General features: G+C 38.9%; 8 protein-coding genes across 11 annotated transcripts; 2 read left to right on the plus strand and 6 right to left on the minus strand.

The window, feature by feature from the left end:
- The first annotated feature begins 11,113 nt into the window (after window positions 1-11,113).
- On the plus strand, window positions 11,114-21,597 carry LOC103403726 (uncharacterized). 2 transcript variants are annotated; one of them, XM_029100951.2, is made up of 4 exons: window positions 11,123-11,350; window positions 11,861-12,082; window positions 16,143-20,080; window positions 20,981-21,597. In XM_029100951.2, the coding sequence occupies exon 3, from the start codon at window positions 16,181-16,183 to the stop codon at window positions 20,039-20,041; it is 3,861 nt and encodes a 1,286-aa protein (XP_028956784.1). In that variant the 5' UTR covers window positions 11,123-11,350; window positions 11,861-12,082; window positions 16,143-16,180; the 3' UTR covers window positions 20,042-20,080; window positions 20,981-21,597. The 2 variants fall into 2 exon arrangements, with proteins under 2 accessions (XP_028956783.1, XP_028956784.1); XM_029100950.2 differs by lacking the exon at window positions 11,861-12,082 and having other exon boundaries at window positions 11,114-11,350.
- A 711-nt stretch (window positions 21,598-22,308) lies between these two features.
- On the plus strand, window positions 22,309-29,691 carry LOC103403697 (uncharacterized). The gene is made up of 12 exons (XM_008342537.4): window positions 22,309-22,787; window positions 23,115-23,225; window positions 24,283-24,378; window positions 25,361-25,414; window positions 25,583-25,728; window positions 25,809-25,959; window positions 26,039-26,176; window positions 27,445-27,516; window positions 27,602-27,675; window positions 27,830-27,971; window positions 29,172-29,250; window positions 29,436-29,691. Exons 1-12 carry the CDS (start codon window positions 22,638-22,640, stop codon window positions 29,531-29,533), a joined length of 1,311 nt encoding a protein of 436 aa, XP_008340759.2. The 5' UTR covers window positions 22,309-22,637; the 3' UTR covers window positions 29,534-29,691.
- Window positions 29,692-31,921: 2,230 nt separating this feature from the next.
- On the minus strand, window positions 31,922-33,784 carry LOC103403698 (expansin-like B1). Its single transcript, XM_008342538.4, has 4 exons — window positions 33,474-33,784; window positions 32,961-33,067; window positions 32,464-32,778; window positions 31,922-32,340 (listed from the first exon to the last, which is right to left on the minus strand). Exons 1-4 carry the CDS (start codon window positions 33,607-33,609, stop codon window positions 32,143-32,145), a joined length of 756 nt encoding a protein of 251 aa, XP_008340760.2. The 5' UTR covers window positions 33,610-33,784; the 3' UTR covers window positions 31,922-32,142.
- Window positions 33,785-36,109: 2,325 nt separating this feature from the next.
- Window positions 36,110-42,109, minus strand: LOC103403699 (ATP-dependent Clp protease proteolytic subunit-related protein 4, chloroplastic-like). Its single transcript, XM_008342539.4, has 8 exons — window positions 41,789-42,109; window positions 41,388-41,591; window positions 40,331-40,386; window positions 40,062-40,188; window positions 39,813-39,890; window positions 38,493-38,606; window positions 38,306-38,415; window positions 36,110-36,320 (listed from the first exon to the last, which is right to left on the minus strand). Exons 1-7 carry the CDS (start codon window positions 42,050-42,052, stop codon window positions 38,341-38,343), a joined length of 918 nt encoding a protein of 305 aa, XP_008340761.2. The 5' UTR covers window positions 42,053-42,109; the 3' UTR covers window positions 36,110-36,320; window positions 38,306-38,340.
- A 1,524-nt stretch (window positions 42,110-43,633) lies between these two features.
- Window positions 43,634-53,361, minus strand: LOC103403701 (heptahelical transmembrane protein 4-like). Of its 3 annotated transcripts, XM_070820447.1 has the most exons (6): window positions 53,014-53,361; window positions 52,757-52,861; window positions 52,098-52,689; window positions 50,694-50,931; window positions 44,735-44,964; window positions 43,634-44,486 (listed from the first exon to the last, which is right to left on the minus strand). In XM_070820447.1, the coding sequence occupies exons 4-6, from the start codon at window positions 50,701-50,703 to the stop codon at window positions 43,833-43,835; spliced, it is 894 nt and encodes a 297-aa protein (XP_070676548.1). In that variant the 5' UTR covers window positions 50,704-50,931; window positions 52,098-52,689; window positions 52,757-52,861; window positions 53,014-53,361; the 3' UTR covers window positions 43,634-43,832. The 3 variants fall into 3 exon arrangements, with proteins under 3 accessions (XP_070676548.1, XP_070676549.1, XP_070676547.1); XM_070820448.1 differs by lacking the exon at window positions 52,098-52,689; XM_070820446.1 differs by having other exon boundaries at window positions 50,694-52,689.
- A 12,011-nt stretch (window positions 53,362-65,372) lies between these two features.
- On the minus strand, window positions 65,373-68,544 carry LOC103403700 (heptahelical transmembrane protein 4-like). The gene is made up of 4 exons (XM_008342540.4): window positions 68,263-68,544; window positions 66,904-67,141; window positions 66,477-66,753; window positions 65,373-66,227 (listed from the first exon to the last, which is right to left on the minus strand). The coding sequence occupies exons 1-4, from the start codon at window positions 68,285-68,287 to the stop codon at window positions 65,574-65,576; spliced, it is 1,194 nt and encodes a 397-aa protein (XP_008340762.2). The 5' UTR covers window positions 68,288-68,544; the 3' UTR covers window positions 65,373-65,573.
- A 13,317-nt stretch (window positions 68,545-81,861) lies between these two features.
- Window positions 81,862-86,728, minus strand: LOC103407645 (probable serine/threonine-protein kinase PBL19). The gene is made up of 4 exons (XM_029100954.2): window positions 85,627-86,728; window positions 85,008-85,268; window positions 84,017-84,139; window positions 81,862-82,408 (listed from the first exon to the last, which is right to left on the minus strand). Exons 1-4 carry the CDS (start codon window positions 85,975-85,977, stop codon window positions 81,980-81,982), a joined length of 1,164 nt encoding a protein of 387 aa, XP_028956787.2. The 5' UTR covers window positions 85,978-86,728; the 3' UTR covers window positions 81,862-81,979.
- A 14,482-nt stretch (window positions 86,729-101,210) lies between these two features.
- On the minus strand, window positions 101,211-102,617 carry LOC114824476 (fructose-bisphosphate aldolase 3, cytoplasmic-like). The gene is made up of 3 exons (XM_029101616.2): window positions 102,485-102,617; window positions 102,183-102,424; window positions 101,211-101,438 (listed from the first exon to the last, which is right to left on the minus strand). The coding sequence occupies exons 1-3, from the start codon at window positions 102,615-102,617 to the stop codon at window positions 101,211-101,213; spliced, it is 603 nt and encodes a 200-aa protein (XP_028957449.2).
- Between the last annotated feature and the right edge of the window lie 6,722 nt (window positions 102,618-109,339).

The raw sequence follows: 109,339 nt of genomic DNA on the forward strand, positions 1-109,339 counted from the left end.
GCAGATCATATTCGACATCTTAACTTGGTATTAAAGATATTGAGGGAGCATCAGTTGTATGCCAAGTTAAGTAAATGTCAGTTTTGGTTGAATGAAGTGGCATTTTTTGGGCATGTAGTATTGGCATAAGGAATTCAAGTAGATCCTCAAAAGATAGCAGCAGTGGAGAATTGGGAACAACCACGAACCGTCACTGAGGTACGGAGTTTTCTGGGTCTAGCAGGTTATTATCGACGGTTTGTTCAAGATTTTTCTATGATTGCCTTGCCACTAACGAAGTTAACCAGGAAGGATGTTAAGTTTGAGTGGGAAGAGAATTGTGAGCAAAGTTTCCAGCAGTTGAAATATTGCCTCACTCATGCTCCGGTATTGGTACTTCCTGATGATAGCGGTAACTTTGAGATTTACAGTGATGCTTCTTTGAATGGTTTGGGATGTGTTTTGATGCAGCATAATAGAGTGATTGCCTATGCTTCTCGACAGTTGAAGATTCATGAAATGAATTATCCTACTCACGATTTTGAGTTGGCAGCCATTGTTTTTTCCTTGAAAATTTAGAGGCATTATCTCTATGGTGAGAAGTGTAAGATCTTCACAGATCATAAGAGTCTTCAGTATCTTTTCACTCAGCATGATCTTAATCTTCGTCAAAGAAGGTGGATGGAGTTATTAAGTGATTATGAATGCACTATTGAGTATCATCCGGGTCGTGCAAATGTGGTAGCTGATGCACTAAGTAGGAAACCTCAAGGTCAACTCAATGCTTTGTATGCTTGTCGTGTTCCTCTTCTTACAGATTTGAGAGCTACTGGAGTAAAGTTGGAGTTAGAAGAACGAAGAGAAGCTTTTCTTGCTAATTTCCAAGTCAGGCCAGTTTTGGTTGATCGTATTCTTGAAGCTCATATGGCTAATGAGGAAATCCAAGAAATGATTCAATTGAGAAGTGAAGGGAAAAAGAAAGACCTCAGGATTCGAGAATCAGATGGCATGTTTATGTAGGAGAACAAAATGTATGTGCCGAATAATGAGGAATTAAAGAAGGAAATTTTGGATGAAGCACATTGTTCAGCTTATGCGATGCATCTAGGAGGGACTAAGATGTACCATACCATTCGACCATTTTATTATTGGTCGGGTATGAAGAGGGAGATTGCAGAATATGTTAGTAGGTGTATTGTTTGTCAGCAAGTTAAAGCTGAAAGAAAGAAGTCTTTTGGTCGGATGCAACCACTTCCTGTTCCTCAGTGGAAATGGGAAAATATAACTATGGATTTCGTGTATAAGCTTCCTCGTACACGAAATGGATTTGATGGTGTTTGGGTGATTTTAGATCGACTTACTAAATCAGCACACTTCATTCCAGTGAGGGAAAAGTATCATCTGAATAAATTGGCTAAGTTGTTCATCACGAAGATTGTGAAGTATCATGGAGTTCCAGTGAATATTGTTTCTGATCGAGATCCAAGATTTACTTCTAAATTTTGGGTAGCTTTTCAGGAATCTCTTGGTACGAAATTGCTTTACAACACTGCTTATCATCCTCAAACCGATGGGCAATCAGAGAGGACTATTCAGACGTTAGAGGATATGCTGAGATCTTCAGTGTTACAGTTTGGTGATTCTTGGCATGATCGCCTAGACTTGATGGAATTTGCCTATAATAATAGTTTTCATTCGAGCATTGGTATGTCACCATTTGAGGCACTTTATGGTAGAGCTTGTCGTACGCCATTGTTTTGGTCAGAGGTTGGCGAAAGAGTGCTTGAGGGCCCAGAGATTGTAGATGAGACTACTCAAAATGTTCAGGTGATTAAGTCTAACCCGAAAGCGGCCCAGGATCAACAAAAGAGTTTAGCAGATAGACATGATACTGATCAAGTTTATGATGTGGGTAATTTGGTATTCTTGAAATTGTCACCTTGGAGAGGTGTAGTGCGGTTTGGAAAGAAGGGCAAGCTAAGTCCTAGGTACATAGGACCTTATGAGATCACTGAGAGGATTGGTGAAGTTGCTTACAGGTTGGAGTTGCCTCCGGAGTTATCTAAGGTACATAATGTGTTTCATGTCTCGATGCTTCGACATTATGTTTCAGATCCTTCACATGTGATTCCTCCTCAACCCTTGGAGATTAATCCGGATTTGACGTATGATGAAGAACCAATGACTATCTTGGATTGGAAAGACAAGGTTCTAAGGAATAAGACGGTGAGCTTAGTAAAAGTATTGTGGAGGAACCACTTAGTAGAATAAGCTACTTGGGAGACAGAAGATCGAATGAGAGAGATGTATTCGAGGTAGTTTTATGAGTATTAAGTGGATTGTTTGGTTGTATGAATTTCAAGGACGAAATTCTATACGGAGGGTAGATTGTCACAGCCCGTCCCGAGATTCTATATATCGAGGTTGTGAAATGACAAAATTACCCTTGACGGTTACTAAGGTATGTGTGTGACATGTTATTGATTATGCATATTTCCTAAGTTTTGGAAAATTTAATTGGATTAAAGGTTATATGTATTTTTGTGGTTAGGGAGTTAAGAAAAATGGATGGTGATGGTTTTGGGATGGACCACACACACATACACACGGGTCAAACCTCTCTCTATCATTCCCCGTGCTCTCTCTCTCTCTTCTCTTCTCAGTTCACTCTCTCCCTCTCGAAAACATACAGACGAGACCAAATTCCCTCTAAACATCACGGATCGACGCCAAAAAGGTAAGGTTCTTCATCCTTTCGACCTCCTGAGTCGTTTGGTACTAGTTTTAGAACAAGAAACCTTAGAAATCACGTTGAAAACCCGAGGTCCGATTTGAGTACTGTTCATGCATTCGTGATGCGTTGATTTTCAGGGAATTCTAAGCTTATAGTGAGCTTAGTGAGGTCCTAAGGAAACTCGGAGTGCTTAGTTTGAAGGTTTTGGACGTCGAGATCGTTGAGTTCGAAGTTGGCCGATTTTCTTGGAATTTCTCCGGTGAGATTTCGTAGTTTTTAGAGCCTTAAAGTAGTGTAACGTGAATCTACATGCTTAGGGCTTCATTTTGATATAAAATGCGTGAAAAATGGTTGAGAAATGACGGAGAACAAGGAGATTGAAAAATCTCCAGTTTTCCGGCGACCGGCGAACTAGTTCGGCGACTGAAGGTTAGGGGTGATGCGCGTGGGGGCGCGTGGACCCGTGCCCATCCCGGCGCGTGCGGCCTCGGAAAATTTTTCTGAAAATATGTCGACGTCCGTGACGTCGAGTAGGTCACTGGGGTATATTCATATACCCAAATTGAGCACCGTATGAGAAGTTATTACAAATTGTCGGTTATGTGCTTTAAATAACGTTATTTTAGTTGTTTCGCATATAGGTGATACCTATCCCGAGGACGAGCGCATCCAGGGACGTCACGGGGGTTACGACCCTTCGACTTATTTGTGAGTGGGCAGTTATTTTCTGTTATTACCTATATACTATTGATTTTCCCAGAAATTGAATTTAAATGAAAGTATGTTTTCAAATGCCATGCATGCATATTATGAATTATATGAATTAGTAATTGATGCATATATATATATATATATATATATATATATATATATATATATGAATTGGTGTTGTGGACACACATGTGAGTATCAGGTGAGTTTTATGTTATTTATGCGAATCATTGATGATGTGAATTATGTTGAGAGCTCATAACCTACACCCCTGGTGTTAGTGCTTATAGTATTCACCGCACCGCACGCTCACTTTGGATCCAAGTAGGTGCATGTCGTACAGACCATGAGAGGGTTCCGACATGCTAGTCGTACAGATCACTAGAGGTGGTTCCGACTGGTAGGTGACCTTAGATTATGTGCACAAATGATTGATGAGAGAAGCACTAGAGCATATTTACAGACTACTTCAGGTAGTTTCGACTTATGTGCAGAGTAGTGTCGTACAGGTCACCGTGGTGACTCCGGTTGGTTTGGATATTGAGCTATGGAATTAATCGTACAAGATCAACTGCAGGGTCTCCGGTTGATTCATTATGTCACCTGTTATATTGATGCATTCATAATCTGTTATTGACATTTATGGCATGGCATATTTTCTGGAATTGATAAAGATTCGTGATTTGAGTTATATGAAGAGTTATATGCGTATTATGTTAATTTCTGGGAAAGTATACAGGTTTTACAGCGAGAGGTTAGAATTGTTTTTTATGAAATGTTTTCGAAAAGCTTTGGTTTTACTGACCTACTCAATTTTGTTTTGCGCCCCTCCAGGTTCTAGTTAGCAGCGTTGGTGGCCCACGAGGATCCCCACGGGGTACTGACAGACTACATAAATGTAGGACCCACCTGCGGGTGTTGTAATTTAGTTATAGTCCTACTTGACTGCACCTAATTATTATGCTCTGAAATTGTGTGTTTCGCACTTAAACTTACTCTAGCACGTTACTTGGTTATTATTGCTAGTATTTGGTTTTTGTTTATTCGTATTTCTCTTATCTTTTACTTCCGCATCACACTTTTGGTTACGCCACACTCACGTGACGGCCAGCATGCCTTGATTCTAGGATCGGGGTGTGTCAGTTTTTGTGGTTATGATTTTGGCTTAATTAGCCAATTTATTGGCTAATTAAGTATGAAAGAAGTAAATGGGAGGTTATAAAATTATTTATTTGTATAAATGGGGTAGTAAAATGGGGAAAAGTAAGAAAGACTAAGAAGAATGTGAGGTGGCCGACCACTACCTATTTTTAGGGTGATTGAGATATATTTTGTGATTAATTGGGTAATTTAATTGATGTTTAATGGATTAATTGGGTAATTAATCCATTAATTAACCAATTAACATTATTTTGTAGGTTACCTTGCAAAAGGGAATTTGATGAGATAGATTTTGAATTGGTTACCTCTTTTGGAGCATTTTTTATTTTGTTGAAAGATGATTCTCTGCTACTCGCGTGTAGGAAACTCAATGTGCCTCAAGGGTATTCTTATCTTTTTTTATCCAAAGATCCACGTGTCGCCTTGTAATTATTTTTGGCTCCACAATATTTGCACGATGCAATTGTTGGGGAGGCGGCTGAGCTTCAGTGGAATGCGTTGCTGCGCAAGCACAAAGAGGGTGGTCAGTTCAAAAACTGCTTTGTTGTATGTAACATGGACAGAATTATGGGCGGGGCAATGGAATTGATGGCCAGTTTCGGACTTTTTGTGAGTGAACTGAATGAAGAGCCGGCCTGGAAAGGAAAGCTGATCAGTTCCGCTCCTCCGTGGCATTGTCATTGGGTTGATGCTCTATGATCCGTTGGCATTCATCATCTCTTATTTGACATAATTTCTTGATCTCTCTCTTAGTTGTTTCTTTGCTTGCTAGCTACCAGCATCTTCTGCTCCGAATTTGAAAACTATTCGGTATATTTGGTTGAGTATTATTGATTCATTTACTGAAATCAAGCTTATTCAGTTCTTAATTTTACTTATAATCTTTAGTTAGGGATGTTATTCCTTTTTTTGTTACAAGTTTGAACCAAATTAATTAAGGAAGCCATTGCCATTTGTTATTCAGTTTTTAATTAAGCTCATTCATTCAGAGGAAACGAAGCCATTGCCATTTGTTTTGTATAACTTCCTTTCGATCTTCAAACGGAATGAGGATTAGATATAAGTGCAAAAGGGTCTAAATCACTTGAGAATTTGGAAGCACCACAACTTTGCTGGTTAAATACATTACGAGATGTTTTCCCACACTTTCCGCATTCAGTTCTAGCTAGAAGTAAAAAAAGAGGAAGGGATAGAAATGAACTACTGGACAGAAAAAAGAAAGAGGTTATTCCCTGAGAGTGCTCTTGCTACGGTTAAGCGATCTTCGGATAATTCCTTGATGCTATATATTGCTCAGCTGCAATGGGATTTAGAAAACGATTTTGTTGTGTTTGTGCTCAACTCCGGAGTTGGTTCATCGTGTTTTTTCTTTCTGGTACTTACTGTCATATCAGCACGATTAGTTACAAGTTAGTTAATCACCTACTTATTATTTTGTGCCATTCAAATCTGCAAGCACGGGCAGTGGTTATGTCAATAATTTCATGTTTGACATATTTCCCTACGTTTGGTTTTGAAGAAATGCATATAGAATGTAAGGGCCTGTTTGGTGGGCCAGTTGGACTATATGTTGTGACCAATTAAAATGGATTTGAGTTCACTCCGTTGTTTGTTACGGCAAACTATGAGATGAACTAGATTATACATGATGAGATATGAATCTATAATAGAGTGAGCTATCTAACTTATCATATCGCACATGTTACAAGTCTTGTTTTACAAAGCCTAACCTGATGCCCATTCCTTTCTAGCCCACCAAAAGAGCCCAAGAGTATAAAAAGAAAGTCCTTTTGTGATTCCCTAATATAAGTGGGATATGTATATTGTATTTTTCATGTAAGTTTATGAATATATAGATAAATTTGTGAAATTTTATCATGCCAGTTGCATTGTGAGGATATGTTCATGACACTTTGTAATTGCATGCCTAATTAACCCTAATTAGCCCAATAAAAAAGGTCTTTTGCAAGATATCATTCGAGTTGCATTGCAAGGATAAGTGCATGACAAGAAAATGGCATTGTAATTGCATGACTTTCAAGTTTAGAAGGGTTTGTTCGGTCCCAACTCAATCTCCACCCCTCCAAAACCAAATTGAATTCCATGGGTGTCTATCGATACCGATCGTTTTTCCCCTCTTCACTGAAGGTGCTCCTAGATGTAATCAAAACACAAAATGCCTCGAAAGTAATAACCAAAATGTTGACTCTAAAAAGCTAGAAAACTTCCATGCGAAGAAGGCGGCTTTTCTAAGAGACGTGGAGGAGCTTCAGAGCCATAGGAGAGTTGTTGAAGATTTCCAAGATGCAGAAGCCCTCTGCGAGCTTGCCTCTTTTGAGTAGCATGGTTGGAAGATGGAAATCTTAATAAATGATGATAACTCTGGCAATTTCAAAAGGGAAGTACACGATACGGGCAATAGGGTGGGGATATAGGTTACTTCTCTATCCCCACCCTCTTGCCCGCATCGTGTACTTCTCTTTTGAAATTGCTAGAGTTATCATCATTTATTAAAATTTCCACTTTCCAACCATGCTCCTCAGAGGAAGAGGCAGGCTCGCAGAGGGCTTCTGCATCTTGGAAATCTTCAACAACTCTCCTATGGCTCTGGAGCTCCTCCACGTCTCTTAGAAAAGCCGCCTTCTTCGCATGAAAGTTTTCTAGCTTTTCGGAGTCAACATTTTGGTTATTACTTTCGAGGCTTCTCACCTTTCTCATCAGGTGAAGGTAATCATTTTGTTTGTTTGATTTCTTTCTAATATTCAAATAATTATTGTTTTCTGCTCCGAATTTGAAAACTATTTGGTATATTATGTATTTGGGTATCCTAAATTATAATATATGGATGATTGAGCATTATGGATTCATTTACTGAAATTAAGCTTATTCAGTTTTTAATTTTAGGTATAATCTTTTAGTTAGGGATGTTATTCCTTTCTTTGTTACAAGTTTGGACCAAATTAATTAAGGAAGCCTTTGCCATTTGTTATTCAGTTTTTAATTAAGCTCATTCATTCAGAGGAAACGAAGCCATTGCCATTTGCTTCGTATAGCTTCCTTTCGATCTTCAAACGGAATGGGAATTAGATGTGCGTACAAAAGGGTCGAAATCACTTGAGAATGTGGAAGCATCACAACTTTTCTGGTTAAATACATCACGAGATGCTTTCCCATATTTTCCGCATGCAGTTCTAGAGAAGTAATACAAGAGAAAGAGATAGAAATGGACAGAAAAAAAGAATGAGATTGTTCCCTGAGAGTGCTCTTGCTACGGTTAAGCGATCTTCGGATAATTCTATATATTGGTCAGCTGCAATGGGATTTAGAATACGAGTTTGTTGTGTTTGTGAACTTGTGCTCAACTCCGGAGTTGGTTCATCGTGTTTTTTCTTTCTGGTACTTACTGTCATGTCAGCACGATTAGCTACAAGTTAGTTAGTTAAATACCTACTTATTATTTTGTACGTGCATCTAATAACTGCATTAAGCTTCCTTACTTTTTTCTTTTGAGTCATCACCAACTCATTGTTTTGTGCATCCCAAACCGGCCAATTCAAAGAGACTTCCCAAGGAGGGTATCTGCATCTCAATTAAACAGTTCAAACAAAATCTCAACATCGACACTTAAAATGTAATTGCTTTTGCTGGTTCAATTTATCTCATTTAAGTTATAATGGTACCGCAATTTTAATCTAATTAAGGTAATGCGCTCTCAATTAAAAATTTGTCACTATTGGTTTCTTAACTCATCAAAACATACATCTATGGTTTTTTTCCGTCAACTCAAGCAGAACTTCCGTCAAAATAAGCAATGTTGGAAGAACGTTGCTAAAATTCGGTTAAAGTTGAGGGACCAATACTCCAATTGAGTTAAAGGTGAGGGACCATTCCTCCATTTAGGGTTAAAGTTGAGAAATCATTGCTACAATTTTCTCATTTAGTTTTTCACATTACCCTTTGGTTCAGTCTCATGTGCTTAGCACCTAACTCATTTTGAGGTAATAATTCCCAACTCATGAACATTTAACCTTAAAAATTAAATTCCGATAAATAATGAAAAATAACACAACCAACCCATTCTTGTCAATGATTTTCACCACAACTCCTTTTTATCTTTATCATTTGACCAATTAGGTTCTCTATATGATCTTTTGACATCATGAAAATTTGAAAATGAAAATAAATAGTTTGGTAGCGGATAGGAGGAGAAAAAAAGGGAGAATTGAATGAATAAAGTTAATTTTTGTGAATTTTAAACAAATACATATCACTTAGTACTACGATCTAATGGTATTCTTCTCACTTGTAGGTGAGAGATATTATGTTCGATTCTCGTCTAAGGCGAATTTGAACCACATTATTGCTAGCCCACTGTGAGGCCTAACCCACTCCCCAAGTCTTAGTTTGATTCTCATCTAAAGCGAATTTGAACCACATTATTGCTAGTTCATTGTGAGGCCTAACCAATTCCCCACCTCCTTAGTAGTGTACATAAGTATTGATAAGGTTTTGGGTGAATTTTAATTTAAATAATTTTTAGAATTTTTTTAGCCGTTTTAATTTTGGGATTTGTTTTTACAAGTAAATTTGCTCATATCAATCTCAACCGTTCGATTTAATGCGATTATAAACGATTTTTGTTTTTTTGTTTTTTAATATGTACCGTTGGATCTTCCATATCATAATAGTTGAACAATCAAGAAGTACTAGTTGGGATCTGAAAAGGTGTTTGACAAAGCTGTCAACAATGGGTCCCAACCGCTATAGCTTTGTTGCGTACTGGCTAGTTGAGTTAGTTAGTGCAATGTGAGTTAGTGTGCTGAAGGTGGGCACAAGACATGAGTGTTCAAGTGCATTAATGGACCACCCCTATATTCTTGGCTCAAATTTTGGGCAGAATCTAGCTCAAACCAAATTTTCTCCCCACCCTTTATTTTAGCTCAATTTTTAGAAAAGCTTTGCAGGGTTTCACTACTTAAAATTTAAGATTTAATCCAATCATTGTGAATGATTTTAGTATAAATAATATCAAATGTATTAGGAAAATTTCTATAATATTTTGGACTGCCAATAAAATTAGGGCGTTGATAAATCCAAAAAAACATATGGAATTTTACTGTTTGTTGGGTCTTTTTTCCCTTTCCTTGTTTTTTAAAATCCTTCCATCTTCACTTGAAAATCCATTTGAATGTGGTTCGTGGATTGAAAATTCAATGTGACTCAGGGCACGTTAACATACTCGTAATCGGAATCAATTTATGGAATTAGATTCCGATTACGGGATACACTTTTGTTTACATAATCGTGGAGATTAAAATACATGTGGGATCTACACGCATTAAGGAATCCAACTCCTCATTTTGGAGGAATTGGACTCCCTAGATAAGGGAGGTAATTCAATTCCTGGACTGGTGGAGAATCCGAAATCAACTTCTTTTATCAATTATGCCCTCACTTGGTTTTTATTATTCCAATACTGCCCTTTCCTCTCCTTCACTAGCCATCTCAGTCCCGACCATTCTCCCTCTCTATCTCCTTTCTCCATCACCACTGGCAGATCCATTAAGGGGCAAAGGGGGGTCAGCTGACCCCCGAACTTCGATGAACGTCTATATATACCTTAGGTGCTGACCTTTCGAACTTCGGTGAATATCCATGGATACCTTGAGTGTTGTCCTTTTAAAGATTAGAGTTGGCTTCATACATGCCCTCCAACCGACTTCGGGCCTACCAAAACCCGATGAATGTTCATGAATACCTTGGGTGCTGCCCCTTGCATACATTAACATGTGTGTAATATGCATTTTCAAATGACTTCAGGCCTTTCAAGACTCAATGAAATTGCGATATGCATGCTATTTCTGATATAAAAAAATTTGCGCTCTGCGCACATTATTCTTACTGACCCCCATAATATGATTTCCTGGATCCACCACTGTCTATCACCCTTCTTCATCACTACTGCACATCCAATGCCATGCCCAGGCCACAAAACATTTGCAACCCAAATTCGTCAAATCGCCTCACCCCCATTTACCTGATATGACTGTCGAATCACTTCGTCCAAAACCCACCAATTGATTCCATAACACCAAAACCTGAGTAGGAAATAGGCATGAGCAAAAGAATTTCTTCGAATTTCTGGGTTCTTTCTTTTGCGGGTTTGGAAGGTCTTGACAACTTCAAAGGTTTCTAGGTTCTTTCTTCTCTGGGGTAGTAAGATGAATGTGGCTAGGATTTTGACTTTTAATTAGATTTTAATCTAATTTATACACAAAATATCAATAATAGACATTTTAACCTTACTTTAATTAAATAAATAAAAATGTTTTTAGACATAAATATAGAATAACAAACAAACCAAAAAAATAAGGGTAATTTAGTAATCATACTAATTTATATTCCGATTCAGCTAAATTAGTAAACAACTTAGTTTCATTTCTATTCCGATTCCTAAATATTTAAGTAAACAGTTTCAACAAGAATCTGATTCGGATTATTTCAATTCCGCTCATCTTAATTCCTTCTATTCTGATTACGTTACACGAAAGGAGTCCAAGAATTCTCGCTTGCAAATCTCGACCTCGAACAGCTATCAATTTACGAGTCATGCCATCGTCGGTTCAAGTTTTGAGAGCGGGCGGATCACTCAGGATAAGAAGAAACGAATCGGTTACTTGTTGATCCTCCCGTATTTTCCGTCGACATATGAGTTTTCCATTCGAGTGGGACGCTCCGAAACTGTTCATGGTCGAATGTATTCAGGTAATTTTATCTGGATTATGATTATGTTTTCCACTGCTTGTTTCAATTGCAACTGTAACTCCATTTGTTTGTTGGGCTGTAAATTAGATTCGGTTCTATGAAGTTCAGTATTAGATCCCGAAAATGTACTGGAAAATGTTACTAGATTATCGAATGTAGGAATGTTAGGTTGTTTGGAGAGGCTGTATTGTATCTTATTCTACTTTCCATGTTTTCTGGGGTCAGTTTTTTTTTATGAAGAAAATGGGATTTTTAAGTTGATATGGTGTAGATATGGTTGACTTGGCACAAAGCCAAGCATATTTAGGATTGATACAGCCGATCTCACTTGGTGAGATAAGGCTTTGTTGTTGTTGGTGGTTTTCACTTTTGTACTAGGGTTTAGAAGAGTGGAGGAAGAATTGTGATTGGTGAGAGAGATGTAGGAGAAATGTACAAGCAAAGTACAAAACCATTTGCTTTGCATTTGCCATTACCTCTCTCTAATCTGTTGTCCAAACATTATTGCAGTGTACACATTTCCAAATCTCCATTTCGACCTCGAAACACAATCAATTTACAAATCATACCATCTTGGTTTCATTTTTCAACTATTAAGAGCGGCGGACACTTAGAAGTACAAAAAGAAAGGCATCACTTGTTTGTTGGTCCTCCCGTATTCCTGTTGATAAATATATGAATTTTCCATTTCAATCAGACACTTTGAAACTGTTCATACTTGAAGATACTCAGGTAAATATGGTCTGATTTATGATTATGTTTTCATTTGCTTGTTTTAACTGCAACTGCATTTGCTTACTGAGCTGTTAATTGGATTCGGTTCTTTGAATTTCCATTTCTGTTTCTATACCTGAGAAAGTACTGGAAACCGTTACTAGATTATCCTATGTATGAATGTTAGGTTGTTTGGAGAGGTTCCATTATATCTTATTCTGCTTTCCATGTTTTCTGGGGTTAGTTATTATGACAGAAAATGGGATTCTTAAGTTGATATTTTGTTGTGTGCTTAAATTGAAGGCCTATTTGATGACCATTTTGTTTCTAGTTTGTGGTTTTCTTTTTTGTACTAGAGAAACCAAAAACTGTCTCTCACCGTCCTTCCTCCACTCTTCTATAGCTCATCAAATGGGTCCTTATTATATACTAGTTTTTATATTGTCCTTTCTAAGATTATTTTTTGCCAGGTAACAAGATTGGATTTTTAAGTTGTTATTTGGGATCTGAGAATAAAAAAGCATACGAATCTCATATGATCTATGATGCTGATCTGTAGCTTTTTATTAACAGGCTATTGGGTTACTTTTTATGTTTCGTATTTGATTAGTGTAAAATCTTTTTCTGATTGCATTTTTATTTTTTGGATCAAATGGTCAAGCAGTCCAAACAGAATAGAATTTTCTGTTTTATGCAGAAGCATTAAATCACTGGCCAACCCAAGAAGCAGTAGTTTATATAGGAATTCGTTCTTGAATTCTTTATTGTGGGATGTGATGAAGCTGTTTCATATCGACACCCTAACCCCCAAGCCTTTCATTTACAATGTGTGCAATAAGCTAAAAGGTAGACATATAAGAAAGAATCTATGGGAAGCAACCATCACATGTAATCACCACCTGCTTTCATCAATAGATTGGGAACCACCACCAACTCCAAATTGTGAATAAAAGAATTGCTTATAGATGTCTATGAACCTTATTGGTACTCCGAAATTCATGGAAAAGGTCCTTCTCGTCCTAATTACATTGCAAGTTCCCCCAACTGTTTACATGGCTAGACCAACAACTGTGAAACCCTATTTATTGTTGATGTCTTTGATGGGGCGAAAACATTTTTCATGCTTAAATTTGTAGAATTGAGAATTTTATTCAGGAATTTCTCTACCGAGTCTACACATTCTTCCCATGTAACTTATTATTTTGGTTCTGAAGTTTTTTTTATTTTCTATTTGTTTATGTTACTCGTAATCACCTATAAAGATTATTGGTTTTGGGTAAGGAGAGGTGCGCACAGGATTTCCCATTAGAATTAGAAAATCAGTTTTTTCTCAGTAATCCAAGTCCATATCAGTTTAGGATTGGGAATTAAATTATCTTTTCTTATTCTATTAGGATTTTGGAATCCTATTCTGGTAAGGCATATAACCCATGACCTATGCACTATAAATAGGCTTGTCGGGAGTCCTTTTATTAACAAGAACATCATATAAAACAGCAAGGACACACAAGGATAGGGAGCCAAGAGTGGTAGAGAGGCCTAGAGCAAAGTTTTGGGGATTAGCAGAGGGGTTTGAACAAGTTCTTCTACTCAATTCTTTTTTTGTCCATAGTCTAGTGATTCTCCCAAGAGATCACAGGAGGACGTAGGCAAAGTTAGCCGAACCTCACAATATTTTTGCATTCGTTTATTATTCAGCATATTCACATATCAACATCCTAACTGTTTGCATAACACCAGAGTCTATTGAAAAACAAGATCAGCTAGGGGGTTTAAAAACTACACTGATTAGACCCATCATCTGTTCTTCCCTGAAAACTGCTTGCCATTCTTTTCACCTTTAATCTTGTTACTCCAAAAGTGTTCAAATTTCGTCCAACCAAACATCTTTAATCTGTCATCGAATCAGAATTCTTACTAAGCACCTTCAATCCGTCAAACTCATCTACCGCTCCAATAGTTGTGGATTCTTTTAGTCTTTGTTTGCATCACAGAGACCAAACTTTATATCTCGGGCATTACATCTGCACAGGTCATAATCCATCTACCGCTGATTAAGAACTTATTTGGTTAATTGTACATAGCTTGTCTATCGGTCTGGTTTCACAGTTCCCTTGTCCTTAAATCGGCTCTTCACTTTTGCTGATAGGTAATTCTCACCTCTTTACTATCTTTTGCGGTCAATTTTTCTATAACCACTACATTTCTTTAATTACATTGATTTTGATTCTTTAACTTTTAGTTGCTGCCAGATTGGTTCAATAGCATTCTATCTATCTGTCTTTTACAATTTCAGGGAACGGACCATGTTATTTTGAGTATAAAGATGGAATCTATTAGATTCGTTCTGTTTTTAAATCTACAAGGGAGAATTTAAGCAGAGTACTCTTTTATTTTGGTACTGAGACTTCTATATTTTGGGTTCCCACCTAAATTATCTCTATGTGTAACTAGCTATTTCTGGAGTAAACTACATGCATTTCTATATTTTGGGTTCCCACCTAAATTATCTCTATATTAAACTACATGCATTTCTTGGTTGTTTCAACTGCAACTGCATTTGTTTGTTGGGCTGAAAATTAGATTTGGTTCTTTGAATTTCGGTTTCTATTTCGGTATTGGAACCTGAAAAACTGCTGGAAAGTGACCTAGATTATCGAATGTATGAATGTTTTGTTGTTTGGAGAGGCTGTATTGTATCTTATTTTGCCGTCCTTGTTTTCTGGGGTTAGTTTTTTTGTGAAGAAAATGGGCTTCTTAAGTTGATATGGTGTAGTTATGGTTGACTTGGCGCAAAACCGAGCACATCTAGATTCATACAGCTGACCTCACGTGGCGGGATAAGGCTTTGTTGTTGTTGTTGTTGTTTTTCACTTTTGTACTAGGGTTTAGAAGAGTAGAGGAAGAATTGTGATTGGTGAGAGAGATGTAGGAGAAATGTACAAGGAAAAGCACATAAAAGAAACTAAAAACCACAAAACCAAAATTTATTATAAGTTACTTTTTATGTTCGGTCGAGCAGTCCAAACTGGTTAGACCTGGGTTTTATGCAAAAGCATAAAATCATTGCCATAAAAACTTTTAATAAAACTTTAAGGTATTTCTTGTTAAAGCACTTATAACAAAGGCAGGTATGATATAATATGTTTTATATAGAAGGAAAATGGTGGATTGATGTGGTGGTGGATAAGGTCTTCCTCTCAAACCATTTCGCTCGCCTTAGCACAGTTTGAGTAGTTATTTTGCTTGTATTATGAAAATGATGTTTTATATAGAAGCAGTTCCAAACAACTTTTAGATTTTTAAACTCCACCATATTTTTTTAATATTCCAATGAATTAATATTTCGAGTATATACCCCATTGTTGTTTTTTAGTTGTTTTATTGGGATGGAAAACATCAAAGGTGAGATGAGGAAAACCATTAGATGGTAATACTAGTGGCGGCCATTTTTAGGAAAACCATTAGATGCGATTACGAGACAGAGGTTCAGGGCCGAAGGGGTAGAAGAAGACCTAGGAAGACTTTGGTAGAGACTCTAAGAAAACACTTGGAGTACTTGGATCTAACGGAAGACATGGCACAGAACCGTTTGCAATGGCGTTCTAGGATTCATACAACCAACCCCACTTAGTGGGAAAAGGCTTTGTTGTTGTTCTACTCTTTTATTTTGGTACTGAGACTCTTTTATATTTTGGTTCCCACCTAAACTATCTCTACGTATAACTAGCTATTTGTGGAGTAAAAAAAATCATTGGTGTTGTGTTTCAAACAATTTACACCATTTATACATCACACTACATGCATTTCTTGAGTTGAATGCAACGTTGCACGCTCAAATAATCTTACTTATTTCTAAAATTTATTATATTCTAGTGTACTAGAACTTTATATTCTAAATTCTGGTTACTTTATCTACATCACGTGGTGTAATGCATTATACTAAGTGCATATTTTACACTAGCGAGGCAAGTTATATTTGAGTGATAATTGTGTCTACTTGAGATTTTGTAGATAATTACTTTCTTTATTGGACCATTGGGACCGATTCTGTTTTTCTTGATTATTGTGGCTTTAGGTTTTTGGGCATTTCATTAGAGTGGTTTCGGAGTTGGAATGGGGATCGTAGAGACACTGCAATATTTGGAATCATCTAGAAGAATTGCTTCAGTTAATGATAGTCATTCTGAGGGAAGATTAGTACGTATGCCCATGGCTAATGGGGAGTGCTCTATCCGTACGCAGTCACCTAAGTTAAAGAGGCGCAAAATCTCCGCTGTTCGTGATTTTCCCCCGGGGTGTGGACGATTTGGTCAGTTAAGCAATTTGGGACCTGATAAGGAGGCCGCTTCTGTGGGTACTTTATTGACTGCTCTGACAGAAAGTTTGGTTAGTGGGGGTAAATATGGTGACGGACGTGGTGCTGAAAATCTGATGCCCTCAACTGGTCAGGTAGATGATACTGTTTTGATTAGTGGTTACGATGTTAGTACTGGTGAGACAGTTGAATCTTTAACAGCCTTAGAGCATGAAATATATGATTCGTTGAAGATCCAACATCAGCTTGGTGCTGCTGCGCCAGAGGAGGAGATAGTTGCAGTTCTGCCTGATAGAAATATTTGTTCACCACCTGACAGATCCATCTCTATTTCTACATGCAATCTTCTGGAGAAGACTGCAGTTAAAAAATATCCTCCTCGAAGAAAAATATCAGCCGTTCGTGACTTACCTCCTCTGTGTGGAAGAAATGCTTCCCTGGAAGTGAGGAAATTTGGTCAAGAAAAATCGCTTATCGATGGTGAACCATCATCATTGAACACAGTGAAGACCGATGTGAAGCAAACATGTGAGGATGTCTATGATGAAGAGTTTCACAAGAGTGAATATGTAGAGAATGTATTAGAAATAAGTGGATCCGAGGTTCAACTAAATTGCAATGGGCATGTTGTACAAAAAATGGAGAGAGAAGATGAATATAAAGTAAATTCGAAGATAAACGTGGTTTTGGAAGGTACAAGAAAAACATGCATTGAACCTTCTCAAAAAAGTAACGGATGTCTACGCACAAAGGATGTTGAGCATTCAGAGGAGAAAGTGGAGGACAAGATGGAGGTATACCAAGCAGAGAAAAGTACGAGTGAAAAATGTCTGGAAGTATCTTATTATAATAACCAATTGCACGAAGAAGATTTTGTAAGTTTGGAACCTACATCGAATAGTGAGATTGTGCTGGGTTTGATGGCTGCGTCAAATTGTCCATGGAGGAAGGGAAAAGGGGTTTTCAAGCGTAAATCAGAAGGCGGTGTGAGTGTAAGAAAACCCTCTCAACAAAGCAATGGATGCCAAGGCATGGGGGATATTGGACTTTCAGAGGAGATAGTGGGGACGGAGATGGTGGTATACCAAGCGAAGAAAAGTCCGGGTAAAAAATGTATAGATGTATCTTATTATCATAACCAATTGCACAAAGAAGTTCTTGGAATTTCAGAACGTACTATGGATAGGGTGGTTGTGCTGGGTTTGATGGCTGCGTCAAACTGTCCATGGAGGAAGGAAAAAGAGGTCTCCATGCGTAAACCAGAAGATGGTGCAAGTGAAAGTAAACCTTCTCAAGAAAGCAATGGATGCCAAGGCATAGGGGGTGTTGGACATTCAGAGGAGATAGTGGGGAAGGAGATGGTGGTATACCAAGCGAAGAGAAGTCCAGGTGAAAAATGTATAGATGTATCTTATTATCATAACCAATTGCACAAAGAAGTTCTTGGAATTTCAGAACCTACTATGGATAGGGTGGTTGTGCTGGGTTTGATGGCTGCGTCAAACTGCCCATGGAGGAAGGGAAAAGAGGTCTCCATGCGTAAACCAGAAGATGGTGCAAGTGAAAGTAAACCTTCTCAAGAAAGCAATGGATGCCAAGGCATGGGGGGTGTTGGACATTCAGAGGAGAAAGTTGGGAAGGAGATGGTGGTATACCAAGCGAAGGAGACTCTGGGTGAAACATGTTTGGAAGTATCTTATTATAATAACCAATTGCACAAAGAAGATTTTGAAAGTTCGGAACTTACTTCAGATACAGTGGTTGTGCTGGGTTTGATGGCTGCATCTAATTGTCCGTGGAGGAAGGGAAAAAGGGTCTCCAAGCACAAAGCAAAAGGTGGTACAAGTGAAAGCGAACAAAACAAACTTGATTTGAAATGCCAACTGGAAGGATCTAGTACTGTGTCAACAAAAGTTGACTCAGACATTGGAAGAAAGTCTGTAAAGAAGATTTTTCGTAAAGCACGAAAGAGTGCTTATCAAGGTACAAGTCTGTTCTGGGATGAGGAGTATTCTCTCGAGCATGACCCAGAGGATCTTCATGTGACTCCAAGATCATGTTATTCAGATGTATCCCCTCATCTGTTTAGTCCTAGTAGTGCAACTAGTAAAAATAATGAGAACAACGCAATTGTCAACCGACACACGGTGAAGGAGACATTGCATCTGTTCCAGGCTCTTTGTAGGAAGCTCTTGCAGGAGGAAGAGGGTAAGTCAAAGGAAGGAGGAATTTCTCGCCAAAAAATTGATTATTCAGCTTTAAAGATCCTCAGGGATAAGGGAAAATATGTAAATATGGGCAAACACATTGGAGCTGTCCCAGGAGTTGAAGTTGGTGATGAGTTTCATAACCGAGTGGAACTTACTATTGTTGGCCTTCATCGGCTGACTCAGGGTGGTATAGATTATGTGAATCATTGTGGCAAGATCCTTGCAACTAGTATCATTGCATCTGGTGGCTATGCTGATGATTTGAATGATTCAAATTCCTTGATTTATACAGGCCAAGGAGGAAATGTGATGAAGACTAATAAGGAACCTGAAGATCAGAAGCTTGAACGGGGAAACCTTGCTTTGGATAATAGTCTGCATGAAAGGAACCCTGTTAGAGTGATTCGTGGCTCTGAATCCTCAGATGGAAAGAGTAAGACGTATGTATATGATGGACTATATTTGGTAAAGAAACGTTGGCAGGAATTGGGGTCTCATGGTAAGCTTGTTTTCAAGTTTCAACTGGACAAAATTCGAGACCAACACCTTGCTCGGAAAGAAGTGAAGAAGTCCAAAATAATTCAAGTTCAGGAAGGTCTCTGCATTGATGATATTTCACTAGGGAAAGAGTTAATTCCTGTTTCTGCTGTGAATACCATAGATGATGAGAAACCTCCAACATTTGTATATGTAACTAGTATGCTATATCCTGATTGGTGCCGTCCAATTCCTCTCAAGGGTTGCAGCTGTATTGTTGAATGCTCAGATTCTGAGAAATGTTCTTGTGCAGTTCAGAACGGAGGTGAGATCCCGTATAACTTCGACGGTGCTATTGTTGAAGTAAAGCCCCTTGTGTATGAGTGTGGTCCTTCTTGCAAGTGCCCTCCGTCTTGTTACAATAGAGTTGGTCAACATGGTATCAAATTTCAGCTTCAAATTTTTAAAACAGAATCAAGGGGTTGGGGATTGAGATCACTAAATTACATTCCTTCAGGAAGTTTTATATGTGAGTATATGGGAGAGCTCCTTGAAGAGGACAAAGCTGAAGAAAGAATTGGTTATGATGAGTATCTGTTTGATATTGGGAATAACTACAATGACAATAATCTTTGGGATGAACTTTCAACCCTTGTGCCCGATGCGCTGTCAAGTTCTTTTGAAGTTGTGGACGATGGTAAATTCACCATTGATGCAGCAAACTATGGAAATGTGGGAAGATTTATTAACCATAGTTGTTCCCCTAATCTTTATGCCCAAGATGTTCTCTACGATCACAATGACAATAGAATTCCTCACATTATGTTCTTTGCCGCTGAAGACATTCCCCCGATGCAAGAGTTGACTTACCATTACAATTATACGATAGATTCGGTTTATGATTCCAATGGCAATATAAAGAAGAAGAATTGCTATTGTGGTTCGCTGGACTGTACTGGCAGGCTGTACTGAGGCAGACTTGAGAGGAGAATTCTGGGTTACTCGAAAGAGGTGATTTCTTGCTCACGTGTTTTTACATTCTTCTTAGATTCCTTCCTTCTCTTTTGTATACATCTACTCGCACATGTATGCAAATGTAATTTCATGTGTATGTGTTTATGGTTACTCAAAAGAGGTGATTTCTTAATCCCATGTTTATTTTTATATTCTTCGTTGATTCCTGCCTTCCATTTTGTATGCAGCTACTCACACACGCATCTAAATGTAATTCTGTGTGTACGTGTTTCGTGTGTGCATTTGTGCGGCCTGTGGGTTTTGCCCTTCAAACTGAACATACAACTAAATTAATAGTTTGTTTTTCTTTCTTTGTTTTACCTAAAGAACTAGCCATTTGTATCATGTGATCATATATTATTATTGCACTTATTGATAGTTCTGCATCATCTCTGAACATAGTACAATCTTATGTGCCTTATCTAGTGGCAAGCCAAATACATTTCACCATCACCTTTGTAGCATGGCGGTACAAATGGTTGAATTTAGGATTCAGTTCCTACTGAACGACATAGTTGTATCATCAGTCCAAGGTTGCATATGTTGCATTCCTGTCGCTTGTACAATAAGAAAAACAAAATGGAGGATTCGTCTTCAAAATAATAGGGTCACCGTGACCTGAAGTAAATCAGTAGTAAAGTATAGTAGTTCGAAACCAAGGACATTTGGTACTGACAAGTGCAAAGAAAAAAAGGGATCGATTCTGTAAACCGCATGGGAAAGTTATATTTTTGTTAAATTGTTATGTGACAAAGCAGCTTTTGTTCTATTGTTTAAGATGGTTATAATCTGGTATATGAGAGTTTGCAAATACTCAATGTGCATTTTTGTTTCATTTTTTACTAGTTAATGTCGTGCACTCTGATTTCTAACAGAGCATGCATGATTAACTTGCAGGTTAAAGTGTTGGTAAGTTGCTGGGTGAATATTGAAACATCTGCAGACGAGGAGCTTGCATTGACAACAGTATTTTTTCAAGGGCCAAGGGCTCATGCCATGGTGCAAGACTTACATTTCAAACAATTTTGATCCGAAAAACGAAAGGGCGGGAGAGAAGTCGAGAAGGATGGGCCTTCGGAGGCGGATTCGAATAGCTTGTGGTTGGCTTCGTGGACCTTGTAATCACACTTACAGGTCTTGAGTCTTGAGTTCAATAAAGCTGGTTATTGTGCTTCGGATTGAAGCTGGTGACGCCGACGTTGGCTGTCAATAGTTAGATGGTAGGACTCTCTCTTTGTGAGTTCGCTGCCGCATACGGTGGCCTCACCCCCAAGAATTAGTCCTACTGGAGACGTATACTCTCAGTATCCCGAAAATCCAATTAATTAGTCCTTTGTTGCTGATGCTATCACCAGTGTGGGATTATCGATTTCTGATAGCGTATTTGGGATAGAGCTATTCTCACCGTTGCTTCAAATGCTTTATTATTCGATTGTACTGGAAATGGTTGTACTAAGCGTTTCGTAGCCAGGGAAGCATAAATGCAATGTTTGGATACTGGTGATTGGGTTCCATATTACGTTCCCATGATTCTGGTAGGAACACAAACTTGTGAAACCAAGAAACTAGTATTTTTGTTCTGATTTAGTATTCGGAATCGTAAACCAACATAAACTGAACTGAAATCGGCGTAAACCAAATCGTATGGGTTTAATAATAAATTTAAACGAAATCGTACCGAACCAAACAATTGATATTTTTCCATTCCGATTTGGATTTGAGGTGGAACCGAGCCGAACTGCATTATGCCCACTCCTAAAGTAATGAGAGGGAAGAGTCGAAGGTTTCCGAGAAGGATATAACTAGGGGTGGTTCGGTATGAGATACCGAACCAAAACCTTAGTCCTGATTCCCAAACCGAAATTTTCGATATTCCCAATTTCAAGACCGATTCCAAATCAAAATTTCGGAAATCTCAATTTTGGGATAGAGCTATTCTCACCGTTGCTTCAAATGCTTTATTATTCGATTGTAATGGAAATGGTTGTATTAAGTGTTTCGTAGCCAGGAAAGCATAAATGCAATGTTTGGATACTGGTGATTGGGTTCCATATTACGTACCCATAATTCTGGTAGGAACACAAACCTGTGAAACCAAGAAACTAGTATTTTTGTTCTACTTTAGTATTCGAAACCGTAAACCAACTGAAACCGAATTGAAATCGACGTAAATTAAATTGTATGAGTTTAATAATAAATTTAAACAGAATCGTACTGAACCAAATAATTGATATTTTTCCCTTTCGATATGATTTCGATTTGAATTTGAGGAGAATATAACTATACAAGGAAAATAAATCGGGTCGGATGATCGGATTCCAATCCATATCATAATTTAACAGATTGAATATAGGACAATCCGAACCATATTCGACCCGTTTACAGGCCCCAGATTGAACAGATTCAGTGCGCAGATTGAGAATAAAAGATTTTCTTTCTTCCTTCCTCCTCCTACTTGAAAAATAAAAATAAAATAAAAAAGAAATAGGAAAAAAGAGTTTTCTTCGTCTTCCTTTCGAGTGTGTCTGCGAGGGTGTTGGTGAAAAGCTAGGAGATGAAGCTGGGGTTTGAAGAATCGAAGGTGGTGTTTGGACTGCTGAGAGCAGAGCAGCGCCCGATCGAAGAGATCGTCTCTGAGTTCAACTCCACATTCTCTCATGGCCGCCAATTCACTCCCTGCTTCTCTCTCTCCATTCTTTTACAGGTCTCTCTCTCTCTCTTTCTTTGGTGCCTGCTTTAGGACAAACATTGAGAGGTGCCCAATTTCATTTCTTTACAAAATTAGAGGAAAAACCCTAAATCCCTTACCATCAGGGCTGTGTTAGGGTTTATGTGCAATTGGATTTGGGTATCAATTATTGGTTTTTTTTTTTTAATAATTTGCATGTATGATTATGGATACCCAAGAGTGGAGACATCAATTGGATATCAACTGAATTTGTGTTTATGGTTTTATGTGTTAAAGATGTTGGCTTTTGTGTGGCATAATTTTTGTGATGTGGGATTCTAACAAGTTTGGTGCGATTCCCAGGACAAGAAGATGCTGAGCTCCACTCAGCGTTTGATTGCCTTCGCTATTCTTCAGCAGGCCTATTCATCCCAGAAACCTTCTGCAAATCCGTTCATTAATTTACTTATAAACGTAAGCATTGCGCTTTTTTCATTCAAGAATTGGTAATTCATTAGTCTTGGTTTAGTCTTGGTTGCTTTGTTGTTCACAAAGGATGATTGGTATCTGATTGACATCAGTTTCTTGTATCTATATGCTATGCATGTTGCAACATGTTGCAACCAAGATACGTAAAGTTGCAAGGAACCTCACTTTTTGTTCGAAAGGGCTCTTTTGAATCATTTACCATGATATCAACCCCATTGCAATGTTGATCCTTATCACAACTAAGATATGAAACATGTCCAGAATTTACCCATCGCAATGTTGATCTTTATCACAACTAAGATATGAAACATGTCCAGAATTTACCTTCGTGTATGCTATCTGCCTCATCGTTTAAGATTCAGTCAAATTTTAAATTAGGAACTAAACTGATTGTTGTTTCCTTTTGGTTTTCCCCAATGTGTACATCGGTTTTTAATATGTGTAATAGATCTAATGCTGATCTTTCACCTTTTTGATACTTGAATCACTTGAGTTGTTGGGTTTATCGTATTCTTATAAATTAAATCACTCAACAAAAAAGAAATACTCTTATGATATATGTAAAAGAAAGGACTCAACTCAACTAAGACACTGGCAAGAGCTGAATAAAATGGTTTGAAGGCCATAATTTCTAGATTTTTAGGTTTGATCTGGTCACCTACATGGCCATTTAGTTCAATTCGGGGCTGATAACGCCTACGATCAGTTTCAGATTTCTATATGAAGAAATTACTAGATCACAGTAAACATAGAGAATGTAAACATGGAAGTATGAAAACTTTGATGAGCTTGTGGTTTCAAATAATTTATCAATATTTTTCTTTATAGTTCTTCTACTTGTTATGATTCTGTTACCAATTTGAAGCAATAGTTAAGCGACGGACCATTCTTTGAAATGACAGGAGGTTGAATCTACGCTTAACAGCTTATTTGGCACTAAAGTTGCTTTCTTGATACTATAGTACAATAACATCATAATCTGCTTTCTTATTAAAGAAACTTCATCATTTGTTAATGTGAGCTTTTTATGCTTGGGTTGCAGGCTGCATGTGATGTCGAAGCCGAAAAGTATGAGAGGGCACTTGTTCTGCAGCTATTACAGCTGTTTGGCTCTGATGGCTCTAGTGATGGCAAAGAGGTACTCCATTATTTTTTACTCTTTTGATTCGTTAAGCTGAATTATGTTGTTGATATAATTCTACAAACTTTTGCTTTTCTGTTTGTACCTGTGACACAAAACTGCAAACCAACATGAATTTTTGAGTTTTTTTTTTTTTCTTTCCCCCCCAAGGAATGTTGCTAAATTAGCATTGCAAATTTACAATGAATCTGACTAAGACTATGCCTGTTGGCCTGGGTCAAAGCATAAGGCCTTTTTGGTCCGAAGATATTGCAGATGGCATATAATGTTCAATAAAAAAAGATAAAGAAGTCAGGATGTGAATCTATTGTGTATGTATTAAGAGTCAATGCATTTGGATCTTAGAAAAACCTTTAGTTTTTTAAGTCCTAATTTTAATGAGTCTTTTATTATTTTAAGGAAGCTTTCTAGTATTTTTTGGAATCACCGAGTTCTATTTGAAGCTTATAAATATGGCTATCTCTTGTAAAGCAAATCAAAATTTGGATGTCTGAAATTGAAGTTTTATCTTGCAGCTGTTGGCTCATCAAATTTTGATAAAAAAAGCTCATCTTGTGCTGGTCCTATGTAGGTTATTGTTGTAAGATTATTTTCTCTCGTGGATTCTTCTCTCAAAATTACAAATGTTGTTAGATAGAGAACCTGAATTTCCTATATCCTACCAAGCATTCATACCAACTTTTCATTTTCTCAATAATTCCATCAGGAAAGGAAAACCCCATCAGGACACTTTGAAGTCTTGTTTATTATCTGCTCAAGTTTTGCTTTTATATGTGGGATTGGTTGTTTTATTAGTTGTTGGCTTTGATAAATTCGAAGTACATTTAAATGAAATGTTAGTATTAGAAACCATTTTTACTACACCAAAGTGAACTGTAACCAGCGGCTTTATTACTTTGTTTAGTTACTGCTTCATCATCTTATCTTGAATGCTTTTCTTCAAGATTATGTATATCTGAAGGAGAATTGTCTGTTTCAGATTCTTAAACAGTCTGCTGCAGAGTACATCAAAAGTTTTGATCCTTCAGTACATGTAAGTTATGTGACCTATGTATATTTTACTATTAAATACACTCGCAGTTGGTAATCTTTCAAGTCTACACAGGATCCACACTGCATTCAGGGATTTTGTTTAACAGTGTTGAGAAACATTCTTAGTCTATGGTTATAATAGATATCTTTCAATTGTCCTCACTGTCAGGCATTTCCGCAACATGAACAGTTGCAGCAGCAGTACGCTGATAAAGTCCATCCAGAACGATTTATTTCTCCATTCAAGGATGCTTCCGTCAGAAATGTGGTTGCAGACCCTGATGTTCCTCGTGGTTGTGATGTTAACTCATTAGAGTACGACCCTGAACAATAGATAGTTTTTTTGTGTGTCTTCTTTTCTCTTTCTCCATATGACATTAAAAATCATGGTCTAGGTTTGATATACAAACTGGAGCAAAACCTAAAATTGGATCTGGAGATAGAGATGAGACGGTGCTTGGCTTGCTATCCAATTTAGCGCTGGAAGGGTTAGGTCCTCACTGGAACAGGCCTATTCCACCTAGGCTCCCAGTTCAGAATGATGAAGTAAGACATAGGGGTATATTTATTGATTATTTATAGGGCTTACTTGTTTACTTGATTTCACTTGTCAAACATGTTTCAGCTAGTGTGGCTTAACCCTGTGGACAATCATGAACTTTTATGGGATGATGGAATGTGTATTGATACTAGCAGAGGGGCAGCTGTCAGGTACTTGATTGCAAAAGCTTTAAAGGGACCACTTGCGCCTGCACAACAAGAGGTGCCGACATGTATATACTTTATACCCTTCATATATTTGATGTATCTTAAGCAATATGATATTAAAAATGCATTTATACTTCTATGTATCAGTCCTAATGTTGATTGAATGAATCTTTTCATATCATTTAGTCAAGTCATATGCTATGCGTCTAGCATTTTATTAATGTGGGTCCTAGGATTTAGTGTATGAACCATTGTTGGGTTGGTCATTTCATGGTTGTGGTATATGCATGAATCAAATAGTATAATATAATGAGAATGGGGCAGTACTTTGCACTAGAAAGCAAAGAGAGAAAGAAAGGGGGGGGGGGAATAATACCGATGAACCATCTTTGCCCATACCAAGCCCATCCTACTTGGTTTGGAATGCTGAGGTACCTTATTTTCAATGGGGAATAACCTTTTTATCAAGGCGAGGTTGAATTGGGCATGTGTTTCATTATTTGTTGAGAAGTACTGTGTTGGTGGAAAAAGGGCAAAAGCTCTGTGGAATTATTGTGTCATAGCTATTCTTTTATGGAATTGGTTGGGAAGAAATTTAAAGTTTTCAATGGAGGAGGAGGTGGTTTTTTCATTATGGGAGAGACTACCCTTTCGGCTTCATTCTTGTCCACTGATGCAATTTTGCATTGGCTTTATTATCAGAATGGGAGAGGGATGATTCTGGAGGACCTGAAAAAGATTTACGTACAACAAGACTCTTAAGCAATACTGAGATTTGGCATCCCAAATCCCAAACTTATTAAGTGGGGAGGGTTAGAATATTGGTTGCCCAATCCAGCCATGGAATGATTTTTTTTTTTATAGGATTTTGGTGAGGCTAGAAGTCGTAGTGATGCCTGGCCTCAGAACAAAACGCTGAAACTTGAAAGTAGGCCCTTCCTGTTTGGACCCCAAGGTTTATATGTATAGATCAACTAGAGCTGAATTAGTGTTAGGATTTTGGAGTTTTGGAGTCAATTAGAAATGATACCTTGAAGCATCTTTGAATTTAGCGTTGTTTCTAAATTTAGTGTTATCTGGGGAAATTTATGTGGCCGGGATATAGTCCAGTTTGTAGTGGCACTTGGACATGTCTACTAAAGTGGTTGCCCTATGGTCTCATTCTCCATCCCGCAAATAATATACTTGATAAAATAAATTATTAACGATAGAGGGTTCTTGATGGCTTCATTTAACTGAGGAGTTCATATTATTTGATTTTATATCTTACGTCAGTCATTTTGAAGGAAGAGATGACCTAATGCTTTGCCTTTCCTTGTCCAGCAAGTCTTGTTGGAGCTGGCAAATGACCCAAAACTTGTATATCACTGTGGGCTGACACCAAGAAAGCTACCGGTAAGTGTTGTCACATAAATCTCAGTCAACAACATTAGTATGATTTAATCTAATACCTGTATAATTCCTCAATTGTTGTTTTCAGGAATTGGTGGAAAATAATCCCGTTATTGCAGTTGAAGTCCTCACCAAGCTGATAAAATCCCCTGAAATTGCAGGGTATGTCTTCAGTTTCTATGATTACCTTGCGTGTCTAATTCTACAGAGAATACGAGATTATTTTTTATACCTGTTCCTATTTTCTTTTGTAAACTTTAAACTTCCTCATTTTCAAGGTTTTTATGCTCTGTAAAAATTTTGTTTGTGGCCACAGATACTTTACAGTGCTTGTCAATATGGACATGAGTCTGCACTCAATGGAAGTGGTGAACAGGCTTACTACAGCAGTTGAACTTCCTTCCGGGTTCATACACATGTACATAACAAATTGTATATCATCTTGTGAGAACATCAAGGTACTTGCTCACACCTTGCCTCTGGACTGTGGTTATAAGTATTCTAAGATTCAAAGGCACAGTTCAAGTCTTGATGCAAACAGTTGAATTGTAATGAGTTTCAGATTGTTTTTTCCTTTAATGGTTCCATGCTATAATACTAATTGGGAGATAAGTAAAAGGGGTAGATTTTTGTTAGGAGGAGAAATTTTGAATAGGCTGGCTAGATTCGTTAAGGATGTGCATGGTGGTAGGTTATTAGGTCAGTGGCTTCTTTTGGTGTCAGTGCAGTGGCCTTAGGGTTTAGGGTTAGGAAGAAGATTTGTGTGCGTGATGCATTCTTCAATGCCAACCATGCCATGTCAGCAAATGCCATCTAATTGGATAAAGGTTTGTCAATGGAAGGAATAGAGTATAAACACAAGGATGATGCTTAGGATGGGTTGAGGCGTTCTGATGTTGAAGGATGCGAATGAGGAGACTAAGTTTGAGTGATAATAAGATTTGTTTTCCGTCTTGTTTAAGTGTTCATGCATCTATGTTTTTCTGTTTGATCTTGCAATACATTTCTTACCTAGTGCATTGCTTCAAATACATTTGTTATCTTACCTGAGTGTAACTTCCCTGTCTGCAATTTCATCCTAATAATGTTTAGGAGCTATTACGTTTATTATGATGAGGTTTAGAAGCTATGTAGTGAGCCTGCTTGAACAGGGGAAATTTGTCGCTCTTTCTTTAAAATCCTGCTTCCCCCTATTCTCCGTTCAAGATGTTCAAATGAGGGATTATCTATTTAAGGTTCTTTTAGGGCCCTGCATTTTTAGGAAAGTGATGCAAAACAACATGCTAGTGTTTGCTGATTGAACTGAGTAATATAGGTTGGTTAGGGTTCCTTAGTTGAAGGCGCAAGGGGACATGTGCATTCTCTTTTATTCTTCAATTAGGCTGGCTTTTACTGTAGTGTAAACTATTACTTGTTAAAGTCGTCGTGGTTTTATTTGGTTTTCCCAAACCCTCCCATAAAGTAAAGCTATGAAGTTGTCAATGTGTGTGTAGCATTGTGCATGCTTCACGAGCTCAAAATGAGCTGTCTGTTTTGATTATAATTCTTTCTTCCTCCCTCACTCGCTGTCAGAAGGTATTAGATGATGGTTTTTGTTTGTTGGTACCAAACTCTTATTTTGTATGTTCCTTAAGCAGTTTTGGATATTTTACTCTCAGGATAAATACATGCAGAACAGACTTGTGAGACTTGTTTGCGTGTTTCTTCAGAGCCTTATCCGAAACGACATTATCAATGGTCTGTCACTCTCTACTTGCAATTCATTGTTATATTGGTCATTTGATTTTGATTGAACACGCATGCTTGATGTAGAAACAGTCAATCAATGGGATGCTAAGTACATTTGTTGTATGAACAGTTGAAGTAACAGTTTTTAATCTCAACGTTATGTTGCTTACTTTTGTTGATGGCCGTCTTTGCAGTTAAGGATCTTTTCATCGAAGTCCAAGCTTTTTGCATAGAGTTCTCGCGGATTAGGGAAGCAGCGGCACTGTTTAGGCTCCTAAAGTCCTTGGAATGATTACGTTGTTTATTTCTTCGCAAGATTGTTACTCTTGTATGATGAGCAATTTATTTTTTTCTGTATGTTTCGCGGATTTTTCTCTCAGCTTGTAGATAGATAATGTCTTCTCTTCATTTAGATTTTAGAGGTCATTTAATGAAATTTTCTTTTCTTCATGTTGGTATTGTTGCTTTGTTCTCCTCTTGTGTGATTAAAACAGAGTAGTGTTATTTAGACGCACAAAAATAACACTCAACTTAGAGATTGTTTCAATTTTGTAGTCTATATAAATTTTTGTCCTGCATGTTGGGCAGCAATGCATTGGTAATCAAAGGCATAAACATGGGGGAAAAAATAAAAATTATAGCTTTTGCAATGACAGTAAATATTAATCACTCGTCCTTTCGCTCCTTACACATCCATGTTTAATTTAGACAGCTTATTTTGTTTGGTTTAATTAATTTGATTGTTAGAAATAAAAGGGGTGTGTAGGAGAAGAAAACAAGAATTTACATGACACGGGTTCATAGCCACGTGGTCTTGTGTTAATGAAATAAAAACATGGACAAAAATTCACGTTCTTCAATTTATTGACATGGGACACTACTGTGACGATGAGCCTGTGTCATGTGTGTTATTCTCGAAAACTATGAGTAATATCATGAAATTTCTATTGCTAATATTCAAATCGATGCTTTTTCCCTTCATTTTCCCTTTTTCCTTTTAACATAACTAAGGGTGCGAACTAGATTTTTGTATCGGGAAATTTATCTTTCCTAATATTAATAGGTTTTGATTACGAATTATACCTTCCATTGCAATTTTTAATCATTTAGATTCAAAATTTTGTACCTAATTTCATAAATGATAATTTTTAAATGTCACTAGTACTACGGTCATGTAGTATTTTTTTTTCTTTGTGAATGAAAGGTCTTAGCTCGAATCTTGTAGATGACAAATTTGAGACTAGTTATTCCCTCACCCTAGTGTAAAAATATCATTTGTACTAAGAATAAAATAAAAATTCTAATTATAAGCCCAATCGTTGCGTAGTCAGGATTTTCAAATAATGGGGTCATAATAACAACGAAAAAAGCTTCATTGGATCATTTCGTTGAGCACCTAGTAGGTATTTAAGAATTCTTGTCAACATATGCCAAAAGTTTATGCTAACTTATGTCGACAACTACTATTATTTGTAGACTTGTTGAGAGTATATACATGATATTGTAGAGTGATGTTGAAGGATGCCAAGGCTTTCGACTAAAGTATTTCATACAAGAGAGAAAAGGAATACAAATATGATAGAAGAAAATAGGAGGAGGAGGAGGAGGTTGTAATTTAATTTGCCTTAAGTGTTTATAGGTGTCAAATACAATATACAAAACAAACATATATGGAGCTTTTGAAGTTGTTTGGATCAAGGACAACCAATGACCCATGCTAGCTCCGTCATTGATCACTTGAGTAGACTGAAATGGCATGTCTTTGAGAAAATGGATATAAGGTCATCTCTTATGGCTGGACATTCCACTCGTTATGCGCAGCTAAGCATCGTCTTCTTCATATTCTTTTATAATCCAAGTTGGAACTGAAATCAGAGTTGTATGAAGTAGTGAGAGAAATTGCAATGGAAGAATATGAAGTAGTGAGGATATGGAACTCAATGCACATCATTTATTCACACGTGAAGCTAAAGATAAGAGGTGTCACGTCGAGACAAACTTAATAAAAAATCTAGAGAGTTTCTTACGAACTGACACGTTTCACTCGAAAATCATATTAATAAAATGATAAAGATTCAATCATAATAAAAGATATCACGTCAAGAAAAATCTATTCAGAAATCTCGAAAGTTGCTCACGAACTGTCAGATGTCACTCGAAAAACCATATTTGAGAAATGCTAAAGATTCAATCATGACAAGGTGCCGCGCAGAGCAAAATCTTATCTGAGATCTTGCTACATGGTTCATTAAAGGCTAAAAATGACACGGGCCACGTTTAGCCCTGAACCACAGGAGATGGCTTAAGCAAGGTCAAAACAAAGGTAGTCGGTTTAGCTGCTTGCTGGTTAAGCAATCCGAATGAAGTTCTACATTCAAAGGAGTACGTCTATGTTTTGCTTTACGAATCTGGTTTTTTTATTTTATTTTTCAATCTATGCATTTCTGGTTTTGCCTTATTTTTATTATATATATAAATAGCTGATCTTTATTTGTTGTCTTTTAAAATACTTCAGAGTATTTCATATTCTGAGCGTTTTAACCGTTAGATCTTTGTTTGAAAATATAAAAATTAAAATTCAACGGTTAAAACACCCGAAGTACCAGATACTCGGAGAGAGCACTCCAAAAGTTTTTGGTATAATACAATAACAAACTTTGTTTATAAAGCAAGCTTAAAGTATCCAACAAGGTGGAACTTTATTCATTCATATTATATAACCTCACCAACTGAAGGTACAGAACCCCACTAATCCTTGGCAAATCAAAGCCAAGTGCACTGGTTCCTAACCAGCATCATACAATAATTAATACTTCTAATTATTTTATACCAAATCCAAGCCAAGCAACTAAACATAAAAAGCAATAATATTAATCAACATGTAATTAAATTAGTGTCCTCCTAATTGAGCTGAATGTCCGACTGATAGGCAGCCCCAGCCTTCCAATCAGCAGGGATGACTTTGTTTGCCTGCACCCATTTCACCTCTGCACTGCCACTCACTTGGAACCTCAAGCTAAGGGACCCCATTGGTGGGGTTGGAAGGTCCCACACTGCTCCATATGCTCTCCTCATTGGCCTCCATTGCTGGCAATCCTCCTGCCCCAACAAAAGTAAAAAATATTTTTAATCAGACCAGTAATGTTACACGAATCACATTTACGAAATATCAATAACATGGTAAGTTGTATTTGAAATATTGAGTTGCAGTTGAATTTTTACCTGCCAAACCTCAACAGCTGTTATGTCATTTACCCCAGCAACATCCTGAATGACTATGGCAAGGTATTGAGGATATTTACTGTGTTCATGGACTTTAAACACAATGTTGTTACCAGAGAACTTGCAAGGGATCCTTCTGTATTCGATTTCAACGACACCGGAAGCAAATAATACCTCAGACGAAGCTGGATTGGTTGCCAACTTTGCATAAGCTCTTGCGCTGAAGATAAAGTCAGTTCTGTCGCCTTCGCCGTAGTCAGTCACCGCCGCAGTTACCCCATCACTGCTGCAATGCTGAGGGACCTTGCACCTCACCTGATGAAACCACACTCACTATTAACTACAGTATACTTAATTATGTTAATTATCGATATGATTAATTTAAAAAAGCCCGCCCGGCATGATTACTTGTATATGCTTAGTGCTAATCAACATGAGTATTACTGTTCTTTTCGTCACATACTAAATTATTGAGAACTTTGAGGAAGTGGATGTACCTGGTAGCATGCACCACAGCCAGTTCCGTTCCTCCACAGCCCAGAAACTGCGGTTACTTGACCGTCGTTGATCTTTCTTCCATATTCTCCAAACCCACAAGCTCCAGCTGCATCAGTAATATACCACTGTGAATATGCATATATCATAATCAAATATACTTATGTGCATGGAAATATTCTTTTGTCACACTATCTGATGACTTAACGTGGTTATGTTATCAAACTGTAAATCTAAACTTTTATAATGTTGAAGTTATCTAGAATGCAAATATACTTACATGGTCAACATGTTGCAAGTCTGGTAGAGAATGTTACACTACTATACATTTAATAGTTTTCTTTTGCATGATAAGCTAATATGTTATTTTCGCATGCTATCAATCAAAATCACATGTTCAAAAACAGTTCTACTTGAACAATGCTTTTGATTAACAGTCTAGCAACAAAACTGTCATGCACACGCACAAATATATTATGAACGTAAACATCGATTAGTAAGAAAGCTACACATACTTGGGGTCCCGTAGCAGTCTGGGCTACCATAGTAGGTTGCTCTAGAGGAAACAAATGCGTCTTGAGAGGTACATAGTGCAGGCAACAGTAACATGATACAAAGAAACCAAGTTATGTCCTTAAGGAAAAACTCCATGTCTCTGTGTGACAAAGTTTTTCCTAGACAATGCAAGGAAGTTAATTATCGCAAAGTAAGACGATAATCAGATAGATTAAGCAAATGAGTTTAGGAGGGTTGTGAGAGCAAAGGTATCTTAGTCCCAATATTTATAGTCGAGGCAGGGGGGAGGGTGCATGCTGAGGTGGTACATACCTTTTCTTCCACTTTGGAACTACAGGGTGCAAAAGAAATAGGAGAGCTCTGGAGTTTTGGATTAGATTGATAACGTGTACTTTCACGTTGGGCCTCCGATGTTGATCCGTTTGGTGGGCGGGACTGGATAGGTAAAGTCTGAGTCCAGTCTCGTCTCACGTAGTCTCAATAATTTTGGAAAAAAATTACTGTTTCTAATAGTGGGATAGTTGTCAAATGTAAACTCTCGTCTTATCATTATTAAATTCATCAAAAAGACTATCAATTTTAAATGGGATGTATGAAAACATATTACTATGTGTTAGTGGAGGGAATATTATATAATTCACAAATAGCCGAGCTGAACATTTTCTCTCGTTCCTTGAATGTGCAGGTTTAATTAAGTTAGGGTGTTCTTAAACTATCATTACATTTGGGACCATTCTGTGTCTATTCCTCCCTAGTTGTGTAGGTTGGACGAAAACCAATACTTATGTACCTTGCGTACAAATTATTACTAATAACAATTGAGACACTTAAGAGCATGATTGTTCATACTATATGGCTGTAATTAATCGCGTTATGAGAGAGACAAAATTTACGATCGATGACGGTGAAGTTTTCCTAGAGATAAAAACCAAAGCCTCCAGAGAGGGGATGAGGACCGTTTCTAGTTTTTGTAGTAACAATTAACGAGTCTATTGGGGCGACGTAGTATGAGCTCTGCTTTGTTTGCAATACAAATCACCTATTTTTTGCTCTTCCCTCGTTCCAATCCTTCCAAGAATGCCTGCTCCAATTTTTTCTGCTTTCTCTAGTTTTATTTCTATGGCCGATTTGAAAGACTTCAGTGTGACTTGCCCATTTATTTTTTGCCAACATTGTCTGGTGATGACTCCTAGTTGCTATTACACGATTCTTTTCCGCTAGTATGAGCAATTGGATCATTGGAGATTGACTGTTCTTCGTACCCTTCCTTTGTTCTATAGATTCTCAGATCATTGCTAGATGTGGAGAGTTCAATGGTAGCGCGAATTCAATTCGTGTGGATGGTTATGAATTAGGGTTATGGATTAATTTATAATTTTGGTTGTTTTGAGTTATGTGGGCTTGGATGCGGTTTATGCTAGATTTACTTGTTATGGATCTTTAATTGTTAGTTTAGTCATTTGCATTTGTTGTTTTTACAGTTATGTTAAAATTCGTGTCTTATACATGTCTTACAATTAGATTCGCTACCTATATGCAATATTAAGGTTATAGCCGAGAAACTGATCCCATTACTTTTTTAAATGTGTCACATGATTTAAATGAGTGGAAATGACTTTCAATTGGGAACTGGTAGATTATCCTTGAGATATTTAATTGGTGTTTTGAGTCAAATACCGAGAGCTATGGGATATAAACAAGTGGACTGATTGAAACCCCAAAGCCATCGTCGTGTTTGGTTGTAACGCACTGACATGCCGAGTGACCGAGTACGTCTATCAGATTCAGACTCACTCGGAGTGACTAAAAACCAAGGCATTAACCTCTAATGCCGTGTCAAAGTTTAAGATTAGAGGATGAGCACTTATAATTTCCCTGGTTAATTGGGTTTAAGATTTTGACACGTTTGGCTTCAACCAACCAAAACAAGAGAAATTTATTTGAAAAAGTTAATGAAGGGAGAACTTTGACATGTTTAACTTTTAAAACAGTCAGTAGGATCCTCTCTAGATTCTCCAATCATATCCGTTCATTGCACATCGTACGGTTTGAAATCATTGTAAATTTTTTTATTTAAAATTGAATATAAATACTACCTAACAAAAACTAATCGTACGATGTACGATGAACGGATTTGATTTGAGAATCCCTAGAATCCTCACAAAGAGGATCCGGCGAGAATCGTCTCTCTTAAAACAGGTCTACCCTTCTCCGCGTTACGTCAATCGGAGAGGGAGAGTGACGTAATGACCAAAACTAGGATAAGTTTCGAGTCGAGGTGAGGTGAGGGGAAGCAATGGCTAATGAGGTCCAATCAGAGTAGGCTTCCTGTCCAAATCCCAAATGGGGGGTAGGTGAATCGTCATCCTTTGCCCTCCATCTGCCTTGTTGCAAGCATATCATTTCTCTGTGCTGAGTTCGTAAGCACTTGGACGTCTGTTTAAATTCTGTAATACGAGATTAGCGACCAATCATTTCCTTCATTATCTTAACCACTATCACAAACATTCGTACCTTCAAATGTGATCCTGCTGGTGTTCCCTCTTCTTCAAGATTGTACTAGACGCAACAGTGTGCCGACGTGGGACGCAGATGATTAATTACAAATTAACAAAAAATCAGCAAACGCAGATGATTAAAAGTCAAAAGAAAAACACTTGCTTTCGTTTCAACTGTTTTACACAGATGGTTCTTTGTGCTTGATATAAGTTTAGGCTATGTATTATGCATTGCTTTGCTGGAAAATATTTGTGTTACCACTTGGAAGCTGGATGCCCAGTTTTTCCCGTGCATGGTGCAACTCTTGCCCGAGCATTCTCCACGACAATCACCGCATAAACTTCAACCTGAAATCACAAGTTTGAATGCACAACGCGCAATGAGATATCACAATCGTCACAAATTTGAAGTTTAACTCCATTACCATTCATTCAACATCAATTTAGAACATGTACAAAACTTACCTAATTTGGATCAACATAGTGCATTGATATTAACTAGTCTTTGATTAAAGTATTTAGCATTTGCAGCATAGACACACTTTCTGCTGTTTTGACCTCAGCAAAAGCACTTTTTTAATTAGCGCTTTAGGCAAAGCATATTCTCTGATCTAAGCTTGTTGATCCAGCACTTGTAATAAAAAATTACACAACTACGGGCAAGAAGACAGACTTCACGAACCCAGTAATAACACACTTGTTTCAACTACAATGATGCAAACTTTCCAAACATGTATTAACTAATTTGTTCTCAATGATTATACCATGGTTCTAGGAGGGAGTTCCAACTCAAAGAAAGTGACTCACCATAAAATGGGCTAAAAAAATGACATCACTTGCATAAATGGGGCAACCACTTAGAGCAAATAATGGAAGAGAATCGGTGGACACAGTCCACTGAGTATGTGTACGGTTAATATCACCAAATCTTCTACTTTCTCACCTCTCTCTTACACTTGTAAATTGGGTTGAAAAGGAAAGAAGAAAGGGTGATGTTTGTTGGAGACAACCAAAATTACAAACAATAAAACATACCATCCACCAAAACCTCATTAGTCATCTTCACTCCCAAATTTACCAATCAACAAACGAAAAAAAGGACAGCACCTCTGCCAAGTGTCTCCTTACTGAATCATAAGGAGAAATAGTGGTAAAGGTGGTATGGCCATGAAAAGAACAAGCAATTACTTTGCAAATCCAGAACCAAATTGTCCTCATACTAGAGCAATGGAATGGTTGAGAATTAAAACTGGGAGAGATTGTGAGTAGTGAAATTTTGAAAAGGCATATAAATGATACCAAACAACAATAACAACATAGCCTTTTCCCACTAAGTGGGGTCGGCTATATGAATCCTAGAACACCATAGCGCTTGGTTTTGTGTCATGTCTTTTGTTAGATCTAAGTACTCTAAGTCTTTTCTTAGAGTGTCTTCCAAAGTTTTCCTAGGTCTTCCTCTACCCCTTCGGCCTTAGACCTCTGTCCTGTAGTCGCATCTTCTAATCGGAGCGTCTGTAGGCCTTCATTGCACATATCTAAACCACCATAACCGATTTTCTCTCATCTTTCCTTCAATTTCGGCTACTCCTACTTTATCTCGGATATCCTCATTCCTAATCTTATCCTTTCTCGTGTGCCCACACATCCAACAAAGCATCTTCATCTCCGTTACACCCATTTTATGTACGTGTTGATGGTTCACCGCCCAACATTCCGTGCCATACAGCATAGCTGACCTTATTACCGTCATATAAAATTTTCCCTTGAGCTTCAGTGGCATACGACGGTCACACAACACGCCAGATGCACTCTTCCACTTCATCCATCCAGAGAGAGATTTCCTAGTCAACAGAAAGTAAAGATCCAAAAACCCTAGTTACTCTTCCATACTAGGCTTTTCAGATTATTGTGGCCATCGTACCATAGCATATGAGGCGACCAAATAAGCTAAAAAGAAGTACAATGTCGATGTTATGGCATGATGTTCCATGGTACTACCCAAGAACATGGAGTTTTCCAAACTCACAAGGGGTTGGTGTGGATGAGGGAAAAGGGAGTGCTTTATCAAATAACCAGAACTTTACACGTAAAAAGTCAAACCTAGTCGTTCCAAATGAGCCAATCACAACCCGACTAATCATCGTCCAGGAGATGACAAGTAATCACAAGCAGCGTAAATCAGTCCAGAAAGCTTGGGACAATTGCTGACTACAGTACACACTTAAACATTGATACACTCCAACATTAGTATACGGTAAATTTCATGTAATGAGCAACAGAAATGAATCATCCCATAACATACAATCTGAAAGTATCTTGTTATTGCCCTGTACCTGAATATTCCTTCTGATAAGAATTCCAAGTCTTCCTATGGAATAAGTTGTGCTTTTTTAAGGTCTGAGACAACTCCCCTGTCTTCGGTACTCCTTTCATTGTACAGTACCTGGAAATTAATTTGAAATGGGTGACATATGTTTGGTATGAGTTAGACAAAAATGTATTAACTCCTATTTGAAATACCTTGTCAATGATGCCATAGTCAACTGCCTCACTTGGACTAAAATATTTTGGACGCCTAATGTCTGCTTCAATTTGCTCAGTTGACTTTCCCACATGCTTTGCGAAGAGTTTAACCTAAAACATAAATCAGACAATAAAACACTGAGTTGATAGGTCACCTAAGGCACTTCTTTTGTTGGTATGAAATTATGCATGTCAATTTCTACGCTCCAATGCAAAGTTCTATACAATTAGTCACTTCTATACTCACCGAACATACCACAATTAGTCATTTCTGTACTCACAGCACATATTACATCATGCTCCAAGAATAATATTTTATAAAGTTCATTTTGAAGGGAAAAAGGGGGTTCCTCTCCATGTACAAGATTGTGTTAGTTCTTTCGTCTTTTGATTGATAGATTTGTTTCATCTCTTTGTTTCATTCCTCCATGTCAATTTCTACTTTCAGGTGTGTGCAGCAGTGTCTAACACTGAAATGGACACGACTTGCATAGGACATGGAAAAATACATATTTTGGATATTGTGGAGTGTCCTTCGATTTTATTGACCATTTTCTTTTGGATACAGCTGGGATACGGTTAGGACACAGTTGTCAGCTTGTAATTATTTCAAAACTACATAGGTCAAATCGAAATGTGTAAAACTATAATGTCAAATTATAGTATTTAAACGATATGTTAAACAGTTAAAGGCTCAACCATCTCCCTATTCTCTCTCTCTGTTTGAAAACCATACAGGGACCTAGCGCTTTTACTTTGTTGCAGAACTAGAGGAGAAAGCCTGAGAAAGCTCCTTGAACTGAATGAGAAGAGGAGATTACCTTCTATTCTATGCAATTTTAAGTCTATTGTCTTTTATTATATTTAAACTATATTATTGTTAATTTATGATTATTATTATTTTAATTACCGTGTTTTTGGCCATATTCAAGTCCAAATTTTTGGAAATCATCCCTGGAACCCATGTCCATTGAACATAGACCAGGACTGTGAAGTAGATGCTGAAATTAATTGAGTCTTTTTTTTTTTCTTCTTTTTGTTTACATTCCTGAGCTATATTTTTGAACTTGTACAGAGAGTTAAGTTAATTCCTGGTTTATTATAAATACTCCAAAAATCAATCCACATCCAAGATAGAAAACATATCCACCTACTACACAAAAGAGAAAAATTATAGAAATGAAATGAGCTAATTGAAAAATCTCTCCCATTCTTTGAAACTTTTGAATAACCATAAACATCTAACCAGCATTCAAACTAGTCAATGTGAACAGAGTGAAGGATGGCAAGAAATATGTTTGTGACCACTAATCTTACCAACTCGTCTTTAACATTCCTCACTTCCTTTCTTGCAAGTTCAATATCTGTTGCTTGACCTTGAAACCTCGCAATCGGCTACAGATAGATAAACAAAGAAGAGAAAAGTTCAGGTAAGAATTTAATACATGTATAAGTTCCACTTAACCAGATAAAAAAGTACAAATCCCAGCCTTCCAACAAAAATTAAGAAACACATTAGATAATACACCATCATGAAGCTCAACAAATTAGTGATAAAGATCAAACCTGCTTCATCATGATTGTTGATGAGGGTAAAGCAGAACGGTTTCCCTTTGCACCAGCAGCCAAAAGTAAGGCAGCTTCTCCCCAAGCATTACCAACACAAAGAGTAAATATAGGTGGCTTGACATACCTGCGGTGAATAGAAATTAAGTTCGACCTTTAGGGCAAAAATTCAGATCACCTCTTAAATTCAGTGAATACAAACTAGAACTGATCAACACGATAAGATAATTAAATGCATGACATAACAGAATAACATAAAGATGGATAACCTCATGACATCATATATTGCAAAAGCCTCTGTTTCATAACCCAACTTCTCCCCACCCTGAAGAATACAAGATAAGAATCAAATAAAATGAACAGCTATTATATGGAATAAAAGAAGAAAAACAAACAAGGCGCCATTTTTGAACAATCTTCATTGTTCACAGTAAATGTGGCAAGAAGCGTAATATGAGAATTGCTAAATAATTAAGAAGCAAGCACCCTTGTTTCGGTCAAAGTATCTAGTGGAAGAAAAAAGGCTTACATCTCAAGAAAGCAAGAATTATCTATCTCCTAAGCCAACTACTGCCAAATTGATTAAACAGCATAGTTACCGTAACAGAACTTGAATTACACTTACAGTTACAACTATGAAAGAAGTCATGTAAAAGCAACCCAAAATTATAAAGGATAAGAGAAGAATAAAAGTGTAGTTACAAATTATACAGTATTTAACTACAGTTCTTTCTAAAAATTATTGGTGATAATACTGCTGCCACCAATGAAGACATTACCATACAATCTCACAACCACCATAATCCCATCACAAACCTTCTCCTTTGCAACCACCATAAGTTGGCATCACCTATGATCATATCAGAACTACCATTTTCATACATCGGAAGTTTGCAACAATCCCATTAACCCTACCACAACTAACTCCAGTACCATCACCAACATCTAAGCAACTGCTGACGTGAAATCTATCAGTACTACTACCAAACTCCAACACAAGTTATTTCCTGTCTTTTATAATACACTCTCCAATTACTACCAACTGATGAACTGACCGATAATAAGAGAAAAACATAGACATCCCTACAAAAGTGACAATGGAGGTGAAGTCATTTTGTCACACTACCCTCCCCAAATCTACCTTTTCACCATCAACAAACATTGAACCACTCGTCTTCTACCTATCCCTAGTATCAAGAGTTAACAATTAAAGCGTGGGTGTTCATTATTGACTTCGGGTGTGCTTCGAAGATGCCAATGTGTGAAACAAGCAGGCATTAGAACTAAAGCTAGCTGAAAATAAACGAAAGAGTCTCGACTGCTGACCTTGGTTGTTCCTGTGGAATTAATGTACAAGTAAATGGGCTTCGTGTCGTCTTCGTACTGAAGGTAGAGAAACTCGGCAAGTATCAACTCCGTCACCGAAGGAACAAGTGACATGCCCAAGTACACTATTCGGTTTTTGTATAGATATGATGCCAGGTCCGGAGGCGGCTGCTCCCATGCACTTCCTCTTTGAAATGGAATAACCTAAACACACAAATTTCAATTCGATTTCGAAATTTCAAACTTCATTACACAATAATTGAAACCAACATGACCCACAATCTCAAATTCCATCCAGTTAAATTTGAATTGAGCTGAAATTTTACTACTAAATCGAAAGAATCAGTAAAACACACACACAAGGTGAGAGTAAAACGCATGAAGGTAATTAGGGGGAGTACCATGGTGACGACGCCGCGTTTGAGTTTGGAGCCATGAGACGACGCTGGATTGAGGGAGGAAGGGCGGAGCTTGTGGCCGGAGAAGTCGGAGGAGAGGCTGTTGCCGGCGAAGGGAGAGAGGAAGCTGGTGGACAGGGAGGCTTTGGTAGGGGAATGACACGACGTCAGATGGGGGCGGGTAGTGTTCAGGGCTCGGGGAGTGGTGGGCGTTGCTAACATGCGCGTGTGGAGCGCGAAGCTGGAAGCTGTGGTGGCCACCTCCATTGATGAGTTTCGAGCTTTGGTTAACAGGTGAACTCAGTATCCAAATAAAAGGAGATATCGAAACCAAATAAAGTGGGCTCTTTTGGTTTTTGGGCTATAAAATGTTTAGCCCATAACATAGGACATCCGAGCCCAATATGACCTTTCGCTCAACTTTATATTTACACTGAGAGGTGGAATATCCACGATATTCGAATTTAAGATCTCTTATTTACATGAAAATTTTAATTTATTAGTGAAAAATAAATAAAGTTGAAGGAAAAAAGAAAACAAGTACGAGAATTGGTGAAATTCCAACTATTTGGCTATAATCACCATGAACCTGTCAATAGCCGGATTTACCTAAAACTATGATTAATATTTGGCTAAGAAAACTCGTTACATGACGGTGTAACATTATTTCACAAATTATTTTCAAAGATCTTGTTCGCTCATGAAGCAGTGAGTTAAGAGAAAAATTGTGCTCGATCGTGTGAAACACTAAAATTTAGTGGTGGGCATTAAATCAACCGAACAATCCAAATCGACCGATCCAAACTGCTTTCGTCAGTTTAGTATCATTTTGACCAAGAAAAAATTCAAACAATTTAAAAACCGAACTGATTTTGTGTTGCTTTATTTCACTCTTGAAATTGACCAAAACTAAACCGAACTGATCATATATTTTTTTAATTATAATTTTACTTATTTTATACATATCAACAAATCATAGGTTATTTGGACGTCTAACCATACGTACATTAAAAGTGTTCAACATATTATAAGTTTTAGAGACTATTAACAATTAGGAGCTTTAAGCTTATAGGTGATAGGTTATTTGTAGTTTAAGCTTATGCGTGTTTGTAACTAATAAATCGTTTGCTAACATAACACTTTATTTAATTGAGACTTAGTCCTAGCTCACTTGATGAAAATTTGTGTTACAAAAACTTAATTTTTTGATCGAATTGGAATGTGTGAGGTCTATAGATGTTTAGAAAATTAAAACTCTTTAAATGTTGGACATTTTTATTTAATTTGTAGGGAATAGGCTTAAACCGACCAAACCAAAACGATTAACAATGGTTTGGTTTCTATTGTGATGTTGGACAAAACCAAACCAAACTAAACTATTAAATGCTATTTGGTTTAGTGATATTTTTTTATGTTAAACCGAACCGCGCCCACCCTTGCTTTAATTGTTGTTGTTGTTGTTGTTGTTGAAGTATTAATATTAACAATAAACACCACGTTTTCATTTCAAAGAACTTGTTATTTTGACAAACAATAGAATAATTTACACGAAATTCATGAATGAATTTGAACCCGAAACACATTGTGTTGAAGGCCCTAACCACCAGAAGCAATCCACCATTTGCTTCGTAGAACTTGGTTTGGTTGAGATTGCAAAATATTTTCAACATATTGAAAAGGGAAGTCAATTCCGCACACGCATTTCCCTCTCTGCACACCCATACTTATTTCCATTCGAAAACGACTACAAAGTTGTGTGCACGAATCATTTCCCTTCGAAAATGATTGCGGGGTTCTAGTTTCTTCAGATCAAACATTACGAAAGGCATGTTCACCAAAAAAAAAAAAAAAAAAAAAAAAAAACTTTTTTTACCAAACTTATGATTACATTTGCTGGAAGTTTTTCATCAAGTAAAAAGGAATATGTACAAATTTTCAGATGGCCAGAGGCAAAAGTTAACTACACACCCAAATCCAACACAGAAGGGCTAGAAATACCCTCTGTATAATATTATCCAATGTTGGTCCTCCTATAGTCTCATACAAGCTAACAACCCTTCAAGTCCCTCCATCTTAGGTACAGTAGACCGGCACGGTAGTGTATGTAAGCTGCTGCCACAACCAAGATATGGAAAAGCTGGTGACTGCTCCCAGCAATATCAAACTTCCCCGGTCTCCACCGCTCGGGTATCCTTGTAGCATAAATCAATGCCCCTAGTCCATTAACAACCCCCATTAACACCTCATAGCCGGCAGTCTGGGTGGCCTCTGGCTGATTCCTGAACAATATGAGCTTATGAACTATAGGCACGACACTTGACACGCCCATCCCAAAGAAGAGAGAAGCACGATGGCTACGAAACTTGGGTCCTTGGAAAAATGGGAGTTGGGAGAAAACCATGGTGGTGATACCTAGTACTGTGATGAAACCTAAGTAGAGGTTGCAAAGGAAGGGGTTGCACATGAAGGAGTAGTAGACAGTAGGGTAAAATGAGGTCATGATGAGTGCAGTGATGCCTGCATAGTCACATCTTTGCATTATGGAGGAAAGGCGCGCTGAATGGCAAGCAACGAGATGGCAGGTGCTGCTGGCTAGCAAGCAGAACATGACTCCACCTAGAAACACAAAGAAGGGCCGCCTTGTTATGGGCCGATACATAAGGGGGGCCACCATGTTCATCACGTCATCCATTACTCCATCCTGCAATTGTTAAACAAATAACAAAGGCATAAGGCTGGAAAACAAAAGGACTTCCAATTAAAAAGTATGTTGCCATTGGTATATAGACCGGATTTTATAGAGACTTTATCAGAAAGTTTACATCAGTAGCTGGGTAAAAAATTCATGCATGTAAAGGGAATAAAAAAAAAGTCAAATAAAATTTGAAAAGCACTCAAAGACATCTTTGCATTGGAGTTGCATTTTTTAATCAAAGAGCAGGACAATACCAGAACAGAATTCTCTGTTTGATTGCCATGGGAGAACCGGTCAGGCAAGCAATTGGCGAGAAGTTCCCTTATATTCCCTGAAGCTGAGGGGGGAAAATCCATAGACGGCAAAGATAGCGAAGGGAGGCAATTCAACAGTTCTGGATGAATTCTGTGCAAATCGGCTCTTCTAATCATGTCAGACAAACGTTGCAGGGAAGACAGATCCATGAGGTCTGGAGCTTTTGTTGCTGTGTATATGGTTAGGAAAAGGAAAAGGAAGAACCCGATCAAATACAACAACAACAACAACAACAACAACAAAGCATTTTCCCACTAAGTGGGGTCGGCTATATGAATCCTAGAACGCCATTGCGCTCGGTTTTGTGTCATATCCTCCGTTAGATCCAAGTACTCAAGTCTTTTCTTAGGGTCTCTTCCAAAGTTTTCCTAGGTCTTCCTCTACCCCTTCGGCCCTGAACCTCTGTCCCGTAGTCACATTTTCGAACCGGAGCGTCAGTAGGCCTTCTTTGCACATGTCCAAACCACCGGAACCGATTTTCTCTCATATTTCCTTCAATTTTGGCTACTCCTACTTTACCCCGGATATCCTCATTCCCAATCTTATCCTTTCTCGTGTGCCCATACATCCCACGAAGCATCCTCATCTCCGCTACACCCATTTTATGTACGTGTCGATGCTTCACTGCTCAACATTCTGTGTCATACAACATCGCTGGCCTTATTGTCGTCCTATAAAATTTTTCCTTGAGCTTCAGTGGCCTACGACGGTCACACAACACGCCGGATGCACTCTTACACTTCATCCATCCAGCTTGTATTCTATGGTTGAGATCTCCATCTAATTCTCCGTTCTCTTGCAAGATAGATCCTAGGTAGCGAAAACGGTCACTTTTTGTGATCTTCGCTAGATTGCTCCGGTCATTAGTGTGGATAAGTATATAAATGGATAGAGATAGGAAAGCAAACACAAGATGTACGTGGTTCACCCATATTGGCTACGTCCACGGAATAGAGGAGTTCTCATTAATTGTGAAGGGTTTACACAAGTACATAGGTTCAAGCTCTCATTTAGTGAGTACAAGTGAATGATTTAGTACAAATGACATTAGGAAATATTGTGGGAGAATGATCTCGTAACCACGAAACTTCTAAGTACCGGAGTGTGGTATCGTCTTGACTTGCCTTATCTGTCTCATAGGTAGATGTGTCATCTTCTCTGGAAGTACTCTTCCTCCATCCAGGGGTGGTATCTGTAACTGGTGGAGATGCACAAGGTAATGTATCAATTTCACTTGAAGCTTACTTGTAGTTTCAGGCTTGGTCAAGCGCGATACAAACCATGTAGTAGGAGTCCCCCAAGTCGCCGAGCTAGGGGATCTGCTGAAAGAGGTGACAGACAAGGTAAGCAATCAGAGCTCCGACTGATTGTTCACATTCTCCCTATCTTGCAGGCAGCATGAAGGATAAAGAGAAGAAAAATGAGAAGAGATGATATGGGATACTTTTGCTTTTGAAGAAGTAACTTTCCACAAGCTTATTCTTGAACCGGGCTGGAGGGTTTTCTGGTTTCCTCCAGAGTATAAGGCCGACTGAAGAATTTGAGGGTCAAAACAAGTCCATCAAATCTAGAGTACGTTCGACCCTGCTGATATGGGATACTTTTTCTTTTGACAGAGTAGTGGATGTATCGGCACGTGTGTTGTTACGCTTGTCTCCACATGCTTCCTTGTATCCTTCTCACTTGCCCTATCTGTTCCTCAGGTAGATGCGGTATCTTCCCTGGAAGCATAAGATGTTGAAGATGAGTACTCGAGAGCAATGCCAGGTAAGTAATCAGGTAAGGGGTTCCAGGCAGTCAATTCCTGGCTGGAAGCTTGATTCCAAGTGCTGACTGATTGCTCTCTTTCTCCTTGTCTTGCAGGTAAGAACAAGGCCAAAGGAAAAGACAGGGAAAAAGCATGATATAGGATACTCTTGCTTTTAACCATGATGATATGAGATATTCTTGCTCTTGTTTACAGATGTATTATCGGGGGGAAAGAAAGCTGAATATTTCGAAAGGCTTCGTTGGGAGTGCCCTCTCAGATAAGAGGAATGGTTGAGCATTTTTGCAGGTCTGCCTGTCCGTTAGGGATGGAGGTCGACATATATAGGAGTCTCCCTAACATCAAGTAATAATGCTATTCCTTTACCCTGCTTGGTCATAGCACGGTAGTGGGAGCTGCCAGCTTCACATGTTTTAACTCTGTCAGAGCACTTTGAAAAAGTGGTCTGTGGTATCTGGAAAGCTGATGTTGCGTGTGAAGATTACGGACAAGCTTTATCCAAGGAGATCCAGCTCTTGAAGTTGGGAAAGTGGTGCCTCTTCGGTTTTCGAACAAGCAATCCTGTCGGGGATCTGGCTCTCGAGATTCGGATAACGATGTCTCTTCGATTTTTGAGAAAGCAATCCTGCTGGGGGTCTGGCTCTCGAGATTCGGAGAGCGGTGTCTCTTCGATTTTTGAGAAAATAATCATATTGGGAGTCTGGCTCTCGAGATTCGGATGGCAATGCCTCTTCGATTTTGGAGCAAGCAATCTTGTTGGGAGTGTTTTCTCGAATGTGAGTAAAGGTTGGGCATGTTTGCTAGTCTACCTTGCCACGAAGCACAGAGGTTGACACACAGGGACTTTCCAATTATCCAGCAGTGGTACTGTTCCTTTACCCTCTCTTCGATTTTTGAGAAAGTAATCATGTTGGGAGTCTGGCTCTCGAGATTCGGAGGGCGGTGCCTCTTCGATTTTGGAGCAAGCAATCTTGTTGGGAGTGTTTTCTCGAATGTGAGTAAAGGTTGGGCATGTTTGCTAGTTTACCTTGCCACGAAGCACAGAGGTTGACACACATGGACTTTCCAATTATCCAGCAGTGGTACTGTTCCTTTACCCTCTCTTCGATTTTTGAGAAAGTAATCATGTTGGGAGTCTGGCTCTCGAGATTCGGAAGGCGGTGCCTCTTCGATTTTGGAGCAAGCAATCTTGTTATGAGTGTTTTCTCGAATGTGAGTAAAGGTTGGGCATGTTTGCTAGTCTACCTTGCCACGAAGCACAGAGGTTGACACACCGGGACTTTCCAATTATCCAGCAGTGGTACTGTTCCTTTACCCTTGTGGGTAATAATATGGTAGCTAGACCTTCAAAATTTATGTGTCTAAACTTTGTTAGTGTTGTTTCTTTGCTATTCTTTTACCCTTCTTGGTCAGAGCGATGTAGTAGGAGCTGCAAGCTTCACGTGTCTCAACTTTGTCAGAGAACTTTGGCAAAGTTATCTGTGGTACCCATGAGCTACTGTTGCATGTGGGAAGTGGGTGATTGAACAGTACGATTCATGTGCTTTCTACTTCGCCAGAAATCTTCGACAGAATGCCCATAATTTCCGCAAAGCTGAGTGTGCGTGTGACAGGTGCTGACAAGGCTGGAAAAGTAGGTGCCTCTTCGATTTCTGAGATCGGCCCTCGTGGTCTCTGAGCAGCCCAGCTTTTGAGAAAGCAAGCCTCTTCGATTTCTGAGATCGGCATTTGTGGTCTTTGAGCAGCCCAGCTTTTGAGAAAGCAAACGCCTCTTCGATTTCTGAGATCGACCCTCGTGGTCTCTGAGCAGCCCAGCCTTTGAGAAAGCAAACGCCTATTCGATTTCTGAGCAGGCGCCTCTTCGATTTCTGAAGCTTCGTCGAGTGCAGATTTTTATAAGGGCTGACATTAAGTTCCAAAGCACACTTGAATATCCACCAGTAGAAGCTCCATTCTTGCACTTCTAAGATCTTGATTTGTCCGACCTCTTCTCTCTTCAACACCTTTGAAAATGTCTGGCCCCTCCGACCGTCGTTTTGACTTGAACCTTGTTGAAGAGGCAGCCCCGCCTTCTCCAGACAACATATGGCGCCCATCCTTCGTCTCCCCTACTGGTCCTCTTACCGTTGGGGATTCCGTGATGAAGAATGATATGACCGCTGCGGTAGTGGCCAGGAACCTTCTCACTCCCAAAGATAACAGACTACTTTCCAAACGGTCTGATGAGTTGGCTGTTAAGGATTCTCTGGCTCTCAGTGTTCAGTGTGCAGGTTCTGTGTCTAATATGACCCAACGCCTATTTGCTCGAACCCGCCAAGTTGAATCATTGGCGGCTGAAGTGATGAGTCTCAAACAGGAGATTAGAGGGCTCAAGCATGAGAATAAACAGTTGCACCGGCTCGCACATGACTATGCTACAAACATGAAGAGGAAGCTTGACCAGATGAAGGAATCTGATGGTCAGGTTTTACTTGATCATCAGAGATTTGTGGGTTTGTTCCAAAGGCATTTATTGCCTTCGTCTTCTGGGGCTGTACCGCGTAATGAAGCTCCAAATGATCAACCTCTGATGCCTCATCCTTCTAGGGTTCTGTCCAGTACTGAGGCTCCGAATGATCCCCATCCGGTGCCTTCTCTTTCTGGGGCTCTACCGACTGCTAAGACTTCTCCTAAGCAACCTTTGTGAAGGCTCCCTCTTGTTTGTTTATTTTGACTCAAGTATATGTACATATTTGTAACTTATCGGGGATATCAATAAATAAGCTTTCCTTCATTTCAACGTATTGTGTTAAATACACCAAAGCCTTCTTCGCTAAGTTCTTTGAATTTTCTTTTGTTGAAGCTTGTATGTTGAAGCTTTGTGAGTGGAGCATGTAGGTTGAGGTAGTGTTCCCTTAATTTCCCGAGTGAGGAAAACTTCTCGGTTGGAGACTTAGAAAATCCAAGTCACTGAGTGGGATCGGCTATATGAATCTTAGAACGCCATTGTGTTCTGTCTTGTCTCATGTCCTCCGTGAGATCCAAGTACTCTAAGTCTTTTCTTAGGGTCTCTTCCAAAGTTTTCCTAGGTCTTCCTCTACCCCTTCGGCCCTGAACCTCTGTCCCATAGTCGCATCTTCTAATCGGAGCGTCAGTAGGCCTTCTTTGCACATGTCCAAACCACTGTAACCGATTTTCTCTCATCTTTCGTTCAATTTCGGCTACTCCTACTTTACCCCGGATATCCTCATTCCTAATCTTATCCTTTCTCGTGTGCCCACACATCCAACGAAGCATCCTCATCTCCGCTACACCCATTTTGTGTACGTGTTGATGCTTCACCGCCCAACATTATGTGCCATACAGCATCGCCGGCCTTATTGCCGTCCTATAAAATTTTCCCTTGAGCTTCAGTGGCATACGGCGGTCACACAACACGCCGGATGCACTCTTCCACTTCATCCATCCAGCTTGTATTCTATGGTTGAGATCTCCATCTAATTTTCCGTTCTTTTGCAAGATAGATCCTAGGTAACGAAAACGGTAGCTCTTTGGTATTTCTTGATCTCCGATCCTCACCCCTAACTCGTTTTGGTCTCCATTTGCACTGAACTTGCACTCCATATATTCTGTCTTTGATCGGCTTAGGCGAAGACCTTTAGATTCCAACACTTCTCTCCAAAGGTTAAGCTTTGCATTTACCCCTTCCTGAGTTTCATCTATCAACACTATATCGTCTGCGAAAAGCATACACCAAGGAATATCATCTTGAATATGTCCTGTTAACTCATCCATGTATGGATGAGTTAACAGGACATATTCAAGATGATATTCCTTGGTGTATGCTTTTCGCAGACGATATAGTGTTGATAGATGAAACTCAGGAAGGGGTAAATGCAAAGCTTAACCTTTGGAGAGAAGTGTTGGAATCTAAAGGTCTTCGCCTAAGCCGATCAAAGACAGAATATATGGAGTGCAAGTTCAGTGCAAATGGAGACCAAAACGAGTTAGGGGTGTGTGAATAACTATTAAGAGCAATGGTCTTAAAAGCATTTCTCAGCAATGTTATTTACTTGAGAGGCACAGCTTCAAAAAACAAATAACCATTGCATTGTATTGCGGTAATAAGTATTAGGCACTAGAGTACTTACGTCCAGACATTAAGAGTCTGATTATGAATGGAAAAGATGCTTAGAAACACCTGCTTCAATGGCCATTCCGATCGGTAATGACCCAAAATGAACTCATTGTCCCTTAAAAAATCAGGCAATGAATGGTATTCAATAAGCTGATATTTAACTTTCTTCCTGAGTCTCTTTCCCTTTGCTTCCTTTGAACGCGTTTCGTTTACATCTTCATGGTCGAATTGATTTTCTTCTGATCTAGTTTCTGCAACCAAGAAGCATTGAGAAGCATTTTCCTACTAAGCACAGACAAGACTACAAACGAAGGTCTGTCAAAAATTAAGTCCAAGTGCTTTTCTTGGAGAGAGATAACTATACATGGGAACACGCATCATATAAACAAAATCCGTAACCATTTCGTTTTTAGTTTTCCCGTTTTTGTTAGGAATAGAGGAGAAATACAAAGGAGAAAAGACGGATGAAGGAAGGTGGAGGAATGATGGCGGGAAGGGTGTGGGAGAAATGTACATGGAAGAGTACACAAAGTAAAAACTAAAAACCGGAACAATATTTAGTAGCTTTTCAAGTTTCTAGTTTTTGTTTTCTACTTTCTCCCCCCGCCTTCTTTATTTCTCATTCCTCCATATACATTCCCTCTATTTCTACCAAGGAAAAAATGAAAACAAAACTAAAAACGAAATAATTATCAAACGAGCCCTAAGTAAAGGCTCGTTTGGAAGTACTTTTAAATGATTGAAAGCGCTTTTGGTAAATTGATTTTGGGTTCCCAAAGCACTTAAGTGCTTTTCAAAATAAGCACCAGTATGTGCTTCATGCAGGAAACACTTAAAAGCTTTTTCAAGATCCACTTAGATTTTTACTAAAGATTGATTTCAATAATATTTCACCAAAAACGCTTTCAGTCATTACAAGTGGAGTTCACTTGACCACTGACATACAAGCCATCCACATTCTTGCTTTCCTCTGAGATACATACGGCCGGCCCTTCGGGCATCCTGGCGATACAAATACTGTTTCAGAGTTTTCTCAAATATTGACAGATGATTAAATGTTTCATCAAACCATATTGTTGCCCTTACAAATAGGCACGTCCCTTTTAATTTAACACAAAGATTATCCAAACCAAGATTTTTCTTGTGAAATTTACTGCCTTCTTCTCTTTTTCTCCTCACCCATAACTACTAATATTAAGATTAGCATTCCTAATCAAAAGGATGTTTCTAATCTCCAAAGACATTACAAATTCTTTTGACAAATTCTCAACAAATTGATAGGATTCCCATGAAAAACATACAAATAGAAAAACCAGGCCACAGTACGATCAATCTTTCATATGCCATGACTAAAATGCACAGCTGATAACCAAAACATTAGAATTAGAAGATAATATATGAGAGGAAAAGTAATTACCTGATAATGGAGAATCACCACCCATGATCAAGATTCAAACCCAAAAGGAGTTTTCTTGATGTTGTTTGGTTTTAGCTTCGATGGAAACAATGGAAATTTTCTTGGGAAAAGTTTTACTTTTACTTTTATATTCCTGGGAAACTTGTCCAGGGGAAGACAATTACCCGAGATAACATAAAAGTATAAATTCCAGATGTTGGAGTGTGGTGAGAGAGGGAACAGGTACTATCCGGATTTTGAAGATCAATCAATCAGGTTCATCATATATTGTACAGTCATTTTTTAAATTTTTATTTAAAAATAAACACAAACAGTAACTAACGAAAACCATTAATATTTTCTCGGAAAAAGTTTTACTTTCCTGAGAAACTTATGCGGGGGAAGAATATTACCCGAGAGAACAGAGTAATGTTATATAGACGCACAAAAATAACACACTCAAATTAGAGATCGTTTCAATTAGAGTAGGCTTCCTGTCCAAATCCCAAATGGGGGGTAGGTGAATCGTCATCCTTTGCCCTCCATTTGCCTTGTTCCAAGCACACCATTTCTCTGTACTGAGTTCGTAAGCACTTGGACGTGTGTTTAAATTCTGTAATACGAGATTAGTGACTAATCATTTCCTTCATTATCTAAACCACTATCACAAACATTCGTACCTTCAAATGTGATCCTGCTGGTGTTTCCTCTTCTTCAAGATTGTACTCGACGCACCACATGTGCCGACGTGACCCAAAATCTCAATTCAATTCGAAATGGATAACCTAAACACACAAATTTCAATTCAATTCGAAATTTCAAACTTCATTACATAATAATTGAAACCAACATGACCCAAAATCTCAAATTCCATCCAGTTAAATTTGAATTGAGCTAAATTTTACTACTAAATCGAAAGAATCAGTAAAAAACTCACAAGGTGAGAGTAAAATGCATGAAAGTAATTCGGGGGAGTAGCATGGTGACGACGCCGCGTTTGGGTTTGGAGCCACGAGACGACGCCGGATTGAGGGAGGGAGGAAGGGCGGAGCTTGTGGCCGGAGAAGTCGGAGGAGAGGCTGTTGCCGGCGAAGGGAGAGAGGAAGCTGGTGGAAAGGGAGGCTCTGGGAGGGGAATGAGACGACATCAGATTGGGCGGGTAGTGTTCAGGGCTCGGGGAGTGGTGGCCGTTGCTAACATGTGTGGAGCGCGAAGCTGGAAGCTGTGGTTGGCACCTCCATTGATGAGTTTCGAACGGTGGTTAACTGGAGAACGCAGTATCCAAATGGAAGGAGATATCGAAACCAAATAAAGTGGGCTCTTTTGGTTTTTGGGCTACAAAATATTTAGCCCATAACATGGGACATTCCAGCCCAGTATGTCCTTTCGTTCAAACTTTTTTTTTTTTTTTTTTTTTGTAAAACTATATATATTTACATTGAAGGGTGGAATAATTGAATGCATCGATGTCTAAACTTAAAACTTCTCAATTACATAAAACTTTTTACTTACACATGAAAAAAAAATGTTCAAGGGAAAAAACATGAACAAGAAATGGTAAATGTCCAATCGTTTGGCTATAATCATCATGAAGATGTCAATGACTGGAGTTACCTAAAACTATAATTAATATTAGGCAAAGAGATTCTATACGTGACGGTGTAACATTGTTCCACAAAATATTTTCAAATATCCTGTTCTCTCACAAAGTAATGAGTTATGGGAAAAATTGTGCATGGATCATGTGAAACTCACACACACTTAAATTTAGTAGTGGGCATAAACTAACTGAACCGTCCAAACTAGCCAATCTGAACCGTTTTGGTCGGTTTAGTTTCATTTTGACGAGAAACAAGTTACACAATTTAAAAACTGAACCGATTTTATGTTGGTTTGTTTTGTTTCACTTTTGAAATTGACCAAAACTAAACTGAATCGATTGTATATCTTTTAATTATAATTTTTACTTATTTTACACATATAATGGGTTATTTAGATGTCTAAGCGTACATATATTATGTTGTAAATATGGATGTCCATTGTTTGTTAGGGTGGAAGGCACCAAAGCATGAGTATGGAAGACACCAAAGCATTAATGGGTGTAGTAGGTAAAGGATTTTGTCTATAAAATGAATGAGAGGGGAAGGAGGAGAATTCATCAACAAGAGAGGAAATTATGGAAGAAGAGAGGAGAGAATAGAGAGAGTTATCTTTGTACTCCTATTATTCCAGATAATGAATGAAAGCACCATTGCTGCCCTGATGACGTACTCCAGTCACACTGATTGTAGAGGAACCTCGTAAATATTGTGTCTTGTTTCATTTATTCCACTACACATATACCGTTAATTTTACAACATGTTATCAACACGAGAAGCTCTCGTGTCAGTGGAAAACACAACGCCACAAATCCAGTGAAGCACTACCTACCTCTCACCTATGTCAACTGGAATCTCACAGATAAAAAAATCTTTCATTTCATCTTCAAATCTTTGTACTATTGATTTTCTTGAAGCAACTATATATCTTGTTGTATGATTGTATATCATCCTTTGTAGAAGCAAAAGAGTACAAACTCAAAATTCGTAGAAAATCTGACAGCCATGTAAACAGCCTTTAAACTCCAACTTGCTGACCTCAGATTGAAATACTTTCTTCTTGAAAGTTGTTCGTCCACCCAGTATCTATAACATATCAAATTTTCAGAAAATTCCAATGGTGCAATCATCACAAATGTTTGAAGCACCAACCTAGTTTCCAATCCTGCAGAAAACTGAACAGCCATCTTATGAGTACCAAAACTCTGTTTTTAGTAGCTCAGTCAAAACTATTTCTTCACGAAAGTTGTTCGGTATCCTCTTATCCATATCGTACTAAAATTTGAGTTAAATCTAATAGTTTGATCTTCTCATAAGTTGCAGGCACTCCTCTTGACTCCAAAACTTATGGGAACCGTTTCGACTCTTTCGAAACTTACCGGAGTAGGAACACAAATTGAGACTTATTGCTATCATTACTCCTTGAGTAACTAAAAGGACTTAGAGTTGTGAAAATAAAAAAAATAAAAAAAAAATAAAAGGGATGAAACAAAAGGAAGTGGCATACAAAGAAAAAGAAAAGAAAAAAAAATGATGGAAACTTAATCATCACCCTTTTCTATTATTGCTTTATTTATGTGAATGTTGATAGTTTAAAGCCCTTTCACAAGTTCCATTTACTTAAAAGCAATTAATTTACGGTGGGTGTAATTATTGCCCTTTACTTTAAGCTTTGATGTATGTGAATAGTATTGAATTAAAGTCCTTGTCATAAGCTTTATTTACTTAAAAGCAATTTATTTATTATGGCTGGAATTACCGCATATTGCTTTAATTTATTTATTGTACTTCTTTTGTTATGATGAGTATATACAGGACTCGAAGTTCCTTGTCAGATCAGAACCTACAATTTCTTGATCCTTATCATATAAAATGATTGGACCAAAAGTTCCATCATGTAAAAAGATCAGACATGAATTTCCTTGATCATCATTAGGCCTGACAATTCCTGCCACGACCCGATAACCCGACACGACACGACACAAAATTAACAAGTGTTTGGGTCGACACGATAACGAATCGGGTTGTTATCGGGTAACCCGATAAGCACCTCTTAAGATAACGGGTTGGTTCGAATATACACGTGGATATCACGATACACGATAAGCAAAATATTAGTTTTATAATTTTATATAACCCTAAAAATATGCTATAATAATTATATACATTAATTTAACAATTTTATGCCCCTAAAAACTATAATAATTATATATATATATTAAATTAAATATTAAAAATTGGCGACCATTGGATCTGCTTAAATATACATACCATTCAATTTCTTAAGTATTATACGTACAAAATAAATAAATTTAAATCTACTTAATAAATATATATACACACCATTGAACTTGATGGTATATGAATTCTACGAAACTAATTTCAACGATCCAACCGCCAAACTTGTTTGTATATGCTTCGAGATCGCATTAGCAAAAAATTGCAAAAAACAAACATTTAGAGATCAAGTAACGGGACAAAACTTTTCGACGGTTATCAACGAAAAATCACGATTTAACGGTTATTTTAACTCCGATTTTGATGATTTTTTACAGCTACACTCCTTGACCCTATATGAATACAATGAATGAATTCGATCTTCAATTTAAAATATTTACACTAGTGGATATCACAAAATCTTATGTTATACTTAATGAAAGTATGAATTAACTCTTAAGTGTTAGTGAATCTATTGTTTTGATGGGATACGCATTCTACGAAACTAATTTCAACGATCCAACCGTCAAACATGTTTGCATATACTTTGAGATCACATATGCCAAAAATTGGAAAAAACAAACATTTAAAGATTAAGTAACAGGACAAAGCTTTTCGACGGTTACAAATGAAAAATTACGTTTTAACGGTTATTTTAACTTTGATTTTGATGATTTTTTACAGCTACACTCTTTGACCCTATATGAATACAATGAATGAATTCGATCTTCAATTTAAAAAATTTACACTAGTGGATACCACAAAATCTTATGTTATACTTAATGAAAGTATAAATAAACTCTAGTGTTAGTGAATCTATCGTTTTGATGAGATACGCATTCTACGAAACTAATTTCAACGATCCAACCGTCAAACTTGTTTGTATGTGCTTCAAGATCTCATATGCCAAAAATCACAAAAAACAAACATTTAGAGATGAAGTAACGAGATAAAACTTTTCGACAGTTATCAACGATAAATCACAATTTAATGGTTATTTTAACTCCGATTTTGATGATTTTTTACAGCTATACTCCTTGACCCTAAATGAATACAATGAATGAATCTTCAATTTAAAATATTTACACTAGTGGATACCACAAAATCTTATGTTATACTTAATGAAAGTATGAATAAACTCTTAAGTGTTAGTGAATTTATTGTTTTGATGGGATACGCATTCTACGAAACTAATTTTAACGATCCAACCTTCAAATATGTTTAGATATACTTTAAGATCGCATATGCCAAAAATTGCAAAAAACAAACATTCAGAGATCAAGTAATGGGACAAAACTTTTCGACAGCTATAAACGAAAAATCACGATTTAATGGTTATTTTAACTCTGATTTTGATGATTTTTTACAACTACACTTCTTGACTCTATATGAATACAATGAGTGAACTCGATCTTCAATTTAAAATATTTACAATAGTGGATACCACAAAATCTTATGTTATACTTAATGATAGTATGAATAAACTCTTAAGTATTAGTGAATCTATTATTTTGATGGGATACGCATTCTACGAAACTAATTTCAACGATCCAACCTTCAAATATGTTTATATATACTTTAAGATCGCATATGCCAAAAATTGCAAAAAACAAACATTTAGAGATCAAGTAACGGACAAAATTTTTCGACGGTTATAAACGAAAAATCACGATTTAACGGTTATTTTAACTCCGATTTTGATGATTTTTTACAGCTACATTCCTTGACCCTATATGAATACAATGAATGAATTCGATTTTCAATTTAAAAAATTTACAATAGTGGATACCGCAAAATCTTATGTTATACTTGATGAAAGTGTAAATAAACTCTAAGTGTTAGTGAATCTATTGTTTGGATGGGATACACATTCTACGAAACTAGTTTCAACGATCCAACCGTCAAACTTGTTTGTATATGCTTCAAGATCGCATATGCCAAAAATCGAAAAAAACAAACATTCAAAGATCAAGTAATGGGACAAAACTTTTCGACAGTTATCTACGAAAAAACACGATTTAATGGTTATTTTAACTCCGATTTTGATGATTTTTTACAGCTACACTCCTTGACCCTATATGAATACAATGAATGAATTCGATCTTCAATTTAAAATATATCTCATCGAAGCTCAATAGCTCAAACAATCATATCATAAATCCATATTCATAGATATCTTAGTAAACATAAATTCGATAAAGCATACATCCGATTTACTCATAAACGTTTCATAAAATGTAGTCATAAAATCATGCTTTTCATGTATGCATTTCTAATAGTAAAAACATGCATTTTGGAATGGGTCCACTCACAGATACTCTGTCGTCAAGGAGCCGTGCAATTAGCGAGGACGGAAACACCACAAACAAATGCACATAAGCACATAAAGGGACCAATTAATAAAACTATACTAAGATGATTGAATTTGGGAAAACGACGTCATAAATGGATTCAGGACGTCAAAAAACCTAAAGAGGGACCTTAGGTACTCCCACACATGGCGGCAACCCGAAAGGCCACTCACCAAAGCACGCGCCAAGTTGAGTCGCCTGAAAGTTGGTCGTAAAAGTTGCTGATGCTGTCGTGAAAGACAGTGGAACACAATATCTTTGGTGAATACGCTTGTGCTCTATGTGTCGGCCAAGACAGGCACCCCCTACGCGTGAACCCACGCGCTGACCTGGAACTTAGGAACTGGTCGGGTTGGGTGGAATTTGGGTTTCGGGTCTAGGCTTGGTTTAGTGGGCTGAAGGTTTGGGTTGGGTCGGGTAGCATAGCCCAAGGTTTGGGCCAATTTGGATAGTCGAGTCGGGTAGCAACTTGTTGTTTGGATCTAAGTTTAAGGGTAATGGGTTGGGTAGACCAGGTTCAGGCCATGGGTTTGGTTTGAAATTGGGCAACATTTTTTTAGCTTCGTTCGAGCTCATTTCTACATCATTTGCAATTAATCAAAAGCCAAAATGAAGCTTAGGATGACAAGAAGAGATTCGTACCATTTTGGAGCCGTGTGGTGGCCAGAGTTAGCCGAAAAATGGCCTGGAAGGCATGGGTTCTTGCCGAAAAACTACGAAAGTGTCCCCGAGTAGTTTCTTCGTAGTTTCGACATCCAAAAAATGTACAAGGGAGTTAGTCTTCAACCCAAGACGAGATAGGGACGATAAAAATGGGTTTAGGACCTTACCCTTCGTCATGACTCGACGGGGAAGACGGTGAACAGTGCCTTGGTCATTGTTGGGCTACACAGCTTCTAGCTTGTGGTTTCGAGGTCATAATTCAGATGGTGGTGGTGGTCAGGTGGGGAGTTTCATCACTGTGGTAGTGTGTGTATGAGTCAAGCTCGGAGAAATATAAAGGTTACAAAGAGGGAGAAAGAGAGAAAAAGAGGTCCGAGAGTTGTATGGTTTTCAGAGAGAGACACATGGAGAATGAGATGAGAATAGAGAGTGGTCGGGGGACCAAAAAGGAAGTGGGCCCCACATGGCACACCAAACAAGATCCAAAAATCAACCATTTCAAAATATCTCCCAACCAAAGTAAAATTACAAAATTACCTTTCTGATTCGTAAAATCCAGGATGGGTCGTTACAAGAGTGTTGTAAATATGGATGTCCATTGTTTGTTAGTGTGGAAGACACCAAAGCATGAGTTTTGGGTCAAAGAGCCTAGGCTTGAAAGCCCAGCCTAAAGCAAAAGGGTTTTGGGATTTTAATAAATAAAAAGGGTTATAAGGTTAACGGGCCGAAGGCCTGAGTTCTAAATGGCCCAGATGCCTTAGTGACATAGGGGTTGGGTTTGGGTTTCCAAAGAATTGGGCTTTTGTTTAGGCCCAAAGGCCTTAGTTATATGGTTTTGGGCTTGAAGGCCTTTTCCTCGCCGAGGAAGAAGGTCGTACTCTTCCGAGCTCCGGTCGTTGCCAACACTTACCCCTAGGCCACGATCTATGCACCAAAATGAAGCTAGAGACAATATGGAGATATTTTGTACCTTCGATTAGTTGTTGGGTGGACGGAAGGGGCTGGAAAACGCCTTGAATGCCACGAGGTTCGCCGGGAAAACTCGCGAGGTTTCTGGGCTTCGCCGTGCTTCATAGAGACGAGGGAGAGAGGGGGGTGATCCTCTTAAGTTGGTAGTGGTGTCATGAAGTTTTGGGTGTGAGGATGAATGTGTGTGTGGGTAGATCGGGAAGGGAGAGTGGCCACGATCTACCCACCAAAATGAAGCTAGAGACGATAGGGAGATATTTGGTACCTTCAATTAGTCGTGGGGTGGACAGAAGGGGCTGGAAAACGCCTTGAATGCCACAAGGTTTGCCGGGAAAACTCGCGAGGTTTCTGGGCTTCGTCGTGCTTCATAGAGACGAGGGAGAGAGATGGGTGGTCCTCTTAAGTTGGTAGTGGTGTCGTGAAGTTTTGTGTGTGGGGATGGGTGTGTGTGTGGGTAGATCGGGAAGGGAAAGTGCGAGAGAGTGTGAGAGTTGACTCGGGGGGGGGGGGAAGGAGAGAGAGAGATATGGCGAGTTAATGGGCTGCCACGTGGCAAGTAAAAAAAGGGAGAGAATCTAGAAATAGGATTTTGATTGGGTAGATGATAGGGGACCAATTTGTAACTTCAATAAATCTTTAGGGGAAAATGTGAAATTACAATAATCTTAGGGGTGGGGTATAATAGTAACCGTTGGCTCATGGTTGTAGATAGAATGGTTCACCTCATGCAGTTCCAATCGTCAAGTGGCACACGTGTCACACGATCATGCTTCATCAGTGTGTAGCTAAACATTTGATAACGCATCACCTTAGAATTTGAAATTGATCAATGTCATCGAAAAGTACAAGAACAATGATCAAGTGAGACAATACTTCAGTTGTTAGAAACTTCATTCACCTTCAACATCTCCAACAAGATTGACTTGCTACCTAGCCAAAAGGAATAAGGCTAAGCACAAAGAATTGTTAAGAACTGCCGATAAAAATTGACAAGACCAAAGATATTTTGTATTTCACAACACCTTGTACGAATTTTCAATTTCTACGATCGCAACCCTTTTGGAAATTGATGAGAATAACTTCTGCTATAAAAAAGTCTTCCAAGAAAAGTATTTAATCTAAACAAAGTCAAAGTTTGAAGAATTTGGTGTACAACTGACTGTCGATGCTTATTGATCTTTACCTTGTTGTTGGAGTAAGCAAGAAGGTCAACGATACGAAGATCACCAAGAAATCTTCTGAGGGTTCACATTAATTTCCCTCAGTGGCAACAACAAGTTCGAGAACAATGATTCGGTCCAACCAAACTAACACTTGCTAAACTTCGCAAACAACTAGCGCTTATTCGCTTTCTTCAACACGAACTTCAGGTGTTTCGAGCAATTTCCCCATAGATATGACTCTGCCCACCATTCCTAAAGAACGCATGTCACAAAGTAACATCACCGTATTAGATCTCTAACTGGTCTTGATCAAACCTCATACCACTAAAATTTTTCATTTCCCAACACATTTATGTAGATCCGACTCTGCCTACCATTCTTAAGGAACGCATGTCGTAGAGTATTAGTCCACTGATGAAAGTCATCCATCAATCCATTTCGTCACTGGTAAGGCACAATCCCGACATAAATTCTTGTACTTCGAACATAAAGTGACATTTCAGACAGAAAATGTTTGCACAACTGTGCCAAAACGCACCAAAATCAGGAAACCATGACATCCAAATGATGTCAAGGCCGACACATTACTACATTAACAGAAGATCCTAAGTATGCTCTGAACAAACCATGCTCTGATACCAAATTGACACGCTCGACCCTGATATCCTCCAAACACCAGGGTAGGCACGTGCTGGCCGACACCCGAAAGTGATAAAGCCATACTAACATGCATGAGAACTATGAAGAAAGAATGAACATAAATAAAACTCAAAAATTTAACTGTAATGAATATGCAATTGTGGAACGTGTTCGGAGCATACAACTAAACCAGAATATTGAAGAAGGAATAATATAAGGAATGGGTCATACACCGAGAGAACTCGAAGCTACTGATGCAGGAATGCCTTGACGCCGAGATTGTACGCCTCGATTCAAAGTCCTGAGGGGGTGCAAAACAAAATATGAATGGACCAAGTTTATAAATAAGTAATACTAAAACAATTATTGATCAACGTACAAACCCCCATTTTAGAAAACTCATATATCATAATAAGTAATAGGTTTTCCGAAAACCCTGGCATGCGATAAAACCTTCGTAAAACATATATCATATAGTGTGCTTAGTAGTGGTATCACAATCGTCCGTAGGCACTACATCTCCCTACCGAAGCCATATATAAATATCTTCCGGCTGTAGGCACTACATCTCCCCGCCAATGCCATATATAAAGATCTTCCGCCCGTAGGCACTACATCTCCCGGCCGAAGCTATAAATAAATATCTCACCCGTAGGCACTACATCTCCCTGCCGAAGGCATATATAAAAATCTTTCGCCCGTAGGCACTACATCTCTCGGCTGAAGCCATATATAAATATCTTCAGCTCGTAGACACTACATCTCCCAACTGAAGCCATATATAAGTATCATTCGCCCGTAGGCACATCGTATGAATAACTACTAAGTAAGTACAGAAAATCATGAACATAATATTTCCAAAATATATCTCATCAGAGCTTAATAGCTCAAGCAATCATATCATAAATCCATATTCATAGATATCTCAGTAAACATAAATTCGATAAAGCATATATCTGATTTACTCATAAACATTTCATAAAACATAGTCATAAAATCATGCTTTTCATGTATGCATTTCTAATAGTAAAAACATGCATTTTGGAAAGGGTCCACCCACAGATACTCTGTCATCGAGGAGCTGTGCAAGGACGGAAACACCACAAACAAATGCACCTAAGCACATAAAGGGACCAATTAATAAAACTATACTAAAACGATTTAATTTGGGAAAACGGACATCCTATACGAATTCAGGACGTCGAAAAACCTAAGAAGAGACCTTGGGAACTCCCACGCGCTGAGTTAAGTCACAGGAAAACTGGTTGAAAAAGTCGCCGGCGCCGTCGTTGACGGCGGTGGAACACAATACCTCATGCGAAGGCACGTATGCTCTACGCGTCGGCCAAGACAGGGCCCACGCGCTGATATGGAACTTGGGAACCGGTCGGGTCATGTCGAATCTAGGTTTTGGGTCTGGGCTTAGTGTCTAGGTTGGGCCAAAGGTTCTGGGTTTGGGTCTGGGCTTGGTTTAGTGGGCCGAAGGCCTGGGTTGGGCCGGGTAACATGGTCCGGTTTGGATAGTTGAGCCTAGTAACAACTTGGGTTTTGGATCCTGGTTTAAAGGTAACTGGTCGTGTCGACCCTGTTTCAGGTCGTGGGTTTGGCCGGAAACTGGGCAACACCCGAGCTCCATTTGAGCTCATTTCTACATCATTTGCAATTATTCAAAAGCCAAAATGAAGCTTAGGATGAGAAGAAGAGATTCGTACCATTTTGGAGCCGTGCAATGGCATAAGTTGGCCGAAAAATGGACTGGAAGGCACAGGTTGCCGAAAAACTGGGAAAGTGTCCTCGAGTAGTTTCTTCATAGTTTCGATGTCCAAAACATGTACAAGGGAGTTAGTCTTCAACCTAAGATGAGGGAAGGATGATGAAAAAGGGTTTAGGACCTTACCATCTGTCGTAACTCGTCAAGGGAGACTGTGAACAGTGCCTCGATCATTGTTAGGGTACACTGCTTCTAGCCTGCAGTTTTGAGGTCACAATGTTCAGATGGTGGTGGTGGTTAGGTGGGAAGTTTCGTCAATGTGGTTGTGTGTGTGCGAGTCAAGCTCGAAGGGAGATAGAGGTTGCAGCGAGGGAGAGAGAGAGAGAGAGAAAAAAGGGAACTTTAACGAAAAGCACCAGGTACTGTTCACTTTAACGAAAAACCACATTTTTACACTAAAAAGTCAATCCTGGTACTATTCACTTTACCCTTTATTTTGTCCTTATCATTAAAACTCAAAGTTTTCAAGCCCTTTTCATTAGTTTTCCTAAAAAAAAAAAGGGTTTGAGAGTTGTATGGTTTTCAGAGAGAGACACGGGGAGGAGGAGAGGAGAAGAAAGAGTGGGCTGGGGGACCAAAAAGGAAAGTGGGCCCCACATGGCACACCAAACAAGATCCAAAAAGCAACCATTCCAAACTATCTCCCAACCAAAGTGAAATTACAAAATTGCCCTTCTGATTCGTAAAATCCGGGACAGGTCATTACAAGAGTGTTGTAAATATGGATGTCCATTGTTTGTTAGTGTGGAAGACACCAAAGCATTAGTGGGTGTAGTAGGTAAATGATTTTGCCTATAAAATATAATTAAGAGGGGAAGGAGGAGAATACATCAACAAGAGAGGAAATTATGGAAGAATTGAGGAGAGAATAGAGAGTTATATTTGTACTCCTATTATTCCAAATAATGAATGAAAGCACCACTGCTGCCCCGAGGACGTACTCCAGTCACACTGACTATAGAGGAACCTCGTAAATATTGTGTCTTGTTTCATTAATTTCACTGCACACATACCCTCAATTTTACAATATATTAAAAGTTGTAGAGACTATTAACAATTTGGAGATTTAAGCTTATGTGTACTTTAGGCTTATAGGCGAAAGGTTATTTGTGCTTAAAGGCTTATGTCTGATTGTAACTAATAAATGGATTGCTAATACAAGACTTTATTTAATTGAACTTAGTTCTAGTTCACTTGATGAAAATTTATGTTCCAAAAAAATTAAACCTTTTGATCGAATTGGAATTTGTGAGGTGTAAAGTTATTTAGAAAATTAAAACTGTTGAAATGTTAGACATTTTTTTATTGATGTATGGAGAATAGGCTTGAACCAACCAAATCAAACCGATTAACAATGATTTGGTTTGTTTTGGTTTCAATTGCGGTGTTGGACAACTAAACTGAACTATTAAATGCTAGTTGGTTTGGTAATATATTTGGTGTCAAACTGAATCTAGCCCATCCCTACTTTAATTATTGTTGTCAGAAGTAGTAGTGTTAATAATGTTTAAGAAGGTGCCACGTTTTCGTTTTCATTTCGAAGAACTTGTTATATTTTTTTTACAACGATAAGATAATTTACACGAAATTCATGCGGGAGGAGAAAATAAACCCAGAACACATTAAGTTTGAGAGGAAAGCCCCGTAACCACCAGGGGCAATCCATTCGAAGAACTTGGTTGAGATCGCAAAAAAATTTCAACATTACAACGGGGTCAATCAAAATTTAGGGCTATTTGAAAGAGAGATCAATGAAACCCTTTAAAATCGAACAACATATCCAAACAATACTTGACTACACATCGAAAAGGGAAGTCATATCCGCACACCCACTTCCCCTCTCTGCACACCCTTACTTATTTCCATTCAGAAACGCTTACAAAGTTGCGTGCACGAATCATTTCCCTTCGAAAATGATTGCCGGGTTTACGAAAGGTATTTCTTCTTTTACCAAACTTATGATTACATTTGCTGGAAGTTTTTCATCAAGTAAAAAGGAATATGTACAAATTTTCAGATGGCCAGAGGCAAAAGTTAACTACACATCCAAATCCAACGCAGAAGGGCTAGAAATACCCTCTGTATAATATTATCCAATGTTGGTCCTCCTATAGTCTCAATACAAGCTAACAACCCTTCAAGTCCCTCCATCTTAGGTACAGTAGACCGGCACGGTAGTGTGTGTAAGCTGCTGCCACAACCAAGATATGGAAAAGTTGGTGACTGTTCCCAGCAATATCAAACTTCCCTGGTCTCCACCGCTCGGGTATCCTTGTAGCATAAATCAATGCCCCTAGTCCATAAAGAACCCCCATTAACACCTCATAGCCGGTTGTCTGGATGGCCTCTGGCTGATTCCTGAACACTATGAGCTTATGAACTAAAGGCACAACACCTGACACGCCCATCCCAAAGAAGAGAGAAGCACGATGGCTACGAAACTTGGCTCCTTGGAAAAATGGGAGGAGGGAGAAAACCATGGTGGTGATACCTAGTATTGTGATGAAACCTAAGTAGAGGTTGCAAAGGAAGGGGTTGCACATGAAGGAGTAGTAGACAGGAGGGTAAAATGAGGTCACGATGAGTGCAGCGATGCCTGCATAGTCACATCTGTGCACTATGTAGGAAAGGCGCGCTGAATGGCAACTAAGGAGATGGCATGTGCTGCTGGCTAGCAAGCAGAACATGGCTCCACCTAGGAACACAAAGAAGGGCCACCTTGTTATGGGCCGATACATAAGGGGGGCCACCATGTTCATCACGTCATCCGTTACTCCATCCTGCAATTGTTAAACAAATAACAAAGGCATAAGGCTGGGAAACAAAAGGACTTCCAATTAAAAAGTATGTTACTGTCGGTATATAGAACAGATTTTATAGACTATATCAGAAAGTTATGTGCATCAGTAGCTGGGTAAAAATTTCATGCATGTAAAGGGAATAAAAAAAACGTCAAATAGAATTTGAAAAGCACTCAAAGGCATCTTTGCATTGGAGTTGCATTTTTTAATCAAGGAGCAGGACAATACCAGAACAGAATTCTCTGTTTGATTGCCATGGGAGAACCGGTCAGGCAAGCAATTGGCGAGAAGTTCCCTTATATTCCCTGAAACTGAGGAGAGAAAATCCATAGACGGCAAAGATAGCGAAGGGAGGCAATTCAACAGTTCTGGATGAATTCTGTGCAAATCGGCTCTTCTAATCATGTCAGACAAACGTTGCAGGGAAGACAGATCCATGAGGTCTGGAGCTTTTGTTGCTGTGTATATGGTTAGGAAAAGGAAAAGGAAGAACCCGATCAAATGCCTACAAAAAATGTGAATAACTATTAAGAGCAATGGTCTTAAAAGCATTTCTCAGCAGCAATCAACGTTCTTTACTTGAGAGGCACAGCTTCAAAAAACAAAATAACCGGATTGTATTGCGGTAATAAGTATTAGGCACTAGAGTACTTACGTCCAGACATTAAGAGTCTCATTATGAATGGAGAAGATGCTTAGAAACACCTGCTTCAATGACCATTCCGATCGGTAATGACCCAAAATGAACTCATTGTCCCTTAAAAAATAAGGCAATGAATGGTATTCAATAAGCTGATATTTAACTTTCTTCCAGAGTCTCTTTCCCTTCGCTTCCTTTGAACGCGTTTCGTTTACATCTTCACGGTCAAATTGATTTTCTACTGATCTTGTTTCTGCAACCAAGAAACAAGAAGCATTGAGGAGCATTTCCCTACTACGCACAGACAAGACTACAAACGAAGGTCTGTCAAAAATTTAAGTCCAAGAGCTTTTCTTGGAGAGAGATAACTACATACGGGAACACGCATCATATAAACAAAATCTGTAACCATTTCGTTTTTAGTTTTCTCGTTTTTGTTAGGAATAGAGGAGAAATACAAAGAAGAAAAGACGGATAAAGGAAGGTGGAGGAATGACAGCGGGAAGGATGTGGAAGACATGTAGATGGAAGAGTACACAAAGTGAAAACTAAAAACTGGAAATAATATTTAGTAGCTTTTCAAGTTTCTAGTTTTTGTTTTCTACTTTCTCCCCTCCGCCCTTCTTTATTCCTCATTCCGCCATATACATTCCCTCTATTTCTACCAAGGAAAAAATGAAAACAAAACTAAAAACGAAATAATTATCAAATGGGGCCCTAAGTAAAGGCTCATTTGAAAGTACTTTTAAATTATTGAAAACGCTTTTGGTAAATTGATTTTAGGTTCCAAAAGCACATTTCAGGATCCACTTAGATTTTTACTAAAAATTGATTTCAAAAATATTTCAGCACAAACGCTATCAGTCATTTTACATGTGGGGGTTCACTTGATCATTGACATACAAGCCATCCACATTCTTGCTTTCCTCCGAGATATATACGGCCGGCCCTTCGGGCGTCCCGGCGACACAAATACTGTTTCAGAGTTTGCTCGAATATTGACAGATGATTAAATGTTTCATCAAACCATATTGTTGGCTTTACAAATATGCATGTCCCTTTTAATTGTACATGAAGATTATCCAAACCAAGATTTTTCTTGTGAAATTTACTGCCTTCTTCTCTTTTCTCCTTACCCATAACTACTAATTTTAAGATTAGCATTCCTAATCACAAGGATTTTTCTAATCTTCAAAGACACTTCAAATTCTTTTGACAAATTCTCAACAAATTGATAGGACTCCCATGAAAAACATACAAATAGAAAAACCAGGCCACAGTGCAATCAATCTTTCATATGCCATGACTAAAATCCACAGCTGATAACCAAAACATCAGAATTAGAAGATAATATATGAGGGGAAAAGTAATTACCTGATAATGGAGAGTCAGCACCCATGATCAAGGTTCAAAACCCAAAGGGAGTTTTCTCGATGTTGTTTGGTTTTGGCGTCGATGGAAACAATGGATATTTTCTCGGGAGAAGTTTTACATTCCTGGGAAACTTGTCCAGGGGAAGACAATTAACCAAGAAAACAGAAAAGTAAAAAATTCAGATGTTGAAACTTGAAAGAGTGGTGAGAGAGGGCCTCTCACGAGTCACGAGGATGTCTCGCCAAGTGGCTACCTACTGCAACGACTGCGTGACTTTTACACAATTTTGTCCATTTCATTCTCACAGATAAAAGGAGGCAGCTTCTTTGCCTTTCCACTTTTCGTATCCTTCCGTGCTCTTCTGTTTTGTGTGGTCATGGTTAAGTCACGTTAATATTTTATATTATTTTTTTTATAAAGATAATAAGATAAAAAAAATAGTAATATAAAATATTGACGTGGCTTAATCGTGACCACACAAACAGGAGGGCACGGGAATTGGGACTGCAGAGAATCTGCCTCCCAAATAAAATGACATAATTGTTTTAAATGATTTTTTTTTCATTATCATGAATTAGAAGTTTAAACACTATTTTAAAAAATTTCACTTAACAGCGTTTAGGTTTCGTCTAGACATTAGACGGCTAGCTACCGTTCTGATTAATGTTTAGACGTTTGAAAATTAAGAAATAACGTTTAGACCTGTTGAGGCGCTCGCCTAGAACACCTAGGCACTCGCTACTCACTTAGATAGAAAATTGATAACTTTCATTTTGTATTTTATTTTTTTAATAAATTGTAAGAAACTTGTTGCATACTTAAATGAACACACATTATATGTTTGTCGTCATGTTTTCATGTGTTCAAATACTTCATAATAAATAGGTCATTCTATTTTGTAGTTTATGATGAAATTATAAATATTTTAAGTATAAGCAGACACTTATTTAAATGAAATATAATATATTTACTAAAATCTACCTAAACCTTAGGCCCTAAATCGCCGTCCGCCTAGCCTAACATCTTTTAAAACCTTCAATTTAAATATTGAAAATAAAAATATCACATAACTTCGACCCTCGAATTTATAAGGTATTGAACTTCTACACTTGCATCTTACGTGGTTAGATTATGATAACATTGGAGATTTTTTACTAAGTATGAAACGATTCAAAGTAAGCACGATGGATTAAAGTAACTTATATTTTATTTCTATTTTAGTTAATTTTAGCAAAAGATACTGGAAACCTAATATAAGAGATCACTAAAGAATTTAACGAGTCATACTAAATGTGAATGGATTGAAATATAATTCTTTTATTTGAAAAATCTATTAAAAATAGTAATTAATGCTAGTAGCCTTGTGAGCTCCTTTATTACTCCCTAAATTTATGAGCTCCTAGCCAATGTGCAATAGTAATAACATGATATGATAGTGAGTATGATTGGAGTGTTGCAGTCCTATTGGAATATGAATGTAATTGTGTATATCCTAATATATCTAGGGATATCTTTTATATTCCCTTTAGTAGTTAATATCTTATTAGAGTTGTAATCTTAAAAGGATAAGGAATTAACCTTCCTTTTTACTATAAATAAAGGCACAACATGATAGAATAGAACACACCCACAATTACACATCTGTCTCTTCTCTCTATTATTGCCGCACCTTTCTCTCTCTATGGCCTCCATAATCGTTCAGTAAATTATGCCTACAACACATTATCAGCAAGCTATTGACGTTGCGCTAAATAGAGTTTATTCTTCAATTAGAGAAGTATTACGTTTTAATCATTCTTTTTTGTGATTAATTTATTATTTTGAATTGATCTACATGCTATTGATTCAATTTAATTTTTCTATGTTGAACGTGATACGACGCATTGGAGATGCAATTCTGGCTTTATGAGAACGATCTTCTACAAATTCAAAGGCTTTTGTAGTTTTCTGCCAATCAGGTACGCTTAAAATAAAGGAAGATATTTGAAACGACCTTGAAGCATGAAAACATTCCACATGATGCATGAACCCCTCTATGTTTATATTTTCCTTACGATATATATATATATATATTGTATTTGTTTATATATTTATCAATATATATATATATATTTGTTTCATGCATTACACAATTTATTCTATGTGGAATTTGTGAGTCAAAGAATTGAAAGAAATTAGAAGTAATTAGGGTTTTTCAAACTCTAGGAATTTCGAAGAGAAAAAAACAATTAAATTTTAGGAAAAATTTTCTGAGCCGCGGCCTGTAGCCACGCCAACTTAACCGAGCCTGCATCTTAAGGCTTGGGCATTGGACCCGTGAGGCAGCAGCCTTTGGGCTTGCTGCATGTGCGTGAGAACCAGGCATGCGCTTGGGTTTGATATTTGCATGGGCCTGCAACCCCTCCAAGCCGTATAATAACATCGATAGGCCCCTTTTCTCACAAGCCTGAGTTGCTGGGCTTGTCACACCCACTTGGCCCACCAAGCCAGCATTGCTGAGCTTGTCAACTCGGCCATCCCGTGCTTTAGGCCCGCCTTCAAAAGCCTATGTGCTACTCTTTTTTTCCCCCATACATTCGGCCCAAATGTTGTAGCTTACCTTGCAGTAGACTGGGCTGCTTGGCAGCCGTGTCCCCAAGCCCAATGGCTTTCAATTTTCGTTGCAAGGCTATGTGTTGCAGCCAGCCCACACGTGCTAGGTTGCATCATTTTTTTTCTCAACCCGATGCCACATTTTGACATCCCCACTTCTTAACCATACCCGAATATTTTTTGGATGTTTTTGGTTAAAGCCACACTAGGTTAAATTTTCTTAATTATTAGGCCTCAAGCCATCTAAAGTGAATATGACCCGAAGTCATTATTTTGCTTCTACGATCGACCTTGAATGGTCCTGATCTATTGAATTAATTAAAAGTGACCTGCAGTCCATTAATCTGATAATGAATCCAAAATTATTGACCTGAATGTCACTTTTGGACATTAACGATTCAATAATTTATTTTTATACTTTGAACCGTTGACATACTTTCATAGTAACGAAGCTCTTACACTTGAGTTCATGAAGCAACCCAAATCCAATACACTTAAATCAGCATATTATATTCTGTGTTCTTGCAGGAACCTCTCTTTTATGAACTAAACGTTCATAAACTAAATTGAACTTGTAGTTTGAAATTTAGTGTCTTTGAAACCCGAAGTTTTCATAAAACAATACACCCATGAAAACCCAACGTTTTTCATGAAAACCATGTCTTAGAACTCGAATGTTCTAACTTTGATGCTTATGGATGATTCATTCTCATAGCACCAATCACAATCATGTTCCCTCTAAATCAGTGAATTGTCAAACCGTCACAAATTCGATTTTCCTAATTTGGACGTTTCTAAGAGAAACCACTTTATGTGGGGTACAAGATGTGAATCTTCACTTGACTATCAAGAAGCTGAGAAACCATTGACGCCAACAATGGCATGGAAGAGCTGAATAAGCCTCCGCCATGATCTAGACTTATGCCCGAAACATTACAAACGAAATTACCTCCCTAACAAGGATTCCATGGCTCTTTGGCTTGCTTCTACATACCGTCTAATCATGAAAAACATTGCCTGAAGCACACCATGATTACGTCCATGAATGAGTACAATTATGAAGTTTATAAATCCAATCGAGTTATGACTGGAGAATACTTTTCTTGTCCTTCCATGTTTCTAACTCGCCTTTGAAGTATTAATGTAGAAAGCGGAAGTTTACCAAATTCTCGGATCTGATTACTACCACAAATATATGGTAGAATCAGGGTCTGCCAAGGTGTGGCATTATGCCCAAAGTGTGATCCTTGGCACCTAAGACCTAAAACTTCAAGAATAAGGGATAATATTCCCGAACCTCAACCCTGCAGAATCTATTTCCGTCTTGATGGAATAGATCATTGGTTATGCACATGTCCCTACCAATGTTGTTGAGGAGTACTATTCTCATAGTCAATATGTGAGATTGATTTTGCTCCACCGAACATCATTAGAAGAGCAGAATTTTAACATGGATGACCTTGTTGGCCGAATCCCCTTAGTAAACCATTTACTTTGTGGACACTTTTCCATGTTCTTGGATTCAAGTTTGGTGTATGTTTTACTTATGGATAATCTTATTGATATTGTCCTCGAATATGAGTTTGAATCATGTTTCTTAATACATGTGACCGATTTAATTAAACACGTGATTAGGTAGGAATGTGGGAAAGTTAGTTGTTTGTATGAATGCATACTACGCACACTAACTTTACACCTAAATCACATATCTAACAACGACTTTAGGTCTATCCAACCTGATTAAGAGCATTTGGAACGCACCTCGTTGTATGAATGGTACTAAATTTCCATTTAAGGGACTTTAAATTCTCCCTGTCGTTGAGTTTTTAAGGATATTCGAGAGAACAATGATCATAAATGAAACCACTAATGAAAATAGAGCGAAATATCTTTGCACCACCTCCAAAAATGAGCCTGAAGCTTTAATTTGGGGCGAATGAGATGTCTCCCAACTGAGGCACACGCCGTATGTGGCCGGCCTGGAGCTGGGTGATTGAGCAGTTTACTTGCTTTGGCACGACCATTTAGGACACTTAGGTCGAATAATGATGCTACAACACATCTCCTTACCCGAAGTAAGGATCTTGTGCTAACAAGCACACTTTGCCAAGCCTGCTCATTAGGGAAATTGATTTTCTATATCATTCTTTGCAAAGTTACGAAACAACTCTCTTTTCACAGTGGATTCAAGGGAATATATATGTGGACTAATCCAACCAAAATGCAGACCATATAAATACTTATGGTTTTGGTTGATGAATCGACAAACTGGTCACATGTTTGTTCACACACATTCCTGCTAAACCTCCTGGCCGATTAAGGGCTCACCACCCTACTTATCCCTTAAAGTCCAAGAGACTGGATAATGCCGAAAAGTTTACATTGATGGTTTTTTTTATAAAGTATTGCATGTATTTTGGGTTTATAATTGAACGTCAAATTCCCATGTTTACCCTAAATAGCCTCACCTAGTGATCATAAAGCGCAATTTAAATGATCACCCAGATTTTGGTAAACATACCAAGTTTTCGGTTTCTGCCTAGGGCTATGCAATCTTGTACGCAGTTATATTGGTCCGCCTTGAGGCCTATTGTCTCCCAACCTATATGACGTTACAGTTAGTTACTGGGTACGAACCTGACGATTTTCATATTTACACATTTGGGTGTGCATTCCATGTGCTAAGTTGCACCGCCGCAACGTACCAACATAGGTCCTCAAAGAAGGATGTGAATCTTTGTCATTATGATTCTCCTTCACACTAGCTTTCTTCGAGCCCTTGCATGCAAGTTGTCACTTTAATGAGACAGTCTTCCCATTGTTAGGGGGAGATAAGAACGTCAACGTTCTTATAGAATGGCGCAAATTTACGTGGACGTTGCCCACTATGTCTCAGCTCGATCCTCATACCGCACAAGTATGATAAGCAAGTGCGATGAATTCTAGATTTCAGAATGTTGCTCCAGACGCATTCCTCTGATCTAGCTAAAGTGGCAAGATCATATACCAGCTGTAAACATGCCTAGATAGACGTATTTAATGGACGTCGAGTCAACATCCTTGGAAGTTGTGCCGCCCTTGTTGGACGGTTTGGACACCCTTGTTGGACGGTCTAGTACACTGGCGGATAGCCAATCAATCTGTCTTGGCCTGGAGCATAATAGATCACTTGGTTCGTAGGATTCACTTCCCTAAAAGTGAAAGATACGGCATAACAATGAATCTAAACTCGATCGCTGTCTCAAATCATTTCGATCTCATGAGATTAATCCAGATTACTCCCGAGACTTAAAGTTCTTAGTCCAGTATACTAGTTTTGATGAGCTAAATGGAATTGAAATGAGATTACCATCGATGATGTTTTCACTTATATGATAGCTACCGACATAAATGAAAAGCGACGATATTGAACCGTGTTTCGTTGATTAAGTGACAACGTAGAATTGATTGGACAACTAAAGTTACAATCCAGGTCAAATTCCTTACCAAAGTGTGTATTGGACCTGTCATTCCTACACTGCCCAAGGTAACCCTGTTATGTTACAAGTGGGAAATGAAACGTTATGAGATGAATGAAATAGTGCGATATGATGCATGCCTTACGGCGCAAGGTTTCTCTCAAAAGTCATGTGATTGATAGCAGCATAATGAAATGTGGTTAGTGTTTTCTCCATAGGGATATAAATATGAAGATTTACATGTAAGTTCCCGAAGAATTACATGGACTAGTTCAAATAGTTCCAAAACCACAGAACACCCTCTTAACTTGTTTGAGGCTTTCACTTACAATCCGACGGATGTGGTATACCCGTCTAAGTGATTATTTGATCAGTTAGGGATGAATTATACCCTTACGTGTTGAACTATGAAGTCTTATTCCAAATTGCTAGAGTTACAGTTTATGTCGTTAACACAAATCTCACTAAGACTCTGGAAAAGCTTGAGAAAACTGCCTCGCACCTGAATATGGAATTTGAGATGAATGATCTTAGGAAAACTCGTTTATGCCTTGACCTGAAGTTCAAGCGTTGTTCTGACGGTATTATGGTCTGCCACTTGAACTACACCCCGAAGGTGTTACTTTTGAGTATACCTATGATCATCCATACGTTATATGAAAATGAGACCCTTGAAGAGGTTATGGAATCTGAAATTCCATATCTAAAGTTCAACTTTGCGCTTCGTTGTACTTAGCTCATTGAATTTAGACAAGACATCTCCTTCGCTGTTGATCTTGGTAAAGATGCAGCATCGTGCCTACACGCAACCACTAAATTGGTATTAAAGACGTACCTTAAAGGTACTACGAGGGAAAATCCTAATGCATGTCGAGCGGATCCAATCCTCTGATCCTCGAAATGATGCTTGCCTTGTTTGTTACGCTGACGCTGATTACTTATCAAACCCGTACAAGGAAAATTCCCCAAATGGTTATGTCTTTATCGTTAAGGATATTGCAATATCTTGGAGGTCGACGATATGACCTTAGTTACGAAATCTTCGAATCGTTCCAAGACTCACCTCACTTCCCTACGCCATAAGTGAGACATGGTTAGGAGTTCTTGTTGAGCATATTCGAAATACTTGTTGTGTTTTCATCCATCGTTGAGTCCCGACGACGATCCATGAAGATTATGCCACATGTATCCACCCGACCAAGCCATGACACATCAACGAAGTCAACACCAAGACATATTGCGTCTACATCTACATCTACAAAGCATCAAAAGATTGAAGTCATGCAAGCCGATCCTAGACAACCTTGCCGACCTCTACACGACGTCACTGCCAAAGTGAACCTTCTAGAAGCTTGTCCAATGAATTGGTATGCCTAACTATCATATGCAATGCTTGTAGTTCTCATTTGTAAGTTATGTCAAAATCAGGGGGAGTATCTAGAAGTATACTCACTTGATCTTAATGTACTCTTTTTCCCTACGATTAGGAGTATTTTTCCCACTAGGTTTTTGCTACCTAACTAGGTTTTAACGAGGCACCCATCCTGGCTGATCATACCTTTGTGAGCTATTCTACTTGCCTCCAAAAGACGTGTAGTTTTGACTTAATGCAACTTTTCACTTTTCTCCTTAGGCTATGGGTTTTGTCCCACCTTGGGTTTTACAACAGCAAGGTTTTGTGAGTTTTCATTTTTATGCATTCTTCCGTTGATCTGAGACTCGCATTCGCTCATTGTGCTGACGACTTCATCAATTGTACTTACTTCATCGCTGAAGACCTGATGCATCATATGTTTCAGTATTTACACACTCAAGGGGGAGTGTTGCAGTCCTATTGGAATAGGAATGTGATTGTGTAAATCCCAACATATCTAGGGATATCTTTTATATTCCCTTTGGTAGTTAATATCTTATTAGAGTTGTAATCCTAAAAGGGTAAGGAATTAATCTTCCCTTTTACTATAAATAAAGGCACAATAGGGTGGAATAGAACACACCCACAATTACACATCTCTCTTTTCTCTCTACTATTGCCGCACCTTTCTCTCTTTCTATGGCCTCCACAATCGTTCATTAAATCATGCCTACAACATGGAGAGAATTTTTCAAATCTTTCCTAAATTTTATTTTATTTTATTTTATTTTATTTTATTTATCACATAGTCAATTTTTATTATGATAAAACTAGTACAACGTCTAAAAAAAAGGGATAAACAACTACAGGAAAAGTAAAAGGCCCAAGCAAAATAAGAGTAGCAACTCAAAATACAACCACACAAACTTAGGCTCAAAGGGAGCATAAAATAGACAATAAAAAACCCTAATCTCCAGTAGCAAAGACCACATCATTGCCGCGGTCACATCCTTGGAGAAAGCCAAACTACGAACCGAGAAAGTAGACACCATATCTAAATCCCTTTCACTAACCCCTGCAAATATATACAAACAAAATATCATACGAGTAGAGAGTGAGGCTAAGGGGGTATGTAAAATACCCAACACTTGGCCTCGATGGGGATCCAACATTGGCATGCCAGTTGGGGGAAGGGAAGTGAATGAGGGTAGTAGATTTGGTATCGTATTCCTGATCGGAGTCCGCCTATCCGAGTACATGGTAGGATATGAATGGAGTATCACAACTAAGAAGGACGGATGACAGAAAGTTAAAAGACAGAAAGCAGTAACAGTAGGCAAAATATGCCTGATAAGGGCCATGAAGCCCATATCTAAGACAAGTTCAGGGGATAGTTGAGACCTAGCTCAGGGAAAACTGAGATAAACTCATAGAGAACCAGGAATAAAACGAAAGAAGAAGACTGGAAAAAAGGAGATGAGAGATGGATGCAGTGAGGGGGATGGAGCAGAGGAAGTGAAAGGGGAGGAAAAAGATGAAACAGGCAAATGAGGGAAGGAGGGAAGGAGGAGGGAAGAATGAGACTGTAAAAAATAGGAAGTAACGGGTTACTGCCTACCCCGAGCAAGAGCAAGGGGCATCGGCTGAAAGTTAAAGCCGGAGAAGAGGCTCTGGATCTGGGTTCTTGTGTGGAATACAATTATGTGGGCTTTAGTATTGTAGTTATAGGCTCATTAGGGTTACTAGTATCCGTTAGTAGGTAGGATTCGAGGGACGTGAGGCCTATATAAGTTTGAGATCCCTATGCATGCTGCTAACACACCACAATCTTAGGCTCATTTGGACCTACAAACACATGAAAATAGCTTAAATCACTATAATAAACAGAAACTAACTATGAAAATGCAAGAAAACAAGCTAACTAAGTCACATAAATATGCTCTTATCAAGTACCCATTAGTTCCTTGTATAAGAAGCAGCAGTGCGTAGAAGTGCTTCAAACTATTCCGTCCTTGTGTTTGATCATCCAATAATTCATCATGTTGTCTTCTCCAGGTAAGTAAGGTTATGTGTTTTGATTAGCATGAACTGATAAAGTTTACCATTGGTATCAGAGCATAGTTTTGTGCTATCAAGACCAATAAGAAACACTGCTGAACTCTACATGTTTATCTAATAGTTCTTCCAGTTTAAAATATGCATGCAGAACTAAAGCTTAAATATCGAATCCTGGAATTATAATTTGTTGTTGCTGTTGTTTTCAACTGCTTTGATATAACCATATAGATGCTATTACAAATCGTTTATAAATGTTGTGGTCAATGGTTTTCTGTTATATCGCGATTATATTCATGTTTGTTATAACGTATTTGCAATCGCTTGCTACAAGTCTGTTTTCGAATGTTGCATCAAATGGTTTATATATCATGTCTGTAATTATTTGACCCTGAAAATTGTGTATGCACATGTTGTTCGTGGTGGGAATTTCCGTTGGGAACGTTTCCTGGCCGACGAGCACACAGCTCCCCGAGAGGTTGGCGCTGGTTAATACTTTCTATCAGGCTTCTGCTTCACTGGCGGGCTTGTCGGGCAAGGCTTGTCGGGCAAGGCTGAAAGAGAATGACAAAGTTAACTTTGAAAGATGCCTTTGTAGGGCCTTAAGTGTAGGCCTTGAGGCTCACAATCAAGATTAACTTTTAAGTGCTCAGGCGTGCCACTGCCATCTTCAGCATGGCAGATGTAAAACGGATGTTGAATGTTAATTGTATATATATCCAAGAGACTATTTTAGTTATGACAGGTGCCTTTGTAGGGCCTTAGGTGTAGGCCTTGAGGCTTCCCGTTAATAACTAACTTAGTATTTGAATATATACATATGGTTCGTTTCCTTGGTTATATAAATCTTATAACCATTATACTTCTGATTACCTAAGCCCGAAGGACAAAATGAACTCAAATAGGTGCCTTTGTAGGGCCTTAGATAGGCCTTGAGGCTTCCCATCAGAATTCCTTCTATACTCGTCGCCCTAGCATGAAGGACAAAATGAATCCAAATAGGTGCCTTTGTGGGGCCTTAGATATAGGCCTTGAGGCTTCCCATCAGAATTCATTCTATACTCAACGTTCTATGGTGATCATAATATAATGGAAATAAAACTAGGTGATAGGTTGATTACTTGCGCCCCAAGTAACTTCGGATTTCTTGTTTATCAAAGCTTGTCGTGGATGAGTTAAGTCCACATAAGGTTCTTTTTTATGCCTTGAGGCCAAGGACTTTTGGATGATCAAATCTTACATGCCCGAGGGTTTAGAACTTAGATCTGGTTTGAACTATGAAGACATATTCAAATCGGATTCAAGCGCTGAGAGAGTCTTTTAATAGCCATATTACTAGAAATAACTTGAATACAACTTGTAGTATACAACATATTGCTAGGCTAATGAATAAAAAGACGAAAACAAAGAGGGTCGGGCAAGGTTTAACCTTGTCGGGCAAGGCTGATCGTCTTGCAACTTCCTATCTTTGTGGTTTATCAGGGGGTTGAAAACTTTTTAGAAAAAAGGGTAGGGAGATGAGTTTACAAAAAGAAATCGATACTACAGCAGGTTTTTGACCAAGTAGCAGAGCTATTACAAAGGTTTATCCCGAAAAGGATGAAGGCTTGGGCTGACTACAGCTTCGTTTTGAAGGCAAATCTGGTTTTGAGCAGAGTTTGTGCTTGTATTTGTTTGGTTGTTTGAGTGTCTGTATTTGTTTGGTTGTTTGAGTGTCTTTAACTTCAATTTTTCTTTCTTCTTTTATAGACACTTTGGCTTGACCCCCTGTAGCAGCAATCTTGCTCGAATGCAATCTGAAGGATAATGACTCATCAACTATTTACTTGTACTGCCACTGTAAAGTACTTTGGGCTGATTAGCTGGCAGGTCTATACCACTTGGCCCTTGGGTAGGTGAGCAAGTGGTGCAAATGATCTGCATCTAGTCAGGAAAGCCCTTTTCTGCCTTCTGGACTTGGGCTGGACTTCGGGCTTTCCTCCTCTTTGTTGGGTCAACTCCCTTCTGAGCCCAAAGTTTAAGTTTTTAACCCAAACACATGTATCAGGCAAAGATTCAACCATGTATCTTGCAGTTGTTCACTCACTATTTAATCCATATTTTAGCCATTTGAAACTAAATATTTTGGCACTACTATATCAATAATTCACTTGTAGGATCGGCCCTCAGGGTAGTTCATGTAGGCGTCCGTTTAGAACCCCCACCTCGGAGGGGGCCCAAAAACAACACATAAATACATAAAAAGTAAGAAATATCATAATTTATTTGTTGGTCACTAGTTTTTTCTTCTTTTTTTTCAAATTTACTCCCAATTCATTTGTCCAAATGCATATAAAGTTATAAAACTCAAGTCCCTTTGCAATCTTTTTTTCTTTCAACTTCCCAATCTCTCAATTTATATCGAATGTTTAAATCAACTATCATATGGTCTTGAAGATTGTATTTTAAGGTAATCAAAACTTTGAATTTGCTTTTCAATAATTTAATATTTTAATATTCGATTCGTTAGTGTGATGCTGATTTTAGAAAAAAACACAAGAGAAACAATTGGCGTTGTTGAATTTATTATACTCGCCAATTAAGTTTTATTGTTCTTTACTCCCTTGATCATCAAGTTTTATACTTCACTCTCAATCTTATAGTTTTAACTGCAAAATGTTTGTATATCTATCTTCTTTTGATATTAATTTTTAATGATATTTGATGTAGAAGTAAATTTTTTATGTATTTAGCGATTTTTTTTTATACATATCAATGCACAAAGAATCAAGGATCAAAGAATTTTAGGGCTTCCCTTTGAAGGCTCACCTAGGACTCCCAAATTCTCAGGATCGGCCTTTGTCTCATCTTCAGGTAAAGACATGAATAAGTTTTGGGTTAAGTATACATATACATGTTTTTCTGTCTCATATGATTCAACCCATGTCTATATGTTTTTGGAGGCAAATAACATGTATTAGTACACATTATTTTGTGTTGTTGGATATCATATATAAGCATGTTTGCTAGTGTTGTGTTGATATCATGAATATGTACCATTGCATAAATTGACTCAAGGGAAGGTACGGCCTCATCAGGTTAATTAGGGGAGACATATGATCATCTTTGGTGACTTGTTTAAATATCATGCACACTTACAGTTACTATAAGTTCAGGATTAATCATTAAGCACACATTTTACGGTGTTTGTTGAGTGCTATTTTCTCTCACCAATAATAACATGGAGTCGTGCACACATAAAGGATAATCACAATTGCTCAACGTACATGTTATTTTTAATGGCTATTTATCTCCAATTTAATCATCGCCATAATATTTATTTGTTATGCTCCCTGGTTGTCCGACACAAAAGCTATATGATAAATTACATTTCCTAAACTTTCTTTACACACCAAAAATAAAAAGCATACATTAAAGAATTATTTTATGGTGAATTTATCCGTTGACACATATATGCACAAAAGTTTTTCCAAACCCTTTACCTATTCTGACTAAAGTATGACATATGATATGACTGACACATTTGTTTTTCAAATGAGTTGAAATTTGGATATTTCATCTTGTATGCGTGTACGTATACGCTGTAAATTTCGTGGTCATTGGGCTAATCATTTTATTTTTGGCATTTTTATTAGTAACTAGTGTTTAATTAAGGTTTCATCTTGGCGGTTTTTTCGGTTCAGTTCAGATAAATGTTTTAAACTATTAGTAACCAGTCTAGGGCCGGGATTCTTATCAAATTCCCAACTGATACAGGAGATTGGATTTATGCCACAACAGCAGCAGCAGCAGCAGCGTACAAGAAAATATGATGAGGAGACTTGAAAGATGCTTGTGTTTTACTTCTTGGTTTGACATGCATTTTATAATCAGAAATGACTTCCGCACACTTTTTTCTGAAGAAACAAAACCGAGAAAAGAAAAAGGGCTAGGTATCGGAATGGAGATTGAACGCAATTACAGACCAATCTACTGTGTCTGTCCTTGTTTAATTGCCTTCCTCCATCCAAATTATTACAATAGGAAAAAAAAATAACGTTTGTTCTCTTATAGCAATAACGTGCATCAGGACCTAAGAGATTTACATAGTTTCCGGATTCGATACCTAAGGATGATGAATTTGAGACTTGTACCTGGAAGTCCCTGAAAAAGAATGTTATAATATGCAACCATTTGAATCTGTTGAGAATATTTATAGAGAACTTAGTCACAACACACCACTAGTATTTATATATAGTGCACTCTCTTTATATCAATCCTACTTGGGTCTCCGCTTCGCCGATTTGGACGTAGATGCCTCAGAACTTGTCTTTGAAGAACTGGTGCTCCCTTGTGAATCTTGTAGAGCTTGCTCCAACACCTCTACCACCTGACTCATTGTTGGCCGTTCCTTTGCGTTCTTGTTCAGACAGCTATCGGCCAACTTGGCAACATTCCGAGCTGCAGTAAGAGAGTACTGGTCTCTCAGTAGGGGATCTATTATCATGCTGAACCTTTTACTGTCAGCAGGGAACTGTCTAACCCAGTAAAGAAGCTTCTGTTCTGCTGTAGGGCGGTTCTTGTCTAAGACACGCCTGCCTGTTAGGATCTCGTACAGCACCACACCAAAACTCCACAAGTCACTACTAGTTGAGAGATGGCCCGTTTCAATATATTCTGGGGCTGCGTATCCGTAAGTCCCCACCACCTGATGGATACAATATCAAATACAATATGCGTAAGTGATAAATCTTGAACAGATACAGACAATTAAATTTCAACAGCGAATCCCAATGTTTCTTCCAAGCACACAGCGCACTTCAAAGAAGATAGTGGCCAACCTTTGAATGGGGAAACCAAGACCGCGTGTGGACAATGGGACTGTAGAGGGGGAATTCATTTAAAATGGACGGACACAGTCACGTCGCATGTGTGAACTTAATAATAATGGGACTAGACTACCAAATTGAATGCCTGTCGAATATAATCATAGACAACCAGTCCCCTCTACAGGGGTCGGTCCCCATGAGAGTAGAATGGACCAGTCCCAATCCTGTCTGATGTTCCAAACGAGGCACAAGAGAATTCCATCAGTAAGTTCAAGACCAAAATTCAAATGAAACTAAGGTGCAAATAACTTGTGTCATGTCTTGAAAAAAAATGGGACTATACTATGAAATGTACTGAGACGGCTAACTTGGGTGGAACTAGCGATGTTTTTGACCTTATGGGGGTGTTTGTTTTCCCTCACTAAAGTTCACTGGATTGGACTGGACTAAGGGTTAGTCCAGTCCCGTGTTTGTTTCCCATAGGGCTTAGAGTTAATGAGACTAGCTCTCACTCGTCCCGACTAAAACAGGGTCTAGCCGGTCTTTGCTAAGCCCCCCAAAAACCATGGGATTGCTAATCCCGTCTCCAGAACTTGCATAGGACGATCGCATGCAGCAAGTCTTGTGAACTACAAATCTGCAAGAATGCTTCTGGGCAACTCCGTTTGCCAACCCATGTCTAGATCTAAAACACAGTCCTACCCACTGCCTAAATCTCAACACCAAAATTCAAAAACATATATGCAAAACGATAACAACAACAATCCCAATAGCAAAATTCTTCCTTATTCCCGAATATTCCCAGAAAATTTCCAAATTTTTTTCCTTTGCCCCAGAAAATTTCGGAAAGAATGGATAGAGAAGGGGAGAGAGTAGCTTTGGGACAAAGAGAAATGGAGAGACAGAGAGGGAGGGGAGAGTAGCACGGGGGACGATTTGCAAGAAAAATGATTTGAAGGATGTTGTCTTGCAGGAAAGAAGAAGGAGAAAAGAAGTGATGGGGAACGAAACTAAAGAGGAAGAAAAGGGAAGAACTCTCCAGAGAGAGCAGTGGAGTGCCTGGCTGTGTACTTTGGAAATAAAAAAGAAAAAGCTTGATTTAGTAATAAAATATTATTGAATTAATAATAAAATATTATTAGATGTGTATTATATAATATAATATTATAGTTATTAATTATCCTGTTTTTTAGTCCGACGCTGCACCAAACGCTTCACTAAGCTAGTCCAGCTTAGTCTAGTCTAAGTCAGTCCAGCTTAGTCCCTGAAGCTAGTCCAGTCCGAGACAGTCCAGTGCAACAAACGCACCCTATATGTCATACGAGTGACAGGATAAGCTGCTAATGCAACCTATAAATATGCCACTATATATGTAGCTGGTATAGCATGGCCCAGAATTAAGAGGGTCAGTTTTGGGACTCTAGCCCCTCATTTTACACAAAAAGGGAAGCACACACAAATAAATTGTCTATGACTACTCTACTTACCGAGGTTGATACATGACTACGGTCATCCGTTGGTCCTTCTCTAGCAAGCCCGAAGTCTGAGAGCTTTGGCCTAAATTCTTCATCCAATAGCACATTTGAGGATTTGAAATCTCGAAATATTACCTGTCCATATAATGTAATACAGCATGGTTCAATACATATATGAATAAGAACTTATCTTCTAAAAAGTACAAAATCACCGTGTGACCGGTCAGCAAGTGTATCCTATGAATCTACACACAAATTCTGCAGCATTTGGATTGCCACAAGTAAAATCAGAAGACGAGGATTTTTATTTCTTCAAGCTTACAAGTGAAGCTGAACTTACCTCTGTAACACCGTAACACCACCATCATCAAAGAATAGAAAACATCTGCACACTTTCTAGTGGTGACACTTTTTTGTTTCCCCTGAAACGACTCAAATCTAGCAGTAAATTTTCTTGGTTTTCATTTAACAGCAATAGTCCATACTACATGTTTTCGACACATTTTTATAGCGATGGTCATTTTCATTTCCTCTAAAACAACTTGAATCTAACAGCACATTTATTGGTTTTAATTTACAAGGACTAGTTTCATATTTTCTATAACTCTACCAAACTTGTGGCAATCACATGAGTGGCACATACCCTTTTTTAATTTTCGGAAGCAGAGAGAACAGCTTGTAAGTAGAAAAGAATGTCGTACCCAGTGCACAAGGCTCCCGCTTTACGCAGGGTCTGGGAGAGGTGAATGTCGGCTAGCCTTACCCCCATTTATGGAGAGGCTGCTCCCAAGTCTCGAACCCGAGACCTACCGCTCATGGGCGAAGGCACTTGCCATCACACCAAGTGCGACCTCTAATAATTGGAACATCAAAACACAGTCCAAATCCCTGATCGGTTAAATTAACATAGTCGAAACCAAAAAGTTGACAAAGAGGAACCCTATGTCCAAACGATGTCGAAGTTCTAGTCAAATCAGATAAAACGAAGAGAATGTATATGGACCTGGACTTCGAGTCCCATGTGCAGATAAGCCAATCCTTGAGCAGCACCAAGCATAATCTGTAATCTTGTTATCCAAGGCAATGTGGGCAAAGCCCTGTTGAAAAGATGGTCTTCTAAGCTTCTATTAGGCACAAATTCATACACCAACAACCGTTGTATCCTTCTTTCTCCATCTACAGAACAGTAACCTAAAAGTTTTACCAGATTTGGGTGCTCTACGACGCCAAGAAATTGAACTTCCGCAAGCCATTCTTTATGACCCTGTTTGAGAAAAGTTCATAACCAGAAGTTAAACAAAATGTGAGAGAAATATAAAAGGCTGTTAAATGTAACGTGCGAAAAATATGATAACCAGAAAGAGCCTTGTTAAGCAAAGTGCCGGCTGTCGACTACCTGACGCACTCGCCCTCGTCCTACGGACTTGGGATTGGCAGCGTCAGATAAAATTGTACAGCCGGAGTTAAAATAAGGGGAGGGGATTTTCGAACACGGGATGGAAGTGCAATATAAAGATCACATATCATACCATTCAATGAAATGCAATGCAAACCATCACAATCAATTGGAGTGGAAAATTTTGAAGAAAATTATATTTAATTAAGGAAAATATTTTTAGAACCTGTAAACTCTGAGGGTTTAACTTCTTGATGGCAACCAAAATCGGACTACCCCTTTCTCCATCGGCAGGCCTGATTGTTCCTTTATAAACACTCCCAAAACCTCCTTCCCCGAGCTTAAGCAACCTGTTGAAACTATTTGTTGCTTCCCGCAGCTCTTGGAGGGAGAAAACTCTCAAATTCTGCTCCTTTTCTCTGTACAATTCTGGTATGCTCTTCGGAGATGGCACTGAACTCGAAGATTTCGTTGTGCGATCCAAAACCGGATTGCTTCTGTTTCTCAATTCTGGAGCGGATTGTGATCCTTCTCTTTTGCTCTTGCATTTTTCCTTGAAATAAAAGAAACACTTCATTTCTTTATTCCTTCTGTTGCAAGGTCTAAACAAAATCAGCGGCCTCAAGAGCTCAAATCAAATGGGATATGTGGAGTTGTAAAAGTGGTAACTTGGATTCATTGAAAGAAGAAAGAGAACACCCAATTGGAATATATATATATATATAGAGAGAGAGAGAGAGAGAGAGAGAGAGTTGGAGAAGAAGACGGGAGGGGAGACTAGTAGAAAGAAAGGTCAAAGAAACGGGAGAATTGAAGTGTGGAGACCCAGATGGGAAATCGAAGGAAATGAAGCAAATAAAAGAAAACCCAGTTGGAAATTGGAAAAAGATAGAAACACAAATCAGAATTTGAAGTGAAAGGTGTGGATGGATCGAAATCGAAAGAGAAAGTTGTGAGAACGGACCTCAAGATAAAGAAATGGGAAAATTCTAAAACCAATTGTGGGACCTCAAATATCCAAGTTTTGGAGAGAGAGAGAGAGAGAGAGAGAGAGAGAGAGAGAGAGAGGAGAGAGAGGGACGTGTTTGAAACGAAAACTGTAGATACGAGGGAGGAGGAAGGAAGGCGCAAAGAGACGAGGGATGAAGGGGACGGTACTAAAACAGGGCCAGATTACTTTTCAACTACATACCAAATACCAATTCCAAGTACCGACTCAACGGACGAGATTGAAGGTTTTTTCCCTCCTTTCCCATTGAAGTCGTTGGTCATGAGTGACTCATGAGACCACCGCGTTTTTGTAAGGCCCTAAGACCATTGGACTCCCCTCTAATTTTCCTGGTTTTGTTCAACTCAGCTCACCAGAACATATCACAAACAGTAACATGACCACTAAGTATTCTTAATTCCCTTATAAAAAATTAATTAAGGCTAGTTAATTACTGTGAATTGGGCCAACATGATTCTCTGAGGAGAATTCCCGAGATTCGTGAATTATCTTCATTTATCGTGCAATCAGTTTTCGTCAAGTACTGTTTGTGTTTAATTTTAAATAAAAAAAATTAAAATAATTTCTAACTGCACGATATACTATAAACGGATCACCGAATTCTGATTTGGGTAGTCTTGGTTTAATTAATTAATATTTAATCTCGTCCAAGGACCAAAAGTCGCATGTGGATGTGGTTTGCTTCCTGTCCTGCGCGGATATGAAACAGTAATGCTGAAGGGGTTTTAGATGACAGCTGTATGTTGGTAACAGAGCTGCTGATTACGTATGCTTGAAGCAATTGTACTCAGTCTGCGTGCGTCATGACTCACGACTGAGGGCAATTCAAAACTAAATTCTTATTTTTATGAAAGAGCGGCTGATTACTTATGTTTATTATAGAACTAATTATGTCGCATACTATTTTATCATGTCAGATGATTAGGTACATAGTGAGTATACACGATAATTATGTAATGAACAAAAATGCTCCGTTTGAAGAGATGTTTGGTTTGAAGAGATGTTTGGTGTTCAGATTGTTTAGCTGTTGGGCTTTCATATCTAGAATAACTTAATCTGATACTACGAGGAAAATTCAGATTTTATCAAAAAATTAATTAGCAATATAGAAAATAGATTAACTACATATAAACACATAAAAAAAGATTCAGTGTGAAACTCATTCTCAAGATAAACATTTAAACTAACATATGATTTTTTTTTTACACGTTGTTTGTGTTAACTACATTGCAATGTTTGGGAATTGAAGAGAAAATCAAGAAGAAAGATGAGCATAGAGAGCAGGGCCGGTCCAGAGATTTTTTAGGCCTGGGGCGACGTAAAAAAAAGTGCACTAACTTCATGTAAGAAAATTATTTATTTTTACACATAAGACATCGAAAAAATTATACTTAGAAAAACACTTCAAACTCAATAATTTAGAAACACAGAAAGACTAATTTATTTTGTATTGAGAGAGGGAAACAAAAAAATTTCGGGCTTACAAGTAGATAGATGATGAATTTTGTTTTCCATCTGAACTTTAAATGTGTTTTTGAATAAATCGTGAGGTGTTTTTTTCTTATTTACTAACTTTGTCAATACGGGACTAAAAAATAATGATGTTTTCGAGTCTTTAATTGATATGTATTATTAATGAATGGGCACTAAATTAAACATTTTGATGACATGTCATATAATTTGCAAATTTGGTATACGTATTATTCTTTGTTGAAGATTAGACTTGAATTAAAACGAATATTTAAAAATAACAACCCACATAGCTACTAGATAGTAACTAAAAATAAATTAACAACCAAACAAAAATTTGTAAAAATTGAAAAGAATAAACATGCACATAGCATTTCAAACTTAGAACCTCTTGTTAATTTTAAACAATAAAAATCATTGTTTCTAATTAAACTTCTTGATCCTTTAACCAAATTTTATAAATTTATACTCTTATAAAAAGAAATTTGTAAAAAATAGAAAGTAAATAAGCACATAGGGTGTTTTGAACCCAAGACCTCCTCATTATTTTCAAATGACGAACCACCACTTCTAGTTAAATTTCTCTGCCTTTGAACCAAATTTTATAAATTTATACTCTTATAAAAACATATATAAATATACCACCCTAATAATTTTGGTGCCCCTAATTTTTTTGGGTCCTGGACGGTCGCCCTGCTTGCACTGGGCCTGGGTCGGCCCTGATAAAGAGTTTTAGAGAGAGAGATTTAGATAGAGAAACATGCTTTTGTATTGATTAATAGAATGAAGGTTACACAACTATTTTTATAAGAGAAAGCCTAACTACTCTAACCAACTTACTAATTGTATTGCTAACTGTATTGCTGACTTGTATACTTAATAGTTGGATATCTTAAAAAATAAATAGTTGACTTTCCAAAAAAAGTACTCTGGTGGAGTTAGAGAAGCAAAGCTAACCCTTATTAGTAAAGCGTCGGCCTTGCCTTTCTAATCGGCATATATTTTTTTTATCGTTTAACTGTTATAATGGCAAATATTCACTACACTGGCTCAAGAAGATGTGCAAACAGTTACTCTATAACTATAAGGTATCAATCTCCATGAGTGGGTTAGTTGAGAGACTAGACTTATTGACACACCCGGTCCCAAAGGAGGGCGTGCTGGCCGTCACGTGAGTGTGACGTAACCATTTACACAGTTCGAAAGCTTAAAAAAATACAATTACTATGATAAAACACCCGAGGGGGAGTCCTACTTTTGTGACTTCTGTCAGAACACCGCTGGATTCCTCGTAGCCACCAAAGCTCTGCTAACTAGAACCTGGAGGGGCGCAAAACAAAATTGAGTGGGTCAGTACAACAAAGTTTTTCGAAAACATTTCCTTTAAAACATTTCTAGCCCCTCGCTGTAAAACCCGAATACTTTCCCAGAAAATAACATAATAATATATAAACATATATATGTATCATCAAAAGCTCAAATTATAATCCTTCAACGCTTTTCAGAAAGAATATGCCATGCCAAGCCAATGCCAAAATATAATGTGAATGCATCAATATAATTCAGGTGAAATAATAAATCAACCCGAGACCCTACAGTGGTCTTGTACAGCTGATTCTATAGCTCAATATCCATCCAGCCGGAGTCACCAACTGTGACCTGTACGGCCCTGCCGGAGTCACCAACTGTGACCTGTACGGCACTACACTGCACATAAGTCGGAACTACCTATAGTAGTCTGTACGACTAAGATGGTGAAATAATACGCTCTAGTGCTTCTCTCATTAATCATCTGTGCACATAATCTAAGGTCACCTACCAGTCAGAACCCCTCTAATGGTCTGTACGACTGGCATGTCGGAACCACCTCTAGTGGTCTGTACGACTAACATGTCGGAACCACCTCTAATGGTCTGTACGACTAGCATCTACTTGGATCCAAGGTGAGCGTGTAATGCAGGGTGAATAACATAAGCACTAACACCAAGGGTGCAGGTTACGAGCTCTCAACATAATTCACATCATCATTCATTCATATAAACCATATAAACTCACCTGATACTCACATGTGCGTCCACAGCACCAATTCACATATATATATGCATCAATATCAATTCATATAATTTATAATATGCATCATGGCAATTGAAAACATACTTTCATATAAATTCAATTTCTAGGACAATTAATAGTATATAGGTAATACGAAAAATAAAACTGCCCACTCACCTGGAGTTCGCCCAACAACTCCCTAGCACCACACATCAAGGCATCGTGACGATCAGCGCCTAGAACGATAATCAAATCCAACCTCAGAATTCATATCGATAGAATATATAACTTATATAAGACACGTCACTACGTAGTTCGATCCGAAAGATCTGCAACTCAGATTTCAAATCCATAACTTCTAGAGGTCCACAATATACCTCTAGGACATCATCCTAAAATTTCATTACCATCCAACGGTCGAATCTCCGTCAATTTCCAAAACCAAGTGACGGTTAACATTCTACATTATGAACTTACAACTCCAATTCCGAAAGATCCGTATATCGGATTTCCGATCCGTAGGTTCCTATAATCCTAAAATATTATGTATTACAACGTATCAAAGTTTGGTGATGATCCAACGGTCGGATCGTCAATTCACATTTTTACCTAACCACGAATCGTAACGAACTTAGGTTCAATTACTCAATTTACGTCCAACAATTATCAAAACTGAACCTAGAACCTTAAACACATGCTAAGAATGAAATTGGCGGGCCATTGGCCACGCGTTGCCGCAGGTGGCGGTCGGCCGCCCTGGCTCGCCGGAAAATCCAACTATTTCCAAAAATTCTCAAAAAATACATAATCGAAGATCTCAATGAGTAGAGTAACTTTCATATCTGTGGCCAAGGCCAATTTGGCCTGGAAACACTTCAAATTCATCAAATTCCGTGCGGACCCTAGAATTGGGTGAGTTCCAATTCGACCTTCAAATCAACTCCACCGTCCAAATCAAAGCTTGGGCTTCGTTCCAGGTCCTAAGGGAATACTAATGGTGTTAGTAATTGAAAGAAAACATTTCAGGATTTGAAGAATTTGGACAAGAAGGTCGCGACACCTGTGTGGATGTTCTTCGCGAAATCACCACGAAATTTCATGATTTTTGGGATGAAACATGAAGAGGGAAGGCCTAGGTGTTGATTGGAAGTGGTACCTTGATTCAATTTGTGAGAAATCCGATGACAATCGCCGGAATTTGGGTGTGGGTGTCGCGGGTAAACGGGTTGGGGAAAAACGCGTTTTCTGATCTTCTCTCCTCCGCTTCTCGCCCTCTCTCCTTTCCTCCTTTCCTCTGTTCCGATTGGTCGGCTTCTCCCTCTCTCAATCCCTCCTGATGCCTTCTTCTCTCTTGTCCCGATTGGGCATTTCTGCCCAATCTCCTTCCTCTGTTTCTTCCTCTCACGCACACACACACACAAAAACCTTATTTCACTTATATTTATTTATTTTTGTTTTCCTTACATCCAAGCCATCCATTTAATTCTTCATTAAATCTGGGCCATCCAAATTTTAATAATAAAATTTATAAAATGCCCAAACTTCAAACTTTAAAATCTTTTTCTTTATAATTCCAAATAACGAACTGTCAGCGCCCACACGTTCGTAGCGACGAGTACTACGAGGATATGTCAAGAAAACAAATCTTAGAAGGCACGACACAACGATTAACCTCGAATAATGCGCGTACCTCAAAGGGCATTTTTGTAAAATCCTTTATTAAAACATTAAAAATTCTTAAAATTAGGGACGGACTGTCACACTTATACTCTCTTTGATATCAAACACACTTATTAAAAAAGTAGAGTATAAAAAATGGAACTTTAATGAAAAGCTCTAGGTATTGTTCACTTTAATGAAAAATCATATTTTTACACTAAAAAGTCAATCCTGGTACTATTCACCTTACACTTTATTTTGTCCTTATCGTTAAAACTCAAAGTTTTCAAGCATTTTTCATTAATTTTCATTATAAAAATCATAAGAGATGCAAGAGGTTTGAAAACTCCTGTTTGTAATTATTGTAATAATTTCGAACCCTTTTTTTTTTTTTTATAATAATAAAATATATGGATTTTTTTTATGTTGTTTACTAGGTCAAAACCCTGTATTTGAGACAACTTTTGGATTTTATAAATTTATATTATGTGTTTGTTTTGGAGCTAGGTTTTGATAGGAATGCTAAGGCCATCTCCAACCGAATAAGAGCTAGAGTGCTCGTTTTAGCCCTCTGGCCCTTCAAGAAATTAATATTTTAAATAACAGTGCATGTCCATATTTCTTACCATCTCCAACCGAGGGCCAAAGGGCCAACCATAACCCTGTGACAAAAAACCGTCTCCAATCGAGGGCCAAAAAACCATAGGGCCAAACATAATTTATTATTTAAATTTAAAAACTACAACAACTAAAATTTAAAAACTACAACTAAAATTTAAAAACTACAACAACTTAAATTTAAAGTCCATAATCAACATCATCTTCATCATCCGCCATTGTAGGAGTATAATCGGAAGTAAACAATTAGGCCTTACTCATTAGAGTGTAATATGAAGTATTCCCTTACGTATTCCTATCATCCATCTCTTCTTGTATTTGTTTGGCCCGTTCTTCATGCCTACAATTCCTTTCTTCCATGGCAAAGGCATTTTGCTCTGCCATTAATCCCAATGAGGCCGCCATTTCCTGTTGAGCAATGTAATCATCATTTGTCTTACCCTTTTCCTTTAACATTCAGGCCTTGTTTCGTCCCATAGCCTTAGGTATGGAACCTTCACCCGAAGACGGATTTTCTACCCTTGTTTCTTGAATGATAGGAGATCCATCTTCATCCTCATCTACAGCTGAGGATGCAATTCCGAACACCGAGGTAGGACCTACTCTATGTTGAGCAGGATCTTCAAATAACACCAACCCTTTACAAATTTCTCAACAACAGTGAAACTGAAAGGATTTCAAGCTGCCTTCCATATACAATTCTCTCGCTTGGCGTACCTAGAAAATATAATTACAAAAATTAAAGGAAATTAATTTATGAAATTAAATGTAATATAATTAAATATTTAAAATAAATTGTGAAAACACTTACTTCATCATAGTAATTGGAGCCGTTTTCATGTCTACTTGCGGTTGCTAACAGTGCTTGATGTCATTTATTCAAACTTGGATGAAGATGTTTCTTCCATCTTGAAGAACAACTCTCGTGGTTTCGGGTATTCGGTGGAGTGGTGCCTTCGTAGAACTCATAATATTTTTTGGACACACGAGTCCAAATATCTTCACTTGTTTAAGAACTCCCCCTCACACTATCTTTCGAGACCCATCTATAAGCCCTGCAAAGAGCTTCATCTTCTTTTTGGGTCCAACCCCTACCTTTCATTGCAGATGAGGCCATTTGAAAATTATTGAAAAATTTGAAGGAAAGATTATTGGAAGAGGTAAGAAAATATGAGAATTGAAATGGTGTAGGAATGGTGAAAATTTATGTGACAAATAGTGTAGGAATGGCTTAGGTATTTATAGAAAAAAATGAGATTTTTTTTTTAAATTTGGCCCAAAAAAATAAAAATCAAATCCAACGGTAACTGACATGAGCTAACCATCACTAGCTGACGTCAGCTAGCCGTTGTGTTTGAAATTGTGGCCCGGCTGGTTCCTTTGGGCCAGCTGGTTAGCCATTTGACCCTTTTTGTCCAATAGGGCCCATGAGCCATTTGGCCTGGCCCTCGGTTGGAGACGTTTTTCAGGCTATTTTTGGCTCTCTGACCCTTTGGTTGGAGATGACCTAAAACACCATAACCAACCATAATATCCTTTATATGAGTAATTATATACAGGGTTAAGTACGAATAACCACTCAATTTTTTGGGGTAGTTCTAAATTAATTTCAACATTTTAAAACATTCCAAATAACTATTTAACCTTTTAAAACTTAGAAATCTGTTAGGTCATTGACGCTAAGTGACGACTTTTTACCAATATTAAATGTCATGAAGTTTCTAGCATTAAATGATGAGGTGGACAATACTAAAGTTGGTTTCTACTAATCGTCTTCTTTGGAGCTTTAATTCCTCAAGTTGACTCCTTTTAGCTAAGTTAAGCTGTAAATTTTGTTTAGCTAAATTGCATCGATTTCAAAATTCAAAGCTCCATAGAAAACTTTAGAATAAAAATTCACTTTAATAATTGTTCACATCATCACTTAACGCTTGTGAACTTAACCGATGTTTAATTTTTATTAAAAATGTATGTAAATAACGTGTATTAAACGTTAAAAGTATGTATGGATGTTAAAAGCATGTATGGATATGTATAATACGTGTATCATAGGATGGAGTTAAAAAAAACCAAATATAACAAGAGAATTGTTATTGATACTCTAAAAATCTAATTGTGCACTCTAAGATTTTTATATTTGAAAACAAAATAATCTTATGAGGAATACATAATTAGATCTTTGAAGTACCAATAATAGTTCTCATATAACAAATCATTAAGAAGTGTACGAAAAATTAAAGTATTTCCAAAATTATGTATGTACGTTTATATAATAGACATATTATACGCGAATTTACTAGCTATGGCCGAAATATATCTAAGAATTAAGTCTGGATAACTACCCAACCTTTAAGAGTGATTCCAAATTAGTCCTAAGCCTTTTAGAACATTCCAAATAACTACCTAATGTTTAAAAATTAAACATCTGTTAGGTTCACTAGCATTAAATGATAAGCTAGACAATTATTAAAGCGGGTTTTAGCTCTCAAGTAATCTATGGAGTTTTGAATCTCAAAATCGATGCATTTTAGCTAAGCAAATTTACGGCTTAACTTGGCTAAACAAAGTTAATTTGGAGAATTAAAGCTCCAAAGAAGACGATTAGTAGAGACCAATTTAGTATTGGTTTAACGAAGTCACTAATCCGTTTAGTCAGCTCCACTAAGGAGGCTATTGAGACCATTGCCGGACTTCTGAGGTAGGCGTATTCTAATCCCCCGTACTCCTGCCCTAAGAACTCATGGCCTCATTGCCCCTAACTAGGCATCATAAAGAACTTGTTTCCCTTGAGGATGGGTAGTTAACAAAAAAACTACGCATTTCAGGGTAAGTCGGAGTACGTACTGTTATACTCCTTCTAGACATGTGTCGCCTTATCTTCGTTTCTCGTGATCCTTTGGATATTGAAGTGTTTCGTATTTGGGCGCACTACCTTGTTAATCCTACCTTCAATATCGTAAATGATAAGAATTGCCGCATTTGCATGTGTGCAAAAAACGAGGCTTTATCCATAGTTTTCTCTAGCCAAACCTAGCCGTGGGATCCGCTGTCGACTATCCATATCAAGTCATAGTGTAAACACGAAAATTTCCTGAAAGGAAAGAGACAAGAACTGTTGGAAATGTGCCCTAAAGCCAATCATGTGATGATACTTTACGGACATTTCACATGTTAAACTAATCTAGTTTTACATATAAAGGGTAAAGATTATTGTTTGAGCCGTCTCATATAAATGTTATATGCTTAAACGATAAAGTCCAAGGAATATGTGATTGGGAGAATGTAATCTAATGAAGTTAGATTCATGAGACCATTCTTTCGTAGACACATCCTAAATGTTCCTGATCATAGGATTGTCAATTGGGCATTGACAGTCCGTTAAGATCGGTACGTACTATGTCTTCTCTCAGGGAGAGTGATTAGTCTCGAGTCATTGGTGTGTGTGACATCAAGACAAGTACGTAGGTGCTCAATAGAGAATGAGTACACTGAACGTGATCAACGAAGAGTTCTCATATTCCATGTCACATAAGAACTCATGGTTGGGATAATGCAAATTAGTCCTTTGACCTGAGGCATCACAGTTGTCTTGTGGTTAAGTCCTTGATCTTTGATTATGTCAAAGTCACCCCCTCGGGGCGTCCACGGCATCGTTGGGGTCAAGTGACTTAGCTATGGAGACAAGTGAATGCGCAACAAGGGATCTCTAACCTTCAAACAGTTGAGGGAGAATACTCTATGATATGATTTAGAATCTCTGGCCAGAGTATGAATGAGATTAGGGAATGCGTTCCAAATCACATTCAAGTAAATCATATAAGCACAAGATTCACATTGGATAGTAGACATGAACAAATAAACTATCAAACCAAACAATGTGGTCAAGAGTATTAGATTAGAGAAAGACCGTATTGCATTTGTAATCCCGAACTGAATAGGTTCTCTAACCTCTTCTGATTAGCTTGGATAACCATGATATGCTGCTAGGTGTCACTCATGGTTTGTGGAAGCCCTAAACGTGTATAATCACTAAAGGGAGAATTGAAAATAGTTTCAATTCACAATCGATGTAAAATGGTTTTAATCGCCCACTACCTCGCTAAAAGGAACCTAATGGATCGCACACCATAAAAGGTAGAGATTGGAGATTAAACGGAAATGAGTAAGAATGATTAAATGGTTTAATCATTTATTTATGGCAAGGATTAATTAATATGTTAATTAATCAAACGAATAAGTTCGTTAAAGACCTCGGGGATAGTTTTGGACCTTAAGGCCTAATGGGCTTCGAACGTCAAGCCCATTAACTTAAGTTGTATGACAATTTAATGAATAAAGATTCATTAAAGCCCAAAAGCCCAAAATTCCTTAGGTGGCCGGCCATATGGTGATGAATTAGGGTTTTGGTTATTTAGGTCACTTAAAGAAGTGACTATATAAATGACTTTATAGCCAAATATTCATTAAGGATTAAAAGGGTTTATTTTTGGGGAAAATTGGTGAGAATTGTCTCTCCATTTTCTCTCTAAAGAGGCCAACACCTTGGAGGGTACATCTAGCAATCCTACTACTCCAAGGTCACTCATTTCTTCTACAATCTAACCTTGGTGAAGAGACTTAGAGGTTCTCAATTTTGGGAACTTGGAGAACCTATTCTTCCATCCAAATCCATGGATCTAAGAAGCAAGGAATGAAGGCCCTATCTCTTTGGGTGATTAGCCTTTGCTTATGCAAAGAGGAATCTACAAAGGTATTAATTTCAACTCACTTTGTTTTGAGTTGATTAATTGGTTCACCAATCTACTAGGCTTTGAATTTCATGGTAATGTTTTGTTTTTGAGTGCATACAAGCATGATTCCGCCTTTAATTGTTAATTGCATGCTATATGATGTTGCTCAAATGAACATGTTTTTCAAAATAATTCCTTCAAGAACAACGTGCACAAAATAATATTTGTATTTGATGATTTTGGGTTACAATTTCTCTCAAATTTGATCATCTGATTCGATCTCCGTAAGGTATTGATTTGTGGATGTGCGATTGATCCAAAGGGCCGTTGGGCTTGATCTAAGGATGAACGTTCTTCAAGGGCCGTGGGCTTGATCTTGAAGGTGGATTTGAGCGGAACTTTAAGGAGTCGTTGGGGCTTGATATTGAGGATGAGCGTTTCTTCCGTTGAGGCTTGATCTTGAATAACGGTGATGAACAAATCTTCAAGGGGCTTTTGGGCTTCATTTTGAAGAACAGTGATGAACGGATCTTCAAGGGCTTTTGGGGTTTGATCTTGAATTGGTGGAAGTTCTTCAAGGGCCTTTGGGGCTTGATCTTGAATTGGTGGAAGTTCTTCAAAGGGGCTGTCGGGGTTTGATCTTGAAGGTGGATAATTGTTGATCCAAGGGCCATCGGGGCTTGATCTTGGAAGAACAATGAACGAAAAACGAAGAAGGCTTTCTTGATTCTTCGGGATGAACGGATGATGAACGATGAACACTTTCTTCAAGGGCTGTCGGGGCTTGACCTTGGAAGAACGATGAACGAAGAATGAAGAAGGCTTTCTTGATTCTTCGGGAACCTGGATGCTTGAGAGCTTCGGAGTTTCAGAGCTTCAGAGCTTCAAGGTGTAATATGAATTCCTTTTCCCAAATGAATGAAATTGGCTTCTATTTATAGAATTTTCCAAAGCCTAATTTTGAATATAATATTTCAGATGAAATAAGTCGTTTCTGCCAGGTGTTGACACGTGTCCTGTTTGATGACTTTTCTGACTCATTTCAATTTTTCGTTGAGTCACACGCTACGTGTAAAATTTATGTAATACATGAGCGTTGAAACTTTGATTTATCGATCAATATTTATTTACCAAAATTTCGATGTCTACAAATGCCCCCACTTCAAGGCGCATCGTATACATGTGCTTGTCACGTGTAGGAGATGCGTTTTGAAGTCCCTTATTATAGATGTCGATCCAAGGGCCATCGAGGCTTGATTTTTGAATTGGGCTAGAGATTTCTTCAAGGGCCGTTGAGGCTTGATCTTGAATTGGGCTTGAGATTTCTTCAAGGGCCGTTGAGGCTTGATCTTGAATTGGGCTGAAAATGTCTTCAAGGGTCATCGAGGCTTGATCTTGAAGGTTGAAATCGGACCACAAGGAGCTTCATGTGGTAGATGATTTTTGGCTTTGGTAGTGGATGAATCGACACGTATTTTGTTGCGCTTGTTGACTTTCCACAGCTTTAATCTTGAACTGGGTTGGAGGATTTTCTGGATTCCTCCAATTGTTGACTTTTCACAGGCTTATTCTTGAACTAGGTTGGAGGATTTTCTTGTTTCCTCCAATTGTTGACTTTCCACAGCTTATTCTTGAACTGGATTTGATTCAAGGATGGTAGACACTTGATCTTGAATCGGACTTGTGATTTCCTCACGGGCCGTCGAGGCTTGATATTGAATTTGGCTAGAAGCTTCTTCAAGGGCCGTTGAGGCTTGATTCTTGGAGGTTGACTCGAACACATGGCAAGCAGGCACGAGGTGAAAGTGACGACTTGTTGCTTTGTTCAATCTTTCTAATTCACACCTGAGCAGTTTGGTCAACGGTATGATCTTCAAGATTGATGGGCTTTTCTTCCAGTCGGTGACTTGATCTTTAAGAATTTGATTCAAGGGTGGTGAATTGGCACGTGCAGCCCACAACGCCTAGCAAGTCGACCCAAGAATTTAAGGGTCAAAACAAGTCCACTACCCAGAGTGATTGCAACCCTGATGATATGAGATACTTTTGATTTTGAAGAAGTAGCAGATGAATCGGCACGTGCTTTGTTGTGCTTGTCTTCACATGCTTCAATGTATCATTTTCGCTTGCCTTATCTGTTCTTCGGGCAGATGTGGTATCTTCTCTGGAAGCATAAGATGTTGAGATAATGGGTACTTCGAGAGTAGTGCTAGGTAAGCAATCAGGGAAGGGTTCCAAGCAGTTGGTTCCTGACTGGGAGTTTGACACCAAGTGCTGGCTAATTGCTTTTTTCCTCCTTGTCCCACAGGTAAGAATAAGGACAAAGAAAATGACAGGGAGAAAGCATGATATGAAATACTCTTGCTTTCGAAGAAGTGGTGGCGATTTGACAGTGTTGCATATCGAGACTTTGCTCTTCGGCGATGGTGCCGTTAATATGTTGTTGAAACTTCTCGAGCTCTTGGATTCAACTCAGACTCTTTCTGCTGGGTTGGTCGATTGTGCAGGGAAGGGGAGACTCGATTTTGAATGAAATCAGCACGTTGTCTCCACATGCTTCAAGGTATCATTTTCACTTGCTTTATCTGTTCTCCAGGCAAATGTGGCATCTCTTCGAGTTCCTCAACTCAGACTCCTTCTACTGAGTTGACTGTGCAGGCTGCATTCTTCTCTGCTTGTTTCTTCTGCACGTTGTCTCCATATGCTGCAAGGTATCATTTTCACTCGCCTTATCTGTTCTTCAGGCAGATGTGGCAGCTTCTTTGGAAGTACAGCAGCAGTGGAAGACGAGTACTGAGTGCAATACCATGTAAGCAACCAGGCCAAGGTTCCAGGTAGTCAATTCCTTACCTGGGTTTGAGTGGAGGTTCTGGCATATTGCTTTCTTTATCCTTGTCTTTGCAAGTAAGAACAAGGACAAAGGAAAAGACATGGAGAAAGCATGATATGAGACACTCTTGCTTTCTACCGTGGTGATATGAGATACTTTTGCTTTGATGTCATTTGTTTGCAGAGGTACCCCAAGGAATAAGGAACACTAAGTGACTCAAGAGGCTTCGCTGGGAAGGCATTCTCAGAGATGAAGAAAGGTTCTGTATGTCTGCCTTGCTATGGAAGGTGAAGGTAGATAGTTATAGGAAGTTCTTTAATACCTGTAGAGGTATTATTCTTTCACTCGTGTCGGCAATCATTGAGTGATTGATCAGTATGGCTTCACGTGCTTTCTTCTTCATCAGAAATCTTCAACAAATTGTCCGTAATTTCCGCCAAGCTGAGTGTGCATGTGACAGGTGTTGACGAGGCTGAAAAAGCCTTGTGCCTCTTCGATATCTGGGATCGGTGCTTCGACAAATTGCCCGTGATTTCTGCAAAGCTGAGGTTGCATGTGACGGGTGCTGACGCGTCTGGAAAAGCAAGATGCCTCTCCGATTTCTGAGCTTGCCTCTTCGATTTTTGAATTGGCCTCTTCGATTTCTGAGCTCCGTCGAGTGCAGAGGTTGCATGTGACAAGTGCGGACAAATCTGGAAAAGAAGATTGGCCCGTGGTTTCTGAGCAAGCCCAGCTTTTGAGAACGCTAGCGCCTCTTCGATTTCTGAGTTCGCCTCTTCGATCTTTGAAATCCCATCGAGTGCTGATTTTTATAGAGGTACGCAGGACGTTTCAAAGCACACTTGAATTTCTGCCTGTAAAAACTCCATTTTTGCACTTCTACGATCTTGACTTGTCCGACCTCTTATTTCTTTCAACACCTTTGAAAATGTATGGCCCCTCCGACCGTCGTTTTGACTTGAACCTTGGTGAAGAGGCAGTCCCGCCTTCTCCAGACAACATATGGCGCCCATCCTTCATATCCCTTACTGGTCCTCTTACCGTTGGGGATTCGGTGATGAAGAATGATATGACCACTCCGGTGGTAGCCAGGAACCTTGTCACTCCCAAAGATAACAGACTACTTTCCAAACGGTCTGATGAGTTGGCTGTTAAGGATTCTCTGGCTCTCAGTGTGCAGTGTGCAAGTTCTGTGTCTTATATGGCCCAAAGTCTATTTGCTCGAACCCGTCAAGTTGAATCATTGGCGGCTGAAGTGATGAGTCTTAAACAAGAGATTAGAAGGCTTAAGCGTGAAAACAGAGAGTTGCACATGCTTGCCAATAGTTACTCGACGAGCATGAAGAGAAAGCTCGACTAGCTGCAGGAATCTGAAGGTCGGATTCAGAGTGACCATTAGATGTTTGTGGCTTCACTCCAGAGGCACTTATTGCCTTCGTCCTCTAGAGTTCTACCGAGTGTTGAGGCTCCAAACAGTCAACCTCCGGTGCTTCTTCTTCCTGGAGCTTCACCGAGTGGTGAGGCTTCAAATAGTCAACCTCTGGTGCTTCTTCTTCCTGGAGCTTCGCCGAGTGGTGAGGCTTTAAACAGTCAACCTCTGGCGCCTCTTCTTCTTGGAGCTTTGCCGAGTGGTGAGGCTTCACACGAGCAACCTTCGTGAAGGCTCCCTCCTGTTTGTTTACAAATATTTTTTTTTTTGCATATGGAATGCGAATTTATGTAATTTTAGAGAAATAAATAAAAGATGGACTTTATTTCACTAAATGCATTTTATTTTTATATATATATTTTTTCATATGTTTCTCATGGTGCCAGATGGACCACCACTTCCCCTTTTTTTTTTCGGTGCTGGATGCACCCACCACTTCTTTTTTTTTCTTTTTCTTTTGTCACATGGTGCCAGATGCACCATCATCATTTTTTTATTATTTATTTATTTATTTATTTATTTTATATCTTTTTTCAGATTGGTGCAGCACCACCAAGATTCCACCACATTTTTTTTATTGTATTTCTTTCTGTATAAATTAGGATGCTTGGCTGAGGGATTTGTAGGGAAGGACGAAGACGGACGGAGAAATGCAGTAGAGGCTTCATGACGGGCTAGTCGTTTGACGGCGGTTATTGAAGTTCTTCGCCATAGCTGTTTGCCACGGACGGAGAGCTACAGTCGAGGCTTCATGATCGGCTAGTCGTTTGACGGCGGTCATTGAAGTTCTTCGCCGTTGCTGTTTGCCACTGCCACTACACAATCATTGCACCGCCACTGCGTTCTTATTGCCTTGCACCGCCGCCATTGCACAGCCACTGCATTTTTTTTCTACCGCCTTGCAGAGGACAAGACAGACGAGATGGTGAAGTGCCATGCAGACCCAGAAAAGATTTCAACCTCTCAGAGTTCCTTCGAGGAGGACATGGTGGTCGTTAAGAGCCTTGTAGCACGCAGCAAGAACGCGCTCTGTCATATCAGCACACTTATCGATGGAATGGGATCCATCAACTAGGATCTCTGGCTCAACGATGGGGACTAGACCATTCTCCTGGTAGATGATAGCATAACGAGCCAACCCATTAGCGTTCTCTTGAATGGACAACTGAGATGGCTCATTAGGGCCAATCTTGAGCACAACGCGCCATTTTGCGAACCGTGCACCAGCTTCATAGTACTTCTGGCAACGTTGGGTAAGGCCATCGAGACCCTAGGTTGTGGTCTCACCATTGGTTCCGGTGAGCTCAACAGTACCCTTGTCGACCTTAATACCAGGGAGAACACCACCTTCCTTCAAGACGTCAACGAATGGCTTGCCTAAAGCAGTCTTCTGGTAGAGGGTTTTCTCAAAGAGGATCATTCCACTAAGGTATTGGAGCACATCAGAGGCGGTGAAGAGGAGGACGAGGACGAGTCGACGACGTGGTTGCTGCTCGTTGCTGTTTGCTATGCTCGCTGCACAGAAGGATGCCCATTGCGAGGGTGGCTGTCTATTGCTTCGGCATGTAGTAGCTGTCGTCGTAGCTAATAGAGGAGCAATTTGGCGAATGAAACGCCGTTTCGTTGCTCTCTTCATCGGAAGACGACATAGCTGATGGCGAGTTGAGGTTCTGATGAGGTTTGGTTAGATGAGGAAGTGGCTGCAACTCGGGACTCGACCGGTACCGATTCGATCTTTTGACAGAGTTTAGTCTGTGATATGGAGACCGATTCAATTCCACAGTTGTTGGTCCGTTAACGGCTTTGCTGCTCGTCGTCGACGTGTGGCTGGGTTCGACTGTGCTAATGTAGAGGAAGCTCGAGGGTGGGACTCTCGAGTTGTCGGTGAATCTCTGGGAACTGGGTACTCCGCCATTGGCGAGTTTCTGAGACTCGGACGGATGTTTGACTCGGTGGCGGTAAAGGAAGAAGGCGAGTCCGGAGAGCATTCCGAGAGTCACAATTCCGACCGAAGCAGCAATGGCGACTTTCTTCATCCCCTTGGTCGGTTGCGGCGCTTATGGGTTCTGCACAGTGGTGGCGATCGAGAGGAGGTTCTTATGGGGTTGACGAGCTGAAAGGTCCAGATTCGGGTCGAGTCGCCCTGATCGAGCAGGTCTTTAGTAGGGCCTGGATCTAGGTGAGGAACGAGTTGTGGAGTTTTGCCGTCCTCATTGACCTCCATTTTCGCCCTAGTTACAAGATCAAACCAGGCAGAGATCTAACTCTCGGTGACTGATGATCGTTGGATCTTTGTGATCTGAGAGTGTGAGTGGGGGCGACAAGCTGGAGCTTGGGCCTGGATTTGTGGCTAGGCTCACTAGCTTACATACATACATATATATATATATATATATATATGTATATGTATATGTATGTAAAAGAAATCTTTTTTTTTTGTAAATGAGTAATAACGTATGTATTCCTTTTTTTTTTATTTATTTATAATTTATTTTATTTTATTTTTTTATGTAAATACATAAAACATATGTATTTTTTTTCTTTTTCTTTTCTAATAAAACATTATCATATATATATGTATATATATATATATATTTTTTTTTTGATGTGATGCTAGGAATCTTTAATTTTGGAGAAGGCAAAGCATGATGCTAGAACCCTAACGAAGCTTTCAGAGACGTGGTATTTGGAGTGAGCAGGACGTGGGCATATATGTGCTTTCTGCTGCCTAGGGTTTATGCAAGAGACTGCAAAGGGGTTTCGCTGTGTAGTGCCTTTTGGTCACAGTTTTCCCTCGGTGGTGCGCTGCCGTATGGTGCTGTGCAAGAGACTGTAGCGGGGCTTCGCTGTGTAATGCCTTTTGATCACAGTTTTCCCTTGGTGGTGACGTCGCCGTGCGGTGTAAGAAACTGCTTGCGTAATGGCTGCAGGGTTGCGTAGTGCGATTGCATGGCATTTTGGTTTCTTTGCTACTGTAGCGCGCTTGAGGCAGAATGTAAGGTGGCAAGCTTCATGACCGGCTAGTCGTTTGACGGTGGTCTTTGAAGTTTCTTCGTCGATTGGAGCATGGTGGCCAGAGTGACGAAGCTGGTGCAGACAGCCTTGCTGCTTGCCGTTGCGGCTTAGAGCTTAAGGCAAAATGTAAAGCATCGAGTTGCACGACCGGCTAATCGTTTGACGGCGGTCATTGAAGTTTCTTCATCGTGCAGGCAAATAGCATTTGGTGCTGTTTGCAGTTTTAACTCGTGCAGGCAATGAGCGTTTGGTGCCGTTTGCAGTTTCAGCTTGTGGCAATAAGAGTTTGGTGCCGTTTGCAGTTTCAACTTGTGGCAAGGAGAGTTTGGTGCCGTTTACAGCTTCAGCTCGTGCGGATCAGGAGCGTTGTGCCGTGTTGCAGTTTTAGCTCGTGAAGGCAATGAGCGTTTGTTATGTCACTTTTTTATGCTCGTGTGGACCATGAGCCTTGGTGTTGCCTTTTATGCTCGTGTAGACCAGGAGCGTTGGTGTTGTTTGCAGTTTCAACTCGTGCAGACCATGAGCCTTGGTGTTGCCTTTTATGCTCGTGTAGACCAGGAGCGTTGGTGTTGTTTGCAGTTTCAACTCGTGCAGACAATGAGCATTTGGTGTTGCCTTTTATGCTCGTGCAGACCAGGAGCGTTGATGTTGCCTTTTATGCTCGTGCAGACCAGGAGCTTTGTGACATGCAGTTTAGACTCGTGCGGGCAAAGAGAATGGTGTGTCGCATTTTAAGCTCATGCAGACAAGGAGCGTTGTTGGTTTGTCAAGCGATCCGGGAAAGTTATTCCTTGCAATCTTCATAGCAAGGAGCCTTAACTGAGTAGTTGAAGAAGTCTTCTGGGAAGATGTCACACATCGTGATGGGGATGGATGATCTTCGTGTCAAAGTTTCATTATCTCCAACACTTTCACATTGTTCTAGAGGTTGACAGAAGCTGCTTTGCCCCCTTTCCCATTGGTGAACTTGTGGAATAGATGGTTGCTGCCTGGAGAGGCGTTCCTCGCAATCTTTATAGCAATGAGCCTTGACCAAGTAGCTGAATAATTTTCTGAGGAATGAGAGATCGCGCATGGTCGATCTTTGTGTCGAAATTTCCTCATCTTCAACACTTTCACATTGCTTTGGAAGTTGGCGAAAGTTACTTTGCCCCGTTTCCGATAGGTGAACTTGTGGAGAAGTCATATGCTTCTTGTGCAGTTTCTTCGGAGTGACATGAGTCCATCCTTCAACTTCACTTGGCTTGACTGGCATGGTTTTGGAGCATACCCTCAGCGATTGAGGTGAAGATTTTGAGTTGACAAAGCCGGAAGTGACGTCTTCTTCCGGGATTTCGTCTTCTTTGTCTTCTTGGGCCTCCTCTTCAGTGCTGTCCTTTTGGGTTTGTTGGTGTGAAGATTGGCCGGTGTAGGTGATGGTACACCTCATTACCTTCAATGGTCCTTTTGTGTCGACCTCCAAAGCTGTTTGGCGCTTCATCCTTGAAGGAATCAAGCTTTGAACATCGTCTTTTCCTGCTAGACTGTCGAGCTTTTCTTCCTTTGGCATTGTCTTCCTGTTTCTAGAAGGCTTCTTAGTTTCTTCAAGTCTGTCCGTAGCCGACCATTGCGGAGGAGATCTAGCTGTGCCGTTTTGTTTCTTGGGTTTTGATAACCTTTCAAAGACAGATCTTTGCAATGTTGGCGTCTTAAGCCTTTTGAAGATGGAAGTTCGGTCTCGACCACTAATGCGATCAAGTGCCGAAATTCTAGGTTTTGAATGATTCAGCCTGTCGAAGACTATAGTTCGAGGGCGGGTTTAGGCTCATCTTTTGGCCTTGTGGCTTGTGGTCTTGGCTTCCTTGTTTTTTTGTAGGTCGCCGATGTCCACCATTCCTTATCACTAGTAGATGCATCTTGGTTGCTTGCCCCTGGTGATGGTTGTGTAGGAGGTGTTGTGTGACTTGAACATTCACGGGAATGGTCATGCATGCTTCGAAGATGCACAGGATCGAGTGATCCAAACACGATAGTAGTAGTGTGTGCCACAACCGTGTCTTCGAGGTCAAGCTCGATTTTCCCTTGTTGTGCTAGCTTCAGGATGAGATCTTTCAGTACGAAGCATTTTTTCGTTGGATGACTGATGAAATGGTGGAATTTACAGTACCTTGGACTATCAGTACGATTCATCTCTTCTGGTCGTCTGCACTCAGGTAGGTCGATCACCTTTTTGTCAAGCAAGTCTTTCAACATGGCAACTACATCAGAGTCGGGGAATGGATAAGTCTTCTCTTCGAGCTCCTTCAAAATGCGTCTACGCATCTATTGATCACGAAAAGCTTCGGCTTGAATCGCCTTGCCTCGTGTAGGGATTTTGACAGGAGCTGTGTTGACCGTCATTGCTTCCTTGGTGGGTTTCCATGCAGTCTTCTCCACCTTTGGCCCAACAACTTTGTCATTCTTGTAGTCGGTGATTGGTTCTTTCTTTCCATGATGGGCGATGCTTAACTCCATGTCATGGGCGCGAGTGGCCAATTCCTCAAAGGTCTGTGGTTTAATGCCTTGAAGGATGTATTGCAAACCCCATTGCATGCCTTGGATGCACATCTCGATTGAAGAGGTTTCCGAGAGCCTGTCTTTACAATCGAGGCTTAGAGTGCGCCATCTGTTGATGTAGTCAATGACTGGCTCGTCATTCCACTGCTTTATGCTCATTAGCTCTAGCATGCTCACAGTGCAGCGGGTGCTGTAAAAGCGGTTGAGGAATTCCCGCTCCAATTGCTCCCAGCTGTTGATGGACTCAGGCTCTAAGTCCGTGTACCACTCAACGACGTTTCCTTTTAGCAAGCGCACAAACTGCTTGGCGAGGTAGTCCCCTTCGGTCCCTGCGTTGTTGCAAGTTTCAACAAAGTGGGCAACGTGCTGTTTCAGGTTTCCCTTTCCATCAAATTGCATGAACTTTAGCGGTTGATAACCCTTCGGCATCCTTAAGGCGTCAATCTTCTTTGAATACGGCTTCGAGTACAACCCGGAGGTATTTGAGCTCCCTTCGTACTGTGCCTTGATGGTGTTGGTGATCATCTCCTGTAGCTGCTAGATAGAAATAGATCCCATAAGTGCCGCTGCTTGGTCTGGCTCGGGCTTCACATCAATTCTCTCCACCGGAGGCTTATCTTCTTCGCCAGCTCCTCTTTTTAGTGGATCATCTTCTGGGTTGGGGTTCTCGCCGTCCTGTGGCTCTAGTCGACTGACGAGTGCAGCGATTTGCAAGTCTTTTTCTTCAACAATCTGTGTTAGCCTTGCGATCACTTCATTCATTTGAGCCAGCTGTTCTTCAATGAAGGTAACGCTGATGGTCATGACTTGTGCAACCATCATAAGCGACTCTTCAGGCATCCAAGGTGCTGATGAAGGACCTTGTTGGCCATTTTGGGATGTCATCTGATATGCCTTAATAGCATGCTTTCAATGCCCCCAGCGAGGTTAGGTTGATGACAGGCTCGCGTCTTTGATGCTCCACTTGCTCCCTCAACGGCACCGACTTTGAAGTGGTTTGTTGAAGAGTAGTTGTGGCGCCAATGGATGCTCCGTTCATGGCAGAAGTGCTCAGGCTTCTTCCCTTTGTGAGAATGGCTTGTCCTTTGCTTGATGCCATTGATTTTGGAAGTGTGCTTGAATTTCTTGAACGAAGAAAGAGATGAGAGGTAGAGATTGTCCCACTGGGCGTGCCAAATTTGTAAACACGAAAATTTCCTGAAAGGAAATAGACAAGAACAACGTGCATAAAATAATATTTGTATTTGATGATTTTGGGTTACAATCTCTCTCAAATTTGATCCTCTGATTCGATCTCCGTAAAGTATTGATTTGTGGATGTGCGATTGATCCAAATGGCCGTTGGGCTTGATCTAAGGATGAACGTTCTTCAAGGGCCGTGGGCTTGATCTTGAAGGTGGATTTGAGCGGATCTTTAAGGAGCCGTTGGGGCTTGATCTTGAGGATGAGCGTTTCTTCAAGGGCCGTTGAGGCTTGATCTTGAATAACGGTGATGAACAGATCTTCAAGGGGCTTTTGGGCTTAATTTTGAAGAACAGTGATGAATGGATCTTCAAGGGCTTTTGGGGTTTGATCTTGAATTGGTGGAAGTTCTTCAAGGGCCTTTGGGGCTTGATCTTGAATTGGTGGAAGTTCTTCAAAGGGGCCGTCAGGGCTTGATCTTGAAGGTGGATGATTGTTGATCCAAGGGCCGTCGGGGCTTGATCTTGGAAGAACGATGAACGAAGAACGAAGAAGGCTTTCTTGATTCTTTGGGATGAACGGATGATGAACGATGAACACTTTCTTCAAGGGCCGTCGGGGCTTGATCTTGAAGATGGAAGTTCTTCAAAGGGGCCGTCGGGGCTTGATCTTGAAGGTGGATGATTGTTGATCCAAGGGCCGTCGGGGCTTGATCTTGGAAGAACAATGAACGAAGAATGAAGAAGGCTTTCTTGATTCTTCGGGAACCTGGATGCTTGAGAGCTTTGGAGTTTCAGTGCTTCAGAGCTTCAAGGTGTAATATGAATTCCTTTTCCCAAATGAATGAAATTGGCTTCTATTTATAGAAATTTTCAAGGCCTAATTTTGAATATAATATTTCAGATGAAATAAGTCGTTTCTGCCAAGTGTTGACACGTATCCTGTTTGATGACTTTTCCAACTCATTTCAATTTTTCGTCGAGTCACACGCTACGTGTAAAATTTATGTAATACATGAGCGTTGAAACTTTGATTTATCGGTCAATATTTATTTACCAAAATTTCGATGTCTACACATAGGTTTCAGGAATTGGATCCTCCGAGGCAATGCCTCGGGATCCTACTGACCGGACAACATGGGTCGTTGGATCAAAATCAAACGGCTACAAACAAGGGGATCCTTCTAAAGTTATAATAATTGTAGCCGTTAGACCAAAATCCAACGGCCCATGTTGTCTGGTCAATAGGATCCCGAGGCATTGCCTCGGAGAGGATCCAATTCAATAGTTTCATACCACTGTTCTGACTATATTTCAAAACAATTTATAGTTGTCATGTGGGATAGCTAGCTTGTCCTCCTCTCTTGGGTGGAAACATAAAAAGAAAAAGAAAATTTAGTTATCCTATTCA

This window comes from Malus domestica, chromosome 04, assembly GCF_042453785.1.
Source record: "Malus domestica chromosome 04, GDT2T_hap1".
Taxonomy (NCBI): domain Eukaryota; kingdom Viridiplantae; phylum Streptophyta; class Magnoliopsida; order Rosales; family Rosaceae; genus Malus; species Malus domestica.

Excerpts from the sequence above, each read along its gene's own strand:
- LOC103403697 (XM_008342537.4), top strand. The coding sequence starts at position 22,638 with ATGAAGCTGGGGTTTGAAGAATCGAAGGTGGTGTTTGGACTGCTGAGA. Across the intron at positions 25,729-25,808 it reads TGTGATGTTAACTCATTAGA|GTTTGATATACAAACTGGAG; the intron begins GTACGACCCTGA and ends ATCATGGTCTAG. Across the intron at positions 27,517-27,601 it reads TGACACCAAGAAAGCTACCG|GAATTGGTGGAAAATAATCC; the intron begins GTAAGTGTTGTC and ends TGTTGTTTTCAG.
- LOC103403700 (XM_008342540.4), bottom strand. The coding sequence starts at position 68,287 with ATGGGTGCTGACTCTCCATTATCAG. Across the intron at positions 67,142-68,262 it reads TGCTGACTCTCCATTATCAG|AAACAAGATCAGTAGAAAAT; the intron begins GTAATTACTTTT and ends TCTTGGTTGCAG. Across the intron at positions 66,228-66,476 it reads AAACAGAGAATTCTGTTCTG|GATGGAGTAACGGATGACGT; the intron begins GTATTGTCCTGC and ends TAACAATTGCAG.
- LOC114824476 (XM_029101616.2), bottom strand. The coding sequence starts at position 102,617 with ATGATCCTCTTTGAGAAAACCCTCTACCAGAAGACTGCTTTAGGCAAG. Across the intron at positions 102,425-102,484 it reads TGAGCTCACCGGAACCAATG|CTGGTGCACGGTTCGCAAAA; the intron begins GTGAGACCACAA and ends AGTACTATGAAG. Across the intron at positions 101,439-102,182 it reads AGGCTCTTAACGACCACCAT|GAGGGAGCCTTCACGAAGGT; the intron begins GTCCTCCTCGAA and ends GTAAACAAACAG.
- LOC103403726 (XM_029100950.2), top strand. The coding sequence starts at position 16,181 with ATGGGGATCGTAGAGACACTGCAATATTTGGAATCATCTAGAAGAATT.
- LOC103403699 (XM_008342539.4), bottom strand. The coding sequence starts at position 42,052 with ATGGAGGTGGCCACCACAGCTTCCAGCTTCGCGCTCCACACGCGCATG. Across the intron at positions 41,592-41,788 it reads AACGCGGCGTCGTCACCATG|GTTATTCCATTTCAAAGAGG; the intron begins GTACTCCCCCTA and ends TTGTGTGTTTAG. Across the intron at positions 38,416-38,492 it reads ACTATGGCATCATTGACAAG|GTACTGTACAATGAAAGGAG; the intron begins GTATTTCAAATA and ends ATTAATTTCCAG.
- LOC103403698 (XM_008342538.4), bottom strand. The coding sequence starts at position 33,609 with ATGGAGTTTTTCCTTAAGGACATAACTTGGTTTCTTTGTATCATGTTA. Across the intron at positions 32,779-32,960 it reads GCTGTGGTGCATGCTACCAG|GTGAGGTGCAAGGTCCCTCA; the intron begins GTACATCCACTT and ends TGGTTTCATCAG. Across the intron at positions 32,341-32,463 it reads CAGCTGTTGAGGTTTGGCAG|GAGGATTGCCAGCAATGGAG; the intron begins GTAAAAATTCAA and ends TTGTTGGGGCAG.
- LOC103407645 (XM_029100954.2), bottom strand. The coding sequence starts at position 85,977 with ATGAAGTGTTTCTTTTATTTCAAGGAAAAATGCAAGAGCAAAAGAGAA. Across the intron at positions 84,140-85,007 it reads ACATGGGACTCGAAGTCCAG|GTAATATTTCGAGATTTCAA; the intron begins GTCCATATACAT and ends TTATATGGACAG. Across the intron at positions 82,409-84,016 it reads GTAGTCATGTATCAACCTCG|GTGGTGGGGACTTACGGATA; the intron begins GTAAGTAGAGTA and ends TGTATCCATCAG.
- LOC103403701 (XM_070820448.1), bottom strand. Across the intron at positions 44,487-44,734 it reads AAACAGAGAATTCTGTTCTG|GATGGAGTAATGGATGACGT; the intron begins GTATTGTCCTGC and ends TAACAATTGCAG.